Here is a 113,339-nt window from a genome sequence, read left to right as displayed (position 1 = left end):
TAACTTAAAATATTAACGATGTCAATTTCGATCGACCTTTGTTGGAGTTTAATATAAAATGTAATGGCAGGAAACACTTGACACATGATTACAGATTTCGAATATTAGAATTATTTTAAATGTTTAAAAAATAGATGATTGTCTTCTCGTAAGAAAAAGTCTGGACTTCTCATCTAGACAACTCAACTCAACTAGACGATCAAAGAAACATGTAAGAGGTTTTATAAAAATATAAAGATAAAAATTTTATAATGGTGTAAGTGTTCAAAGTATCTGCAATATAATTATAATGAAGCAGTGTGTTTTTAAATAGCCCCTCATCCCTAAAGAACCCAATTCCCTCAAAGTTAACCGTCCAACAACCTTATTTTACCTCCATGCTCGGCCGTAAACGTTATTTAAAAGACAGAGTGAGCCACAGATAATTATAAAATTTAATACCCTACTAGTATTGATATCGATTGATTGCAGTTTTAGTAGGTATGTTGTAGCTAAAACATATAAAATGAACTCTCCTTCTGAGATTTCTACTCCCTAAATTAAGGGGGAGAACTTCCAAGCTGACACCACTAACGCTGGAAATCTGCAATAGATAATACTGGAAAAGCGTGATATCACGCATGAGCGCGCCGAAAATAGATCATGTTCATAAAAATACTTCGTACTCGAGTTGATAGCTAAATAATGACAGCACGTGTCATGAATAGAACCTCTGAGTCTAATAATTTTATAAAAAAAATTAATTTTTTATAACACGTTTTTTTTTGTAAATTGTCGTGCGTGGTGTTTCTAGCTTAATGGTAAACTTAGTAATTTCCTAAGGTTACCTACGTAAATCCAGTTTTCAGCGGCTTAACCTTTCGTAACCTATAAATAGATTTCAAGGTCAAATCGCTTTTTGATGTGTTCGTGCAATGAACTCTGAGTTCGTAAAAGACGTTTCAACAGTGTGTAATTTTGTTTATGTGCAAACCAGAAACGCGGTGATTCGATCTTGGGACTCGCTCGGTGGATGGCTGCACACCCTTCGATCAAAGGGTAAGTAAACAATCGTTTTGTTACTGAAACCATTTATAGGACAATAATGTTATTGAGTAAAACAAAAATTTCATTACAACATTTTAAAAATATTTAATATTATTTTTACAGAACTAACAACAAAATGGTAGAATTGCAGGTTTCTAGCTTCTTTGATACTATCTCGAATGATGATGACAGAGGTACCTATTAAAATACACAGTGCTCAAAACTTTTCGTTTTACGTAGTTTTTTGTGACTTGCGTTCGTTTGCACATTACGTTTTACATTTTATAGAAAATTATCTAAATATGTAATCTTTCGCTTTAGATATTTCATAAATAAGTGCCAGCTGTCTGGCAGGCTGCTTTCAAATTTATTTTGTCTTGTAGAAGTATTACTGCTTAATGAAGTTAATAACTAAGTTAATAAGTATTAATTTGTGAGAGTGACTGTCAAAGTGTACATAAAATGTCCACTGATAGCGAGCATCTCATATTATAGACAGGTCACGTAAGAATATAAATAACTTACATCGGTGATTTGCCTAAAATCGTTCTTACTTAATTCACCGGCGGCCCAATGAATTTACGGAAAAATAAACTTAAAATAAAAGCTTAAAACCTGGAAAGCAATGTTCGACTTCTGTGAGACCACAATCTCGCAAAAGGAGGTACGGAGCGTGAGAAAGGCAGCTCCTGTCTCCGCATCGATCCACCCCTGTCGAGTCAGGAGAAGGATGTTTGCCCAGGTCGAGCCCATTATGTGGCCTTCCCTGGTGACAGCGCGGGTTGACCAAATAAGTCTACGCCATCGCGCCATGCAGCGCATAACTCTCTCGTTCGACTTGGAACAATAACCAGTACAGGGAAGTCGATCAGTGGTTAGTTACGCCAGTAGCACATATGAGGCGCCTCAACCGCGAGAGGTCTCGAAGATTTGGCCTCCGAACCAAAAAATAAAAGTGCTCAGTATGTAGTATACTGATATGCTCTTTTATTTTTGATGAATGATCCGATATGATATGAACGATGAATAATATTTGACGGATAACAGTCGGGAAGTTAATGGGTTCGCTTGTATTTGCTCCTTTCAATCAAATGTAACTGTAAAAAGCGGCTTGTCTTGGACAATATATCTAAAACAATTTGTTTGAGTTTGTATATAAATGTAATGGCAGGCAGCACTTGACACATGATTACAGATTTCGAATATTAGAATTATTTTAAATGTTTAAAAAACAGATGATTGTATTCTCGTAAGAAAATGTCAAGACTTCTCATCTAGACATGGCAAGAGAAACATGTAATAGTTTTATAAAAAATATAAAGATAATAATTATATAATGGTGTAAAAGTGTTCAAGGTATCTGCAATATAATTATAATGAAGCAGTGTGTTTTTAAATAGCCCCTCATCACCTAAAGAACCCAATCCCTCAGATTTTAACCGTCCAACACAATTCGATGTAAATAGACAAAAAATATTGAGATAATTAAATTGTTTTTAGGCTTATTATTTTTTGGTCACCTTATCTAAATTAACATTCAACGGAGTCAAAACTGTCAAAAGAAGTCAGATCACTCAGATCCTCTATGCTCAGATCTTTGATCAAATGTCAAATTTTAATGCCATCAAATGTCAGATTGACATCTCAAACAAAAACTTTACAAACATGGCGACGCTTGGAATGTGCGAAACTCCCGGGTGCAAATCAATCGCACAATTACAATGCCCTACTTGTATCAAACTCGGGATTAAAGGCTCGTTCTTTTGTAACCAAGACTGTTTCAAAAAATCGTGGAAGACTCATAAAATAATTCATTCATTAGCGAGTAAGTATTTTAGGTTATACCGAGGTGTTGTGTTTCAAGTGTGGCAATGAAAATTCATTTTTCCGTAGAAGGTGACAATACCGATGCTGCAAACGTGGAATATAACCCATGGCCGTCGTATACCTTTACGGGAAAGCTGAGGCCGTTCCCGGCAGGGCCAAAACGCACTGTGCCGCCTCATATAGGTCGTCCGGATTACGCTGATCATCCGACCGGGTTCCCGGCTTCAGAGTATGCTGCTAAAGGTTCAGCTCAAATCAAGATCCTTGACGATGAAGAGATTGAGGGCATGCGTGTTGCTTGCCGCCTCGGCAGAGAAGTTCTGGATGAAGCAGCTAGGTCAGTGATAATACTGATAACTCATTTTACAAATATTGTTGACATAAAACTATAATTCTGAATTTTTACATTTTATTACAAAATTATTAAGAAACTTCAAGATTTTTATGCTGATATTCTATGTTGTCTTATATGGTAAATGATATAAATCATACAGCCTAACCAAATACATATGATATTAGTGACTTGGTTTCATCTTTAGTCAGTCCGTTTAGATTTCTTTTAGTTCTAATTTAATTCTAGCCTTCCAGTGTGGTATTTTTTTGATATCACAAGGTTGTCAGTTAAAGCTACCTCTAATTTGATTTCATGTGTTGTTTCAGAGTGTGTGATGTAGGAGTTAGCACAGATGAGATTGACCGTGTAGTCCACGAGGCTTGCATTGAACGGGAATGTTACCCAAGTCCCCTGAATTACTATAATTTCCCCAACAGTTGTTGTACTTCAATTAATGAGGTTATATGTCATGGAATACCAGATTTACGTCCATTACAGGTATAATTGAACTGTTTACCTCATTTATTCAATAGCATCTAAATTGTTGACTTTATAAAAAATATTTAATTTAAAAATCTATACTAATATATAAATCTACCGTGGTTTTCATAGATGTTCTGTTATAACTACTGAACCATGCATCCGATTGACTTGAAACTTGGTATCCATGTAGAAAATATATTTACTTAATGCATAGGTTAATATTTATATGAGTGTTGGACTCCCTAATAATAATTAAAATAAATACTAATGTTCATTTTAAATGCTCAGAGAAGCAGGCGAGTACGGCTAGTTGTTTATAGGAATTTAATTACCTGATAGATAGTGGTCACTATTTCTCATGTATCATAAAAATGCCAATGTATAGCCAAATCGCTACCTACTTAATCCTGATAATTAAGGGGTTAGAGATTTTATGAAACATCAAAATTTGCAATGAAATAAAATAACTCGAATGGCAAAGATGTGTTTTCTACAATGTTCATTTACCACATTTCAAAGATGAAGTAGGTTTTATTGCTTACAAATTAAAAATTTTTTTTTTTAAATAAATTTTGCTTCATTTTAATTTCAGGATGGGGACATATGCAATGTTGATGTAACAGTTTACCATAGAGGTTTCCATGGTGATCTAAATGAAACCTTTTTTGTCGGGAATGTACCAGAGACTACTCGTAAATTAGTTCAGGTCACCCATGAATGCTTACAGAAAGCCATAGATATAGTCCGTCCTGGTGAAAAGTACAGGGAGATTGGCAATGTAATACAGAAACATGCTCAAGCAAATGGATATAGTGTAGTAAGATCTTATTGTGGTCATGGCATACATAGATTGTTTCATACAGCTCCAAATGTACCACATTATGCTAGTAAGTATAGAATTATACTTATTCTAATACTGTCATAGATGATTTGATTTGGGAGTGAGATGTTAACTTATTATGTAATATTGTTAAGTTGAAAAAACTACTGTACCAATTTTTATGTACTACTGTAATGGATGTCACATGTGGTCGCAATCCTCAGCAGTGAGGGAACAATATAGAAGAAGACTAATGATCCACGTCAATCTGCTACCAGATACTGGTAGGATATTTACCACTAGTGTAGTGTCTGAAGAGCCTGCACTTGTTGGTATCGTCATGCTCCTCTGCCTATGGCAGCTGTGAAACAGTAATTCATTCAGTAGTGGGGCAGATACAGAACTGACTTAGTAATCCTGTATCATGGTGGGTTTATGTTGTTAACATCTATAGGCTCTGGTAACCAAGCAATTAATTCTGATTAGTACAGAATTAGTAGTGAATTAGTTCTGATAAGTACAGAACAATATTAAATTGATTAGTCTGATATAAGTCAATCTTTTTTGAATGGATGTAGTCTGATATTCTGCAAAGCAAAAAATTATTTTACCTAATGTTTATTAGAAACCATATAGACAAAGTCCAAACTGATAACTGTTTGTTTTGAGAGAGGCAGTTATGGTATGAGAGTGTGATATAGTATTTTTTTCAGAACTGTATTGAGTTTTTTTTTCTTTACAAATTGATTGTGATTTTAAAATAGTTAATAAATTCCACTAGCTTATTGGGTATATCATGATGTGGCTTGTGAAATTATTTCTTACACAGTCTTGATAAATGTAACTATAGTTGAACATTTAAATATAGTTCAAATTAATTTAATATTTAGTATACTTACTGTCTATTCCAATACCTAAAAATATTTGATCCAAATTTGATAAAATTCTAAGGTTTTTTTTTTATATTTACAGAAAACAAAGCTATTGGTATTATGAAAGTAGGACATTGTTTCACAATAGAACCAATGATCAATGAAGGAGGCTGGCGGGATGAGCAGTGGCCCGATCATTGGACAGCCGTGACCGCTGATGGATCAAGATCTGCACAGGTATTTTACAGGAAATCTTATTATTACACGAAACATCCTAAAGCATAATTTTTAATAACGAACCATCTCAATCAAGGGGAATACATTTATTTGCTATGCATGTTAATGTTTTCTGAGCCTACAGAGAAAAGGCTGATATTTCACATTACTGCAGTTGGTCCTACTGATTGGTTCAGCTTTATCAACATAAAAATATAGATAGCTCCAGATGAACAGTAAATTCCGCCGTTCGCAATGAAAGTCAGAAACAAGGAAGCCATATATTACAGTTTTGTGATAGGCAGAATGCTCATTATAATAAACAATAATGTTGGTATTCATTTTGAGGACAGCAAACAAATTTTATGCCAACCATTTATCTGGTAGTAGACAGTGAGCTCGTTTTATTTTACTGCTGAATTAAAGGCTGGTAAGGCGTAAAAATGATAGAGTATAATTAGTAAAAAAAAAATTTTTGGAAACTGTTCACGATTGACTTCCACGGTGAAGGAATAACATCTTGTAATAAAATCAAACCCGCAAAATTATAATTTGCGTAATTACTGGTGGTAGGACCTCTTGTGACCTATTTCTGTCGTGAACCAGTAATGCGTTTCGGTTTGAAGGATGGGGCAGCTGTTGTATAAGGTGGGTGGCGCTTACTTTGTAGATGTCTATGGGCTCCAGTAACCACTTAACATCAGGTGGGCTGTGAGCTCGTCCACCCATCTAAGCAATAAAAAATAACCATGTATTGTATTTTTTTTTTCAGTTTGAACAAACCCTTCTAGTAACAGAATCGGGCTGTGACATTTTAACCAAACGTGACACGGGAAGACCCTGGTTTCTGGATCAACTCGAGAAAATTGAAGCGAAGGATAAGTCTTAGTCCAAACTCGAATGCCAAACACATACTAAGATGAACTCTTTTTTTTTATAAAAATGTTTGAATGTTTAGTGCTGAAGAAATTAATGTAACAAAAACATTATGTATTAATATTTAAAAAAAAGCGATAAAATATGGTTTAATTTTCTGGTAAGTTTTTAACAATTTTTGACATTTAGAAATTTATGGTTTTTGTTGTCGCAGAAGATATAAACGGTAGTGTCTTAAATAATATCTACGGAACGTGCAAGATAATTACTAGCGATTGTAAAATAGTATTTAAAAGTCTATATAGCGAATACCTAGATTTTGTATTGGACAATATACTTAAATTCAAATTGAAGAGGTCAATGATGATCATATTGAGTAAATTAGCTTTGTTATTTTTGAATGAGGTCTCGAAGCCTCTTCGTATTCTACGACATCTCTTGTACCTATCAAACGATAACGCATGATCAGTTCTTAGTAGAAATAGAGCAGTAATATCGATTTGCCTAGTATGTTATACCACGACCAGCTTCCGTTACCACCGAGCATAGGCTTCTAGAGATTCCTAAAGGCTGGAAGCATGAACACCAAACAACTCCTAGCACATCCGTGGCCTGACGTGCAAGAAGCCCGGTAAACATTATCAAGGTCTATCAAGGTCTTTTCTAAATAACTGCGTTAACTACACGAACGATTTTGATGGTTTTGGTGAAGCACGGTAACCACTAGACACCAGAATTGTTATAACACGTCTATTTATGCAAAAAAACTCATTTATAATTTAAATACCATGAAAATTACTTCTACAAAATACAAATTATTAACTCTTCCATTTGTACATATTAAATTTCTCTTGTTATGAAAATGAATATTTTCTTTATTTTTTAGTCCGCCCATCTATGTTTATAGGATAACCCGAGGTGAAACGATTTTTTTTTGTTTGAGATTATGAAACTCACAAAAATATGTGTAACTTTTATTGACAAAGTTGAAATCAGCAACAATCCAGCTATGCAATAAACATCTTAAAACTTAAATTGTTAAATTCTTTAAATTATAAATTATAAACTTGAAACACAGAAATATCCCATCTGGCCAGGAAAATCAGGGAGTCTTTAACCTTTAGAACGTCACGAGGGCACCAAAAAAAAAGACGTCTGTCACAGCCACCGAGAGTGAAGTCACGGGATGCGCGCGCCTTTGTATTTTTAATGAATAGTGCAGTGAAAAGTATAACTTCTTACGCGCTTACATAAGTACACGCACCCTTTTATTTTTGAAATTATAATTTTTGAACATTATTATGGTTCTATTGTCAAAGAGATTAATTATTATACTTCTGTAATCACTGATTTCGCCAAAACTACACTATAGACAAATAATATTAAAGACAAACCATATTAATCTATTCTCAATTTGACAACAGACTTCAACAATAAATAAAATAGAATTAGAAATCACGACTCAAAATATTAAAAACACAAAAATTTGAACGATACAAAATACAATTTTCAACAATTATTGATTTTAAATACTAATGACAAAATGTGGGTAACTAAGTTGACACGCGAATGTACAACGTCCGTCTATCTCTGGTGCCGAGATCAGAAAGAGGCCGTGAACGAGGCAATATGTTAATGATGCCCTCAACTCCCCTCTTCAAATCCGGCCAGTCTGAATCGCTAGCTACTCATAGCTGCTGTATTACATCAGCAGGCCACGCCCACTTCCTAGGTCTTCTTTCCTTAGAATAGTATATATGCGTGTGTGTGTCAAATACATGGTAGTGTGTGTAATGTTTTTTTATTATTGATTTAATGTACTTTTATGCATAAGTTAAAAAAAAAATAGCATTGTGCACTCCTTCTCGACATTCTCTGTAAGTGTGGAAAATTCCACACTCCTCCATCTGCGCAATTTTCGTAAAAAGGGGTACAAAGTTTTTGCTTCACGTATTAATATATAGATTTGCCTTTCAATGAATGAAATTGTTCACACTGACGACTGTTATTGAAAGCCTGTTGCGTTGTGGTGAATGAGAGTAGACTGTATTATTAGTTTGATATTTTTATTGGTTCATAGGGGACAAATTAAAGATGTGTCGCCCCTTGGCGGCCGGAAATGGAAAAAGGTAAAGCGTCATAGCGGACGTCGCTCGTTGATACTTTTGACGTTCCGAATTCAAACATACTCCCCGGTTGAAGTGTCTTCAATAATTGATGGAAGTGGGCAGACAGTGTTGAAAGCGCGACGAATGACACCTCGTCGTGTGTAGATGGACTCGTGTAACATAAAAGTTTAAGTTACCGGATACTTTACTGGTGGTAGGACCTCTTGTGAGTCCGCACGGGTAGGTACCACCGCCCTGCCTATTTTCTGCCGTGAAGCAGTAATGCGTTTCGGTTTGAAGGGTGGGCCGTTGTAACTATACTTGATACCTTAAAACTTATATCTCAAGGTGGGCATTTACGTTGTAGATGTGTATAGGCTCCAGTAACCACTTAACACCAGGTGGGCTGTAAGCTCGTCCACCCATCTAAGCAATAAAAAAAACTTAAAAGTAGCATAAATTTTTCTAAGGGTATATCTTAATTGTAGGAAAACATTCGATTTTAGAAAGTTTAATTTGTTCTTTAATCTTTAAACTATGTTAAAATAAAACTCATTTTTGTTTTTAAAGATTTATTTATTAATCAAAATAAAAACAAACTTAATCACATGTTTTAAAAGTAAATGAATTATCTCATAACAGATATTCGTTTTTTTATCATGTGTAACCAATTCTATAGTTTTTACAATCGACGCAGAAGGTCCCTGTCTACTTTCTTTGTGACAACGAATTTCAGTGAAGGGTTTTTTTACTGTTTCCAGGAAATTAACTGTGTATTTATACTCTGTGATATTTTTTCTACACGTCCCATATAGTATCTCCAATGGTTACGAATATAATATCTTACTAATACATTTTGATTTATTTCAATATCTTTTATATTTATTTTATTTTCGTATTACAAGTCATCAGTCTTTTCGTTTTTGTTATCTTTTACAGTAATTAAGCCCGACTTAGCTTCTTTAGTACTCAAATCTTCAATCAACTTAAAATTTTTAAGACCACTGCTTTTATTATTTCCATAAGAACTCGCCACCGGGTTTTTGTATGGATCAACACTCTCTATACTTATTGTAATATAGTCTACAGATTTTTTGGCAGAAAAAAGATCAAAATTCGGATCCAATTTATGAAATTGTTGTCCTTCAAATTGTTTTAAGTCAAAATATCTTATGTTACATGGTAAATTTCGAATTTCTGATAATATTGTGACTCCTTTTTGTGCAGCCGACTTTCTCTTCTAAAACGCTTCCTTCGTATTTTTCTTTTTGGAAGGCAAAATCTTTATTCAAGTTTTCTCTTTTTTCTACATCTTCTAAATATTCTTCTCTACAATTAAGCTTAGAAAAATGTGTGGTATCACTGTCGTCGTTATTTCAAAACTCTTGGTGCTGATGATTGATGATGAACAGTTTTTCATTTTTATTGTTTTCCTTTTATCCATTTTTTTTGTATTTTTTTCCATGATGCTGTTGATGTGTTTGAATTTATAATTTATAATTTTATCATTTTATTATTTTATTAACGCTTTGTTCCTCAATTCCAAATGTGTTCTAAGCTTTAAGTCACTTTTATGTTACGTAACTTAAAAATAAACAACAATAGTAACATAAAAGTAACTTAAACCTACCCTCTTTTCAAAAGATGCTCGAATCTAAGGCACTATGATGAATAATTAACAACGTTTATAGCTTAGAGCTCTTATTTAAACATTACACTTACTAAATTATCCTTCGATTTAAGCAAAAGGATACAAATTTACCTTAAAATCAGTAAAAACTTTTTTCTGTCGGACAAAAACACGATGCGGACCAAACTAACTCACGTATCATCTCACTAATGGCCGACAAGTACGTGACATACCATAAATAAGTTAGATATTGGCGTGGCCAATTATAAAACATATTCTTACTGCTCAATTCTTAAATGATTGTAAAAATTTTGGTAACTTAAAATCAGTAACATAAAAGCTTAAAATAATACTAGGACGTGATGTTAAAATTCGCAAATAATAGATATTTCAATAGCTAGATTTTTGTGAAGGAATTAAATATTGCCTAACATAAATGATATATATGAAAATATTATTATTGCCGGTGGAATAAACTGAAACCTATATAATTCATTCCAACTATGATGGGGGATCATTTGGGACACTTGAATTTGTTCTAGCAATTCGTATTATCGTAGTAAAAACTACATAATTAAATATAAAGAAGTAGTTTTACAGACGTTTGCGTATTTCTAACAGTTGTAGCAAGGATGCCTTTTGCCAGGAAAACAATAAAACATGATAGTGTATTTATTCTAAAAAAGATGACGGACGCGGAGTCATCCATCAAAATTGTTACTTTTTGGCGGCCTTACCCAGATGTCTGTAACTCTTCCAATATCATCGCTACCACTGTACAGCTGAAGTATACGTTCAAATGGCCACAGTAGCGGAGATGATGATTGTTCCTTTACGATAACTAGATCACCCACTTTCAAAGGCTCTGCAGATGTTTTACACTATTTAGATTTTTGTTGCAACCACGAGATGTATTCTTGAGAGAATCTTTTCCAAAAGTGTTGCTTGACTTCTGCGGACTAGTGATATTGGTACTATCTGGTACTTGAGGACGTGGCACAAATATCAGTGATCGTCCGATAAGGAAATGAGCTGGGGTTAATGGAGTGAGATCGGATGGGTCATCAGATAGAGGAGTTAAAGGTCTTGAATTTAGAATTGCTTCTATTTGTGTCAAACATGTTGCCATTTCTTCAAAAGTTAAATTTGTTAGACCAAATGTGCGCTTTAAATGATATGTTGTTGATTTTACTGCGGACTCCCAAATACCTTCGAAATGCGGAGTATAAGCAGGGATAAATGAAAATTTAATACTTGAATCGAAATTCTTAAGTTCTAAATCTTGTGACTGAAATCGAGCCAACTCGTTAAAGGCCCCTACAAAGGTTGTGCCGTTGTCTGAGAAAATGTTGCGTGGTTTTCCCCTCCGAGCAATAAAACTGCTAAAAGCAGCCAGAAAGGCTTCTTTTGTCATGTCTGAAACAAGTTCAAGATGAACAGCTCTCGTAGCGAGACATACACATATAAATGTTTTTACAAGTTTGCATCCCCTGCCTTTTCGGTCAGCTTTTATGATTGGCCCGGCATAGTCAATTCCAGTGTCTAAGAATGGAAATTCAAGATATAAGCGTTGTTTTTGTAGATTACCCGTCACAGGTTGAAGTGTATTTGCCTTTATTCGACAGCATGCAGCATGTGCATCAATGCATTGATGACGTTCTCTTTGCTAAATTTCTACCGCCAATGGGCCAGTAGTGATGACGAGTGCTTGCTAACAAAAGCAGAGGGCCTGCATGCATTAATGTTTTATGAAACATGTTGAAAATGAGTTGTTATTTTACGTGAACTTGATACAAGGATACTACTTGATACAAGGATGTACTTAATAAATTGTATACTTTCATGGATTCTACAATATTGTTTTTTGAAGTTTTCGTTTCGGCTTAAACGATTTTCTAAGGAAAGAAATCGACGTTTAGCTAATGTACAAGAATCATCTAGTACACTAGGCGTTTCCTTTAAAGGAATGTTGACTATATAACGTCCGTTTTTGTTACGGGATGTAGTATTGATAAATATTTGTTCACAGACTCTTTCATCAGCTGTTAATGTATGTTTTGTAGCAATAGAATCTAACTCCCAGAATCGAGTTAAATCTTCATGTATGCTAATGATTAACATACATGTTTATTGTGGGTGGCTGTTCTGAGGTATTGACCCAGAAATTAACTATCCTAATTTCGAATCACATAATATGGGCAATTTCCTACCCATGTGGATACGATCCGCGCCTATGACGTCCCAAAAGACTTCAGCTCCAAGAAGAATGTCTATAGAAGACGGAGTATTGAAGTTGGGGTCGGCTAGACGGATGTCCAAAGGTATAGTAGGAATAGCCTTTGTATTTATGTAAACTTGAGGTATGCATAATGATATTTTAGGTAGTACAAAACATTGTATGCTAGCTCTAAATACTTGATTTTTTGATGTAAATGTAATTTCACATGCTTCGTCGCAGTTTGATATTTTTGCATTAATGACCATTTGCTTTTGATTTTATTTTATAAGTTGATAAATTTAGCTTTTTGACTAAGTCTTTGGATATGAAGTTTGCTGTGCTTCCATTATCCAACAACACTCGTGCAGTGTACTGAATTCCCTTGAAATCCTCCACTTGAACAAGGGCCGTTGAAAGTAGTGTTTGACGACTATCAGTAGTGTGCTTAACTGAGAAAGCAAGACTAGTTGTATTGTTACAATTTGGCAATGACTTACTATTTTCAGTTGAATTTTCCGCTGAGAGAGCAATGGATGCACTATTTGAATAAGGTTCATTACGAACATGCAACAATGTATTTTGTTTAACAACACAATATTTACAAGTACCCAACCTACAAATTTTTGCATTGTGACCTATTCTAAGACAATTACTACATACTCCAAACTGTCGAACTTTTCCAAACGGGGTATTGAGGGTAGACCGAGGCGAATCGGATTATTTTTTTTTGAGATTATGTAAATCATACAAAAATGTAATTTCTGTAACTTCTATTGATAGAATTGAAATCAGCAACAATCCAGCTAAGCAAGAAACATTTTAAAACTTAAATTGTTCATAAATTCCTTAAATTATAAACTAAAAACTTGAAACACAAAAATATCCGAATCGTCCCAATTCTCGGGGCGAATGAAATCGTGCAAAATAAATATTTAAATAAAATTTTCTTAAGACTATAAGCTTTGGAATCATATATTTTTTTATAATAAATAATGAGAATAATTAGTAATTACTAATACATAAATCACATACATATGTGCCTTTTCCCCCCTTCTATATCAGCACATTTTTTGTGGCAACATTCTTCGTATGCATGGCCCTGAATCCAATCTGCTGATGGTGGATGAATGATTTTTTCAGATTAGTAAATGCCAATCTCTGTGTTATGCAGATAAACCTTTTATTTTTATTCCAAGCGTTCTGTTATTCTTCTCCTTTACATTGTCATCAGTGTTTTTCTCTTTATCCCAAGCTTTTTTGCCAGTCTTATGTTTACTGTTAGCGTCTTATTCGTGGAAATTACTCTTACTATGGGGTGATGTCAAATGTAAAATTTATTTTGTACTTTTACGACATTTCTTAAGACATTTCTCGTCCACATTGTACAATCATTCCAGTCTTCCTCTTAAATTGGTCTCGTCTATTACTGTTTCCAGTATTAAAGAATTCGGTTACTTTTCCCTTTTCATGCCGTCTATTCTTGCTCTTGACAACCCTTCTTGTTTCCGAATAGTTAACTCCTTATTTATTTTCATAAAGCGATGGAACCGGTCCTGACCAGCCATTCCTACTTCTTTATTAAATAAGTGTTGAATGTTCTGAAGTTCTGCGAATTGAAACATATATTAACGAATCGCCTTAGGTGTAATTCCGAAGCCACGAGTCGAATGCAGTAAACGGTCTGCTAAACTCTTCAGCATCTTTAGCAGCGTCTCATCTCAGACTGGCTGTCTACCACGTGTTTTAGTGGTAGTGACACCCCCCGAAAAAGAAACTACCCTTTGTATACTTGTGTATGGTTATTCGTAAATCACAGCAGCCCGACGCACAGTGGGTCGATACTATGATTTTAGTGACTTAGGGACCAACTTTGTTTTTTTACATTTTTCTTTATGTAGATAGATAGAGCTCGTTAATCTCAATAATAATTGTTTTGGGCAAAAATTACAAAAACTTTATAGTTTGGTCAGAAAAATGTGTTTTGTGATTTTTTTGTATGGAGCGAGTAACATTAAATTAAATTCCTGCTAAGTACCGCGAGGTCCCGCTTTGAAACTTTATTTTCCTTACACCTTGTCTAGTCTACTATCATTTGATGCTATGAACATGTGCATAAAGTTGCAACTCTGCCAAATAAATGGATCGAAAAAAATGAATAAATACATAGAATAAAAACCTTTATATTTTTTTTCGTAAGTGCTTTTAAGTTAAATTTGATATAGATTAGTAAGTAAAAGCACATAATGATACCCATAATTACATAATACCTAACAACAATACATTTAATAGATCTCTAATTAAGCAATCTCTCTAAGTTTTGTATATTTTGTTTCACCATTCGATCTTTGGGCCAGAAGACAAAAGAAGATTGTGTAAAATATCCTCATTAGTCGACGTTCTACTTATTTTTCTAGAATAACAACTCTCTGTATATTTCCGAAAATCTTTATTAAGAGCTTCCGCTGCCTCTTCCGAGAGCTTACCTATTCGAATGGCACCAAAGTTCTTCATTATTGTATATCACCGCCGTGAGCCAACAATTTATGGATACTGGAAGGCATATAATAACAGGGATATAAATTAACATACAATTCTGCAGTATATCTACAAAATTCGGAAAAATTGGAAAGGTCCACGCGCTCTCCAGATGCAACAGTCTGAAGAATCAAGTGAAACCTCTCTATTCAATCTTTACGTATTCCTGTTATGCGGGCTGTTTCTACTGCATCCCTGAAAAATCTTCTGGCAGTATTGCCATCATTGGTTGTTCCTACTTCTTGCTTGACAACATCTATAAGTAAACCACATTAATTTTTAAATGCTTGCTGTATAGCGCTGTTTCTGATTGATATTTTTGATTGCAACCCCATTTCTCATACGATGCACGATCACATACGATGAAAAAATTGTGAAGTAATAAAATTATATTTACCGATATGAAGTAAGCACTCCATGCATCTTATCCAGGCATGTAAAGATGGCATTCCATGCTGGAATATTTCTTCATTATTTTCTCTTTGACAAGCAAGTGACTCCAAAAAACTCTGAAGGTTTGGCTTTGCAAATATCACAGACAGCAGAAAATGTTTCTAACAAATATGAGGTTATTTTGCCGTCTATCATCGTCATGTGCAATTGATGCTTCACTTCAACTTGTTTGATTTTTGATGGCTGAACTCTTTCTATTTCTTCTGTTATGCTAGCTTTTATAATTGCCACTGTTGACTGCGTTTCTTTTGTAAATTTAAACATTATTGGACGGCAATAAAAAGTTGATTAGGGTAGATCGTTTTCCCAAACAACTGTTCCATCAAATTTCTGAAGCCTTATAGGAACTAGACTGACCATAAAAATAGATGAATCATTAAACTCTGATTCAGTGTTCTGTTTATAATTACTTTGACCTGGGGCTCTATCAAAGCCTATTTGATTATAAGCAGTAGCTCTCTTGCTGAGTCCAAATCCGAAGTAATCACATCTAAAAGCCTATATAGCGCCAAGTTTAGTAATGCTTGCATTTTAATAGCAGCTCCTTCTTCAGTAATAATTACCTCGTCTTTTCCTGGATAACATTTGGTCTTTTCTTGCTTAATTTTATATTAAGAAGGGTATAAATCAGACCCATTTTCACTTGCTGCTTCTCTTAGGTTTATATACTGCCACTTACTTAATTTAAGTGAAAGTAATAGTGCCTTATCGGGAGAATATGTACTACTTTTCACTTTACTTGTACTTAAACACTCCTTAACTTTTTCTAGATCTTCGGGGTGATTTGACTAGTGGTTCATTATTTCTCCTACATCTTCATTTCCAGTGTTTCTCAAACTATCAATTGTAGTAGCTTTTATTTCATCCGGGGATAACGAAAGCGATTGGTAAGTTTGTTCAATGCGTCTTCGTTTTTGCCTGGATCCCAATTCTTCAAAAGGTTTTCGAGGTGTAAAAGTAGATGTCGAGGCTTCTGTAGTACATTTGAGGGTGGTACATTTTCAACATCTTCAGTATTAGAAATCTCGAGCCTTTCCTGTGCAGTGTTGATAGCTTCAGGTATCATTCGTTTTCATATTGCACTTATATTTGAACAAAAGTGCGTACAGAATTTTTGGAGCTCAATACTTTTCTCTTCGGTCACGTTTATTTGATGTTGTAGGAATTGAAAGAGTTTGTTATTATCAGACAGCGACTGTAGTTGCTCTCTTAAAATCATAAATAATTCTAAATTGTTAACAAAATTATTCATTATAACGGAAAAAGGAAGATCACAACGACAATCACGAGATGTTAGTAGTAGTACGAATAAACGAACACTAGTTAGTATATAATAAACATGGTCACTTTATACTTCCAGAGACAAACAAATGCTTACTATATTTTCTACTACACAGTAATGGCTGCTTAACTAGTTATCCTCATGAAATAATGTTAACTATCCTAATAATTAGAGAGATTGCTTAATTAGAGACAATACTACTAAATGTATTGTTGTTAGGTATTATGTAATTATGGGTGTCATTACGTACTTTTACTTACTAATCCATATCAAATTTAACTTAAAGCACTTACGAAAAAAAATATAAAGGTTTTTATTCTATGTATTTATTCATTTTTTTCGATTCATTTATTTGGCAGAGTTGCAACTTTATGCACATGTTCATAGCATCAAATGATAGTAGACTAGACAAGGTGTAAGGAAAATAAAGTTTCAAAGTGGGACCTCGCGGTACTTAGCAGGAATTTAATTTAATGTGACCCGCTCCATACAAAAAAATCACAAAACACATTTTTCTGACCAAACTTTAAAGTTTTTGTAATTTTTGCCTAAAACAATTATTATTTAGATTAACGAGCTCTATCTATCTACATAAAGAAAAATGTAAAAAAACAAAGTTGGTGCCTAAGTCACTAAAATCATAGTATCGACCCACTGTGCGACGTAACGTTAACTCAAGCATACCAAAACGCGCGTTGGAGGTTGAGTCGAGTCGAGTTAAACTCGTGTGAACGACTAAAGATACGGGGATCAGTGCATAGTGGTACATTGCGAAAACAAATCGATTTTTTTGCTGACCACAGCAATTATCAGAATAAATTATGACATCCCGCGTGGTTTTTCAAATGCAATCTGCTACAGGTATTTATAGGTACATACACGTCCCTATTTCGATGGGTCCTCTATTGCCCAACCCTTCGTGCCAAAAATAACAGGTTGTATCTTGCTTGTTTGGATTAGATACTGTTAAATTATAATAATTACGTCTTGATTTGTAGTAGAAAGAGCTTGATTTGCCAACAGAGCAAGGTGACACCGCTTGTAAGTCATAGATGAAAATAATTGTATTGTTATCAGGTTCATAACATCTTTTCATATCCCTGTCTTTTTCATGTCTACTTAAGCTTTTTTATTCCTGATGTAAGTTGAAGCTGTCACGTAATTTATTATTTTCTTCTTCAGAGGCATTTTCGTGTGCTTCATACTTATCGCAACGATCTTTTTTGTGTTTGAAAAATCCAATGTTAAAATCTTGGTTGAATATCTGTGAGTAGGCGTCGTAGTTTACAATAGGCTTGTTTTGTTGCTTCTGAATTTCGGAATAATTCCTGTGCACTTCTGCGACAGTCAAACCCAGATTAATAAATTGTTTGCTAGTATTAGCCTTGAGATAGTGACTTTCAACCTTTGGAATTGATTCGATTATTTACTGCTTGTATAACTTCAGATTGCAATTTACATTGTTTTCCGTGCTTTCCTCGTTGATCAGGTGGAGTAAAGCCATCATTTCGTGCTTTGCAGTCGATAACAGTCCATATAATCTGTAGTGCATACCCAAAGTGTTAATCAGAAAAGTTTTACAGACGCGGATCTCTTTATTCTCATTAAGCAAGTCATATGGAGTGTTTTTTTTTTCTGTCGTACGTTTTGTTAGTGTTAATGCGGCGCGGCGCTTAGCTGGATATTGCTTTTAATTTTCCACATCTTGTGCAATACCTAATTTCTGAAAAGTGTACAGGTTTCATGTAACCAGTTCTGACACATTACACATTGAATTGTCAGATTGCTACTTTATGTTTTTTATAGTTTTAAAAATATTCAATGCAGATATTTTTCCTTGCATCTTTAGGGCTATTCTGTCCATCTCTCTTAGATTCTTTACGGGCAAACCTAGTATTCTTTCCTTTAATTTTATAGTTCGGTGGATTGAACTGTATATAATTTCTTTTTAGTGATGCTTGGTTTTGATGTAATTTTAAATAGTTATCATCACACAAATTAGCTAAATTGTCATCATCCTTGGTACTAAAAGAATTTGTTTTATTTTTGATGTCTTGGTCTTTATTTATGGTATAATAGCCGGCAAACTTCTTGAGCTTCACTGCTTTCTTTGGTAGGCTCGTTGATACAATAGAGGCATTTCGCAAACCACTTTCTATTTCTAGTTTTGTATTTTGCCACAATTCAAACAGTGACATCTTTTTTTCATCCAACTCATTTTTTTCTCTGTTGCGAAATACAATGAGCATGCTTTGTGGAATACTTTGATTGAGAAACCGAAGCCCTTCTTTTAAAAATCCTTTACTTTCCTCAACATTCGTGAGTTGGTCGTCTTCATTTTTTAATGGGACAGTGACAATTTCTGGGTTCCACGTAAAGAGCCCACATTTACATTTTCGAAGATTGTTGCATTCAGTGTTAAAAACCGCAACATCCATTGGCTGTAATAGATGAGTTGCATTGGGGTAAAGGGTAATGAGGATAATCCCATTTTTTAAAGCTGACCCACTTGTAAACTCCGGTGAGACACATGCCCACCCACGAAAAGAATGACCAGCAAAGGAATATTTTCTTTCTCCAGCCACGGATGGAAAATGTCAGCAATAAATTCGAAAAACGACTCGCAAGTCATACAACCAGAATCTGTATTTCCCAGACCCATTCTGGAAGGAAATTCTGTGCAATTTCCTGTGGATTTTTTTTATACTTAAACAAAACTGTTGGAGGAGGTACAGCACCAGATGCGCTACCCGTCACGAGAACTGATGGGCATTCTTTCTCATCTGGATTGACTTGCTTGATATACTTTCTCGTTCCCCTTTTTTGCTAAAACCTTACCACCCTTCGGATTTAGAATAAAAGCAGTTTCATCTGTATTAAAGATCCTTCTAAGCTCTTCTAAGATGTATTTTTGTTGAGTCTGATCCAAGAATCTCTGTACCTCTTTAAAATTCTCCTTGGATATTACAGCTCTTGATCTAGTAAGGTTTTGGGACATGCGAACAGATATTTCAGGATTCCTCTTCCTGAATCCTGTCATACACGATTTTCTTGGTTAATTGTCCTTGAACGGGTTTGGCCTTTTTAATTCTTTTAAGAGACGCTGAACACTAAAGACAACCTACTTCATAGTGACGGGGAATCCTGTACGGGCCATTCCAAAAATCCAATCTACGATATTTTTTTCCTCTGTTCTACTCAATATGGCCGGCGGACCCATTTATCTGAAAATAATTAATTAGTAAGTAACAACACTGTTATTTTATTTCGTACTTACAGCTAAATTTTGGGGTCTCACTCACTTGATCTATTTAAAACTGTCTTACTGGTTCATCAGGTGTTTTCCTTCAACCTTGTACTTCAAAGTAACCCTTGGCACGTTAAACTTTTTTGCTGCAGTTTTATACGGATTGTATATGAACGCACAGCTGCTTCCATTGCATCTTGTGTATAATTTCTAAAATTTCATTATGTTTGTGGCATCTTAAAAACGCAAGAAAAAATAATTCAAAGGTCTAATAGATTAATTTAACTTATTAGCAGTAAAATAACAATAAATAATACAGTATTAACAAATTATGTTAAAATTAATTAGTAAGACCCACATGTCAACTACTCAAATCTATGTAATTTTAAGTTTCAGCAAATGATATGACGCCATGTACATAATATTTTGTTGTAGGTCATTTAAAAAAAACACGTATTTACGCTTCAAACTCTAATGAATTAATATTTATTTAAAATTGTAAAATAATATTTACCTTTCCAACATTAACATCTCGGTTTGCTCTAAATGAACTGCACAATAATATAACAATAAATATGGCGCGAAGCGTGCGGTTGTCATTAGTCGAACGCGGTAAGCGATGTTGTTTATGACAATTTTATGACGCCACGTTAGTTTGTATTGGTGTCGCTAGATGTCTATACTATATCTCGGACACCATCTTTGGCTTCCTTTGTTTTTCTTATTATTTAATTTTTTTGTCAAAATATCAACTATTGGTGTAGTGTCAATAACTGGTGGTTTTACCTTCCTTTTTTATTGCACTTTTGCGGAAAATAAATAATATTTGTTGTTTAGTTTTAGATTATAGGTACAGTACACCTTTAATCATTAAAACTAATGCATGGTCTGCAATATTTTTAGTTTAAACTCTTTCTCGACTCTTTAACCTTTAAACTCCTTCTCGACTCTGTAACGTTTACACTCCTTTTCAACTCTGTAACGTTAATCTCCCTCTCGACTTCTTTAACCTTAATCACCTTCAACTCCACACACAAACGACAACATAACATAACATCAGATAGCTTTATATTCAACACTCGAAATCAAATATAACTTTTCATTACCATAACAACCTTTCATTATCTTAAAATCTTTCACTTTTTAAATTTTCTCACTTTCTTTTACCTATTAACCATTCAATAAAACTAAAACCAAAATAATAAAGTAAAATTCCTAACATGTATTATAACAAAAACAACAATAAAACAAAACTATAAAAGAGACAAAAGAATTTTAGAAAACGACTGTAAGTTTGTTTGTATCAAAAATGAGTACTTCTTCTACGGCTTAGGATAACTATTATTTTTATAGTTTTACTAATAAACAATTATATTTTATAATCACCCCCTTAATTGTTTATGTCGGTGGAAAGAGAGCACCCCCTTAATCCTTGTCTTTTTTATTTATATAAATTGTTGTATACAACATTGAAAATCCCCTATAAAACTTACAAACTAACAAAAAAAAAAACAACCTATTTCCCCCGAAACACAATAAGTTCACTTTTGAAAAATTAATATGCTCCTATCTCACTATGACACTAGTTTCTTCTGACAGCTTTCTTCTGACAACTTTATCCTAGAATATCCGCAATCTGTGACCCAGTTGGACAGTATTTAACTTTAATCTGGTTTTCATCAATCTTTTCTTTTAGGTAGTAATATTTGACATCAATGTGTTTGCTTCTTTTATTCATAATTCCTTTCTTCATAAGCCAAATTGCAGATTGGTTGTCAACTCGCATTTCAATATCCAAATTTTCATTCGTAATTTCTTTTACCAGATCTCTAATATATAGCAGTTCCTTATGCATTCTGCAGCAGCAATATACTCAGCTTCAGTGCTCGAAAGTGCCACAACTGGTTGTTTTCTTGAGCTCCATGCAATTGGTCCACCATTCATCCAGATCACAAAACCAGAAGTACTTCGTCTCGTGTCAGGATCACCAGCGAAATCAGAATCACAAAAACATCTCAATATATTGTCAACTTTACTGTAATGAATCCTTTTTTCTTTTGAACTTTTAATAAACCTCAAAATATTTTTAACATTTTTTAAATCATTTAAATTTGGTCTGTTTTGATGCCTTGAACAATAGCCTATGTGAAAACTAATGTCAGGTCTTGTTTTGTTTGAGAGATAAAGCAGAGAACCCACCATTTCGCTATAGTCTTCATGCATTTTCTTATCTACTTTGACTGATGGATGTTGCTCCACCAAAATACTCGGGTAGTTGCAATCTCTCACATTGTTCATATTAAATTTTTGTAATAATTTCTCTGAATATTTTTGTTGATGTAATTTAATACCACTCTTTTCTGTCTCGACGTCTAAACCAATATAATTAGATACTTTCTCAGAAACCCTTAAATCAAATTCTTTTTTCAATTTATTTATAATTTCCTCTAAATCTTTCAAATTTTCGGCGATTATTATTCCGTCATCTACATAAATTCCTAGATAGATTCTTTTATTTTCTGTCATGTCTAAAATGAATATACATACATTTATTTAATTTCAATTGTCTAAAACCAATTTCTGATAAAAACTCTGTTAAACGTATATTCCACATTAGGGGAGCCTGTTTTAAACCATATAGGCTTTTATTTAATTTGCATACTTTGCCCTCACAGTTATTGTAGCCTTTTGGAACCTTCATATATTACTTCACTCCGGTGAGGAAAAATTTTCAAGGACGTTTGAGTGGAGTTTATTTTTACGACTAACCAACTACGACTACGGTATTTTACGACTACCAAAACGCGCGTTGTGGTTGAGTCGAGCCGAGTTAAGCTCGTGTGAACGACTAAAGATACGATTATGATATTTTCATAGCCGTTTGGTTTATTTTTTCTTTGCGTTTTACATTTTAGGGTTAAATTTAATGCCCTTTGTCAGAGACTTTCAATTACTTGAACCTACTTATTAATGTTCTCTCGATGTATAAAAAAAATCAGTCAAGAGCGAGTCGGCCTTGCGCGTTGAGGACTCCATATATTTCTATATAAGTTTTCAATAAGCTTCTAGACATGTACCTAGTCAGGTCATAAATTCTGTCACATGTTTAATGTAAAATAATTGAAACAAGTTTATTCATTATGTAACCATTCATATACTAAAATGAACTTAACAAAACATAGATTCTTATGACACTAAAGTTTATTCAAAATGACCTCCGTGATTTTGAATACAGGCCTTTAATCTGCGCGGCCACTCGTCTATCGCAGCACGAACGAGGTCCATGTCAATATCGGCGGCTGCCTTAATCAAGGATGTCTTGAGTGACTCCAAATTGGGATGAGGCTTTGAGCACGCCTTTTCCTCCAAGTGTTGCCATATCTTGTAATCTAACGGATTCAAATCTGGACTGGAGGAGAGCCAGTCTTCGTGCCGGATGAAGTCGATTTCACGCGCCGCCAGCCAGTCTTGGGTGCTCTTCGCTCTATGAGCTGGCGCCGAATCTTGTTGGAATACCCAGTGCCTGTTATTGAACATGGTATGAGAAACAGGTTCCACAAGGTTCGTCAGGACTGTATTTTGATACACAATTGCATTCGTTTTTACACCTTTCTCACAAAAATGTACCTCTGTTAAGCCCCAATAAGAAACTCCCAACCATACCATGAGCGAGGATGGAAAATGACCTCGTTGGACACGCGGAATACGGTTGCTCGCTTCTTCACTACTGTGTGCGTACACTTTATCATTTTGTTTGTTGTAGCTCTCTTCTACGGTAAAAATTTTTTCATCCGAAAAAAGAATTTCCCGATATTTTTTTCCCGCGTACCGCTTCAACAAAGCGCGGCATCTCTTCAGTCTCAGGTCCATTAGACGAGCATTCAAACGATGTCCTGTTTTTCTTCGATATGCCCGAAGCCCTAAGTCTTCATTTAACACCCTTTTCACCGTGGTTCTGCTTAACCCCATCTGAAGGGCCAACAGTTTCTGCTTACGTTTGGGATTTCTTTGAATTCGCGCGTTCACAGCTTTTATCACTGCTGGAGTCCTAACAGACCGAGGGCGACCACTTCTTGACCTGTCATCTACACTAGAGTCTTCATTGTATCGTTTGATGGTACGATAAACGAATCTTTTGGTTATATTCAAAATTTTCAGTATGTTAAAAATTTGAATTGGCGCGTAACCACAACGATGCAACGCAATAACTGCAACAAGGTCTTCTTTAAGCGTCCACTCCATATTTAAAAATGAGTAAAATTCTAAAAGTATACATTTTTATTTTCATGAACAATTCGAAATTCGAATTCAATAAACTTTTTTGTGGCCAGCATTCTAAAAGAAAAGTTTTTACTGTGTGACAATACTTATGACCTGACTAGTTATATAAGCCTTGAGAGTGCATTGTTTTCAGCCTATGAGCACAAGTATTAAATATCTTAATCTTAAAATTAATAATGAATGGTTTAAACATTTCAAAAAATTCGTTCCCTTTCAGCTTCACATTGGTGGACATTTAAATAAACAAAACTAATTTCAATTTTATTCCGTCAAACGGTGTTTGTAACATTTGATATGTATTCAGTTATAAATCATATTATTATGCAATTTAAATTCGTATAATATAGTTGCCGACACAACAGTATTGGCTGGTACCAATAGTGTACTAAATTATTAATCGGTACCTAATGTCAACTGACTCTCACCTTTCGTAATATACAAAGCTGGAATAGCATTTATTGTTAGCCTGTTGCTTGATGAAATATAATAATTTTGAAAATGCTTATTGCGTAACCTCAACTGTTTGTGTATGTATGTACATATTTCCTTTATCTATTTTGTCGTTCTCTAATACTGCTTTCTAGATTTTAAACCTTTCTGTATCGTTCTCAGGCTTAGCCATTAGTAGACTGATTTACTAAAGTGTTTTTGGAGTTTACTCCTTTAGAATCGATTTACATATATAGGCCCGGGGTATGAAAATTATGGGGACCAAAATCGTACTAGCATGTCACACGAAATGCGTTATGCGCCTGATTGCGCATGTCACACGAAATGCGTTATCGCAGGTGACGCCGGGCTGCTGCGCCGGCAGTCCGCCACAAAGCCTCGTACTGATCGCGCGTTTCTCTCATTATTGTATTTTCATATATTTGTTAGTCGTTTGTTTTGTGTCTCGTTAATTTGTTAATAATCTGTAGTGTATCGTGTTGTCGTAATATAGAACTATTTCTCGTATTGTTTCGTTTAATTTTTTATATCCAGTAAACTCCAGTCGTGCGTCGGAGCGGACACACACACTTTTTTTTTTTTTAATTACTGTGTTTGCTTGACTGTCTAGACTCTAGATAAAGGGAAAAATAGCTAAAAAATCACAAAATTTATTTTACATATTTATTTAGAAAAAAAAACAAGTATCAATTTTGATACTTCAGGCATTAAGGCCATAAAGAAATCAGATATGCCTATGCATGAAATAATGCGAAACATTGGTTGTTTTTATTATAGCATAACGACACTTTACACTTTTTACAGAACTAAGAGGTAAGTTTTCTACAATTAATAAATTTACACTTATTTCTAGAATCCATAAATATTTTTTCATGACCAATACAATCGCAACGCACGTCAGTAGAGGGTAGTACTTGTACACCGTCCGGGGTCTTTTAGAAGGTACTGTAGTATCTTGTCGACTGTTGGTACTGGGTCTTCACCTTTTATTTTCGAGTGACTTTGATATCTACATAAAGTATCGGCAAGCTCAGTTCTAAAATCTGCTAACTTCATAATATTCTTCTGAAGTTTTCCTTTTACTGTGTTTACCTTTTTGTATAGTACCCAAGCATTGATGACAGTCATGTCTAACAAGTGGTAGAAGAGCCTCGTTGTCCACTTTCTCGACTTTATGCGGATGCGACATCGACCAATGAAGCTATCCATCAAATCAACGCCGCCCATGTGTACATTATATTCTTTTATGACCCGAGGACATGATACTTGAACATTGACCTTTAGTTTTTTTTCGTAGTGGGTTATAGTATCCACTGGTTCAGCACCAACATACGTGGAAAGTAATAGTACTTGTTTGTTGTCTTTCCAACTTGTGCCCGACAATTCTTGGCCTTCGTAAGAAGCCACATTTTCGTGATATGTTTCTCTGGGTACGTTAGACTTCATAATTTCCCGTTTCTCCGGTAACTTGCACGATCCAAGCCTGTTTCTCTGTACCGTTACAAGACAATGAATACCTTCGTTAGTCAAGTAATGTAGCAGAGGAATATTCGTATAAAAATTGTCAAAATAAGTTATATGATTATCGTGCCTTGGTACTTACTAGTCGTAACAGTCGAATTACTGTATTCAATACAGCTCCGAGGTCTGGTTTACCAGGTAAACGGTCTATGTCCTTAGCTCCTGAGTAAATCTCAAAACTGTAGGCATACCCAGACAGAGAGCATAAAACGTATAATTTGAATACCCACTTATGGGGCTTGTTGGGTTAAGTATTGTTTCATAAAATGTATAATTTTAGTGGAACACATTTGCTCGTCTAATGATAGACGATGCTCAAATGGTACAATAATAAATTTCTTGTTCAAATAGTCTATCACTGGTCTTACTTTATGCAGTCGGTCGTGCTGGGGATGATCAATGGGCAAATGTTAGAGTCTTCATTCATGTGAAAAAAATTGTCTAATTTTATCAAATCTGTTGCGATTCATTGTTTGTGCTATGGGTTCAAACTTTGTAATGTTTGACCAGTATGACCTGACACTAGGATAATGATAGGGGAAGTCCGGGTAAAGTTGACACCTTAACCTTTGATGGGCTATAGAAAGAAAACCAATAGGCATATAAATAAAACAAATGTTCAATGAGAATCAACATTTATTAAAGTTTTTAATATAATCAACAAAAATTGCTTAATAGCAGTCCTTTAATTTTAATTGTCAATAATGTTGCAACACAGGCCAGTATCCACTTTGCCCCATAGGTCGGGTAAAGTCATCAACTGTTTATTTATTTCTATACAGTTCTCCTCGAAATAATAGAATACACAAAGTTCTTCCTCGTTTTCCCTACCACTATCCTTACTTTTATCTTTAACAATTATATTTATCGTCATTTTAGTATTTTTCTTTGTCGCAGTCTTTGATTTAGCATTTAAATCTATAATCATATTTTTCGTTCCTTTAAAAAATTTCTTTTTGTTCTCACTTCACTAGCGTACTTGTACGTAAAACACCTTAGACTTTTGAATGTTTCTTTTACGTGTACCCACAGGAACGTGTGGCATCGGAACGAATAATCCAGAAACGTGGCAGGAACTCGTCTGTCGTAGTTTGTCCACATTCAGTGCTGGAAATGACTACAACTTGCTTCTTACCTTTAACTGAAAGAACTACGGGTGGTTTATTTGTCGAGGTCCGAGTACCAGATTCATCTATATTATAGATTTTGGTAATTTGTTCACTTAACGGTTTATAGAACCTTTCTACTTGAGGACGATTGAAGCCTTTAACTCTGCCAATTGTTGTTGCATCTGGAATTCTTAGTGTAATTTGTGGATTTCTTCTCATAAATTCTGCTAACCGATCATCACCAGCTTATTTATTTTTGTCCTAACTAGGCGGGGACAAGTGACATTATTGCGTTTTGCGTATTCAACAAATTTTTTTTTTTTAATTCTTCTTGTGTTAACCCATAAAAAACACTATCCATATCATACAAATACGTTCGAAGGTCTTCCTCTTGTTCATCGTTTAAAACTTTACGAAGACGACCAAGCTGAGCAGTCGAACTACCTTTTTTCTAATGCCTATAAAGAGCGGCTTAAGATAGAACATACTTTTTTGCGATCGTTTTCACAGGAATGACAGAATCTGCTATCGCAAGCATCATATTGTTCTCACCCCAATGGACTTGGTTGATATTTCTTCTTGTATTTAATCTATATACCATCTAAGACAAAAACAAAAAAATTGAATGCCCAATAAAGTCATCGAGGGCAAAGCGAATACCGTATCCACTTTGCCCGTGATCACTTTTACTTTACACCTATTTATTTCATTCAACTTCCAAAACCAAAAGAGATGACGACAAAACTCTAATAAAACTCTCAGAATTCATACTTGAAAATATGCACTTAAAGGACATAATCGTACTAAACAATATGGTTAACTTTTATATGAGTTATTAAAGTATTACGTACCTTGAAAAGTAATAAGAAAACTTCACTATTTAGTTTCGATTTTTCTCTCGATCGCGACGCAACCCTCCGCTAGCTCTGTTTGCCCACGAATGCGGACGGGCGGGGCAATGTAATGTCGCGAGGCGGGCGTGTTTCGATATGTTCTTGACGAAAAATAAAGCGTATTCACTTTGCCTGGCCTATCCACTATGCCCGGACTTCCCCTATACACTAGTAAAAATAAGAATTCCAATAAATTTACGTAATTCTAAGACAGTTACAGGTTCTGTAAAGTTGGGGTTCTTTTGGAAGGCATATTTATTTGACTCGTCCACTAGAAATTCCAAAATTTCTTCACCGAAAAAATAAGAAAAAAACTGAAAAGGAGTGTCTAAGTTCATAATTTCTTGTGAATACTCAGTGTTTCCAGCAAACTGGAAAGCGTTTTGGACTATGTCCATATTCTTTACTCTCCACACTAAGTATCTAGAGTTGAAGGGTGCAGTTTGCAGGTTGTTCTGGCTGTTGGTTGTAGGAGTTGGGCTTCGTTCAACAGTCTAAATTATTTTGCATGTTTTTTTTGTTTTTTTTTTGCCCTTGTGGGCAGACGAGCATATAACCTACCTCATGGTGAGTGGTTACCGTCGCCCATCTTAGCAATGCCAGGGGCAGAGCCAGGCCGCTGCCTACAAAGTATCTACGTTTAGTCGGTATCTACTTTTGCTGCAGGCGGATCTGCATCCAAGTCTGGGTCAGTGGGAAAATTACCTATATCCTCTTCATCTTCTAGCTCCATCAGACGATCTCTTTGGCTCGAATAATAGTTTATGTCATCTTCATTGTCGGTAGAATTGTCTTCCGAAATTTCACCATTTTCTAACCGCTTTGATATGCTCTCAATCTCTTCTGGTCGCATTTTTGATAAATTTCTATAATAAAATAAAAATAAAAGTAATCCCAACGCCAAGCCATACAGAAAAATAATGGAACGGAAGTTCAAAAAGTTTTTATAGCTAAAGAATTAGTAGGTAGGTTTTATGTAGGGCGGAATGCCTGAAGTATCAAAATTCATACCCACAAAAATAGCACTAGTTTCTTGAAGTAAAACATGTACTCGCAAAAAATAATTATATCTTAGCGAAAATAATATATTCACTTACCTCAAAAGTATTTATATTCTTCAGAAAAAGTTTTAGTAAAATGTGTTTTTTTTTTTCTCCCATTTCTTGGTCTGCACGGTTTGTGCGTCAGCCATGCAAAAAGGTTAGGAAGTGTGTTAATGGATTTATTTTTTGGATTGGAAGTCGGAACGGAATTTGGAAAAAGGATCAGGTATATATATTATTAAAAATCAGAAGAAGAACCATTTAAAAAAAATTACAGTTGGGACACGTTTACAGAGACTTAAAACAATGACTCACGCACACCATGTCCACGACTACCTTCTCTCACGAACGCCGCCGATCGAATGAATGTTTCGAGCAAAGGCGTTGCTATTTATAGGCACCTGGCGCGATGACGTGACTCTCGCCCCACCGCCTGACGTCACTGAGTAGAGGGGCCGGGTAGTGACAAATTCTCTAAGACGGCCTCTCCTGACAGCTGAACGGCCTCGTCAGCTTGGTTCCCTTCAGGCTGGTCTCCCTCGACCACCCCAACCTGGTCTTCCTGCTCCTCTTCAACACGATCACCATGGGACTCATTCTCATTGGATAAGTGCCCATCGTGTTCATCGTCATTTAAAACAGAAAACTCTTAGTAAGCTGCTCAATGTCTGTTCTTGCTATTATTAGCAGTCACCCACTCCAACCAGACCACAAGTGTGCACTTCAAGTGATCATATCAGAATAGGCGGCCACCAATATCCGTATACGTTAGGCACATACGGTATAGAAAAACGCTTAAAGTTAATTGTTTCGCCAATGAATGAGTCCGGATTCTCAGACACTGAGTAAACAATCACTTGCGTCATTGTCAATTGCCAAATGCCAACAAACATTGAAACATAACCGTTAGCATTACCATCCAATAACCACTATCGGGGTTTTTAGAGGGCAATATCAACTACGAAGCGTTGCCACAATGTCGGGGCAAAACAACAGCCACAATGTCGGGGCACTGCCACAATGTCGGGGCAAAACAACAGCCACAATGTCGGGGCAAAACAACAGCCACAATGTCGGGGCAAAACAACAGCCACAATGTCGGGGCAAAACAACAGCCACAATGTCGGGGCAAAACAACAGCCACAATGTCGGGGCAAAACAACAGCCATAATGTCGGGGCAAAACAACAGCCACAATGTCGGGGCAAAACAACAGCCACAATGTCGGGGCAAAACAACAGCCACAATGTCGGGGCAAAACAACAGCCACAATGTCGGGGCAAAACAGCAGCCAACGGCACGCGAGCAGTGCGCGCAGTCTGCACGCCAAAAGTAGGCAGCGGCACGCCAGCAGTGCGCGCATTGCAAGGTGCTGATCAGCAGGGGCGCCACCAGCAGGCCCTCTGCGCCTCTGCGCGCCTCGGCCGGCACGCACCAACACTGCCTCTGGAGACCACTCACCACGCCAGGGCACCATGTGTGGCGGGCGTCCCGCTCGACCGTACTGACCGGATCGTAGTAAACCGAAAAACTGAACCATAACAATCATTGACAACACAAGGTCAAAACACAATAATCAGAAACTATAACAACTCATATCGTATAAAACGTTCTTGGCCTGGCTATCTGCGCAGCTAGTGTCATTTATGCCACCCATAACATTACTACAAATGATAAAACCAATACACACCACTTCACAATATAGAGTCAGCGACTCTCAGGTCATTACTAGACCAACACAACAATAGTCTCCTTTGAGACCAAGGTATCCGCTATACCACCAGCCGCCCATCGCCCTCTGAACAACTCACAAGTGAATTGCAGTTACGACTACGGACAAGTGCGTACAGTACGACCAAATAGTGATGGTATCAGCTATACCACTCGATGGAGGTACTCTTACCTCACTCATCACAGTCTTCTACGTTTAACTCGTCAGTAGCACTACTTAGAGGCAACTTTTCTTTATGCAATCATGAGTGTTATAGGTTCTATTACCAGATTCAACTACATCATCACCCAACATCATCATCATTGTCATCAAATTTTACTAACTTAGCCACATTGCTTCTATCGGTGTCGAAATCATTCAAACTTCTGTGAAGTCTTGCTTTAATGTTACGGGACTGATCCAAATAAAAATAATTCGACTCACCAGATTGTGGTTTTACATATACCGACAAAAATTCGACCAAATTCTTTGACTGCAGCTTAGCGTTGACCGTCGCCGCTTTTACTTGAGGATCGGAAATGCCTCGAATCACTATGGCGGTTTTTAATTCGTCCGAAAGCCCCTTGACGATGTTTAAACGTAAAAGAGACTTTCGTGCGTACTCTGCATACGTGGTGAATTTGTTGGAGTTTGTGCTCATTACGTCATAAAGGACAGTGGCCATATCAACCTCACGTGGACACAACGATCTAAACTCTGCTTTAAAATTTGTCCACGTGCGGTCTCCGGTCACCCACTCGTCTAACCAAGTTTTAGCATCACCACGTAAACAACCACCAATTCGCCCTAGGCATTCGCGATCGTTCCAACGATTTAATTCGCGAGCTCGATCTACTTCCGTACACCACGTGTCAAATTCATGGGCACTAGGGTCAAAGTTTGAGATGTAATAATGCTTAGATCTTACTTGAAGCAATGAAGAAAGTGCACCAACAATCCTGTCCGCCGTGCCAACGCTCGCATCACGCAGCGCCTTGGAAGCTTGGCCCGTTCCGTGCGTCTCCGCATCAGCCACGGACACATCTTTGGCCCCCGAAGCCGACGTCGGAGTGCGCCCTCCAGCGCTCGGATGCAGTAACAGAGTCGGCGTTAATGGTGTCGTAACCGGCAACCGGCCCTCGATGATGCGGAAGCGTGCGAAAGATCTTGTTAGGACCGCGCCTCTCGAAAGTTCGGCAGGGCAGCCGTCCCAGCTCCAGTCTGCTCCCACGATGTGAGGCTGCACCACGTGTGGCGGGCGTCCCGCTCGACCGTCCTGATAGATAATCCAAAGGCATCATAGCCCCAACGAGTGAAGCAGCAGGCCGCAGATCGAGCGACATCGCCCTCTGCATCACTGCCAGTCGTACGGCACCGTGAAGTTGGCGGCTCGCGAGCATCACGTGCAGTGTGCACACGAGCAGTACGTGCGGTATGCACGCCAGAAACAGGCGAGCGCGCGCAGGCAGCGGCACGCGAGCAACACGCGCAGTCTGCACGCAAGAAGTGAGAGCGCGCGCAGTATGCACGTCTGAAGCAGGCGAGCGCGCGCAGCCAGCGGCACGCGAGCAACACGTGCAGTATGCACGCCAAAAGTAGATGAGCGCGCGCAGGCAGCGGTACGCGAGCAGTGCGCGCATTTTGCACGCCAGAAGTAGGCAAACGCGCACAGTTACGGCACGCGAGCATCACGTGCAGTGTGCACGCCAAAAGTAGATGGGCGCGCGTAGGCAACGGCACGTCGCTTGCGTGCTACTGCCGCAGGAACCATTGAGGGGCCCGAGCTGGCGACAATGCCCGTGAGGCACCATCCTCACCATTGGGTAAGGTCCACGGATTGAGAAAAGTATGAAAGCATCAAAGTAAGCAGTAATTGTAAAACAAAACAAAGTTCAGAGTTTTACTCTACTGTGGGCTATTTGAGTCCTTTATCCCACTTCTGATATTAAAAATCAGAAGAAGAACCATTTAAAAAAAATTACAGTTGGGACACGTTTACAGAGACTTAAAACAATGACTCACGCACACCATGTCCACGACTACCTTCTCTAACGAACGCCGCCGATCGAATGAATGTTTCGTTTTTTTTTTTTTTTTTTTTTTTTCCTACCTAAGCTGAGAGCCTTGAGAGGCTATGTCAGCGTAACCCTAACTTTTGTAGGTGAGCTCACGGGGCTCAAACCTGATGACGTTGCTAACACGAACCCTAGCAAGAGCCGTGCTTCGCAGAATCTACCACCGGATCGGAAACGCGACCCACTGAGAAGATCCGGCGAGAAACTCAGTGGGCTGTGTCTGGGAGTTAATTTACTCGTCGAGCCCTTCGTCGCAAGCGACGGGTTCGACGAGAACGGTGACCGGTGCTTGAAGTACCTAGAAGCACCGTTAGTGGATCGGGAGGATCCGAGATGACGTGTTTTGGGCGACGTCGACTGCTTTCCATTCTGTCCGCAGGATCGGGAATGTAGTTGCCGGCGGCCACGATGAGAGGGTTCTCGTGTCGTGCCGCTTTATCGAAGTGGCGCGTAGACGCCGACTGCATATACTTACTGGTGGACTCTAAGTCCAGGTCGTCATGGAGGTCGACGTTCCTGACGAACCACGGGGCTCCGACGGCTATCCTGCAAAAACGGGATTGAATGACTTGGAATGATTTTAAGTGTATGCGGGCCGCGTGAGCGAACACTACACTTGCATAGGTCATGACGGGGCGTATGCAAGTTTTGTAGAGTGTCACCTTATTTCTAAGGGACATTTTACTTCGCCTACATATCATCGGGTAGAGACGTCCTAGAATGAAGGCGGCACGGTCGCGTACCGTCTTGATGTGGGGGCGGAATGTCATCCTACTGTCGAGGGTGACGCCTAAATATTTGACCTTCGGGGCCCACGGTATGGGCTGGTCGAACATCGTGATTGGGCGAACGGCGGGGGCGGGGTTATTGACGCGCCTAGTCGGGAGGGGGATGCTCAGCGTGGTGTTCGGAGGGCGACCCCTTTTGAAGAGCACCGCTGTGCTTTTCGTGGGGTTGATGTCGATGCGCCACTTCCGGAACCACTGTCCCATGGTGGTAGCTGCGGTCTGAAGTCGTCGATGAAGCAACGCCTTCTTCCTACACGAGTAGTAGATGGCGGTGTCATCGGCGAAGAGCGCCAGATGGGTCTCCGGAGACCGGGGTATATCGTTGATATACAAACTGAATAGTAACGGGGAGAGGGCGGAGCCTTGCGGGACTCCGGCTGTGACGTGGAATGTTTCGAGCAAAGGCGTTGCTATTTATAGGCACCTGGCGCGATGACGTGACTCTCGCCCCACCGCCTGACGTCACTGAGTAGAGGGGCCGGGTAGTGACAAATTCTCTAAGAATATTATATAAACTAAGTAGGAACATAAATGGTTGCAATTTTATATTATTATGAAAAATGAAACTAGCTAAAATTCTATATACATCAATATTGATATTAGACAAAAGGATAGAAATTGAAGTAGGAAAAGGAATTTTAATGGACAAAAGTGAGGAAATAAAAGCGGAACGGTCATTTCGAGGACAGGCAAAGAATATATGATTAAAATCCCCAACGTCATTGCCACACTCACATATATCGCTAGGCAAAAGGTTAAGCCTTGCCAAATGCAAAGGAATGCATGCATGGCCCAGCCTCATGCGAATAAGGGTCGATGTGATAGCTTTACCAAACGTCAGATTTGAAAACCACGGTTTAGGAGGTATATCCACCTGAATCGACCTTTAGTCTGACTCTAAGAACGCCAAATGTGTGTCCAAGAATTCAATAACTGGGATTTAGGAAGCAGAGCCAAATCACAACAAAACTTTTTGTACGGAACCAAATCTCCATCATTGACCGCAGCTTTGGCAAGGCTATCGGCCTTGGCATTGCCAAAGATACCCGAGTGCCCCGGAATCCAAGCAAAAGAAACAGTGTAATTTTAGATGCAACATTGATACAATAAATCACGACATGCAATAATCACAGGATGATTATTTCGGTTACTGTTAAAAGGAAAACTTTCCAAGGCTTGGAGGGCACTTTTAGCGTCAGTTAAAATTATTGACTTTTTAAGCTTCATCATTAAAATGTACTCCAGAGACTTCAGCAGACCAAAACATTCTCCAGTAAATACTGAAGTCTCTGGAGGCAATTTTATTTTCTGAACAATGCCAGACTGTTGATGGAAAATGCCGACCCCCACACACTCCTCGGGACCGGGTTTGGAGGAATCGCTAAAAATTAAATGACAATTTTTCCATCGGCTGTCACTGTCAATAATATCAACAAATTTGGCATTGATAGAAAGATCTTGTTTACTTAGACCGAAATCATACATAATAGATGGATTTAAAGTTAGGGCATCATAGTTAACACAAAATATTGGAAGGAATTGTGATCTATGAGTAGGAGCTTGAAGAGCTAAGTACTTTTGGAGACTAACAATAAGGCATGGCGGCGATTTATGAGCCCAGTACGGATAATCCATACATTCCAGCAGAGACCGTAACTTAGTGTAAGGAGGATGATTATAAACTTGGAATGCTCTAAACAGAAACCGGTCGCAAAGAAATTGTCACACTGATGGAAGAAGCCTCATACGTGAAAATAAGACTATAATACTTTTAGGAACTGAAAGGCTTAGAGAGTTATTGTCAAGCCAAACTTTTAGCAACTTAAGAGAATATGTCACAGTATCAGACATGTTGTCAACAGAATCACCAGAGACATAGAGGAGTAAATCATCGGCATATTGGAGTGTGTTAACTTTACCCCTAAGGGAGGCTTCCAGATCATGAGAATATATATTGTAAAGTAAGGGACTTAAAACTGAGCCCTGGTGTAAACCTTTCCAGGCAATACGGGATTGATAAGAGTCTTCTGATATTACTTTAAGCATTCTACTAGAAAGAAGATTGATTATGAAACTTATGAAAATTTGTGGGATATTCAAATTAATCATTTTTTGTTTCAGAATCGAAAGGTTGACATTATCATAGGCTGCAGACACATCTAAGAATGCTGCTAACACAGACTTATTGTATGAAAATGCCAATCTTATGTCTGTCATAAAAATGCTGAGACTATCCATCGTATTCCTGCCTTTCCTAAATCCAAACTGGTTAGGAGATAGTAACCCCTTACTCTCAATAAACCATTCAAGTCTATTTTTAACTAGATGTTCGCAAATTTTGGAAATCACTGAAGCTAATGCAATTGGTCTGTCTGATGATGGATCATTAATGGGTTTGTTGGGCTTATGTATTGGGATAACTTCATGGATTTTCCATGATGGAGGAATATTACCTGATGTTAAGATTGAATTAATTAAACTGAGAAAATAAGAAAGGCAGGAGTCGTTCAGGTTTTGAAGAAAAGAATATGGAATTCCATCGCAACCCGGGGCTGAGTCCCTAAGCCTTGAACGAACCCCTTTGAGTTCTGAAAGGCTAAAGGAAATGAATGAATCGCTACTATCATGCTGGGAGAGGAGAGAAGGCTTTGAGTCAGAAGAAATATTATCTATAGATGGGACAAATGGTGGAGCTAATTTGTCAAGAAACAAATCAACTGTACTACTATCCATGAAAGGAGACCTTGGAGGTTTGAAAGCGGATCTGAATCTACGAATATTTTGCCAAACTTGAGATGGAGAAATGTCTGGTGAAATTGAGACACAAAAAGATTTCCAGCTATTGAATCTTTTTTGTTTTAATAATTTACGTGTTTTAGTTATAAGATTACTAAGAATATTAAAATTTTGTGTTGTAGAATTTTCTCTGTAATTTTCTATCTTTCTCTCAGCTATCGCAGCAGAACACTCACTGTCCCACCAAGGAGGTGATGGAATATATCCATTACCACTATTGTTTTTTATAGGAAAAACTTCCTCTGCAGCCTGTAGTAGGGCCCGTGTAAAAGCTTCAGAACAAAGATGATTATTGCTGTCATTTAGTGGGAGGTATGGTTGATAAATCTTGTTGAACTTTATCTCTAAATAATGGCCAGTTGGCATCCTTAAGTCTATATTTTAGCCGGGGTGGGGCCTTTGATGTCTTTTCACCAATTTTTTTAGGAAATGATACCATTAGCGAAAAGTGATCGCTTCCATATGAAGACGATAGAGGCCATCAGTTTAATGTAGGAGCAAGGGAGGGACTACAAAGGGTAAGATCTGGTGCACTAATACCTTCATGGGGATGTGTCCTTCTAGTAGGACGACCAGAGTTTAAAAGACATAAATTATTATCATCTAAGATGTCTAAGATTCTAGCCCCATAATGATCAGACTTAGAACTTCCCCACATAGAATGTTGTGCATTGAAATCTCCCATAACCAAAATAGGGCGCGGGAGGGAAGATAGAATGCTACGAATATCGTCAAAGACTTCATTGGAAGGGTGAGGTATATACATATTTACAAAACAAATATTATTAACACTAACAGCAATAATGGAAAATTTATCACTGTGATTAGGGATGGGTATGTGGACAAAGGGCACACCTCCCCTGAGAATTAGTGCCACTCTACCATACCCATCTGTTCTGTCTTCTCTAAGACAGACATGTCCTGGAATTCTAAAATTTAATCCGGGACGAAGCTAAGTCTCTTGAAGAGAGACTGCAAATGGTTTGTAAGTATTCAATAAAAAAATTAGGTCACTTTTTTTAGTATTAATACTCCGGCAATTCCATTGAATCACCAGAGACTGGTTTCGTGGATGGTCCTGACTGTCCATTAGTTAAAAAACTTTTTGAAGAAACGGCATCGTTAGACGGTATTTTAATTATGTTCGATTGTGAAAGGTACTGAATTATAGAAATGATGAGATCCTTTGTTATTATTTCTGACAAATCATTGTAATTTTTGAGACAACCTGTAGAAAAGGAAGGAATGTTGCTGTAATCTTGGATAAGCTCTGCATGCGCTTTTTGATCATATCCCTTACTAGAATTTCTGGGACGAGCTTTGGGTTTCAAGAATACTGTTTTCTTATATGATTGAGTCGGACTCTTAAAAGGGCTTGTTAAATTATAGGGGCTTGGATAAGTCATAGTTGGACCAGAAGGGGCTGATGAAGCAGAAGCAACAATGTCAGCATAAGATTTTGAAACTGGTGGATAGACTTTACTTGCTTCTGAATAGGATATAGAGTTTCTAGCCATTGTTTCTTTTATAGCTTTCTGCCTAGCATACTCCGGGCATTTTTTATCTGTTGCGAAATGGGAACCAGAACATAAAATACACACAGCATCACTCTTTCCGTCTCGCAACTTATACCTGAATGGTTGTCACCACATTTGTAACACCTTGGAGTGCCTCTGCATTGCATTTTGGTGTGGCCAAAACGGCAGCAATTAAAGCATTGCAGCGTGGGGTAAATATAAAGCTCTACAGGTAGGGAGTTGAAACATATAAAGACCCTGGGAGGTAACACCTTCCCATCAAAGGTCAAAACTACGGTCTCAGTTGGAACAAACTTGGGTGTCTCGATGTCATATACCTTTCTGTTTAGTCTCCGAACTTTCAGAATGCTTCCACGTTCTGCGGAAGCTCTATATTTTCTATAATCTCTTTCTCGTCCCAGTCACATGGAACAGCTCTCACTATTCCCATGCGGGTGATAGTGAAGGCCGGAATAAATGCTTTGTATTTATTAGCATCAAGCGATTTGTGATTTAGAAATGTGTTAGCGTCCTGGAATGTTTTAAATTGTAAGGACAACCTATTCCTTCCAATTTTTTTTATGCTTCCCTCTACAATGCTATTTATAAAAAAAAAATAAGGAAAAATCCAAATTGTACTGGATGAATTGATCCGGTTTGATTTGGTTGTAAGATTTTTTGAACATGGACATCATAAGGCGCAGGGTCTTCGGGCTCCAACATGGAGGCCAAGAGAAAAATACTATTTACATATAATACAATAAGATGACTTACCAGGCGAAGAAAACAAACTAAAACTATAAATAATCAACACTACTAATATATATATATATATATATACACTTTACAACTTAACTGATCCTGTAATATTAAATTAATTTAATTTTTAAAAGTTTAGCCAAAAAAAGACGCCCTCCTAATTCAACACTTCCCACGCTTTTTTCTAATCCGTAAAATGTGTTTACTTGTTCACTTTGCCGCGCAAGTAATATTATGTCATAGATAAAAATTAAATAAAACAATAATGACATTTGATTTTTTTTTTAATTTCGTTGGAAAGGACCAACCTATAAAAAAAAAACTAATAGTAATGTGATCATTCGGTTTAAAAGATTGGTATCAAAATTGAAATTAGTTTATTAAGGGCTAAAGGATTTCTTATTTTGATCCGATTCGCCTCGGGCTAGCCTAATAGCGAATAGTGAAGATGTATAGTAAATCGTTATTTGCAATCAGACGCGCATAGAAAAAATGAGATGCCTTGTAAATGGGAAGTGATACTACACAAAAACTATTCAATTCGTTTTGTAACGAATTTTCATGAGGTATTTAATTATTTTTAAATTTTTTATTATTAAATTATACTTTTGCTTCGCTTGCTGTACGGCGACAAAAACAATGTCGGACACTTATTATATTTCATTACCACAATTTAAAGTAAAAAAAAAATTTTTTTTTAATTCTCTTCGTTTTTTTAGTGTGTTTTGGTTTGCGTGTTCAATTGTAATTTATTTTAATTTATTTTACTAAAAACGATTCGCTTCATATTTTTTTAAAATATAATGCTCTCAGTGGAGTTCATTTGAATACTGTTAAAAATAACTTGCAAAATGCTTTTAATGTAAATAAATAGCTGATTGAAAAAATGCGTATTCGAAATACCATAGTAGATTGCTTTAGTTGTTAAAAACTTACAATGTTCAATTAGAAATTTCGTTTTGTTAGTTATTAATGGTAAATTATTATGTATGTATTTATTTTGTCGATAGTTCGGATTTCGTAAAATGCATTTTCATAAATAATATCACTGAAACAACTAAGAAAACTAAATCTTGTAAAAGTAAGAAAATAACCTTTGGAAATGTTTTCATTTTTACGAAACTGTATTTTAAACTGTCCTAGCAATAACTACTGACGTCGTTTAAGAGTTTTGTCAAATCTACATCACAAATTTATAATAAAAATGTTGCAATATTAAAAAATGTTTTTTTTATTTTTATGATACGTGCCAGTAAATTAACTCTTATGTCCCATAAGCATAATTTAAACTAGTTATATTTTCGACTGATCTTTATATTGTCCAGTGGGGATTGAAAAAAAAACACATACTTAATGGTAAACTTAATTTTGTTAAAATCAACTTAAAATTTATTTAAATAAGAATTTGGCGTTACAATAAATAACACATCTAAATGCACCTAAAAACTTAAACAAAACACTTTATGACTATGTACAAGATAAAAAATATTAGTCGTAGGTACGTTAAGGATTGCACATTTTTTAAATTTTATTTTGAGTTAAACTTCAAATATTTTAAGTATTGTTCAACAAGGTTTCGACCAAAATGATTTTCAGAGAAAGCCACTGGTTTATTGGTTTTTGTAGAACAGCGTGCTTAGTGCGAGTTTTTTAACGTTCTCGATAGCGTAAAAGTTAACTCAAATTTGTGTGCAGTTGGAACAACGCCCTTAGCGGCAAACGTTCCAACTGCATACAAATTTGAGTTAACTTTTACGCTATCGAGAACGTTACAAAACTTGTACCAAGCATACAGGTCTCGGTACATACACACTTATTTAAGTATGTATGTGTAGTGTGACAGATCCGACAATGGTTTATGTACAACATAATGTTTCGATTATTTCAATAGATGATACAGGTGACCCTCATTTTATAAAAAAAACACGCCACATCCGCATAAGATCTCTCCTTGAGCTTCGGATCGACTGAATCGCGAGCAACTACTCCCCCTTATAACACGGTAGATACGTTCCTACAAAGTTCAGTGTTTTGCGAAACCGTGTTATATGAGACTAAGTTAGCCAGTTAACTAAGAATGATAATTTTCTGAACATAAAAAATCTTTTTTTTTTTCCTTATCCCACTAGGTGGGGTCGGCACAGCTAATTTTTCTCTTCCATTCTCTTCTATCAGCCGTCGTCTCAACACTCACTCCTCTCTCTCTCATATCGTCATTCACACACTCCATCCATGTCTTCTTCGGTCGACCTCTTCCCCCTCTACCTTGCACTACCATTTCCATACATCTCATAGTCCCATGCATCTTCTTTCTACTCATCACGTGTCCATACCACGCTAACCAAAAAATAAGCAGTAAAATTTTGGTTATTCCCATATACTGTGTGGTGGTGGTGCATAATGTAATTTGCTAAATAATTTTAAACAAAAATCTAGTTATAGTGTTGCAGAAATAGCGTGTTTTGAAACAAAAAAGGCTTTTGGAGTAATTTTATTTTTGTGTAGAGTGGAACCGTCTTGTAAAATACCGTGATAAAGGAGAGTTACCTGTATTTCGAATCACTTCCCAAACTAAAACAAGACTAAACCTATTCATCATATTCTTCGAAGAGCGGTATGTACTGATCATTACGCGCTTTCAATTTCAAACCGAATTCCGTCACTTGGTTTCCTTCGAAACCTTGAGTTTTGTCCACAGATTTAAGAGTCGGCGATTTCCAGTTCTCCGAAATCTCTTTACGTGTTGCGGCATCTTTTACGTGTTTTAAACTTTGTAATTTTGTTGTGATTGATTCTTTCTGCAAAGATGAAAATCGTGTATATAATAATGCCAATATAAAATTGAAAGTGCTTCTTTGTTGATATCTTTTATGCGTCCGATGTAGCATTTTAAGTAAAATTCACCACTTTGAAAAGATCAAGAGGTTTGTGGCCGAGTTTTTTTTTCTCTCAGAGATAAATATTATAGTGAATAATTAAGAAATAAATTTTTAAAGTGCATAGCATTGAGGGTGCGTTTCAATCTCCAGTTTTGACACCAAACTTTAAACTTGAAGCCGTAGTTATTACCTGCGTGGGATTGTTGGCATAACTTGCATATATCCTCAAAATGGGTTCCCCTGTGTTATCGTCAAAAACGATTTTGCTCTTTGGTGGTATTCGCGCTTTGACTACAGCTACTTTTTGTCCACTGCTCAACGTTGATGCTTGTTGACTAGTCGATTTAGACGGAGTTTCTTTTTGGTCAGGTACAGCGACAAGTCTTATGGGAGCCCTCCTCGACATTAAAGTTGCTTTCTCGTTATTAAAGTCTTGGTCTTCACTTACACTGGCCTCGACAATCTGACCCGCATACACTGTTCCTTCTTGTGTCATTTTTGGCTCTTTAGTGTCGCTTCTTAATAGAGTATAAGCCACGTTTACAGAATCACTTGTTTTGCTAAATGGCATTCCCAGTAGTGATTTTAATTCGGAGACTGTTTTATTATCCTTTCCCTCTTCTTTCGTTTTCACGAAGTACGGTTCCAAATTTGGATTTACGGTTGTGGTTGTAACGTTTTCAGCAGTATTGGCTATGGTATTAGATTCCGGTAATTTTTCAATTTGAGCCAACGCTGCTGCAGCTCTGACGTCATTTATGGCCGAATAAAATCCTTTTGCTATAACATCGCCAATGCTCTGTCCTATTTGGGCGTAGAATATCGGAGTCGTGTTCAGTCGATCTCTATTAGGGTCAGCAATGTATTTGATTGTTGTTGTTATTGGTTGAGATGCCGCTGCCATCAAATCCCCGGTTGTATTTGATGCTGACATCAAATTGGTTTTGTCTGTTGCGTTAAAGACCACAATAGCTTGAGGGATTAATGTAACGGCAGAGCTTTCTTGAGTATCCCTCTGAACCAAATTCTTTTGGTACATTGGTACAAAAGAGGACGGCTCTTGTTTTATCTCGTCGTTTTCCAATAAAATTAGTTGCGGTTTTACTTCGATTTGCGGATTTGCTGGTGGAAGTTCAGCGGAATAAGGTATGAATTCAACTGACGGAAAACTTTGTATTATCTGACTTTGTAATTTCTGTAAGAACATCGGATCGGGCTGGTATAAGGCATTTGGAGGTATTACTATACCTTCCGCTCCTGAATTTATTAAGTCTTGTTGCGTCGGGATTCCGTTGAATGGCTGTAAAATAAAATATATATTATTATATTGGTGGTCATTTGTGAGATGTTACACATTTTTTAGATTCACCGGTTCAAATCGGTAAATGATCGTTAACTTTTTTTAGAGTTTCGATTTCGTGAATTATGTAGGTAACATGTGGCACTTATTGCCATCTTTTTTGTTGTAATTACTAGCTGACCCGGCAGACTTCGTAGTGCCTCAATCGATAAATAAAAGACCTACGCTTTTGTATAAAATAAGCTTAAAACAAACAAAAGGAATCCGTCCGACGGGGGACACATCAATCAAAGGAAAAATAAAATTGTTATTTTTATTTAATTCCGAGCATTTTCATATTTATCTACCTTTTTAACCTTCTCTGGACTTCCACAAATAATTCAAGACCAAAATTAGCCAAATCAGTCCAGCCGGTCTCGAGTTTTAGCGAGACTAACGAACAGCAATTCATTTTTATTTAAATAGATTTTGTTACCTGTACTGGTATATGTTGATGGATGACTTGTCCGTTTTGTGGTGCACTGATTGGCGAAATGCCGTACTGTGAAGCAACCTGCAGGGCTGCTGCCTCTCTGATTAAAGTTTGCAGCTCTGGTGCGTTCGAAGACTGAAAAACCTCATAATTCCATTTTTGTGTTTGTCGACATTAAAACCGTTTCCTTAAAAACTCTATCCACTATTCTTCCGCAGAATATTAATTATTAAATTATTACAATATTTTAGTTCACTGTTTGATTTTTTATTTATTTTTATGAGTAACAGTCATACAAAGAAATTTTAATGATAATTGGATGGTTATTTAAGCAAAAGTAGGTAGTGGTAACATTGAGACCACGGTATCATGGCGCTAACTGCGTGTTTACATTTACCCCTACTATTGAACAATATATAAAAGGTTCCAAATATTAACTTCTGAATCAATTTGTTCTTTCTTGTCTAACTTTGAGTACTTACTAAATACTACAAAACAAAAAAAAACACCTATTCAGATTTACCATTTCATGTTTATTTTTTCATTATCATTGTGTGGGTACCGAAAATAGGTTCAGGGTTCACCCCGATCGGTCAGAGTTGGAATGACGATTTGCGAATGACGTTTGGCAACGAGTGCACAAAAAGAGCTAAATACTTGGCGTGTATTCAAAGAATATTGAACAAATATTTCATGAGTCGTAGTCATGAACATGACTATCATAATTTAAGTTGCCTAACATCTAAACTTACCGCTTTCGTCTTTGAAAATCCTATGGGAGTTTCTATTTTAGCCATGTGGTATTCTGGCTCTGGATATTGTTCCGTTACTTCGTAAATCGGCTTAGGCTGAAAATTTTGTTGCCAAGTTTACATTCTACATACCTTCTGAAATTTCGCTAATCTTTTCTTTGCCTTTGAAGGCATACGAACTTCTTGTTCGTGCCAGACGAATAGCTGAGGTGTTGCTAACTGGTATAACGAAGTACATGTCATAGCCTCTAGGGCAGTATTTGACGTTTGTGAAAAAAAGTGTGTTTAAGATACGCGGTGAATGTACTCTACTCTTACATCGAATAGTTCCATGGTAAAATTGAGATCACGACGTCATCTTAAACAACTAGCCATCTTGTGAATAATCCCTTCAGTCAAACATTTGTTTACATTAGCAATTTCGAAGAAAATTTCAATCGTAGATTTCTCATTCCAACGCATCTTTTCAAAGAAAATATTCAATTATAGCATAGACAAAAATGGAGAGGCGTTGCTCTGAACTGTTATTGCTAATTCATGGTCCTTAAACAGTTAAAAGGCTTTTACCGTAGTGCCTGTATTTTTTGGTGATCTTCGAAAGATGAAGTCATAATCTTATATATTGTAGATAATGATGAATGGCTATAACTCTAGGAGGATTCAAACTGTATTGAAATTGTCTGGTGAGGTTGTATCATTGGAGTTAAATTATTAGTGCCAATATAAATCTACATGATGCAATGTTTTTTTGTGTTTATCTTAATATTTCAATTGACTTACTACTATTTCAAAATATAATTAAGATCACATGGGTTTTGTTATTTCGCAGTTATTTTATGGTTACCGCAGATTGGAACTGGTTTACCGACTTTTCATTTTTTTTATGGTCTCTTAACTTGGCTCTTCTAAAACTTACCGGCTGTGAGACAGTGTTACCGTTTGAGACGGTTTCTGAAGCGTCAACAACGATTATTGGCTTCTCCGAAAGACTAAGGTTTGGCGCTGGTATAGTGTGTATTGCACCTGTTGAAGAGACCGCTCTGAGACACACAGAAATTCACGACACACGTTTCACAAGATATAAAAGCGTAATCTTGTGGTACCTCGAGTTACCGTGAACTATGAGAACCACAATCGGTCACAGCTTATAAGCATATTATATTTCGTATGGTACTCGTTATCTTGTGAAAGTTATGCCGTGAACCATTCGCGAAATTAAGTGCATTTTGTGCACGAAAATGAGTAATTGCAATTGTAGTTCTGTAGAATTTCTTGTCTTAGATAAGGCGCTAGAGAATTTGTTTCTGTCCGTATCTGATTCAGAGATGGACTATGAATAAACAATACAGGTAAGATTATTTCTGTAGCTACATTGATTGATCTAAACTCGTATCTAAAAATTTAAGTATATCTTGTTGTGTCAAAAAAAAATCATGATAAAACCATTAGAAAACGGTTAAAAAAGTTATGGTTATGGTTAATGCTCACCATTTTACAGCGGGTACTAAGTTGAAAGCTTAGGTAGACTAGGATTTTCTCTGTGAGCTTACATTTCGATCTATCCTCATTAAAAAAAAGATACCCAACCCAATACGAAGATATAATAAAACTCGCATTAAACCCTTCGATGGGATAATGATACCCTAAACATTGTTCGTTTTCTTATAACACCTAAACCGATCAATAAACGAAAGTTGAAGAAGACAGAAAAATATTTCAGCCCAAAGCTTCAAGTGCAGTGCGCTCTAGTTAGTCAATTTGTACCACCATTGTTGCTGACGGGTGGCGCAGAAGCTGCCCTCAAGAAGTCGAACTCCGTGGTGGATGACGCCGCCGGCAATCGAGCCGTTGACTTCCACGAACCGTGATGCACGTTGCGGTGTGTTGGCGTGTAGTGCTTCACTGCGAATCTGCAATAGAAGCTGATGGCTTAAAATGATATGTCTGGCTGTTAAGAGTAAATACCGAGAGATCTAAATAGAAGATTTTTAAAATTCATGTCGCCGTCTCTTTCATCGAATAAGAGAATGAAAGGGATAACTGCAACACTGAGTAAAAGTAGTTCTGTGTGCTTAGTGCGAGCTTTTTAACGTTCTCGATAGCGTAAGGGTTAACCCAATTTTGTATGCAGTTGGAACAGCGCCCCTAACGGCAAACGTAGGTAAACGATCTCATTCCATACAAATATGAGCTAACTTTTACGCTATCGAGAACGTTCGAAAACTTGCACTAAGCACACTGTAAAAAAATAAGTTATCATCATCATCTCAGCCTGTCTGCTGTCCACTGCTGAACATAGGCCTCTCCAACTGATGTCCAGTGCGGCCGGTCCGTTGCCACCTGCATCCAACGTGATCCAGCAATTTTCACCAGGTCGTCGGTCCATCTGGTAGGTGGCCGTCTCACACTGCGTTTGCCAGTACGTGGTCTCCACTCGAGGATCTTTCTGCCCCATCGGCCGTCCGATCTTCGCGCTATGTGGCCAGCCCACTGCCACTTCAGCTTGCTAATCCTACGGGCTATGTCAGCAACTTTGGTTCTTCTACGGATCTCCTCATTTCTGATTCGATCTCGTAGAGAAATACCAAGCATAGCCTTGCATAGCATAGCAAACTAAGTTATATCGCCATTAAATGCAGGTATAATACTTAGAGAATGCTGCTGCCCATTCTCTGTTGAATTCCTCAGCCGCTCTTATGACACCTTAACTGGTGGTAGTAGGGCATCTCGTGAATCCGCCAGGTACCATCATACCAGGGAGGTACCATCGCCCTTCCCTCTCTGCCGTGAAGTGAAGCAATAACGCGTTTCGGTTTGAAGGGTGGGGCAGAAAACTTAGAACTCATGTCTCAAGATGGATGGCGGTATTTACGTTGTTGATGTCTATGCTCTGGCAACCACATAACACCAAGCGGGGCAGTGGCGGTACAGATAATATGTTTTAACGCTCAATAAATATGTTTTGTATACCTTTTTTCATGAACTAAAAGGCTATTTCAATCGTTCTGTGCGTTCTTTACGCATTACCTACTTTTTGTTTGACTTTTGTTCAATATTGTTGCTTCGTAAACTTCATTCGTAAACAGTTATTAGGTACCTACACATTTATTTTTTAAAGGATTTAAAATCGGTAGACTCGCGTCACTTGACATGTACTTTAAATTATCTTGTCTTATTATCAGTCACATAACGGACGTAAAATCTATTAACATCGATCGTGTTACCCTTAACCTGTGACACGAGTCTTCTCAACACGTGAGGTTTTTCTACCGGCGCATAGAGCCTATTAGGGTTTCGTGATAATTAACAAACCTGTGAGGTGAATTCCTGTATACGACGTAAGGTACTCTCTGCGATGCGGCCGGTGCTACAAGCTGCTGGTTCCAGTACCTCTGCAAGTTGACCCCTGGCCTGAAGGCGATGGGAACTCTTTGTCGGTTCACAGTCGTCATTCGACTGATATAGGCTGCTTGAGTGAGCGATAACGCCACAACGAGGATGTGTATCTGTAGTGAATTCATATAGATTTTTTAGTCATCCTCCCGATCCATTAACGGTGCTTTTAGACACCACAAGCACCGATCACCGTCCTCGTCGAGCCCCTTGCTTATGACGAAGGGCTCGACGAGCGAATTAACCTATGGACACAGCCCACTGAGTTTCTCGCCAGATCTTCTGAGTGGGTCACTCTTCCGATCCGATGGTAGATTCTGCGAAGCACTGCTCTTGCTAGGGTCAGTGTTAGCATCACTCCGGCTTGAGCCCCTTGAGCTCACCTACTAGTTAAAGTTGCTCTGAAATAGCCTCCCAAGGCTATCAGAATAGGTAGGAAAAAAAGTAGTCATCGTGACCTGAAGGATAAGACGCCCGGTGTGTTCGTATCTAGCGATGCGACTGTTCCTATATTCGAATCCCGCAGGCGGGTACCAATTTCTCTAATGAAATACGTACTTAAAAATTTTCACGAATGACTTCCACTGAAAGAATAACATGTAATAAAACTAAAAAGCCGAAAAAAATTATTTGCATGATTACTGGTGGCAGGGCGTCTTGTGGACCCGCGCGGTTAGGTTACCACCGTCCACCCACGTTCTTACGGATCCATCAGATCCAATAACCTTTGCATTAGACGCCTTCAGCTCTAACACTAGGAGCAGGCTTAGGGACTCTGGTAACTGTACTCGTGAAACTCGACAAAGAGGTCGACGTGCAACCTAACCCATGCATCAGCCCGCTGAGTTTCTCGCCGGATCTTCTCAGCGGGTCGCGATTGCGATTCCGTAGTAGATTCATTCGCGAAGCAATTGTTCTTGAGTTGTTAGGTATTCTTCGGAGGCGCTCGGGCAGTTGTTAGCAAATCCAGCCCCTCCTAGCTGAGCCTTTGCTCGCCCACCTGTCCTGGTGAAACTGGGAAGGCCTTCGAGCCACCAGTAATCTTTCAATAATAATAAAAAAAAAAAAATACCACCCGTGCCTATTTCTGATGTTAAGGACTCAGAAGGATCAATGTACTCCGGTTTGAAAGATGGAACAGCTTTTACGCAATTTAAAAACAAATCAATGGCACTTTCAAGTAAATCGCTAAAGTTTGAAACACGCAATCCTATCTTTTACACGCACCAGTATTGAACTTCACCCACATACGTATTATGAGTTGGGTTTTAAATTGCCATGTAACAAGACTGCATTCTTTATATGGTTAGTGAGACAAGCCGCCCGGACCGGTCGACGATCGAGAAAATGATTCTCGGTAAACAGTTACTGCCAGAATGGCTTGGATAGTTTTCTTTTTTTTTTTTGTGTTCTGCACTACCAGTAACTTTCGCCGACTGCTTTTGATGTTCTAAGTAATTTTATTCGAAACTTTTATACGTTTGAAACGTTTTTAAGTTACAATTTTGAACTACCCGTATAGTTTAGATCAGTCGGTCGTCACCACGAAAACTGTAAAGTATACTCAACAACGCTATGACATAAGACGTAATATTATAATGACAATTAAAAACATGATGTTCCGCCGTTACAGCTTACGGCTTTCGACTCGTGACAACTGAAGAAAATACTATTACATATTCGGTTTTCTTTATCACCTTGAGACGATGCGTAAATAATTTCGACAGCAACGCAATTAGCGATATTAAATTATTACAGTTCAGCCTAATCGCGAACTATTTTAAGAGTCCGTCCTTAAAAGGTATTCTTATAAAAACACATGCGCAATCCTTTACGGGACTCCAATTTGGCGAACAGCCTTAAAGATGCACTGACTTAGGTCGCACATGAAAAAGGCTGTACATGCCCAGTCGGAACCTTAAATATTATATACTGGGTGTTAAGGGACCGCTTTCGAAAACGAAGACAGACGATAGTACTAATGACACCTTTGATGATGGAATGGAAAAAAAACGATACTGATTTAAAAAAAAGACATATTTTTAAAACGTTTTATTAGCATTCTTTGCGCTCCATCATGTTAGCACAGCTAAATGAAACGATAGTTTCAAAAAAATATATTACTGTACAAAAAAAAAACAGCAATGAAACACAAACAACTGATGCTCGAATCAACGAACGCCCGGGCGCGGCGTTTCTTTTACACGCACACCGGCGCGGCGCTGATACCGCGCTCCCCAAAGCTTACAACTTTGTAGGTACAAAATGTTTGTTTTCGGACGCAGTTTCCTGACACCCAATATCACTTCGCTAACGAAGGAGAGTCTCCGTGCGTCGTGTTCCTCAGTGCTGAGGACCGTGACCTTTACGGAATACATACGTAAAGGTTTTCTTGGGAAAATTGCTAGTGGTGGGTTCCTGCGTCCTTCCACAACAGAATTTCAGAGGCGATTTAGTTCCTCTGGGCTACTGAAGCCCTAGTTCGGGTTAGTTGACTGCCGCCCGTTGCTCGGTGTTATATTTTTACGGTCGGGTAGGTTATATACCGACGCAAACCCTCCTCTTTACTCATCCGGGCTTGGGACCGGCAATGGCTATCACTGCATAGTACAGGGTGGCCCATAAGTCCTTTGATATGAAAAAAAATTTATTAAAATAAAACTAATTACATTATGAATTAAATTTTTATTTACATAAAAAGCTTAAAAAACGGGAATTATTTTTTGAAAATAACATCTCCTAAATGTAATCCGTTGCGATCACGGCACTCTTGCAAACGACGTCTAAAATTGTCGATGACTGCGCGGCACGTCACTGCTGAAATGCTTGTCATTTCTCTGCGGATGTTTTCTTTTAGGGCCTCAATTGACCGCGGGTTTGTGTGGTATACTTTAGCCTTAAGGTAGCCCCACAAAAAAAAATCCATCGGGGTCAGATCTGGACTACGTGGAGGCCAGGAAATGTCTCCTCTCTTAGAGATAACTTTGCCAGGAAAAAGTTGACGGATAACGGGCATAGCAGTGTTAGAGGTGTGAGAAGTGGCCCCATCCTGTTGAAACCACGTCCTGGCATTAAAGCCTGAAAAGTTTTGCAATTCTGGTATGAAAAACTCTTCGATCATAGCCACATATCGCTCCGACGTAACAGTAACTGCGCGCCCTCTGCCATCCTCAAAGAAGTAAGGCCCTAGGATACCATGGGCTGACATAGCAATTTTGTTTACTAACATGCCCGTTAAGATGGAAATGAGCCAATTACGGAGGTCGCAGCCTAAGGTCTTAAAAAAAACCGAAACTGAATCTAAACTTTATTAAAATTAAAAAAGATTACAATGAAACTTAAACTTAATTATTGCTACTGGTCTGTCTTCCGACGATGTGAGTTCAGAAGTGCGGGCCCCGTAGCTGGCTTCGAGGCTCCATGAGGTAAAGGTGCTGAATCGGCGTCCCCGCACTCATGTGCGTCAATGTGCCATTTACGTCAATGCACGGTTTCTAGGGTGTTGAAATGCTGTCTCAGCGTTCACGACAGTCACGTACGCCAATGTATATATGTGGTAAAATTCCTATTGCATATCGGAATATTACATAGAGTTAGGGTATATAACACCTCCCCCCTCAGCTCAGCGACTATTTGAGCACCTTGAGGTCAAATGTTGCTGTCCTTGGATCTTGATGTTCTGAATTTTCAAGATCTTCAGATTCATGGCTTCGAGCTGTCATTACTTGAGATGGAGGAATCTTCTTTATTGGTTTCGGTTTCAATTTGTATCGTTTCAGGATGAATGAAGAAATAATAACGATTGCTACGGCCAGAGCTCCGTACAAGGGATTGGTTGTATGGTATATTGCTGTATCCGTGTGGTCCATTTGGATTGGCTGCTGCATTATAATTTTGTCTTGTATAGACTGTAGACTTTTTAAATTGATGGAGTTGAGTTTTATGTGTTGAATTTCTTTAGTATCGATGGCGTCATAGTTGTGAGGTATCTCAGTTATCAGTAGTGGCTGTCCTTTCACTCGGTCGTTGATATTGATTATAGTGAATTCTGCAGTGCGCAAAAGGCATTTATGTGGTATGGTGGCGAGGTAACTCCCATGGAGGTTGATGAACTGCTGTCGTTCACACTGAAGCTCTGTCTTCGTGGTTTTGGGAAAGATGAGTGTATAGTGCTGATCATCTAGCTGTTCCACCGCTTCCTTGTCGAAAGTTACTTTGGTAGGTCGGCATGAATTATCCAGGGTTTGGTGGCTGACGATGCTCTCGACGCAATCTGGGTCTCCTCTAGATATGTGTTTTATCTTTTCTTCGCATATATGTTCTTGGTTGAATTTCGGACATTCTGATTCTACGTACATGAAAGTTACACCATTGGTTGCTAGGAATGGGTAAGGTGGGACATATGTCTTTAAGTTTCTATTTGGGACAAGTGAAAGCTTATAAAATTCAAATTTGCTAGGAGAGATAATAGGAAATTTGAATATAATGATTATTTTACTTCCTGCATAATAGTATCCTGATTTTATCACGTCGTAGTACTCCCTTAGTTCTGCCTGTAGCACCTGTTCCTGACCGTATACTAATATAAGCTTATTAATCATAATCCTTAAGTTTTCTATACCTAACATGCTATGATGAGTGCTTGATGCACGAATAAAAGCTAGAACATTCTCTATTCTACTTAACTCTACAAATAAGTCCTCGGCGTTCTCGCTAATAATAGCTAGTAGCTGAGCGAATTTCGCGTATTTTAAAAGATTACTGTCGGCATGAGCATTACTTTCCAATATTAACTGGAAGCTGTTATTAATCATAATTTGATTTTCTGTTATTTTAGTAAGCAAAGTTGTATGCTGGCTCATCCACTCCTTATTGAAACTGACATTATCATTAATTGCAGATGTTAACTTATTTTCGTTGCGTTCTAGAATTTCGATAGCTTTATTGTATTTTTCAGCGTCAGTGTGATCCAAATTACCCGTTATGCTTTTAACCAGGGATCCCAAACCGTCTACAAGGCCTCTTTTATTTCTTAGGTTACTTGGTTCTAAGGTACTAAGTTGTTTCCGAATTTTATCAATTTTACCTAGGAGATAATTTATTTGCAACTCGTATAATAATTATGTATCGTTAGTGAGCTTCGTTTCAAAGGACTTAAGCTGTGAGTCCACAGAGTCGAGTCTGTCGTTTATGTCATTCAATTCAATGTATTGTATGAAGGAATGGTAGTGCGTAATAAGTCTGGCATTGCCGAGTTTGAAAGGGAGAACACCGGGTCCATCATCAAGGCTTTCCAGCCTTATCTCGTGCGCCAGTGTCACGTGAAAGGTCATCAGGATTATCCTGTAACAATTTGGCTGTTTTAGGTACACGTTTGAGTCGCGATTTTGCAATGGGGCCTTTCTTTTTAGAGGTATAGATGTGGATTGGGAGATCAGCTAAGACTGTGTCTTGCGTGTATCGAGTGGCTAATTTATTCCTATTGGCTGAGGGGTTCGTTACAAATACTTGTTGGTTGGGTTGATATTCAACCTCGGGTTCCCTATCTTTATTTATGCTATTCATTATTTTTGTGCGATTTTCGAGTGAAGATTCGTTTATTTTGTCATATACGTCTTTCATTTGCTGTCGGTGTGTTAAAATATATTGTTGCATTAAGTGTTCAGTCATGTCGATATCGAAGGGGTCTCGAGGGTCAAAGTGTCCTCGAATTATATCGTGGGGTCTGCACTTTGTGAAGCTGTGTACGGAACTATTATAAGCTAGAATAGCGTATCCCATTAGGTTTACTATAGGTTCGTCTTTCTGATTAAGTCGTAAAATTCGTAGGTGTTCTAGTAAAGTCGAATGAAATCTTTCAATCATTCCATTGTCGTTGGGGGCGTTAGCTAAGGTTTTATGATGGTTGATTTTATGTAACCTCGTGAATTCAGCAAACATCTGGTTAGTGAATTCCGTACCGTTGTCTGTCACTAGGGTTAAGGGTAGTCCATGGTGGGTACTGTATTTTAGTAGCCCTTGTAATATACTAATAGCTGTACCATCGCGTAAATGATAAGCTTGTCCGTACTTAGAAAAGACGTCTATGAAAGTTAAGTATTTTTCGTTATGAGCGGTGAGTAAGTCCATGTGAACTATTTCGAATGGTTTTGAGGCTGGGGGAACGATATTAAATTTAGGTTTAATCGGATGTCTATCGTATTTAGTTTGACCGCACACTGTGCACTCATTTATGTATTTGGAAATCTCATCTTTCATTTTAGGCCAATAGTATTTGCGTGAAAGGGCTAAGTAACATTCATTTATTCCCCTGTGATTCGTTTTGCCCTCATGATAGCATTTTATGATCTCCTGTTGTCTTAAGTATTCCTTGACATCTTCCAATTCGGTAGTTGCCAGGACTAAATTCATGGAGGAACCTTTAAAGTTTTCTTGGATGATAGGGATAATAGAATACATACCCAGAGGGGGCGTGATTTTAATTGCGGTTTTAACTTTAGGATTCACATATTCTTTTATCGCGTTAACTACATCTTGCTCGAGATTTGATTCAGATACCTGAATGAAAGTACGAGTGTGTGTGTCAAAGGGTTTAGTCGCGGTTGTCCGTCTCTTAATATCTCCTACGATAGTAAAACATATTTGTCGATGATATTTATTTAAGGGATCATAAGTGATTGGGACTTCGAGAATAGGATTCTCGTTGCTGGTGTGAGCTGTAATCGTTGATGAACCAGCGTCGGATGGCGGTCGTTCTGTGAGGTTTACTATCATGGAATCGGTCTCTTCGTTATTAATTTCGATCCGGGATAGTGCGTCAGCGTTAGTGTTACTTTTACCCTTTTTGTAAACTACCGTATAGTCATATTCGCTTAATTTAAGTCTCCATCTCGTTAGTCTCGAATTCGGTTCTTTAATATTCATAATCCATTGAAGGGGCTTATGGTCGGTTAGTATTTTAAATTTACGACCGAAAAGATAGGGCCGAAAATATTTCGTAGCCCATACTATTGCCAGGAGTTCCTTTTCAATGGTACTATAGTTAATTTCGCTGTCGTTAAGGGTCCGGGAAGCGTAACATACAGGTTTGTCTGACCCAACGGGTCCTTGACTGAGGACGGCTCCGATTGCTAAGTTAGAAGCGTCTGTTGTTAGGATGAATTCTTTGTTAAAGTCTGGGTATTGCAGTATGGGGTCGTTTGTGAGTAGAGTCTTACATTTTTCAAAGCAGCTAATGTATTCGTGGTCAAAAGTTATTTTGTTAGTCTTTTTTAAACATTTTGTCATAGGTTTAGTTACTCTGGCGAAATCAGGGACGAATTTCCTGTAGTACCCTAACAGGCCCAGAAACTGCTTTATTTCTTTAGGTGTCTTTGGCATGGGATATTTTTTTATAGCCTCTATCTTGTCGGGATTTGGTTTTATACCGTCTTTGCTTATGACGTGTCCCAAGTACGCGGTTTCCAACTTAAGAAATTCAGACTTGTCCATCTGAATTTTAAAGTTAGATTCTCGTAGTCTGGTGAATACCTTCTCCAGATTTGTCATGTGCTCCTGTAGGGAGGTGCTAAATACGATAATATCATCGAGATATACAAGACAAATCTCGTTTTGTAGACCCCGGAGGACATTGTCCATTACTCGTTGAAAGGTGGACGGAGAATTCTTCAAACCCATCGGCATGCGCAAAAATTCGAAATGTCCATGCTCGACGTTGAAAGCGGTTTTAGGTATATCACCAGGGCTCATTTCCACTTGGTAAAATCCAGATGCAAGGTCCAGAGTAGTAAAATACTGACACCTACCAAGCTTATCAAGGACATCTGTGATGTTAGGTATTGGATACTTATCGTCAATAGTCTTGTCGTTTAGTTTACGAAAATCTACAACTAGCCTCCACTTTTGTATGCCAGATGCATCTGATTTCTTTGGGACCACCCATATGGGAGAGCTCCAGGCCGAGTCAGAAGGTCTGATTATGCCTTGGTCCAACATTTTAGTGATTTGATCTCTAACTTCCTGACGGTGCACAAAAGGGTAGCGGTAGCTTTTCGTATAGACTGGTTGTTCGTCTGTAGTCTTAATCTGGTGTTTAATTTTATTAGTGAAGGTCAAGGCTTCACCCTCAATATAAAAAACGTCAGCATATTGTCCACATAAAGTCTCTAAATTAATCTTTTCTTCGACATTCAGATGATTAGTACGAAGCCGGGATAATACTTCCCTAACCCGGTTGGGGTCCTGCTCGTGGTTTCCGCATTCGATATTGAAGATGTCTACTTTTAGCCGTTGGTCAAAAGTGACGGTAATGTCGGAGTCAGTGGGGTTTTCCATCTCTATGATACCCGTATGATCGGTAACGGTAGTGATACATTCGTGTACAATGCAGTTACATATCACTTGCTCACTTATGTGCACTTCACCATCAGGGCTGTCTATGGGCACGTTAATCACCCTAGTTGTATTAGCAGGGATAAGTTCCTGATAGTTGGCCCTTCTACACATATAACATAACAACGGTATACAAGTATGATCGGTAATGAGTAAATTGCGTTTCAGATCGATTTGAGCTCCGTCTAAGAGGTCAAGTCCTAACAGTCCGTCGAAATGATTATGGAATTTGTAGATGAACAATTTAACATCTTTTTGTTCGTTGATATCTATAAAGTTAGGTAATGTTATTGAGAAGTCGTGGGTGCTCGTGATACGCGAGTTTGTAACCTCGAAAGGGTCTCGGTTGAGAGGTACGTGTGAAAAATACTTCTGCACGGCTTCAGGGCTGATAAACGACTGATTTGCGCCAGTATCCACTAGAAATTTAAGTGGTGGTTCGGACATCTGTATGTAACGTAATTCTCTTTTACATTGTAAATTAAGTTCTATTTTGGTTCGGGGTCGGTTCGACCTTTGTGAAAATCCGATTCATTTTGGTTTTGTCGACTGGTTGAGGGTTGAGGACCCTCCAAGGCATTTCCCGAGTACTGATGTTGCCCAAGGTCATCAGCGTACGCGTTATTATATTCGTATTCGATCGGGCTTTGATCGTAATATGTGTTAAAGTCATAGTAGTAATCGTTCGTTTCAGTGTACGGGTCAGAGTTGTAATACATGTCGTCATTGTCCGTCATAATATTGTAATTTATTTCACGCGTTTTGAAATAATTTGACGGTGGTGGATTCCCGAATTTACGCCAGTCATGTCCCGACATCGTAGGCGGAAGCGTTTTAGTAACAAAATGACTAACTCCGCTCATTGGTTTCGGTCCAGGGTTTTGGGGGTTGTTACGCGAAGGAAATCTAAATGCCGCTTGGGGGTTGTAGTTAGGTGGAGGTGCGCGGAACATTTGCTGTGTGCGACTGGGCATCCGCGGCTGGTAAAAGTTGTTAGGCGGCTGGTAACCGGCTTGCGGTTGCATCATCGTCGGTCTATACGATTGCGGTTGTGGCATAATGTTAAATGGTTTAGGTGGCGTGAAGGAGGTGAACCCGGGAACTTTTGGTGGTCCATGGGTCTGCTGTTGCGGCGTATATGAATGGCGTTTGTCAGCGTTTTCATTACGTTGTTGCAAATAAATTATGTTTAACTCCTCTTGGACAAATTCCAGTGCCTTTTCAATTGTATTGGGTCTCATACATCGAATACGTGACCCCAGAGGTTCTCTAAGCCCTCTCACAAAAGATTGCAACGTTAATTTTTTGTATAATTCCCGCTTAGCCTCAATAGTGGTGCTAATCGTTTCATGCAACGTGACGTAAGTCATTATGGTACTGAAGAGGTTCTGGCATTTGTCAAAAAACTCAATGGGTGTGCTGTTTCCTTGTCCTAGCAGCGAAAGGTCATTGTAAAGAGCGGTTTCGTCTCTCTGGTCTGAAAAATTGTTGATTAAAGCATTACGAATGCCCTGCCAGCTTTCGGGTATCCCGTTTGAATTAATTGTCCTTGCCGCATTACCGGTAATTTTATTTAAAATTCCATTTAATAAACATAAGTTAGTTAAATCCGCGCCTGGCTCAGCTCTTAGATATTGAATGACAATTTGATCACAAATTCGAATGAACCTCGTGAGAACATTCGGATTCCCGTCGAATTCCGGCACTGGGCGCAACGCCTTATAAATGGTGTCAGGGTCCATTATGTCTAATATACTACCACTAAATAACCTATCTATACCTAAGTCTAATTCTAATTCAAGAAGGTCGATATTTCTACCTAAATCTAGCTCCCTATTGCGATTGATCTGCCTTGAAGAGACAGATCGGTGAGGTTTGTGAGGGTGGAAAATTTTGACGGGTTCGTACAAGGAAGCAACACAAGGGTACAATAATTCGAATGTACTTACAGATTTTTCATTATATTCGGTCCACTGAAGTTCAAGTGATCGCCTTCGGCCGCGAGCCTACCAAAGTTCGAATCTCGAGACAAAGCACTTAATAGCGCGAGCAGCGTCAATGCGTGATCGCTGGGTTTCGATATTAGAAGTCCTTGAATCGCGCGCGCACTGCTTCTCAAGATCCTACCGACTGCGCCAATTACGGAGGTCGCAGCCTAAGGTCTTAAAAAAAACCGAAACTGAATCTAAACTTTATTAAAATTAAAAAAGATTACAATGAAACTTAAACTTAATTATTGCTACTGGTCTGTCTTCCGACGATGTGAGTTCAGAAGTGCGGGCCCCGTAGCTGGCTTCGAGGCTCCATGAGGTAAAGGTGCTGAATCGGCGTCCCCGCACTCATGTGCGTCAATGTGCCATTTACGTCAATGCACGGTTTCTAGGGTGTTGAAATGCTGTCTCAGCGTTCACGACAGTCACGTACGCCAATGTATATATGTGGTAAAATTCCTATTGCATATCGGAATATTACATAGAGTTAGGGTATATAACAAGCCTCGTCAGAGAACATTATGTTATTGAAGGAAGTAAACCGATTCAACATTTCATTCGCATAATTTTGTCTTTGAATACCGTCAGTTTCCTTTAATTCTTGAACCAACTGAATTTTGTAAGGGTGCATATGTAAATCTTTCTTCAAAATCCGTTGTAACGATGTCCTGGATACGTTTAATGCTCTGGCGCGCTTACGAGTTGACTGTGTCGGATTTTCGCGAATAGACTGTGTCACTGTGTCTATGTTTTGTTCCGTACGTGACGTCCTTGGGCGACCCAACCGCGGTTTATCTAACGTCGAACCGGTCTCCTCGAACTTAGCAACCCAGTTCTTAATCGTTTGAAGAGTTGGAGTGTCGTCAAAGTTGTGTAAACCTTTGTGTTCTCGAAATTTACGCCGCGCAACGGTTGCCGAATTGTCGTTTTTATAAAACTCGCGCACACAAAACGCACGGTCCGCTCCGGTAAAACGCTCCATCGCGACTAAATTCCCAGAAACCGAAGTTACTCCCCCCGCTTCCCCTGCACCGCTCACGCGCGCCCTGTTCGTTTTATTCAAATTTTACTTTTCAAAGGACTTATGGGCCACCCTGTATAAAACAAAGCTGCTTTCTCTGTCCCTATATCCCTATGTATGCTTAAATCTTTAAAACTACGCAACGGATTTTGATGCTGTTTTTTTTAATAGAGTGATTGAAGAGGAGGGTTTATATGTATAATAACATCCATTGAATAGTGGAGAAATCAATAATAAATTACAGTTTCGGAAGCGAAGCGAGGGCGGGTCGCTAGTATAATAATAAAACTTAACTAACTAACTTATTACTGGTGGTAGGACCACTTGTGAGTCCGCACGGGTAGGTACCACCACCCTGCCTATTTTTGCCGTGAAGTAGTAATGCGTTTCGGTTTGAAGGGTGGGGCAGCCGTTGTAACTATACTGAGACTTTAGAACTTGTATCTCAAGGTGGGTGGCGCGTCTACGTTGTAGATGTCTATGGGCTCCAGTAACCACTTAACACCAGGTGGGCTGTGAGCTCGTCCACCCATCTCAGTAATAAAAAAATAAAAATAAAAAAAACTCGCTAGCTTTGTAATTGCGTCCCATCTGCCGAAAACGAAACGAAAATTTTGATTAGCTTCCATTCAACATTTTCGTTTGTAATACTGAATTATAAAAACATCTTCACATATGTAAAACCTCTATCAATCTACCCGTAAAAAATGTTTATCAAAGACCATAGACGCCACACGAACGCGATCAATATATAAAATAAATATCCTCGGAATTTTGCGTGCTACAAATACATTACTCAGCAAACGCAATACCAGTATTTCGTAATTCATTAGACAGATGTAATTAGCTGAGAATTATTGTACGTAATTATTTCGATTAACAAGAACGAAATGAAAAGTCATATTGTTTTTGTAATGACAGTGACGGATTCGGTTCGGTATTAAACGGTAGGCAGCGGCTTGGCTCTACCCCTGATATTGCTGACGTCCATGAGCCAACCACTCACATCAGGTGAGCCGTATGCTCATCTGCTTAAACGGGCAATAAAAAAAAAAAGAATAAACCAATTGAGACTTTTTTTATTGCTTAGTTGGGTGGACGAGCTCTCAGCCCACTGTTAAGTGATTACTGGAGCCCATTGACATTTACAACGTAAATACCGCCACCCACCTTCAGATATTTGACAGTGCGTTTCCAGATGTATTTTTTGCCACGTACCATCCGGCTATGGAATGAGCTTCCCCTCCACGGTGTTTCCCGAGCGCTATGACATGTCCTTCTTTGAAAGAGGCTTGTGGAGAATATTAAGCGGTAGACAGCGGCTTGGCTCTGCCCCTGACATTGCTGAAGTCCATGGGCGACGGTAACCACTCACCATCAGGTAGGCCGTATGCTCGTCTGCCTACAAGGGCAATAAAAAAAAGAAGATATGGGTTCTAAGGTCTCAGTGTAGTTGTCGGCTGCCTCACCCTTCAGACCGAAACGCATTACTGTGTCACGGCAGAAATACGCAGGATGATGGTACCTACCCGTGCGGATTCACAAGAGGTACTAAACCAAACCGGTAATTACGCAAACGATAATTTTGCGGGTTTGATTTTTATTACACAATGTTATTCCTTCATCGTAGAAGTCAATCCTGAACATTTGTTAAGTACGTATTTAATTAGAAAAATTGGTACCCGCCCGCGGAATTCGAACACCGGTGCGTCGCTACATACGAATGCACGGGACGTCTTATCCTTTAGGCCACGACGACTTTTGATACGTGTTCATTAAAACTCCAATGACCTGTGAAAGTTATCGTGGATACCACTTCCCCGCCGATTTCTGCCGTGAAGTAGTAATGCGTTTGGCTTGAAGGGTGGGGTAGCCTTAATACTGTAAAAACTGAAACTTAGAACTCTTGTATCAATATAAGCGGCAGCATTAACGTGATTAATGTCAATAGGCTCCGGTGATCACTCAAGACCAGGTGGGCGGGGTCCACCTATCTTAGGAATAATAAAAATATAAAAAGCGAAAACTGGAGTGACCCTATATCCCTGTAAAGATTGGGTCAACTAAAGTAAAGATGTACGGGCTATATATTGCGAGGTACCCAAGATAAACTGGAGCAAGATTAGGTATCACAGAATGATATACCCTAGAGACAAAAGGTAAAAGGAATAGAGGAAGACAAGGAATGAGATAAAGTTGACAGCCAGTCCCAAATGGAGGAGGGTTTGCTAAAGATGTAAGATGTTAGAGAAGGCCTATGACAAGATTTACACTGAGCTGAGAGATATTTTGTAAAATATAATAAACCAAAATTAAATCAAGAGCCTTAAGAGTTCAGAATAAAGGGTTCATTGATTGATTGAATTTGTTAAATAAATTCTTGCTTTAAGTATTATCGTAATCATAAATACTTAAAATTGACCGTAAAAATGTAATTGAAAGTCAAACACTCAAGGATTATCATAATATGTTGTCGCAAGTCGAAAAAATAATTTAAACTGCTTTTACGGCTTAAAATCGTTTTATTATTGTCATAATAATTAAAACATTAACAATAGCGGAGTTTTATGTTTGGCATAAAATACAGTTTGATCAGGTGTAAACAAGTGTAAGAAATGAAACAGACCATCCAACGGGTTCTCCAGTCTAATTGCGTTGGAGCCGTTATGAAAATTATTGTAAATCAACTTCATGTCGACAAAACGTACATACTGACCAATGAATACCAATATTACTGCTGCTCGAACCAGATTTAAGATGTAGCGGAAAATCCGTCAGAAATTTGTTTGTAAAAATGCAATAAATTTGATTCTAATATTACACACATTTATTTGCAGAATTTGGTTCTCATGTTTCTATAACTGTAGCGTTTTAAAATGTCGTTTTTATTTTTATTTTTTATTGCTTAGATGGGTGGAGGAGCTCACAGCCCACCTGGTATTAAGTGGTTACTGGAGCCCATAGACATTTACAACGTAAATGCGCCACCCACCTTGAGATGTAAGTTCTAAGGTCTCAGTAGTAGTTACAACGGCTGCCCCATCCTTCAAGCCGAAACGCGTTACTGCTTCACGGCAGAAATAGGCGGGGTGGTGTTACCTACCCGTGCTGACTCACAAGAGGTCCTACCACCAGTAGACTGTCGTAATGACTGTTTTCAATTATAATAATATGCAGAAATATTCGTATTGTTGAATTAAAATTAAATAACTTTGATAAGCGTTTACATACATAAATACAATAATATTGTCATGTTTGTCTACATTTGCTGCTAAGGGCGCTGTTCCAATTTGTACATACAAATTTGAGTTAACTTTAACGCTATCGAGAACGTTAAAAAACTCGCACTAAGCTCAAAGCTGAAGGTTCTCAATTCGAAGAGTATGTTTTTTTTTGTTTATTGCTTTAATGGGCGAAGAGCTGATACTCCACGTTGTGCTAAATGCTTCTGGGAGTCTATGGGTACGTGAATGCCACCACCCACCTTGAGACATCAAATCAAAACCAATTATATAAGTATATAACGCCTGTCTCAATCTCCAAACCGAAACGCATACTCATCTCGTGCCAGAAATGATTAGGCTGGTGATCCTATCCGTGTCCAACAACCATTATACTTTTTTTTTCCCTACCTAAGCTGGTAGCCTTGAGAGGCTATTCCAGCGTAACCTTAACTAGTAGGTGAGCTCACGGGGCTCAAACCTGACGACGATGCTAACACGAACTCTAGCAAGAGCCGTGCTTCGCAGAATCTACCACCGGATCGGAAACGCGACCCACTGAGAACCATTATAATATAGGACTATATAGGCAGGCAGACTATATAGGCATTGTAATAAAGGACTGAGATTCGGAATTGATGTCTCAAGGTATGTTTTAAGTTGTTGATGCCTATGAGCTCCTGTGAAAGGCGGGCCATATCGCCCGTCTAAGCAAAAAAAAACATTTCAAAATATATAATTTTTATCGGCATTCGCGAGTCGTAAATATAATTAAACCTACTATTACGGTTTAATCTCGCGTGTTTAGTTCGTATGTGTCCGCGAAAACTGTAATCAATTCGAAAGATCAATTATAATATTATGACAACAATAAATAGTACGCGAGACGAAACCAAAAATCTAGTTTTAATTAATATCAATAAAATCATTAAACATCGCTTGCTATTGATAGTTCATTATTCATAAACGGCCGTCTGGTGTAGTGGTAAGTGACATGGTCACTACACAAGGGGGTCGCGGGTTCGAATCCCGCCAAGGGAAGATATTTGTATGATAAATATAAATGTCTTTTCCAGGGTTATGGATGTCTATTAAATATATGTATGTGTATAATAAAAATCTTACATTTATATCCGTTATCTGGTACCTGTAACACAAGTTCTTTACGAACTTATCACGGGACCAATTTTATTAACGTGGCGTGATTGTTAGTAAATATTTATTTATTATTTATTTATTATTATAACTCAAGCAATTCGTGATGTTTCGATAATTATTATTTAAACAATAAACTATAGTATAACAATAAAATAATTTTAACAATATACTTAAAACTGACCTTCATCGTATCAAATCAAAGTGCACAGATTCACAAATTTACACAGATACATTAAAGTCAATAAAAATATATATTACTTGTATTCACTTTTTACGTACCACACTGGACAGTGACCAGTTTCATGTGAAAGTGTAAATAGGTCATTAACACTTTATATCCATCCCCACTTTGAACACACAGGACAGGTGAATCTAGCACTTAAACTTTATTACTTAACTTACTTATTTATAGTTGGTATATTAAATCAAAGGCGGTCTTTATCGTCTGGACATTGTCTTACAGTCGAATAGGAAATTGGACATTGTGCCTAATTAAATTAAATTTAATTAACTACATATTAAATAAACGACTTTTATTAATATGCTTTGTTTAAGTTGATATATATTTGTTTATTTAACGGAATATTTCGACGTAATCATTTTAAGCTCATCAAGGACCGATGATTGAATCACTTTAAAGATAAAGATAAAGAAGCCTTTATTAACAACCTTAATTCATATTTAGGTACATTTTTCTTTTCATTTGACATCGGCTAAGATTGTTTTGCTTTCGCATAGGCCTCCCCCAAATCCTGCCATAAGTTCCGGTCGTGGCATTTCCTCTTCCACATAGAGCCTGCAACAGCTTTTATATCGTCTACCCACCTTTTTTTAAATTACCAGAATAAAAAAAGGACTTTTTATTTTAATTCTGACTAGCTGGAGCTAGGGGCTTTTTGGCGGGAACGCAAGAAGCGAATCTGTTTTTTTGTTTGTTAATTTAGTGTTTCGTTAACTTTAAATGTGTGATAAATAGCTGTGGCTTATTAACTGCTTAGAATATGTGAAAGTGCATAAATGTGACGTAGCTTATCGATTTCTTCCAATAAGGCCACTCAGAGAAAAGGTGTCAGTAAATAACCAGCATTTTACTTAATTTTATCCCATCTCATCTTGTTGCATTTAATTTCACCCCAATTGATTAAAGTCCTTAATTAATCAACTTCATATAATTTCGTTTCATATAATTTTTCAAATAACAGATTATGTGCATATACCTATATTTAACAATCGAAGATTTTTAGAAACTCCACACAACCATGGCGTCGCAAGAAGCCAATTGCCATTGTTAAAAAAGAAGAAGAACAAGAAACAGTTCGAAGCATACTCAGACCTTTTGCTGTAGCTAACTCATAACTTGCTTAGGTATTGGTAATTGGTAACTAGACAGCACGTAAATATAATCGCTGACTTTGATGAGTATGTTTTAGTGGAAGCAGGGCGGAATGACAGTAATATGTGTATGATTAGCGACCTCCATCTTACCTATTTGCACCACGAAGCAGATTCATTCCGCTGTGAATACCTAGCGCGCACCGCTTTACAATTAAATTTTGATTTCAGCATGAGTTCAAGGCGTTCAAATATTTTTTGTTTCACTTGTTATTTTGGCTCTTTGGCGGATCAAACAAAACAGTGAAACCGCTTTGAGTACAATCGCATCGTTTGCGTGGTAATATATCGATGTTTGCAAGCTTACTTTCCGTCGCGTGCACTAAAGTCGCCGACACGAGGCAAAAACGAGCTCTCTCTAAGCGCACGTACTCTGCGATTTTATGTAACGTTCATCTAATTACTGAATACGCGATAATTATCATATCGACGCTTGAAAGGCAAACGTGATTAAGCGACAATAACTGCTTTATACATAAATGATAGGCAATAACCACAATATTCGATGCGAAAAAAAATATATATCTAGGTCTATTAAAATCATTTCAATCCTACAGCTAGATTCGTTAAAATAGATTTTTTTCAGGTATTTCAACTTTAAATTAGTCTACTGTAAAGTTCACACATTGTCGCTTAGTCACGTTTGCCTTTCAAGCGTCGATATGAATATAATTAATTAAACTGACAAATTAGTTTTAAATTGACAGTTTTGTCAATTCAGGACTATTTTAACTGAAAGACTTCTTCGCGCCAAGGACAATGGTGCCTGCCCGTGCGAGATCAGAATACATTTTACCACTAATGCCAGGGCTGGTATAATATTATGAGAATGCTGCTAACAACGGAACAACGTTTACCTTTAAGAGAGAACTTCACCATGAACTATAGGAGTCAGTCACCTTCGATAACAACTCGTTGTACCCCTAATCATTTAGAAAGCATAGTCAACGAGCCTCGACAGTCAAGGGACATGGCTAGAATTATGGCTTACGTAATAAATGTCTTGTTTTTTTCCATCGCGTAAACAGAAAAAAAGCTTTATAGTTATTTAAAAAAAAAAAGACGTGCGTGAAAGACGATATGTGTAAGAGGAGAGTGAGCGAAGAAATTGTATATGACAGAGGAGTATGGAAGGAGAAAGCATGTTGCGCCGACCCTAGATCATTAGGAGAAGGGTAGGAGAATAATGATGATGAGTTATTTAAAAAAAAAACGTTTGTAACGATTTTTATAGATAGATACTACGTTCATAATATAGTATGTCCTAAACTTCAATTGATTCAATTTGAAATTTAAACTAACTTAATTACTAGTTTACTTGGTTTCCTGAACCGACCTCCCGATGCCCGTTTGGTCGTCACCATATGCTTCTCTAATCACCTTTCGTCAAACGCGACCAAGCCAGACGGCATGGATTTGCCGCGCCAATTATATTTGACTCAGCCGTGTACATTTCTTTACCCTACCTACTGATTGGTAGCTTAATTAGTGATATTCCAACTATGCGCGAACGAGTGCTCAACGAGGACTCAATATGAGAGAACTTCCTAAAACTAGCTGTAGCAAGAGATCGACACACTGAAAAGATCCGGCGAGAAACTCAGTTGGCTATGTCAAAGGTTAGGCTGCAAGTTAAATTCTTCGTCGCAATGGACAAGCTAGACACAAGAACGGTGCTCAAAACGCCTAAAACACCGAGAATGGATCGAGAGGATACGAAATAATATATTTAAAGGGTGACTGTTGCCCGGTCGCCTGGGTCGAATTTTTATTCAGAGGTGGCCGCGATAAGAGTGATAATGTGTCGCGCCGTTTTTTCTAAGCAAGACTCTTTTGTTATATGAAATGTTTTTATTCTCTTTAGCTTTTTACCGTTTTCTTCTCTGTTTGTCTATATTTATTTTACTACTAACGACCTACCCTCGCTTCTCTTCGGGGATATATTATTGATTTTTATTGAATTTTCTTTTATACAAGTCTGAACCTGAGAAAATGATGTAATATAGGATATTGTATAGCGAATTGTTTGTAGTACCACCATAAGGTTCTACAACTCAAAATACTTTGTCAGCACTGCCATTCCCCCATCCCCTATCTATTGCCTAGTCACTTCTGGCTGCTTCTGGCATTTCGTAGAGTTACATATGTACTTTACGCCCTTTCAATTGATATTGGTTACTGGACCCCATAGACATCTACAACTTAAATGCGCCACGCACCTTGAGATATAAGTTCTAAGGTCTCAGTATAGTTACAACGGCTGCCCCACTCTTCAAACCGAAACGCATTACTCCTTCACGGCAGGAATAGGCGCGGTGGTGGTACCTTCCCGTGCGGACTCACAAGAGGTCCTATCACCATTAACAAAAAGAAAACCGTTTTCAACAAAACTAAATTGGGAAAAATCATCAATGCTATCAAATTCAATTAAGGATCTACTTTTAGAGTATGTATAACTCAAAAATGGCTTGACGCGAGAAAAGCTAGATTTCTAGTAAAACCTATAATTAAATCTGAAGAAACACAAAAAATACAGTCGAATTGAATGACTCCTCCTTTTCTTTTTTTTTAAGTCAATTAAAAATTATAGTGAAGATTTCAATATTTTTATTAGCCTACATTGTAAGACGGCCAACCATTGCTTAGGCTACAAACAACGTCCATCCAGTGCTATCGTGTTAATAATCATTTTATGAATAAAACTTCAACGCAGTTAAGAAATTACTGTGGCATTGAATTTCACACACAACGGGATAAATCCCGTAACGCCATCGTAATGGCGAACTAGTATATGTGCACGAAGGCCTCAGTGAGAATTATTCATTGTAACACGCTTTTGTCGACTTGACCGGTATTTATCTATACAGGGTGCTAAAAAACCACCATCGGTACCACCACTTGCATTTAGGTATTCAACGTTGTGTTATCTTTATGCCTTTCTTCTATAGATACCAAAAGTTATCCCATCAATTTATTACCACCATAACACATCATTGTTGCAAATGAAACAGGACGATACGCCCATGTACCTAATGCTCTTCGTAGAGAAATTGTCGCAAAACTGACCTTCCGACAAGGATTCTGCACATGATTAAGGATCGTAAATGAAACAATTATATCATCTAAAATCTCGTTCTCGGCTTGATACTTGGCGGGAATAAACTATCATCAGTAGCCTTAGTAATACTTTAGGCAAATCCAATTTTCATACTGTGTGCTTTGATTTTAGTCGCAGGCGCTATGCCAAATTAAAGGTAGAGACTAGTCAAAGCAGCCATGTAATCATCGCACTTTAAAAGTAATTTTATTTATAATATATTAGACGGTGTTGTGATGTTGTTTGGATGATGTATCGTGTGATGGTGTGTAGATTAGGATGCTGGTTTTCTTCATTGCATCCGTAGGTATTAATTCTGAATATAACTAGGTTTTGCTTACTTCTAAATCGGTAAATTGTATATCTACCTCTACTAAAATATATACTTTATCATTCTCCTGCTCTTCTCCCTGTGGCAACCTGGGGTCGGCGCAACATGTTTTCTCCTTCCATACTCCTCTATCATATACCTAGAGAAGGCTGACCTTCTGGTCAAACTCTTCGCCTCCAACTCGACCGTGGACAACGGGGGTGCCACACCACCGAACATCCCCCGGTGTAATAGCTCCCTGTCTGAGATCTGCTTCACGCAGTGTGCAGTCAGGCGGGAGCTCCGACTCCTGACGTCCATAAGTCGAGTGGGCCAGACGGCATCCCTGCAGTGGTTCTGAAAACGTGCGCCCCTGAGCTGACGCCTGCGCTAACGCGTTTGTATCGCCTCTCTTATTGCACTAACAGGGTTCCGTCTTCATGGAAGACTGCCCACGTCCACCCTATCCCCAAGAAGGGTGACCGGTCGGACCCATCGAGTTATAGGCCTATCGCGATAACTTCCTTGCTTTCCAAGGTGATGGAGCGAATAATAAATATACAACTCCTGAAGTATCTGGAGGATCGCCAGCTGATCAGTAACCGACAGTACGGTTTTCGTCACGGTCGCTCAGCTGGCGATCTTCTTGTATACCTTACTCACAGGTGGGCTGAAGCCTTGGAGAGCAAGGGCGAGGCTCTTGCTGTGAGCCTTGATATCGCGAAGGCCTTCGACAGGGTCTGGCATAGGGCACTTCTATCGAAGTTACCATCTTACGGAATCCCCGAGGGTCTCTGCAAGTGGATCGCTAGCTTATTGGATGGGCGGAGCATCACGGTCGTTGTAGACGGTGACTGCTCTGATACCATGACCATTAACGCTGGCGTTCCACACGGTTCGGTGCTCTCCCCCACGCTTTTCATCCTGTATATCAATGACATGCTGTCTATTGATGGCATGCATTGCTATGCGGATGACAGCACGGGGGATGCGCGATATATCGGCCATCAGAGCCTCTCTCGGAGCATGGTGCAAGAGAGACGATCAAAACTTGTGTCTGAAGTGGAGAACTCTCTGGGGCGAGTCTCCGAATGGGGTGAATTGAACTTGGTTCAATTCAACCCGATAAAGACACAAGTTTGCGCGTTCACTGCGAAGAAGGACCCCTTTGTCATGGCGCCGCAATTCCAAGGAGTATCCCTGCAACCTTCCGAGAGTATTGGGATACTTGGGGTCGACATTTCGAGCGATGTCCAATTTCGGAGTCATTTGGAAGGCAAAGCCAAGTTGGCGTCCAAAATGCTGGGAGTCCTCAACAGAGCCAAGCGGTACTTCACACCTGGACAAAGACTTTTGCTCTATAAAGCACAAGTCCGGCCTCGCGTGGAGTACTGCTCCCATCTCTGGGCCGGGGCTCCCAAGTACCAGCTTCTTCCATTTGACTCCATACAGAAGAGAGCCGTTCGGATTGTCGATAATCCCATTCTCACGGATCGTTTGGAGCCTCTGGGTATGCGGAGGGACTTCGGTTCCCTCTGTATTTTGAACCGCATGTTCCATGGGGAATGCTCTGAGGAATTGTTCGAGATGATACCAACGTCTCGTTTTTACCATCGCACCGCCCGCCACCGGAGTAGAGTTCATCCATACTACCTGGAGCCACTGCGGTCATCCACAGTGCGTTTCCAGAGATCTTTTTTGCCACGTACCATCCGACTATGGAATGAGCTCCCCTCCACGGTGTTTCCCGAGCGCTATGACATGTCCTTCTTCAAACGAGGCTTGTGGAGAGTATTAAGCGGTAGGCAGCGGCTTGGCTCTGCCCTTGGCATTGCTGAAGTCCATGGGCGACGGTAACCACTCACCATCAGGTGGGCCGTATGCACGTCTGCCTACAAAGGCAATAAAAAAAAAATCTGTTTCTTCGCTCACTCCCGTCTTACACATACCGTATTTCACACAAAAAAATATTCACATAATATTCAAATATTTTGGAAATTTTCACCACGATGTTTATCGGGCGTCACGACATGTCCTTCTTCAAACTGGGTTTGGAGAGTCACCAGAAATAGGCAAGGCTTGGTTGTGCCCCTAGAATCGGTGATATCCACGAGGATCAGTAACTACTTACCAATGGCAGAGTCTTACGCTGCCTATAAATGCAAATAAATAGATACCTCTCCACTAATAACACCCGAAAATATCAGACGGCGTTAATTCAAAGTTCATACTTTACAGGGCACTGTCTGATAGTATTATGCATCTTCATGCTTCAATCTTAAGATTAACTCCGATGAGTGATAAGGCATTCTCACTATATGGGATTGATAAGCCACTCAACGCCAAGGACATGTCATATAACATATATAACTTGTCCTCGTTCTTGTATACTCTTCGATATTTGCGAGTTGTGAACGTAATTAAAAGTTATTTTACCGTTTATTGTAAAAGTAGCTTTAATTAAACTCTCACGTGATATGTTTCATTCTCATTAATATTTTTACGACTTTTCGAAAACTTTACAGATTTCGTGGCCACGGACGAGTCGTAATTGTAAGGAGTAAAATAATAAAAAACACAATTCTCTCATAATTTATTTACAAAAATAGAAAAACCAAACATAGAAGAGATTTAAATACAGGCCGAGCATTATTTACAATATTACTCTAATTACAAAGTACTTCATATTTCAATTAAGATTTTAAATAATTTAAATTAATTAAGACATTTGAAAAAAAATCGTTGATTTATTTACATTAAACGGATACAGCTTGTTAAAAAGTTATTTGTAAATTCGTACAGTGTGGAAAAAGGTCTATGTTTTTTTTAACTGACCAATGTGAATTGAAACTTTAAAATACATATTTCATATTAGAATTAAAACTAATTTTACAGTTTAATGTCGCGTTTATTATCATTTATTATTTCCGATTTTTGGGATACTTTACGGTTGTCGTGGTCATCGCTGACTACTAAACCGGAAAAGAAAATAATAAATGCGATATTGAACCGTAAAAGTAACTCAATTAGCAATACTGGCGAAAATGATGAAACTCTATTAGTATGTCATTTAAGAGCCTTTTTAAACAAAATCGCTGCAGCTAAGGACCAGACTTTACAAATAAAGTTAACATGTGTACCTCCGGCATAAAAGCATTTTTACGGATACCTACTACACTTTTTTTTTTACTTTTTGTCAAAGTTGACAATCTATAAAATCGATAATAACCAAGACTGAGTTCACAACGTGTTTGAGTATAAAGAAACATTTCCATCTTAATCCAAACGCTTCTGTGCTCTCTGCTCGCGTCAACCATGATTGCTTCAGAGGAGTGTACTCCTGTTGGTAAATCATCGATGTGAACACCAGTGATTCCATTGGCATAGATGTCTCCTCTATCTACCGCTTAAGAATATCTCAAAGCTTCTTTGAAGAAGACTGCGTTTATGACTATGAATTCTTATGGTCATTCTTTTCGATAACCACTTCACCGCCCCTTAAATTGTTTTTGTCTATCGGAGTCACATACGAGTCAGAACAGGCACTAGTTGGATCCGTGGTACAGGTAAGCACTAGTACTGGGCGGTGGTTAATTATGGTCTTCCTGAAACAGAGACGCCTCAGCAACGAATTGACGATGTCGATGACCGAGGTAAATGCCAGTGTGTATTCAATAGCGTTACAAACATATTCTGTTAATGTTATTGGCTAGGTTTTTGAGAATAGAACTCAAGTTATAACCATTTAGGAGTTCGTCATTTTGCTAGGATACTTTAAAAGGTTTTATGACCTTTAGATCTACACTTTATTAGTATGGTAAATATGAAAGTTTCATTGATTGTATGATATATTGAATTACGCAAAATTGAGTAAGCCGACTTCAATAAAAATTAACAAAAAGAATCATAAGTTGGATTACATATAATATTTTTATTATAATGGCGAGCTACGTGACGCAGGCAGCGATTTTATTATATCTGTTATATCGAATGCAACATGGGTCTACCAGTTCAAGAGGCTGATTAGTTTATAGACCAGAGAGCGACTTAAGAAACTGTACATTTTGGAAAAATGCATCGTGTTTCATTCTTGCGTTGAGTTAGTAATTCAGAACCTTCTTTTAAATCTATACTAATATATAAATGTACAGTGCTTTTTACGGATGTTCCGTTATAACTACTGAACCATGCATCCGATTGCTTTGAAACTTGGTATCCGTGTAGAAAATATATGTACTTAATGGATAGGCTAATATTTATATGAGTGTTGGACTCCTCACACCAGTTGCAGGGGCGTTAATGATGAGAATATTTGTGGGGGTGAGAAATAATAATGTTAATTTTAAATGCCCAGCGAAACGGACGGGTGGGTACAGCTGGTATTATTATAAAGTTTTTTAAATGAATATTTACCGTATGCACACATCAGACATTTTTTCAATATTTTTGTTAATATCAGCATATTTTATAGTTGAGCATCGAGTCCAACCTATAATTTATTTTTTGTTTGGTTTATAGTGTTCCGTTTTTAAGAAAAGAAATATTATGAATACTTAATAATTAAAGATCGCGTTTGGAGTACAAACCACGAAAATATAAGAATAAAAAAAAAATATATGTACATATTTTGCCTTTTGTGTTAAATCACAATTAACGTTTTACGGTGGAACCTTCATTAATAATAAAAATTGCAGCGGTTTACGTATCTACGAAACTTGTATTATTATATTGTATTATATTAATATCTTATTACTCATTAAGTTATTGGCCGATCTGTTCATTGCAATTACCAAGTAAAAAAAAATTTTATTTGTAATAAAATATTTCAATTATACAAATACTGAACGTAATTCTTTCGACGTCCAAACGCGACATTAGAACAATAAATAATTTAAACTTAAAAATGGTAGTAGTGCTGCAACTCCTCGCCGCCTACCACGATGGGTTGGGCTGGTACTTCTGTGAACACAATCAAAAACATACATTACGTACAACGTCATACTGTTTCTATTCGTTTTGACGAAGCATGTTGCTGATAACTTTATTTCTGTAATCTGACGAAGCATGTTGCGGATAATAACATGTACTTTTAGGTTAGGAATATTGTGTTCTTTTTTTTCATTACTTGAATTATGTGATTTATCTATCATTCAATTCGTTAACTAATACAGTTGTTGTGGAGATCTCTATATTTAGATACCAGCTATCTCTTAGTTTCCAAATCGAAAAGCTTTTCCATTAAAACATGATTTTCGACTTTGTATTTTGAAGGCATACATGCCGCTACAATGCGAATTTCGTCAATGAATCTGGCAGTATCTAGAAGGATCAATTTTACAGCATACGGCTCATGTAATGGTCATTGATAGCTGTGACTTGTGAGTGATGCTAGAGACACAGACAAGTCGCTGCCTACCGCCGAATTTTCTCAGCAGCCACGTTTGAAGAAGGACATGTCATAGTAACCGGAAAAATCGTGGAGGGGAGATCATTCCAGAGCAGGAAAATGCGTGGCGAAAAAGATCTCTGGTAACGCATTATTGATGAATGCAGTGGTTACATAAATTATAGAAGAACTCTGCGCCGGTGGGGCGGAAGGTGTGAGGGTCAAAACAAGACTGAGGGACTATCTCGAATATTTCCTTACAGCACTCCCCGTGGAACATACGGTATGTTTTATTGATGGCACATGAATTCCGATGACATGAAGTTGTCACAAGACAACGCTAGTGCAAACTTGCGGTTAGCGTTTTAATATAATCGATATCTAAATTAACATTCTGTTTAAATATAAAATTTGAACCCACCTTATTGATTTACATACTTAAAATCGTACTCACACTTAGCCCGTTTGTTTAAATGATAAAAAAATGTCATTGGAAAATCAAGCACGTGACTGATTAGTAGATTTCTTAAAAGACGAACTTAATGTATCTGAATATTGGACCGCTGTGCATCGAATTAGCTTTTATAATACTGTATCCGGACGCTTGCTGTGATTCTCCGAAATTAAAAGTTATTCCAATATTACTGCAATTAAACAACAAATTCTACGTATTGTTGAGAAATACTAGGCACTACGTTTGATCTAAAACATTTTAATACTTCAAGGCACTTGGTCAGTCAAAGTCATTAGTCGTGTCTCAAATAGTCATCACATACCTCAGTCAAGTCAATGAGTCGTGTCAAACTTGGACGATCCTGTTGCCACGAAGGATGTACTTCACGTCCTTTCTTCTGTTCGCTGTCGTACTCTGGGCTACCGTCGTGGTACTCGGCGTTGTGCTAGTGGTGGAAGTGGTGGATGTGGTGGTAACGGAATCAGGGAGTAGTTCGGCCGGCAGCACACCGATCTCATTGTCAAATACTACAGGAGTTGGCAGGAAAGGCACTTGGCCCGTTTTCAACAGATCCTTGTACTTTTCGAGGCCGTTAAAGCTCGGACCCTCCTCTAACGATCTCTTTTTCTGATTTAAATACGCCTGGACTTTGCTCAGGTTGTTGTTTATTTTCTGGATTTTCTCTGGCGTCAGACCTTTAGGCTCTGAAACGACGGAATGCTTAGCTGCAGCGTAGTCGTATGGAGACTGGGGATTGTGCGGCACATAGTCTGTATAGCCTTCAGCCGTGGCGGGCTCGCCGTAAGAATTGACGTTACCCCATGACATGGGTTTGAAAGCGGGAACAGTTTGGAGCGGTGGAGGGGCTTGATGTGGGAGAGGCTCTGATTGAGAGGGGGCGGTTGAGAAAGCGCTTTTAACAGCGTTGTAGACTGTGTGGAGGATAGACTGGGGAGGTTCTAGCGGCGTGTGGCCAGAGTGCGCCGTGTCGAGTGTCTCTCCGGGCGATCCGTCTCCAAGAGGCGTCAGTATCACAAGTCCGGCGTGCACGCCGTTCAGTTTACCTCGCCCTGTCTCGGAAAGTCAGTCACAGTTACGTCATTACTACTAATTACGTAATTAATTACTAACTACAATACTAATATGTTATGGCGATGCTATATTACGTCATTTGTGCAAGGTCTATGACTACAAGTGGATACAGCGGTTTGTATGAGGAAAACACAGTACCTATGTAATGAACGTATATTGGCATTCCCATTTGCAATGCTCTTTTTCTTGATCGTCCTAAAATGTAATTGAACAATGGAATATATTTAGATTGAATTATTTGAATTAACAATAGTTTCACTTGCGTTGAGTGTCCATGTATTATTATTATTATTATATAGTATGTTATTATGTATTTTTTATTTTTTTTTATTTTTAGGTGGGTGGACGAGCTCACAGCCCACCTGGTGTAAAGTGGTTACTGGAGCCCATAGACATCTACAACGTAAATGCGCCAACCACCTTGAGATATAAGTTCTAAGGTCTCAGTATAATTACAACGGCTGCTCCGCCCTTCTAACCGAAATGCATTACTGCTTCACGGCAGAAATAGGCAGGGTGGTGGTACCTAACCGTGCCGACTCATAAGAGGTCCTGCCACCAGTAACCAGTATTATGTTATGTGTATGTTATTATATATTATGTAGTTTAAATAGTATGTATTTGATCAATTGCATCTGTTTTTGAAACGCCACTCTGTTTCTGACGGTCTATCTATATATTAATACGTGAAGTAAAAACTGTGTACCCCTTTTAACTTTTCTTATTGCTTATAGTCTGTGGTCAAATTGAGAATAGATTAAATATTGTTTGTCTTTATTAATATTGTAATCTTAGCGAAATCATTATAGAAGTATAATTAATAGTCTTTGAAAATAGAATCATAATAGTGTCCAAACTTACAGTTTCAATCAATTATAGTCGAATTTCGACTACCGGGGGACCACTAATACATTTAAATATTATATAATATATAATTATATAAATATATGCTCACTGAGCATACATTATTCAGTAGCCATATTTTATGATTATAATAAAACGAAAGACAGTGGGGTGTCTCGTTTGAGAAGTTGTACTAATAAAAAATAAATAATAGTTTAAAAAAAACTAACAAAATACGCTCTTATAGAAAATCCAACAAAAAAATTGAAAAAAAATAATTAAAAATACTGTAAGAAAAAATGATTTTAATGTAAAAAAAGCATCGGGCGCATGGTTTCAGTAGCTATTAATATTTTATGAACAGATATGAGTGGAAGGGTTATTTTGATAATATCCTGAAAAGCAACCGACGCTTTTTTTCAATAAAATCATTTTTCTTACACTATTTTTAATTCAAATTTCTTCTTCTTCTTCTTTTTCTCCACCTTATCCCACTATGTGGGGTCGGCACAGCTAATTTTTCTCTTCCATTCTCTTCTATCAGCCGTCATCTCAACACTCACTCCTCTCTCTCTCATATCGTCATCCATGTCTCCACTCCATCCATGTCTTCTTCGGTCGACCTCTTCCCCCTCTACCTTGCACTAAATAAATAAATACTACTACTAAATTTATTAAAATTTATTTTCCATTTTTTAGTTGGATTTTCTATAACAGCCTGTTTTGTTAGTTTTTTTAAACTATTCTTATTTTTCATTTATTAGTTTCAAATTTTTTTTAATATTGGATTGTCATCGATCCTTAATAAGTACACCAAATTTCGAGTTAATCCAACGTTTTGAAGGGGGTCAAAATCATGTTCAAAGATTCCGTTACAAACATACATGCGTCTGAAGCTAATAAAAGCGTATTAAAAAACAAACGGTAATGTTTTAACCTACATACGGGTCAAATAAAATGACATAACAAGTATCAAATTACTCGGTCGGAGTCACGTAATTGTGACGTAATAAATACACTTCCTCATAATCAATTCTATTGGATTTTCGTCCAAAATGAGAGTGGTACGGAATTAGTCGACCAGTAGGTATCGACCTAGATATTATGTACTGTTAAGTGTATTTTTGTCTGCAAAAACAATTGCTAATATCATCTCTAGACTATTTGTTGAGTGATCGCAAAATGACTGATGATTATTTTACTAAACGAATTCTTTAAACAGTTCGAAGAGCACTTGAATATAAAATTATGCAGAGCCATTTGAGATAAGAGGTGGAAATCTCCATTGGTATCTGGCTGAATGCTGAATTCTAGTACTTCGATACTATGTATAATTTATTCCGATGTATTATTGTAGCCAAAATTGTTGATTTGTGATAGATGATGTTAAAAAATTACTAAACACATATTGTAGTTCGTTTTAAATTGATACCTTAATATGCTCTAACGCCAAATGGTCCCAATTTTCATTCCACTTTATATTTCAACCTTTAATATCTATGGACTCTGACAGCATTTTCAGTACAGCAAATTGTAGGTACGTTTTTTCTTGCACCAACAAAAAACAAGACTCAGGTTCACCGGTTATTTTGTTTTAAAGACGCCATTATTGTATAATACAGTCTTATGTCATTGACTTAAAAAAAAATTGACAGGTGCTGGAGGTTTTAAGTGGACTCGATAAAATTGTCCGGTAATTATTTTCCAAGTATCGCTCTGTCATTATCTCGTGAAAGTGACGGATGCGTTTCCTGATGCAGTTTTACGAATATACCTACATGAATAGAAAGTTTTTTTTTCTTACCTTTAAATAAAGGTCAATAATTCGATGTTACATAAAAACGTGTGATATTATTTTAACGTGTTTTTGTAAGTCAAGTTTGCTTTAAAATTTTAATACACAAGTAGATTTACAACTATAAAATCTTGTATTTCTTTAATCGATGCCTCCAATGAACAACACTAACTCAAAATTTTTTAATTTTCGTTTTTCACACAAATCGCTTCACTATTTTAAAAGTATTACAAATTCATTATTAATGGGGTTCGAAGCAAGAGTAAATCAGCTAGTTACACAAGAAAAAACCATAAAATCTTTATTTACCAACTTTTTTCGTTTAAACTCTCCTCCTGTAAACCTACGAATCTGGAGTTAGAGTAGTGTTCATTGGAGGCATCGTTTTAATGATTCATGGTATTTATGATTAGTGTTAGAATATTTTTACATTTTACCAAAAAAAAAACCAACAGTTTTGCACGTGAGTATACACTGTTTAATTACTCAAAATGTGTTCTATTTTCGTGTAATATTTGTAATTTGACAAGTATGTTTCATACGATAAAACTATAGTCGAAATTTGCGAGAGTTCAATGCACTGGGGCTTTATTTACGATGGCCTAATCAAGATCGCACTAAGTCTTCCGAAAGGCCCAGTTAAACTGGTCTCTGACATAATTGACTTTCACTGCACCTTTACGATGACATCTAGGTAGTGTTTCATAAAATCTGACGTCCGGCACTAATATTACTCCGGTACTAATATTACAAGGCGAATTGGTTTACGTTTACAAGGTCGGAATGTCTATTTGATTTAAGCAACATTTCGCTTACTATGCGGCTTTTATCTTTGTAATTGAAGGTGCGTTTTATTTGGTATTAGCATAAAAAGTTCAAGTTAATTGAACTCCACTTAAGTTTACCCATATAGTTTAAAAAAAAAAAGATTTGTTTGGATATTTTTTCCAAACTTTAAACTTTAAATGACTCTTCTGCAATGTTTCAAAAAGGTATCTTAAACCAATAGCTTTCAACCATCGGTATTGTTAATAACAAAAATATATGTATTATTAAAGTTATAGCAAATAGCATACTACTGACAGCACCATTACAAATGCGAAATCGTGTTTGCTTGTCTTGTTCTAGCAGTTTCTAGAACTTCCTTATTCTTATATCACGGTGATGTATAGGACCGGTTGATATTAAATCTAAGTTGAACTTAAGTGGGCCATCGCTTTGTGCTTTGGCGTTCAGTTATGTAAGTCGGATTTATTCAGATTATATCAAGATAAACTTCTATGCAGGTGCAGACTGTACCATTATCTTTCGCTTAAAAACTTTTAAGACATCTCTAACTAATTCTGAAGACAGTGTTTGTGATTCAATCAAACATGAATTTAGTGCTACGAAAATAATAACATACACGAAACTTGGAAAAACAATGTTGATTACTTAATTCTTGCGAGACTAGACGAAATTCTGAAATATTCAAAATAAAAATAAAATATTTGCCATATTGTCCAAAGTTTTAGAAAATGGAATACACCCCAAAAATCTTGTAACAACTGGCATCTCAGTTTTTCATATGGCAAAATGTAAGAATGTAGCTTAACAAAAAATTTATTCTTGTTTCCATCCAAAGCAGATTACCTCACAGTCCAACTTATCGAATAAAATAATTTTCGTTAATTGACATCGCTAATTCCGAGATACAAATATACAGTTTCTGTAGCTATTTCAGTAGAGTACTGTAGCGGGTGGCCTTCATAACACTCATGATGCCTAAATTTGGCTAACGACGTTTTCAAGATAACTTTAAACATATACAAATTCCGAATAATAAAATTTGGACCGTCTGCCGGTCTACCGAGAAATTTCACCAGCTCGGTAGAAAAGTATCCCTTTTGTCGTTTACCTACCACCTAAACTGGTGACCGGCCACAGAACAACTGCAGTCTTCACTACATCCTCAGCGTGTTAGTAAACAGTCGACGTCGCCCTAAATACGTCATTACAGATCCTCCCGATCCTTTAAGGGTGCTTTAAGGTACCTCAAGCATCGATCACCGTCCTCGCCGAACCCGTGTGACGAAGGGCTCGACGAGTAAATTAACACATAGCCACAGCCCACTGAGTTTCTCGCCAGATCTTCTCAGTGGGCCGCATTTCCGCTTGGGTGGTGCTCTTAGTAGGGCCAGTGCTAGCAACATTTCCGGCTTGGGCCCTGAGAGCTCACCTACACACTGAAATAGTCTCTCCAGGCTATCAGCATAGGTAGGAAAAAAAAACATGCCTATAATAAACTTCAACAACCACATCTCCCACACTGTCGCAGTTAAACACAGTTTATGGACTTCATATACCTCCAAAGTGCTGATTTCGTATTTAAACATTGCTGTCAGGATTACTGTTGGTTGCTAACACAATTTGCCAATCATTAAATATTAAATGTCCAAAGCCCCTATCATTAATCAATGCTGCCGACTTAGAAGTATATGTCAAAATCCTAAAATTGTACAGTAAACAGTGTACACACACTGATTGTAGTTTTACTAAACGAAATTTCGTCACAAAAGACATCTATTTCCGTTCGAGAGGGAAAGTTATGCAAATTTGATGAGTAACATGTGCCTTCGAAGTCCGGTCGGAATGCCTAAGTGGGTCAACATTTTTATTAAAACAACAATATAGTAATTATGGATTTTACAGTCTTTTGTTGATAACAATAAACATTAATTAACAAAGGGTAATATCCCTTGGCTAGTTACTCAGTCGCATATTCCCATATTCTTCGTTATCCCTCGATTCGGTCTAGTGCTCAAGTATTTTGAATGGATACACAAATCTTCCCCTAATCGAGTGGTAGAAAGTGTTAAGGGTCCAGTTGTGTGATCATTAGTATCGCCCTCCCTACCTGAGTAGTTATGAATTCTGCTCATTGAGGGTAGATTTTCCGCTATTCCAACTCAATTAAGACTTTGACGTGCATGTCCTGTGGTAGAGTTTACAGTGCAGTGTTCCTAATAATCAGTCAACAGCAAGTGGGTGCTACGCTCGTCTGATTTTCAAGCTCAATTTTGTTTTGAATATCAGTCAGAGAAGCGGTCATGAAAATGACGAAGAGTCACAAATTTCCGCATTATAACACCAAACTATTTGGTAGTCTGGCTAAGTAGAGGAGAAAACTCCAGCAAAAAATTATCAAGAAGAATTAGCCACTGCTATGAAATAAGCAGAATAATATGCAATAGAAGAAGACGACAAGACGCAAGAAGATTCCTTCACCTACCAACGGATTTAACCGAAGTAAGGGATTTGTGTAGAGAAAATAAAATGGACACAAATAGTAATTGATGCCATATAAAAAGATATTCCGAAAAGATGCCATTTCAAAAAAGAAAGCAAGCAGCCAGAGAAGCTATCTTGTATTTCAAATCTTACCAAATTAGGTCAATTAACTCGTAATATCGCATAGCTAGATCATCCGAAGGCCACGGAAATTGACTAGCATCGTCATCATCATCGTCTACCGAGGACATGACAATAATTTCTGTAAAAAAGAATTGATTTTAATTTAGACACCAAGGGTGGTCAGAATGAGAAGCCCGGGATAGTTATGTACATAATAATGACGACACCGGGAATATATACGAGAATAATGTTCCAATATCAACGACTGGAAATAATGATGAAGTAATAAGGTCATATAGATTTGTCGGTTGTCCCGAGTTGTAGACCTAATTTTAATTATTTTTACGGTTCAATTTCGCGTTTTTTATGGTCATCACCTATTATTATTTTCATCCATACAAATACTTTACGGTTTTCCTAGTCACGGATGATTCATCGTGTATTCGAGTATTTGAAACTTCGGAAATAATATTATGATTCAACAAAAAGCAAGATTAAGCCGTAAAAGTAATTTTAATTGTAACAAGGTCGTGTAAGCTAAATGAAATGCGACATAACTTTTAATTGAAAATTGTTTTTTATTCAAAGCTTGATCAATCCAATACATTATTGTTTCTTTAAATTGTATTTAGATAAACGAACTCAAAACTTTTAGTTAAGTTTTAGGATAGTAAATGGAGTCCATGGACATCACAATGCCACCGCTCACCATGAGACACGAGGTGTATGTTTCTGTAGCATTATAATCCTAATATTCAGATTGGAACGCTGGAATGATTCGCGAAATATCTAGAATTAACATGACCATGAATTATATGTCACTAAAGTTTTCTCGAGATAATATTATTCTGAAATATGTACGGATAATGTATTATATTAAAAAGCTACGTCTGCTGTTCCTAGCTAGATACTTTTTATGGCATCTGAATTAATTCGCTTTCCTGTACTGTTATATAGGGTCTTCTAACATGATTCCATCAACTTGTTCTTCTTTCATCTTTCATTTATCTATCATATATGTATCGTATCATATATCTATAGTAAAGGAGTGTTTCATAAATTACGTAATTTTTTTTTTTTTTACCAACTTCAAGATGAATAATTCGAAAATTGTAGTACCTAACATGAACCGAAAATAACACAAAAATTTTAAGGCTTTGGGAAACTATCCTGCACGAATCATGATATTTCTCATTCACTTTGTTTACGATGAAGAACGCAACTGCAATCCGAATAAATAGTTTATTGCAGACAAATCAAAGACTGTCATTCGGCCAAACAATGATCCTAGGGTACTAGATACTGATTTAAGTTCTCTGCCCAACAATAGTTAAAGTAAAGATTAAAAATAAAAATGACTGACCTAGTATAACGCAGTCAGAGCGAAACATTCTCACATCAATACTACTGAATTGATGCTAATAAATCATATGGAAGAAGTGAAAGGTGTTTTGATAAATTTATATTATGAAACGGCCGCTTTCAATAATAGGGTTAATGTTATGCAATGATAATCATTACATGTGTAAACGGTTGGGAATAACTGATGATTCACGTTCTGATGCAGTTGTTACTTCAAATTCAGATTTGAAGGCATCGGACTTCAACATAGACTAGTCTCGCGATACTTCGGTGGATACCGTAATACGAATTACATCAGCGCTTTATTTAAATTATACCTGCATATTACAATCGCCAAACAGCATTTACTCGTAATTTTACTTGTGTGGCGCATATTTTGAATCTGACAGGTGGATACCATCCTTCTTATTTCTGTCGGAAAGCATGACTTCCTGTATAAAGGGGTCATATAAAGAGGTCGCTTTAGTTAATAGTGAGATTTTGACCTAAAGTCTCTGGGTGGATGTTTAATGGCGGAATTTTTGTTTTCAAATCCATGGACCACTGGTTACCAATTAATATTAGGGGGATGGTCCAAGATCGTTGTTACCTGCCATAAACAATAACACAAAACGCTACAAATGGTAATCATAATGTATATAGTTTAAAAATGTAGGCTTAAATAGCAAACCGAAGCAACAATTAATATTTTATATGCTGCTGTCGGGATATTAAAGCGAAATTATAAAATTATTGTTTTGTCATCGGTTCTTGATGCGTGTGCAAATTTTCTATTTAATCGTCGTTCTGAAGTCGGTGAAAATAACGTTCTAATACTTCGTTACGTACAAACGAACATACAAACACCCCAAGCTAATGAAAGCATCTTAAAAATGAATAAAAATGTAGGAATAACATTACTCTTTGAGCGTAGAAAGAAATTTTGTACCTACCTATAAGTCTTTCTAGACAAAATCTATACTAATAAATAAAGTGGAACAGTTTGATTGTTTGAACGTGCTAATTACTGGATTACAGGAATTACTGGTCCGATTTGAAAAATTCTTTCAGTGTTAGATAGCCCATTTATTGCGGAAGACGGTACGGTAAGACCAATACAAGTGGAGCACCAATAAAGAATGTTTCAAAATAGGGGTTCAAATGGCTCATTAACATTCTATAATTCATAAATATTTTCACTTTCTACGTAAATGAAGTGGGGGGTAAGGTTTAGCGTTATGCCAAAGTAACTATTCCACGCGGACGGAGTTGCAGGCAAAAGCTAGTCGCTAATGATACTTTTATTTACATCACTTAGACGTATTATAGCATATTATGAAACTTTACTGATTTCGTAGCGATATATGTAATATGCAACCAAATAACAGGTATTGCGAGTAGGGACGTGATATTCAGTATGGTTTGGAATATTCAAACTCACGTATAACATAAACAGTTTTATGATCATTGTTACTGTCCAATGTTTTGTGGTTTGGCTGCGAAAACAATACGATTTGGAAACGCTGTGGACATTTGAATATTCATTTGTTGTATTGTTACGAAATTTTCGGTTTAACTGCTCCTGTGATTGTTTTGGGAAAACGATTTTCAATTCGCATCTATAAGCGTAGTAAAACAATTTTATTGCTCTAGCAACACTGTTGTGGCAGAGCTAATAAAAATAATATTGCTCTTAAATGAATGTGAATGTTCTGGCAATTATAATGAACTACGCTAATGGTTATTTAAGTGACGATTTTCTTCTTTTCTTCACTACGGCGATCAACTTCTGGCGATGCCATTAATTTATAATATAGGTGTTGGACATATTATGTTAATTTATAATGTTAAAAATATTATGAAGCAGAATGAGTATATTAAATTGAAATTGTAATGAATTAAAATTAAATTAAATAAAACGAGATGGGATGTAACGAAATCTTATAACAAATATTGGGAATTTACTAAGATCCAGCGAATTCACACACATAAGCACATAAATTGATTCTAACCGTTAATAAACCACAGCTATTACTTTTTAAATCCAGTAGACACGAAACTAATATTAAAAAATTCACACAGCTTCGATCTTCGCATTCCCGCCAAAAAGTTTTAGGTTAATTTCAAGATTTAAACATTTGTGTTATCTGTGGCCCGACTAGTCTGACAGGTGTCAACAGAACTATTGTTGTCTGACATTACGAAACAAGTGGTACATAGCATCTCACAAGAGGTGTTACATCACAGACCCAGAAGAGATCCGGTGACTTGGCAAACTTTGACCGCTAGTTACATAAAATAGAATGCGTTACGTTTTGTTTACTTTTACTTTTGAATGTTATGAATAAATCAATTAATCGGTTTTGTAGTTATCCAATTTTTTATTGATGTATAGCGTTTTGGAATCTATGCGAAACAAAGATTTGTTTGTCTCGAAGGAAATTGGTTTACGACTTGTGACATCGTACAAGATGGAAATATTTAAAATCGTTATGAGTTTGCCTAACGAGTAATCTGTTCTTCCTGAACATCGATTTTGTTTAAATCAGAAAAATATTAGTTTAAGCGAGTGAACAAATTTTTTACGTGTTTGTCTTTTGTGATTTTGCAGATGTAATTATTACAAAACGCAATTTACGTAAAAAACATTGAATTAAACATTATCGTTACCTACTTAATATTAAGTACACTTAAGTACACAAAACTTGTAATTAATCAGTGCGAAATTATAATTATGTTTCTATGAAAAAAATACACACACGTCAAATTTAAAACGACGTGATAAATAAAGGGATTTTTTAAACTCCAAAGTAACCTCAAATGTGAATAGTTTTAGCAAAACATCTGTTGTCTTTGACCAATGGGATTAATTTAAGATTTCCTTACCGTCCAAGTGGGCTGGGTATTTGTGGGCCGCGTATCCTGTGGGCAGGGCTGGTGCGGTGTGGGAGTAGTGCGCTGGAGCCGTGGGTGCTCCGTATGCGGATGGTGGCGGGCCGTACTCGAGGTGTGAGGTTGGTGGTGGACCGTATACTGGTGTCGCTGTAATTCACATATTTTTCTAAGTTTAGTTTTATTATTCAAAATTCGAAAAATACTATATAGGTTTTCTTTTTTTTATTGTTTAGATGCTCACAGCCCACCTGGTGTTAAGTGATAACTGGAGCCCATAGACATCTACAATGTAAATGCGCCACCCACCTTGAGATATAAGTTCTAAGTTCTCAAGTAACTAGTTACAACGGCTGCCCCACCCTTCAAACCGAAACGCATTACTGCTTCACGGTAGAAATACGGTTTTGCGTTTGTTATTGTCATTGCGAATAGAAAGGTGAAAGGTTATTTGGTTCAAACGACATTTTTGTAACTTTACAGGAGAGCCGTTTAAAGTTTAAAATTTGGAAAAATTATCTTAATAAAAAAACTTCTTTAGCTATTCGAATTTTTTTTTTTTTTTTTTTATTGCCCTTGTAGGCAGACGAGCATACGGCCCACCTGATGGTGAGTGGTTACCGTCGCCCATGGACTTCAGCAATGCCAGGGGCAGAGCCAAGCCGCTGTCTACCGTCAAATGGAGTAAATATAATTGAAGTTCAATAAAAAACATCGAACTGTTGATGCTGATACCAAATAAAACACACCTTTAATTACAAAGCTAAATGTCGCGTGTTAAGCGTAATGTAGCTTAAACCAAATAGCTTATCACACCTAAAAAAATTTTTTATTGCTTTTGTAGGCAGATGAGCATACGGCCGAGTGGTTACCGTCACCCATGGACTTCAGCAATGCCAGGGGCAGAGCTAAGCCGCTGCCTACCGAAAATTAGTATCTTGAGGTCTAAGGAGAAACGGGCCGTAACTCAATGTTCAAATTGTAAATATTCGAATTATCGGTAATAATATAGTGACAATAAAAAGAATGCGAGATAAAACCGTAAAATAAGTTTCAATCGTGTCTATGTCTCGCGAAAACTGAAGAAACCATTAAATATATTATTATGACGACATTTTTTTTTAGTTTTAAATTTGCAATTAATGCAAAAATAATATTATCAAATCTTCGACCTCAAAACTAAAAACGATCTGACACTAAATTACGTGATTGCAATTTTAATCACGACTTTTACCTAGTTCTGTGGGTATTTCGTAACAAAATTTTTGGAGAGCCACAAAAAAAACTGTTATTGCATAACTCGATTGCTCTTAAGAAAAATAATCGAGTATTAAGTGCATTAAGGCAGTGATATCATTAATGAAATAAGGATGACCCCTTCTCCAGTTTTTTAAATTTTGCAACAAAAAAGAATCGAACTCACATAATCGAGTATTAAGTGCATTAAGGCAGTGATATCATTGATGAAATAAAGGTGATCGATCTCTTCTCTAGTTTTTAAATTTTGCAACAAAAAAGAATCGAACTCGCATAATCGAGTATTAAGTGCATTAAGGCAGTGATATCATTAATGAAATAAAGATGATCTCTTCTCTAGTTTTTAAATTTTGCAACCAAACAAAATTGAACTTACAAACAGGCTTCTTCTCACTCAGCGCTGCCGAGCTGACTATTTTCTTTCCGAGGTTGCTTACAGCATCACCCTTTACGGCAATGACCTTGCCCAGCGTGGAAGCCAAGGCACCACCGCCCTTAATAAGCTGTCCTTTCAAAATCGTCACTCCACCGGTAATGGCTTTGACGGCTTGGAAAAGAGTGTAAAGAATTGACTTCTTCAGGCCCAAGAAATCGTATTTTTCACCTTGCTGGGGCTGTAAAATATAGAAATGCTACCGATGTACTTGTTAGCGACATAAATCTACTAGTGTACTAATATTGACTACCTCCACATTAAATTATAGAATTTCATAAAAAAAATATCGATTTTTTTACTTTACTTCTTCCATGGAAATCACATAATTGCACTAAGTTAGTTTCATTACAAACGGATGTGTTGGAGTTTGAATATGTAGGTAATGGCAGGCAACACTTGTCACATGTGAAGTAACAGTTTTTCAAATATTGGAATGCTTATTTGAATGTTTAAACCGATGATTGTCTTCTATTCAGTAATGACAATGACTTCTCATCTAGACACGGATAGAGCAACATCTTAGGGTTTTATGAAAATAAAATATTGTAATGGTGTAATAGTGTACAAGGTGTTTGCAATATAATTATATTAACCATGAAGTAGAATGTTTTTAAATAGCCCCTCACCTATAGAACCCAATACCCTCAAATTTAACCGTCCAACAGGATGTGTATAGAGGAAAAACATACTAACAGATATTGATTTTTCTATACTAATATTTTAAAGCTGATGAGTTTGTTTGTTTGTTTGTTTGTTTGAACGCGCTAATCTCAGGAACTACTGGTCTGATTTGAACAATTCTTTTCAGTGTCAGATAGCTCGTATTTATATAAATCTTAAGTCTTATGTTAACCGGATGCTCGCCCTCTGAATACTGTTTTAAGTTGCACATTTTTTCAGCACATTTTTGTATTTACGTTAAAAATAATACGATCTACTTCAACTTTAAAAATTCGTTCAAACACCTCATTAAGGAGCATTTTTTTAAACAATTAGCTGTCGACCAAGTTAAATTTGTGTTAGGGTAGATTCTGAAATTGGTATTGAAATAATCAATTGTATATTTATGTTTCATAGGTATTTTAAGTATGTTTTATATGTAAATTGTTTATTCTTATTTATGTGTAAAGAAGCAAAATTATTATTACGTTATATTGTGTATTTATATCTATATGTATTTGTATTTATAAATGTATATATGTAAGGAATTTGTGTATGTATATGTGTGTGTGTGTGTGTGTATGTATGTATGCGTGTGTGTATATTTAAATTTATTGGTACACCGCGTGTAATTAGTTTCCAAACGATTCTTTTCCACCTGATAGTTGTCTGGAAGAGATCGCTCTTAGCGATAAGACCGCCAATTATACTTTTTTTTGTATTTAATGTTTCGCATTGTTTCTTTTGTTGGTGTACAATAAAGAATACTCTCTCTCTCTCTCTCTCTCTCTCTACTGATGAATGTTGATTCTCTTACGGGTTCATGAGAGTATCCTCCGTGGTCACCTCCGGTCTTACTCGAAGCGGACGATATGAAGGCCGAGGCTTGGCCCAGCAAGCCAACTTTACTCTGTAGACCCGATGACGCTTTAGACACGACTGACGTCAGCGCTTGGGCTGACGATCTCTTTGTCCTAAAAACAAATTAAACTCCGATTTAAATAAAAGCAAATTAGCCAATGAAAATAAGAGGAACCTATTCAAAACTGCTTGTAGTGGATTCAGCCGTGACTGCAAAAAAACTGTAGAGTATTTTAAACGCGAAATAAAACTATAAAAGTAGTTTTAATTGTGTCTACAACTAGCAAAAACCTAAGCAAATGCTTTAACTATTTATCTTTCTCGATATCATTTTCAATTTATTTCACCATTCGCATTATTGAAAGTAGGGTTGTGTCATCTTCATTTTAATGCTCAATTTTCTATATTCCACAATCGTGCTAATTCTCATTTTTTCTAGTTTTTTATTTATTGCTTAGATGGATGGGCGAGCTTACAGCCCACCTGGTGTTAAGTGGTTACTGGAGCCTATACACATCTACAACGTAAATGCGCCACCCACCTTGAGATATAAGTTTTAAGGTCTCAAGTATAGTTACAACGGCTGCCCCACCCTTCAAACCGAAACGCATTACTGCTTCACGGCAGATATAGGTAGGGTGGTGGTATCTACCTGTGCGGACTCACAAGAGGTCCTACCACCAGTAAAAATTCAGATTCAAAGACAGCAAAGGGATAATACAACACGAGATTTCGTTGTATTTACGGGCTCCAGAAATCACTGGGTATCATGTTCACGACAGGCAGTAGCTTGAACTTTATCTCTAACATAGCTGACGATTAAAATATCAAACCATAGTCTCAACCCCTAATGTGTGGTGCTGAATCAACCCGGCCACATTGATCTATACTAATCTATACTTCTATACTAACATTATAAAGAGGAAAGATTTCTTTGTTTGTATTGAATAGGCTTCGAAACTAATAAACCGATTTGAAAAATTATTTCACTGTTTGAAAGCTACACTATTCCCGAGTGACATAGGCTATTATAATCTTTTTTGAAAAAAATTAGGGATCCTTACTAAAACTCCAATAATGTAACCTATGTGTAAAAAAATTACCTAAAACATTCTTTATATCGCGTGCCCTCCGAAAACGATTGATGATAGAATAAAATAATGCACTACAACTACAACACATTATTATTTACAAAAAGTGTCGCTACAGCATATGTCTAACTATTATAGTTACGCCGCAATAAGTGTTCTTTTATGTAAAAAAATAAAACAACGTCAAATATCGTTGAAATTTTTGTTAAAGACCCGAGCGGAGTCGGAACGGGCCGCTTGTCTGCTATAAATTTCATATTATTTAAATAGTGTTTTACCTCATTATCTCTTCGGCGGCAAGACCTTCGGCGAGCGCTTCGAGTTGTTGCGGCGACATCCTGCTGATGGCGGCCATGTCTATGATGTCCAGGTAGAGGGGCTCGGTGGGCGCCGGTGACACCATCGATACAGCCACGCACCCCAGACAGAGCCATAGCTGTATAAGATAACGACAAAACTTAAAACCACGATTAAAGGACGGGGAACAAAAATCATTTTGCTTGTTACCTTAAGATTTTACTGGTGGTAGGACCTCTTGTGAGTTCGCACGGGTACCACCACCCTGCCTATTTCTGCCGCGAAGCAGTAATGCGTTTCGGTTTTAAGGGTGGGGCAGCCGTTGTAACTATACTTGAGACCTTAGAACTTATATATCAAGATGGGTGGCGCATTTACGTTGTAGGTGTCTATGGGCTCCAGTAACCGCTTAACGCCAGGTGGGCTGTGAGCTCGTCCACCCATCTAAGCAATAAAAAAAAAGGTAGACGAGATCTCACGTCCAATTAGGTATTGAATTGTAAACAAAAAACATCACTACGTGAATTCCGTGGTCCTATTCTTGAAACGGGGATCGTATTGCAAGAAATGGCAGGATAATGCCCCCTACCCATCCATTCGGGTCTCGGTACTCAGATAACGCTGCTACCCATTTTCAGGCCACGAGAAGTATCCGGGCTAACGAAGGCCCCAAATATGTGCTTAGTGCGAGTTTTTTAACGTTCTCGATAGCGTAAAAGTTAACTCAATTTTGTAGGGAGTTGGAAGTTTGCGTACGTTTGCCGCTAGGGGCGCTGTTCCAACTGCATACAAATCTGAGTTAACTCTTACGCTATCGAGAACGTTATAAAACTCGCAATAAACTCTGGTATCAAGGCACACTTGACAGTTTGAATGCCGCCACCCACCGTGAGACATTAGTTGTAAGGGTCTCACTTTTAGCAGTACAACGGCTGCCCCGCACTTCAAACCGAAATGCATTACTGCTTCACGGCCGAAGTAGGCAGGGCGGTGGATGGTTCCTACGCGTGCGGACTCGCAGGGTGTCCTACTTTGATGATTACGCAAATTATAATTTTGCGGGCTTAATCTTTATTTTACGATGTTATTTCTTCACCGCAGAAGTCAATCGTGAACATTTTTTAAGTACGTATTTCATTGGATTATATTGTGGTACTCGCCGACCGGATTACATTACAGTACATATTGTTTTGTGACGCTCGTAAAAATGGCACATTCCTTTGAAGTACGGAATTATAACAATCGACTAAGCAATCCTTCGAATTAAAACGCGCCCTTCCTAATTCGAAATTCGAAAAGCGAACACCGTTTTCACCGTTAAATAACAAACAGGCCCTAAAACGCTATTACGTAATAACTGTAATGCAAATAACGTGTAATCTTTTTTTTTTTTTTAATACAAAATACGCTGCTATTTCAACGCAACAGCTCATCGAGCGCGCGACGAGCCTTGGCAGTGAAAAGCGAAAGTTGCGGACCGAACGTCACACTGAGCTCTACGGGGCTATAAAATAAGCGGATTCTATTATTTTTTTTCCTACCTAAGCTGATGGTCTTGAGAGACCATTTCAGCGTAACCTTAACAAGTAGGTGAGCTCACGGGGCTCAAACCGGAGTGATGCTAACACGAACCCTAGCAAGAGCCGTGCTTCGCAGAATCTACCATCGGATCCGAAACGCGACCCACTGAGAAGATCCGGCGAGAAGCTCAGCGGGCTGTGTCTATGAGTTAATTTACTCGCCGAGCCCTTCGTCGCTAGCAACGGGTTCGACGAGAACGATAACCGGTGCTTGAGGTACCTAAAAGCACCGTTAGGGCAAGCGATAAACGTGGGACGATAGTTTTTTTTTTAAAACAGAAAATTTGTTTGTTCTTATGGATGATCTTGCAGTTAGTATCTTCTTCGGTTTCCGCGTGTCGTAATCTAAACTATTTGCACGGCTTAAATAAAATTAACGTCTGAAACCAAAATAATAAACCCGAGATAAGACATTGTCTGTCGCGCATTTAAATTAAGATTCTCGTTTGGATTGTTAAATTTTATAACAATCATTAACAGTTCCACTTAATATTAAGTTTATTTCATGTAATGAACATAAAAATAACACTTTTAATTGACTTTATAATTGAATTCATGTAAAGCTCTGCGTGAATGTATTCTGTACAGATCTATTGGCAATTTCATTTTAGTATTATTTTTGCATTATTTAGTATTATTAAGCGTTTTATCTATAAAAATATACTGCACTCGTACAACGAATAGGTATTATTGATGCCACTACGATAAACCTACATTCCAATAGTTTAATATTAACGTTAATATTAGATAAGCACGCGCCGTTTTAGTGGACACAGCGTTAAGTTGTTTTTGTTGTGTGTGAACAAAAGTGTGTTCACCTTTGATGAGAATTATTAAAAAACGGTAAACGGTAAAACCTTTCTTGTCACTCACTGAATGTCATCAATAACAGAATCCAGTTTTGTATTAGACTTGTTAGCGTCTCTGCATTTTGATTCGTATAGACAGATTGTGATCACAAAATTCTAGAAGGTTCAATTTAGAAAGTTAAATTTGAGCTATGTATTTCCAAATTCACGAAAATCGTGCGAAATCACTTTGCTGCCTCTGATAACAAAACTAAACCAAAACAGTTAGGGAGATGACGTAATATTTAGATTCGGTTTATTTGTGTTTTGGAATTGAAATGGATTGAGTTTTAGGTCTCGTCAGTGTTGTTCTATTTGTTGGTTTTTGGCTTAAATTATGCCGGCAAATAAACCATTTTTAAATTTCAATATTGACTTGGGTTCTGTCCCATGAATTGTATTGCACCTGGCGATGTAATAGCATAGTAAAAATAACATGCTTTAAGCACACGCTTTACACGCTTAAAATCACATGTATTGTTATTGTTACATAAGAAAAACAAACTCACACTCTATATTGTGGGTTTGTGACTGAATGAAATTGAATGTATTTTCAACAAAAACAAACATAGAATAGCAGTCATTGTCTCGAGAAATTTAAGTGAATAGTCCCTATTTTTTCCGCAGAATTCCAGCCTATAGTACTAGTACGCCAGCCACAGATTACTTAATATCATCGAGCTGCTTTCAATCGATTGAAATCGATATCGAAAAAAATATCGATAGTTTCAGAGCATACATAAGTTGTGATGGCAACACTGGCTAGTTAAAAAAAGCTATTCATTACTGCGTCGAGGCTAATTTGTAATTCGACAATTTAAAATACCCACATTATTTCGCCAGGTCACTGGCACTAAATTGCGTCATATGTGACATGTGAAACGTTGTTCCTTCGTCTTATCATTATCCAATGAAATAAAAGAAATAAATCTAGCGGAAACCGTCACAATATGTCCTCTATTACACTCCCAGACCCGTAATTTGGAATCGACAGCGCGTTAAAATTACTGCTTATCACATTTTTATGAACACCACCCGAGCTGAGAAGGCGTGAATGGTTTTACATTTGTTTTTCTAATTTCCACAATTTGATATTGATACACTTTTTTTTTTTAAATTAATTATCAGCAAAGTTTTATTGTTTTACCCTTTAGTACACAGAAAAATAAAGTCATTTTTATCACTCAAAATATGCACCAATGGTATTATTGATGGAAACGATATAAATGTCGTGAAAACAACTGAACTGGAATACTGAATTTGGAAATAGTATTCCGTATTATTTAAATTAAATTTATTTTATTTTAGAATTTATTGTCAACCCTACATAAAATATGTTTCAAATGGCCAGTATTGTAAAACAGCATTTTAGTATCGGTTCTTTTAATTTTTCTTAGTAAGCATTTGAATCGCTGTGGAGGTTTTTTTCTTTTTTGATAATTTTAATATAATTATGATTAAAAATTGTAAAATTGCTAATAACGGTGTCCATTTTCAAATCGGATAAATCATATAATATCATATCAACGAGTAAATATAACTTCTTTTTTTACAGTACGTAATAGGTATTTTTCTATGGGTAACAATAGCAGTAGCTCCATTTCTAACAGAAAAGATAAAGATGCCATACCATACAGCCTAATCCTTTATACACTTATATTGTGTTAATAAAAATAATATGGAGTGATAAATGATATGGATCAAATGAGATGAAGTTGATTTATTAGCGACTGCAATCAGTTGGGATTAAATTAAATGTAACGAGATAAGATGCGTTGATATAATAGTTTCAGTAAAATGATGATTATTTACTGAGACTTCTTAAAGCTAAGCCCAGCGGCTTTGTTTAATTTTCCTACATTTGTTAATTAGTGCAGTTAATTAGTTATTTAACAGATATTACACATTTAAACCTGAAGAAACACTAAATAAAACAATTTAAACAACTTCACTACCGCGTTTCCGCCTAAAAATCATTTTCCATATTATGTGTTCTTGTTCTGAATCTAATTTTTTTATTACCTTGTCATTTCACCTTCATTTTTTAATTATCTTTATTATTGACTATTTTACATTACTTTTGCATTGTTGATTTACAAAATAGATTTAAGTTTTTTCAATTAATAAGTTTAATATATGATTCAGAGTTACGAGTCTCTTAGAAGCCATTCCAATATACTCTATCTTGTACTAATCCAGTTCACAAGTAAATTTTGCTAAGAAATGTAAAAGCATAATCAAGTTTTGAAATTATTATCAGTCGCATATTTTAAAGCTGTTCATTCATATTCATACCGTTCTTTGAAAATTCTTAGGGAATCCGCATTCACGTTTATGACTCTTGCATTCGATGCCACAGTAATTGTTCTCGTATAATGAATTTCAAAATACTAGGTAATGTTGTTTTTTATTTATTTACTCAGATACCAACTCGATACAATACCACCATGCCTATATCTGCTCTTTTCCTCTACCTGTTCTAGTAATCTCGTATCTCTAATACTAGATTAGATAGAACTAGACAGCTTATATCTGCTGCGAAGCAGTGATACGTTCCGGTTTCATGATCAAGCCAGCTGGAAATGTGCGATTTAGACTTAGACCTCATGTCTCAAGGTGTGGTGACATTCACGTAGTGATGTCTGTGAGCTCCGTTATCCACTTGACATCCAGGGACGGTGAGCTCGCAGAACCTTCTATGTAATAAAAGAACAGACAGATACAGAAGAACGAGATAAATTATGATTGAAAATCATGGTGGTGAAATTTTCCGGAATACTTGAGATTGGCCTAGCGGGAGTGATCAAAGTCAAACCAACATCTAGAATATTTATGCACAAATATCCAATTATTCTGTGACAGCTCCAATACGAAAAACAACGAAACACTTCAATAAAAAACAAAATAAGCATTGTCGTCTGTGCATTATTCATAAAATAATATGTATTACGTAATCAAACGGGATTTTCGTGTTGACGTAAGCATCAATAAATTTACTGTAAATATTAATTTCAACAAATTATATTGTATACTTTAAGCATGTATTTTTTAATAATAGTGAATTAAATGTATTACAATCATTTCCTTGTGCGTGTTAAATTTGTTTTCCTGGTTATAATTAAATACGCTTAGTCAACACCATATTTTGTCTTTTTCTATCTCTTGACAAACTGGTTATACATGAAAAAGATAAAACGCTGTGAAATTATTAATAGATTGTGACGAGTTTTGGTTATTATGAAAATGTTCAATCAGGATCCCGAGAATCCTTATACATATTAGTTTTGTACATACAAAAATACATAATAACTACCGGTTTTACGTTTAAGCTACTGGCGACGGAGGCGGCCTTTCTTTCAGGGCCCTTTTAATAAACCTGTTACATTTTGACCGAGCGCTTACTAGAGGGCGCTAGTGTAATGATTTCACACGGGATCGACATGGGCTAGAGACGCCGTTGACTGATTCAACCTCAAACACCGGTCACTGTCCTCGCCGAACCCGTCGCTTGCGACGAAGAGCTCGACGAGTAAATTAACCCACAGACACAGCCCACTGAGTTTCTCGCCGGATCTTCTAAGTGGGTCGCGTTTTCGATCCGGTGGTAGATTCTGCGAAGCACTGCTCTTGCTAGGGCCAGTGTTAGCAACAATCCGGCTTGAGCCCCGTGAGCTCGCCTACACACGTTAGGGTGTAGCTAAAATAGCCTCTCAAGGCTATCAGTATAGGTAGGAAAGAAAAAGAAACACATAATAAAAATACGAATGTAATTTGCTTTATTTCACTAAGCATCGATTCAATAGACCTTCACGGGAATGCGCTGCAAACCGGATTCCGTGTTAATTTACCGTCGACTTTCTTTTCTTTACGTCCTTCCTTGGTTCGTTTGGTTTCTGTTAAAATACATTACGTCTCTTAACGGAAAAAGAAATAAATCTTACGAAATAACGTATTGTTAATCGATGTAATTAAAAAATTTGACTTTTTCATTTAAACCAAACTAAACGGTGTTTCGAAGAGTTCGAGTTCAGTAAGTGTTTTTGCTGGCATTTTTCCACTGAGTTTCTCACCGGGTTTTCTCATTGAGTCTCGTTTCTGATCCGGCGGTAGATTCTACAAAACAGTGCTCTTGCTAGGGCCAGTGTTAGCAACACCTCTGGTTTCAGCCCCGAGAGCTCACCTACACGCTAGGGTAACGCTGATATAGCCTCTCAAGGATATTTTTTTTTAATGCCTTTGTAGGCAGACGGGCATACGGTCCACCTGATGGTGAGTGGTTACCGTCACCCATGGACTTCAGCAATGCCAGGGGCAGAGCCAAGCCGCTGCCTACCGAATCAGGTTATCAGCATAGGTAGGAAAAAAAAAGTTGGCATTTATTACAAGGATATCTTTCGGACGGCGTTCGGCTCGTTTCTTTCGTGGAATCGTCCAGTTGACAAGATAAACTGTTGAATTGACAATTGTCCCATGAACACAGTATGTAAGTAGCTTTAGACTGGTTACTCTGGCAGTATATAGAATCACTTGAAGGCAGTTTCTAGGCTGTGGAGGAGTTTAAGTGGGAAAGCAAGCCCTGACATTAGACCGGGAAAACTCTAGGAAGAAAAAGAAGAAGAAGTGGCTAGGCTGTAACTCCTACATTTCTAATATCTTTAAGCAATGATAGACACCTTGATGGGAGCCGTATTTTCCACTAATTCAAATCAAATCAAATCAAATCAAAAAAGTTTTATTCAACATAAATGAAAGTACATACTTGTTGAACGTCAAAAGAATTACCGCCAATTCACAAGAATTAGCCTCCGTCCTGAGAAGAATTGGCAAGAAACTCAGCGGGCATGTTTTTTTTTTTTTTTAATATTAGATTTTTATTTTTATTTTAAATATATATTTTTTTTTTTAAATATTCATATTACAATAAGTAATTATAACATAACAATTTTACAATATTGAAATTCCCGGAGCGAGCAACTCATTCCCACTTTGTGCAATCTTCTAGATAATCATTGACTTTATAGTAAGCTTTATTGCACAGATGTTCTTTAATAGTTTTCTTAAACCTATGTATATGTAGGTTCTGAACATATTGTGGGATTTTGTTGTACAGGCGCACAGACAAACACCCGAATGAATTTCGTATCTTATGTAACCTACTCATCGGCACAACAAGCTTGTGTTTGTTCCTAGTATTTCTATTATGTATGTCCGACATCTTAGGAAACTCCTCAATATGTTTACGAACATACATCAAATTTTCAAAGATGTACTGGGATGGCATAGTGAGAACTTTAATTTCTTTAAATTTTTCCCTCAGGGATTCCCTTGAGTGCATGTTATAAATAGCACGTATAGCTCTTTTCTGCAGAATAAATATCATTTCTACATCGGCCGCATTGCCCCATAGCAAAATGCCATAGGACATGACACTGTGGAAGTAACTAAAGTAAACTAAACGGGCCGTGTCCGCATTTGTTAACATTCTAATTTTTTTTACTGCGTATGCTGCAGAGCTAAGCTTACTCGCCAATTTATGAATATGAGGTCCCCACTGCAGTTTGGAGTCCACTGTTATACCAAGAAATACGGTTGACTCAACAAGCTCCAATGATTCCTCAGAAACAATTACATTACTATCTACTTGTCTCACATTTAAAGATGATTTAATACGTTTTAAAGTAAATTTAATACATTTCGTTTTCTTACTATTCAATAATAGGTTATTGATACGGAACCAATGAACCACACACGAAATCGCATCATTCACTTCGTCATAGACTTGTAATTGTCGTTTAATTTTAAATAATAAAGATGTATCATCTGCGAATAATACGACCTCGTGTCGGGACTCAATAAAACTAGGCAAATCGTTTATATATATTAGAAATAAAAAAGGACCCAAAATGGAACCCTGAGGTACACCCATTTTCAACGTGGTGCCTGAAGATCTATTTCCTTTCACATCTACTGTTTGTATCCTTCCTGATAAATAGGAAGTAATAAGTTCCAATGCACCATCCCTAATACCATAGTGATGTAGTTTCCTCACCAATGTTTCATGTTCAACACAGTCAAATGCTTTGGATAAGTCACAGAAAATTCCAAGACAATCATGCGATTCCTCCCAAGATTGAAATATATTTTTGATTAGATAAGCACCTGCATCAGTTGTAGAGCGACCCCTTCTAAACCCGAATTGTTTATTATGAAGCAGGTTATTTGATTTAAAATGTTCTAAAAGTTGTGTCAAAATAATTTTTTCAAAGATTTTACTCAACGTAGGAAGTACTGAAATAGGTCTATAGTTAGAGGGGTCATCAGTACTACCAGATTTAAAAAGAGGAATCACTTTACTATGTTTCATTAAGTCAGGAAATACACCACACTTAATACAATCATTAAAAATACTAACAAGATGAGAAGCAATAATGTCTATTACAGACTTCAAAACCTTTACTGATATTCCCCACAAGTCAGCTGTATTTTTTACATTAAGGCTATTAAAGCTTTTTATTATATTGTTTGAATTAATTTTCTTAAATTTAAAAATTTCATTGCATTTCTTGACATGGTTATGCAATAATATTTCAGCTGCTGTGGGGGATGAATTTAGAGATGTGGTAGTTGAAACTGGAATGTCAGAGAAAAACTTTTCAAAAGCATTAGCCACATCTTCATGACTAGTTACCAATTTATCGTCTATTTTTAACGAGAATTCTTGATGGCTATTTCTGACTTTTCCACTTTCTCTACCAATGATGTTCCAAGTCATCTTTATCTTGTCAGGGGCATTTTTGATTAAATCACTTAAATGTAAAGATTTTGCCGCTAAACAAACTTTTCTAAATAGTTTGGAATAGTTCCTGACATATTGATGAAATGTTTCATCATTATTATAAGCTTTTTCAGAATACAGATCATACAATTTTTTTCTACTTTTGTACACTCCGGTGGTGGCCCACTCGCTGAACACCATTTTGTTTTTTAATGTTACAGTTTTAGGAATAAATACATCAGTAAAGACCATATTAATTCTCTCAAACATATTTTGGTATGATAAATTTGGGTTTTTGTTATAAATAATTTCTGAATGTTCTTGCTTAATATTATTTCTAAACTTCTCAATTCGTTTTTTATTAATAGGAACAATCACAAGAGTATTTTTATCTTTAGAATTCATAATAGATTCAAAAGACACAAATTGTCCACTATGGTCTGATGTTAATTGATTAATAATTTTTTTGTTAATCGGTGTTACATTTGTAAATATGTTATCTAAACATGTTGCCGATGTGGTCGTTGTCCTAGTAGGCTCTAGAAATAAGTTTGGGAGGTTATATGACTTTAACAATGTTCTGAATCTAATATTGGTATTTGTGTTTTCTAAAAGATTGATATTATAATCACCACATACAAAAATTTGTTTATTAGAGACAGAAAGCTTTAGCAATACATTTTCCAAAATATTTTCAAAAGAATCATATAACGCATCAGGAGGTCTGTACACACTTACAACAATGAATCGCTCAAGCTCTACACAGGCCATTTCAATAATCCGTTCCACAGAGAGGCTCACAATGTCTCTACGTTCCTTACATTTATAATCTTTATTAACAATTATCAGTGAGCCACCTCGTATAGCATTCTCTCTGCAGAAGGAACTCACAACCTGGTGATTTTTAAAATTACAATTTAATTCATATTTTTTAAGCCAATGTTCAGTTACACATAGAACATTGACTTTATTAAAATCTAGGAACAAATCAATTTCAAGTTCTTTACCCATCAAACCTTGTAAGTTCTGATGCACTAGGTTGATCACAGTTGTTTTCAAAGAAACATTATTTGTTGATGGGTTAATTAAAGATAATAAAAAAAACAATACGCTCCCAGATGTTTGTTGGTGTTTCTTGACCGCTGCAACATCTCCTCAAATAAACCAGGTTTTAAAAGAACTCTCAGTTGGAGCTTGGCTGTAGAATTCGTATTCATTCTCCCTCATAGCTTACATCCTAGAGTTGAATAAAAGCGGTCATTGTCCAGTTACGTCAGTTTCATATGTATCGAGTGTCAATTTTTCAATTCATCAAATACCTACCTCTTACCGAAACCTCTTTTGGTGCGAACGCGAGGAGCAATGTTAAGTGGATTCTTTCCAGGTTTAAACCAGTTTATCAATTGTGGTTTATTCACCTATTTAGCATCTGTGTTTAGTGTACAAATATGGGAAAATGAAATTAGGCCGCTGGATGTGCCTTCTCGGCTTGTTCCTAAAAGGCAAATGAGATTTCAGAAAATAATCATCATTTTACTGGGACTTTATTTCGTTACATGCCAAAAAATTAATTTCATCCTAATTACAGTCTCAAATAAATCAACTTCACCTCATTTCGCTCTATATAATCTTTCATACATCAAAATATATAAAAGATTGGGCTGTATGGTCTGATACCTTCGCCAGCCTGTTGGAAAATCGAACCGCTGCTACCTCTTACCACAAGCGCGTATATTTACTTAACGATGTTTTCAAATACCAAGTTGCCCTAACTACCAATTAATTTAACGAAACAGCCTAACAACGATACGCTTCGAAGACGTTTATAATAACCTCATACTGCGCGTTGTGGATTGAATTGAATTTTCAATATCAGTAGTAATGGGAATCGTCTTTTCCTAGCTATCCTAGTGACCTCGAGGGGTAATACTAGATTCACCAAGCGACTAGGTGAGCTCACTAGGTGGGCTACTAACACGAACCCTAGCAAGAGCAGTACTTCGCAGAATCTACCACCGGATCGGAAACGCGACCCACTGAGAAGATCCGGCGAGAAACTCAGTGGGTTGACCCTCCTCGATGAGATTTTCGAAATTGGGGGGCGCGCGGGGTACGCTGCTCTTGACAGTCCGCAGATATTAGGAGTGGATCGCAGTCTCAAGGATGTTTTAGAGCCTTTTTCACCTAACGACCTCAAATTTAACTCGTCTACTATTGAAATCTATGTTATATGAGGATTAAACAAACCACCCATCATTAAAATACGATTTCAAAGGAATCAATTACGTAAAATTATATACAACTTTGAAACTATGTCAATTAGATTGTGTCGAGAATCATAATGTCTTTGGTAAACGATAGCGTGATATAACAGCGTTCCACATTAGCGTGACCGATTAGAACGGAAACATTTTTGTTTTATTGGCAAATGTGTTTAGAATCGACTTATAAGAAGGAAGGAAGGATTACTAATGGCCCGGAGGCTTTTCCAATTTCACCTGGATAGGTTAGCATCGACTTCACAACTAATAACCACTATACCTAGTCTTGCCATAAATACTGAGACAAAGGAAAAAAAAATCTATTGCAAATAACATTTATTACTTTCACAGTGTGTTAGTTTAATACATAAATATAAAACAATTTAAAGTATAAAAATCTTATTCAAGTGGTCTCCATTGGCTGCAATACAGTCCTTTAAAGGTTGAGGCCAGTATCGATAGAAGCGTGCACTCTTTCCATGGGAAAAATTTTCACTGCCAATCGTACGGATTGTTTTAGGGACTCCAAATTATCATGGCGTTTAGAGCAAGCCGTACTCTCTAAAACTGACCATAAATCATAATCCAGCGAATTAAGATCGGGACTAGACGACGGCCAGTCTTCAGCTCTGATGAAGTCCGAAAAAGACTGCGTAGACCGAGCTTTATGACCTGGCGCCGAGTCTTGCTGGAAGGACCATTCTTGATTATTGAACATGATGTTGTTAAGGGGCTTCACTACCTTCCCAAGAATGGTATCTTACTGGTGGTAGGACCTCTTGCGAGTCCTCGTGGGTGGGTACCACCACCCTGCCTATTTCTGCCGTGAAGCAGTAATGCGTTTCGGTTTGAAGGATGGGGCAGCCGTCGTTACTATACTTGAGACCTTAGAACTTGTATCTCAAGGTGGGTGGCGCATTTACGTTATGGATGTCTATGGGCTCCAGTAACCACTTAACACCAGGAGCGCTGTGAGCTCGTCCACCCATCTAAGCAATAAAAAAAAATAAAAAAACTCTTGTGCCGGTGTTTTGATACCTTTTTCACAAAAGTATGGCTCAGTCACTCCTTCATAGCTAATACCCCACCAAACCATCACTGAGGTCGGATAGTGCCCACGTTGCACTCTGTCGACTAATTGGGAAGCTTCCTTAGAGCTTTGAGCATAAATACGGTCATTTTGTTTGTTAAAATGTTGCTCAATTGTAAAAAATTTCTCATCCGTAAACAATTTTTTTCTATAACCTCCCTTTGCGTACCGCTTCAGTAGTTGTTTCGATTTTACCACCCTATTCTCTTTTAAATTATCAGTTAAGAAATGACCAGTACGTCTCTTATAGGCTGCAAGTCCTAAGTCATCTTTTAAAATACGCGACAATGTTCTAGGTGCTATCTTCATCTCCCGAGATAAAATCTTTTGCTTTCGGACAGAATTTCTTCGAATTCTTTCTCTTACTGCTTTGACCACCTTTTTCGTACGAACACTACGTGGACGGCCAGATCTTTTTCTGTCACAAACAGAGGAGGTCTCATTGCACCTATTAATAGCCCGGTACACAAACATTTTACTAATACCAGCGTATGGAGAGTTTAAAAAATTGCATTTGGCTCCATAACTCCATACCTACTTTGTGTAATGCAATCACAGCGATTCAGTTCTCTTTATCACCCCACTCCATTTTAATATCGCAAAATATTGTACAACGTATTGGCGCCAAAATGAGAAAAGTCAATGAGCAATCATATAAAAATGACAGATTCCAAATTCAAATGTAATATGTATTTTGTTTATTTTTAATTGTAACAGTATTTATGGCCAGGCTAAGTATATGTGTGTGAACGTACAAAGATTTTTAGTTAAAAACAAGATTACATTCTGTTTTTACGCAAATACTTGGTGTGCCTATAATTTTTAATGAGTAATACATTTTAGAGATCAGGGTAGAGCTGTGGTTTTTTTCGCGTAATAGGTATGTGTAGATATCTACTTAAGACATGAGAGAAAAGTAACCAAGTCAAAAATTCAAGCAAGTGAAATAAATGTTCGGCGGTTCGTGTTCATTTCAAAGAAGCCCATTTCTGTTTTCATGAGAGCCCTCTCCAGATTCTTTAAAAATTGTTGACCAAGGTCATCTCACATTCCAAGCACTACAATCCACAAAGAAGGAGGGTTGTTGTCATTACAAAAAGAATGTTACGAATTTGATAAAAATGTACCCAATATCTTCATAACAAAATGAAGAGTCATTGAGTATTTTAACACAAGCATAGGACACTCAAAAATTCTTATTTATGAAGCTATGTTTACATCTGAATTACTAGGTAAATGTGAAAGTTTGGAATCTTGCTAAATCACGTAAAAACGGTTCTACGAATTTAAAATGACATTTCGCACAAAGATATTTTATGGCCCGGATTAACGGAATAACTTTTAATCTTTTAAATGGCAACACTCTCTGACCTTCTCAAGGCCTCTGAGTATATCCATTTATTTATTTATTTCAGTCTTCTTACAAACTAACAGTCAAACTAAAACATTTGTAAGTACTTATTAATGGTAACTTAAGTAGCTTCTTGAAACAGCTACAAATCGATGCAATCCATCATGTAATATATGCGTTTTCGGAGCATAGGCTAGTAAGGCATTTAGTAGCGAGACAACCCGATGTGCCGGAGAGTTTTATTTTTATTCTAGTTACGGCTTATACTAGATTCTCCGGGCGAGTAGGTGAGCCCTAGCAAGAGCAGTGCTTCGCAGGATCTACCACCGGATCGTTAACGCGACCCACTGAGAAGATCCGGCGAGAAACTCAGTGGGCTGCGTCTATGAGTTAGTTTACTCGCCGAACTCTTCGTCGCAAGCGACGGATTCGATGAGAACAGTGATCGGGTTGGAGAGTTAGCGGCGTGCGTGGTAGGTACTAAGAAGCTGACGTAGGTGACCCACTACCCATTCTACATCCACGCATGTAGCCATCAGGCACATATAGAGACACTGGTTCCAGTGGAGTTATCAATACTGTCGGGCAATAACTGATGTACCATAAAAATCATCTTCCCAAGAATCACTACATAGTATAAAACAAAGTCGCTTTCTCTGTCCCTATATCTGTCTGTGCCTATGTATGCTTAAATCTTTAAAACTACGCAACGGATTTTGATGCGGTTTTTTTATTAGATAGAGTGATTGAAGAGAAAGGTTTATATGTATAATAGCATCCATTAAATAGTGGAGAAAACAATAATAAATTACAGTTTCCGAAGCAAAGCGAGGGCGGGTCGCTAGTAATCTATAAAGAAATCAACAATGTAAATGCCGTCGTCCAGTTTAAACTGTGAATTTTCGCTTTTGTAGTATAACGACTGCCCGTACTTCAAATCGGGACGCATAACTGCTCCGCGGCAGAAATAGTCAGGATGGTGATACTTAACCGTGCGGACTCAAAAGAGGCTCTATCACCAATAAACTCATGATAACTCAGAAAAATTAGTTGACGACACGAACAAGACGCTTACACGACTTATACGCTGCAAAATTATTATTTTTTTCAATAAAACGAAGTACGGAAAACTCCCAGCTGTGTATAACAACAAATTAGATCAGATATAAATACTAATGTGTTTAAAAGATTTTACAATAGCATTGTGTTTCTCAGGTCGATTACTGTTGATGAAACTCTTCCGAAGATACCTGATAACTATTGTTGTACATGTAATTGTGTATTTTGCAGATAATCGGGGCTTTAATGGCGTCCCAATTACACTGTTAGTTCACACGACTCGTGTATTCGGTTAGAAATAGCTAACTAATGGTCAGGATATAAGAGGCTGGTGGTAGGACCTCTTGTGAGTCCGCACGGGTGCATACATGACTACTAATTTAAAATGTCAATTCTATATTAGTCAGTCGTAACATGGTCGTAACCAATCATAGCTAAGATCGCGTTTTGTGTCCTCCCAACTAAAAATGAAGTAAAGCTGTAAAGAAGTAATAAAAATCAAATCATGTTATAAATATCAAATCCGCAAAATTATAATTTGCGTAATTACTGGTGGTAAGACTTCTTGTGAGTCCGCGCGGATAGGTACCACCACCCTGCCCGTTTCTGCCGTGAAGCAGTAACGCGTTTCGGTTTGAAGGGTGGGGCAGCCGTTGTTACTATACCGAGACCTTAGAACTTACATCTCAAGGTGGGTGGCGCATTTACGTCGTAGATGTCTATGGGCTCCAGTAACCACTTAACACCAGGTGGGCTGTGAGCTCGTCCACCCATCTAAGCCATAAAAAAAAATCACCGACCTAAGATATAAAAAAAAATTCGTCGAAAATACCACCCATGTTTTTATAGTGGTTACACAGCATTAGGGCTGGGAGACTTTCTATCGATAACGCGTCGGTCGCGTTATGCCAATACTTATAATTCACTCGCAGACCGACAAGCAGAAAGCAAGACGATTTTACTTTCGTCCGTTTTATTACGTGCGTGTGAACGACCTCTATGAGATAATGCATCGGAGCTGCTGTCGCACTACGTATTACTATTACCGCAACTATAACAAGATTAAAAAAAAATATATTATTCTGTCTCGAAAAATTTATATTTTTTTCATCTTTAAAAATAATAATTTGTTCCAGCTAATTATTTTCGCTTTCTTACCTCAGTATTCAGTCTGTGTCAATTAACGAATTAATTTGCATGATATTTAATTAAGCCACTGTTAAAGAGCTCTTTAAATATAAAATTTTAATATTATTACGTAATATAAATAATAGAACGTCAACTTTAAAATAAAAATTCTATTTGAAAGTGTTCACTGGGTAGGATCTAAAGAAACACACAAGCTAAAATTCTAATTTTTTTTAATTATTTTTGCTTAGATGGGTGGACAAACTCACAGCCCACCTGGCGTTAAGTGGTTACTGGAGCCCACAGACATCTACAACGTAAATGCGCCACCCGCCTTGAAATATAAGTTCTAACGTCTCAAGTATAATTACAACGGCTGCCCCACCCTTCAAACCGAAACGCATTACTGCTTCACGGCAGAAATAGGCAGGGTGGTGGTACCTACCCGCGCGGACTCTCAAGAGGTCCTACCTCCAGTAAAGGTTGCTATAAATAATACAAAATTTTATGATTACGAAATATTAAATTAGAATACGCTCTTTTTTTTCTAAAAGTCGAAAGGTTTGATAATCAAACCCCAAATACGACTATTCTCTGTCGTAATTCGAAGACATCCTATTTCTAACGATACATTCACTCTTACAAACATTCACTGCAATTGCATTAGACGCATAGAATGTATATGAAAATGATTTTTTTTACGTACAAAATTCGAATGTAACTTTATTACGTCTTGTACGTTCATGTAATCGTAAGTGCTTATTAAGGAAGTAAGTGAAATGAGCTACGGTTACTATGTCGAAGGGCGATGGTCGGATTAGCGCAATTAATGAGATTATGTAAAATCTAAACATTCACAATTTGAAATATTTCTAATTTGTTTAACTATAACCAATTAAAACATCTAATAACATCACTATATTTCACACTAACTTGTGTGTTGATTACGTAGCGTTTGATGGCTCATCAGCTACATATATTTGCGTCGATGAGCAGGTAAGTCCAAAGACTCGCTTATTCGTTTTTTTTATGATTGAGGGATTAATGTTGGCCCGGAGGTCTTTCCAGTTTCACCAGGACAGGTGGGCGAGCAAGCTTTTGACTGCCATCCGTCATAGGCAGCTGCTTGGCTCTGCCCCTAGCATTGCTGACGTCTACGAGCGATGGTAAACACTCACCATCAGGTGGGCCGTATGCTCGTCTGCCTACAAGAGCAATAAAAAAAAGAGATAGGACTAATCTATCAATCAACCTAAAATAGATATATTTGGGTCATTACTATAACAAAGAAATCTTGGGTTTTGATTTAAAAATTAGGATTCTAAATGGATTGAAGATATTAAAGTTCTAAGCTATACGGTTTTCATAAGAACTTATTCCGGTATATTTTAAAATTCCGTAACCTAATTACTGCGGTTCCCAACATAATTATAATCGATTGGTGCGACCATATCAAGCGAGTCGAAATCGTGGAGATTATTTTCCCAAATAAAAACCTTCTAGGTATCGTTCCAATTTTAGTATATGTACTGCACCTACAAACACCTACACATTTATTTATTATTATTTACTTATAAATGCTGTCGGTGACTTCTACGATAATGCTGACGAATAGCATTGTGTGGCATAAACCAAAAAAGCCTAAAATGTATTCAACAGATTAATTATCGGATTTTTGTATGATCCTACCTAAGCTGATAGCCTTGAGAGGCTATTTCAGCCTAACCTAATTGATAGCTTAAGATTAATTTATATTTAATTGGGAAATGATCCGCGACAAATTTTTCCTGTAAGATGTGAGACAATTCAAAAAATCATCTATATCACTTAAAATTAGTTTAGCACAATCCGACAACTCCGAAGGAACACTGACGGAGACTGCGCTACCATGGACATCATTATAGTCCCAAAGGATTCTGTTTAAGGGAGAGTAAGCACCTAAATTCGAACGAGCGGGCTTTCTTATAAGCGGTTTATATTTCTTCGTTCTTGGTAGGTACTTAGGGGCTGATATTTTTATCTGGGTTAAGAGATTAGGTGGGTCGGTTATTCCATGGATTAATTTGTACAGAAATATACTCCCCATTAGCTTCCTCCGATTAAGAAGAGAATCTAAATTAAAGTGGCAAAGTCTATCTTCATAGCTGAGTAACTCATTATCTTATCTTAGAAACTTGTGGAAAATTTTAAATTATACTTAATATAATGCAATTTATACTTAGACCTCATGTCTCAAAGTGAATGGAATCCAGTTTTTCGTGTGAAATAGTAAAAATAAAAATACGAGCGATTGACGAATTTACGACTACAATACTGCTTCTCTGTATTCTTCACACGTGTAAATTCATTCTTTCTACACTTACCTTTATATTAGGTGCAAACATCATCCTTTTTATCGTAAACGGTGAAAGTCACAACACTAAAACAGACACAGCCACCGAACACCGAACAAAAAATTCGAATATAAAAGGTTAAGTTAATCTTAAATAATTGTATCGATAAAGGCTATTGATATTTTCGCTGTTCTATTTCGTTTTTGAAATAACCGCCAAAACTCGAACGAAACTTTCTCGCGTGCGAAAACGGAACGTGCGCGCGTCGTCCGATACGAAATCACTCTCACCTCTCCGACGGGGAGTGGTTTTCTTTTATTTAAATCATCCCCGCTCTTCTTGATGGCGGAATATCGCATAATAGCATCATGTTATCAGCGTTAAGTGAACGGAAGAACGATATGATCCTTAAGGAAATCCCTTCGATGAAGTAACAACAGTCTTGAAAGTAGGCTAAGCGATTGAATAGCAGGAATTGTTAGTATTAACAAGCAATGTATCTAGCAGTTTTTTTTCTTTATTTTAAACTATTATTATAAAGAAGAATTTGTTGTTTGGGTATTTAAAGTAACATCGGGAATGTACATACGGACCTATTCTTGTGTAAAGACACAAAGTCGTCGTGGCCTAACGGATAAGACGTCCGGTGCATTCGTGTTGAGCGATGCATCGGTGTTCGAATCCCGCAGGCGGGTACCAATTTTTCTAATGAAATACGTACTCAACAAATGTTCACGATTGATTTCCACGGTGAAGGAATAACATCGTGTAATAAAAATGAAACTCGCAAAATTATAATTTGCGTAATTACTGGTGGTAGGACCTCTTGTGAGTCCGCACGGGTAGGTACCACCGCCCTGCCTATTTTTCTGCCGTGAAGCAGTAATGCGTTTCGGTTTGAAGGGTGGAGCAGCCGTTGTAACTATAATTGAGACCTTAGAACTAATATCTCAAGGTGGGTGGCGCATTTACGTTGTAGATGTCTATGGGCTCCAGTAACCACTTAACTCCAGGTGGGCTGTGAGCTCGTCCACTCATCTAAGCAATAAAAAAAAAAAAAAAAGCTATTATGTAATAATACCTAGAATTGTTTTTATAAAATATGTAATGCATGTCAAATTAAAAAAAAAGAAATATTTCTACTGACTCGGTGGTGCAGTAGTTGGCGCTGCTTACTGTTGCACCCAGGTTCATGGGTTCGATTCCCACATCAAAAGAAAAATTCGGAAAAGTATTCGGAAACGGAAATGTACCAGACGAACTACTAATGAAATTCGTCTTCAATTCTTAGTACTGACTGATTGTTACTTTTTGATTATGTAAAGTGGAGTATATGGAGTATATGACCATTATATACCTACATATATTTATATATACTGGTACGAGTGTTAGACGGTTTGCGATTGTTGCTTCACTATCGAGTTTTAGTGACGGGACGGTATCGATGAAAATTTGAATTTATAATGTTTCTCGCATGTGTGTATTTTACATGGAGATCGTCATAAAAAAAAACATTTCATTTAGTTGACTCCATATTTTTCAAGCTACATGAGTCAGTGCTTTAGCTACCTCAAAAGATTAGTTCTAGTCAAACGAAATCAGAATGTAGATACATTTTTGATGGACCCTGACCAGTAAATAAATAATAGTTAAAAAAAACTAACAAAATACGCTTTTATAGAAAATCCAACTAAAAAATTGAAAATAAATTCTAATAAATTTGAATTAAAAATAGTGTAAGAAAAATGATTTTATTGTAAAAAAGCTTATAAAAGCGTATTAAAAAGGACAAGCTATTGGGCAAAAGAACTGAAATCAGGTTTTTTTCATATACACATTTTAATATTTCTCACGGTTGCAAATTCATTGAAATATATTGTGATCAGTATCACTAAATAGGTGACACGAGGCCCTATTCTATCAAAGGATTAGTATGTGGCGATACTTACATTTATGCACTGTTGGCATATGTATAGACCGAGCACATCATCAGCGAAATATGTTCGCAACAGAAAGATTTAAAAGCAGTTTATCTAGTGTTGTAATTTTTAATATTAACGCTGTATATTATATAACACAAAGTTTAATGTGAGGAAGTTTAGATAGTATTATGTAATTATTCTCATTACATCAATATTAATTCGTTCGACCTACTAAACAGAAGACGTATTCGGATGATACGAAGTTCTAATTTACGCAAATCTATATATACAAGAGGTCCCGTCACAAATTCGACTATAATTAATTGGAATTGTAAGTTTGTACACTATTATGATTGTATTTTATACTTCTGTAATCACAAATTTCGCTAAGACTACACTATAAAAAATATTAACAGAGACAAACAATATTTAATCTATTCTCAATTTGACAACAGACGTCAAGAACAAAAGTTTGACAATAAATAGTATGCATGCGTGTGTGCGTCAAATACATGGTATGTAGTGTGTGTAATGTTTTCTTTATCGATTTAATGTATATTTTATGCATTATTTAAAAAAAATATTAGCATTGTGCACTTCTTCTCTATATTCTCTATAAGTGTGCAAAATTTCATACTCCTCCGTCCGCGCAATTTTCGTAAAAAGGGATACAAAATTTTTGCTTCACGTATTAATATATAGATAAAAGAAAGTCGTGTTAGTTACACTATTTATAACTCAAGAACGGCTGAACTGATTTGGCTGAAAATTGGTGGGGAGGTAGCTTAAGATCAGGAGAAGGACATAGGTTACTTTTTATCACGTTTCTGTGGGATGTGACATAAAATGTGTTATAACAAAACGCAGCAGATATGGAATAACAAAACGCAACTGACAGCTAAACGTAATGTAGTTTATGGTTAATTATAGTAGAATTTTGAAGATGACCGGTTGATGTGTTTATTTCGAGTTTATTCATTAATCATTAAGAAAGCCATGCCGCGACCAACACGATCAAATCTTTCCCGACGAAGCCGTAATGCAACTAGGATTCGAAACATTGCGAGTGAAAAGACTGAAGAAGAACAAAAAATAAAATAATAACAACTAAAATACATGGCCAATAAAGAATCATTAAAATACTTTCTTTTTTAATTTACATTAATTATCCAAATAAAAAAAAATATCTTGATAAAACAAAGGTCTATTCACTTATTGCCTCTAAGGCGGAACAAAGTTCGCCGGGTCAACTAGTTTATTATAAATGTTTGTGGAACACAAGACTAAAGTAAAATCACTAGTGGGAGACATTAATAAAACTACTTTTGCGGCTTAATCTCACATTTTTTTTATTTATTGCTAAAATGGGTAGACGAGCTCACTTGGTGTTTAGTGGGCAGCGGAGCCCATAGACAACAACAACGTAAATGCCACCACCACCTTCAGACACGAGTTTTAAGTCTCCGTTTTTGAGAACAACCACTTCCTTGAAACCGAAACGCATTAGTGCTTCACGGCGGAAATAGGCGGGGTGGTGGTACTTACCCGTGCGGACTCACAAGACGTCTTACCACCAGTAACTACGCAAGTTACAATATTGCGGGTTTAATGTTTTATTGTACGACGCATTGTTTTCTTCTTTTTCTCCACCTTATCCTACTAGGTGTGGTCGGCACAGCTAATTTTTCTCTTCCATTCTCTTCATCAACTCAACACTCACTCCTCTCTCTCTCTGATATCGTCATTCACACACTCCATCCATGTCGTCTTCGGTCGACCTCTTTACCCTATATGATGCATTGTAAAGCTTTTTATTGAGGACGTTGATGTTGTAAATCCGATTGCAGGTTAGCGGACGCGTAAAAGGATCTGCTGGATAACCCAACCAAAGTGGCACAAATTTTATACGTTGACGTCACTAGCGAATGTCTCAATGAATTTTAATTGACGTAAACTCATAACTTATAATAACTCCAAAACAGCATATGTTTTTTTTTTTAATGCTTAGAGTGATTGACGAGCTCACAGCCCACCTGGTTTTAAGTGGTTACTGGAGCCCATAGACATCTACAACGTAAATGCGCCACCCACCTTGATATATAAGTTCTAAGGTCTCAAGTATAGTAACAATGGCTGCCCCACTCTTCAAACCGAAACACATTACTGCTTCACGGCAGAAATAGGCGGGGTGGTGGTACCTACCCGCGTGGACTCACAAGAGGTCCTACCACCAGTAAAATGTTTACTTTGAACAATTTAACTTAATCATCAATGAATTAACTCACTTTTTTTAGAATATTTTTTCCTGTCAATTAACGTATGATTGACTACAATTATTTGTATGAAAGTATGTACCACCATCTTGCTTATTGGAATATATAGCATAGCTGTTATATAATAAAATTGAAACTGTGATTTATGTAAAGAGCTAACACATTAGTTTCGTGTCAGAAATAGGCTGAATGGTGGTCGGTACATACCCGCGGTTATAACATAAGCATATTCTGTGAACAGAAGGTACAGTGGATGAAACGGAGCTCTAAGGGTACATTCAACTTTTAGTTTGTCCCTTTTTTTTCCTAGCTATGCTGATAGTCTTGAGAGGCTATTTCAGTTTCACCCTAACGTGTGTAGGTGAGCTCACGGGGCTCAAACCGGAGTGTTGCTAACACTGACCCTAGCAAGAGCAGTGCTTCGCAGAATCTACCACCGGATCGGAAACGCGACCCACTGAGAAGATCCGGCGAGGAACTCAGCTGGCTGTGTCTATGGGTTAATTCGCTCGTCGAGCCCTTCATCGCAGGCGACGGGTTTGGCGAGGTCGGTGACCGGATTTTGTCCCACTGAACATTTCCTAATATCTTTTAAATTATTTTACTATTACGAGTATCACCATCAAATCATGTTGACGCAGTCATCACAGAAAAAACTATTCGGATAAATCGCGT

The 113,339-nt window shown here is 37.3% G+C and overlaps 3 protein-coding genes and 1 long non-coding RNA gene across 13 annotated transcripts; 1 reads left to right on the top strand and 3 right to left on the bottom strand.

The window, feature by feature from the left end:
- The first annotated feature begins 585 nt into the window (after nt 1–585).
- On the top strand, nt 586–7,317 carry LOC101739230 (methionine aminopeptidase 1). 3 transcript variants are annotated; one of them, XM_004931135.5, is made up of 7 exons: nt 692–1,038; nt 1,150–1,220; nt 2,920–3,190; nt 3,514–3,685; nt 4,263–4,557; nt 5,463–5,599; nt 6,351–7,317. In XM_004931135.5, the coding sequence occupies exons 1-7, from the start codon at nt 1,013–1,015 to the stop codon at nt 6,465–6,467; spliced, it is 1,089 nt and encodes a 362-aa protein (XP_004931192.2). In that variant the 5' UTR covers nt 692–1,012; the 3' UTR covers nt 6,468–7,317. The 3 variants fall into 3 exon arrangements, with proteins under 3 accessions (XP_012550220.2, XP_004931192.2, XP_062526253.1); XM_062670269.1 differs by lacking the exon at nt 692–1,038 and adding an exon at nt 2,527–2,851 and having other exon boundaries at nt 1,197–1,220; XM_012694766.4 differs by lacking the exon at nt 1,150–1,220 and having other exon boundaries at nt 586–1,038.
- A 20,436-nt stretch (nt 7,318–27,753) lies between these two features.
- LOC119628899 (uncharacterized) lies at nt 27,754–29,413 on the bottom strand. The gene is made up of 4 exons (XR_009973917.1): nt 29,279–29,413; nt 28,887–29,047; nt 28,140–28,349; nt 27,754–27,889 (listed from the first exon to the last, which is right to left on the bottom strand). It is a non-coding gene; the product is annotated as an uncharacterized LOC119628899 (long non-coding RNA).
- A 10,822-nt stretch (nt 29,414–40,235) lies between these two features.
- LOC105842326 (uncharacterized) lies at nt 40,236–63,773 on the bottom strand. The gene is made up of 8 exons (XM_062670202.1): nt 63,629–63,773; nt 47,585–47,778; nt 46,037–46,182; nt 45,189–45,295; nt 44,273–44,368; nt 43,524–43,655; nt 41,939–43,048; nt 40,236–41,667 (listed from the first exon to the last, which is right to left on the bottom strand). Exons 1-8 carry the CDS (start codon nt 63,632–63,634, stop codon nt 41,458–41,460), a joined length of 2,001 nt encoding a protein of 666 aa, XP_062526186.1. The 5' UTR covers nt 63,635–63,773; the 3' UTR covers nt 40,236–41,457.
- Nucleotides 63,774–70,826: 7,053 nt separating this feature from the next.
- Nucleotides 70,827–108,765, bottom strand: LOC101736774 (uncharacterized). 8 transcript variants are annotated; one of them, XR_009973887.1, is made up of 8 exons: nt 108,500–108,765; nt 90,026–90,183; nt 88,613–88,769; nt 87,076–87,313; nt 85,437–85,592; nt 81,240–81,348; nt 72,621–73,205; nt 70,827–71,670 (listed from the first exon to the last, which is right to left on the bottom strand). XR_009973887.1 is itself a non-coding variant. In XM_062670211.1 (7 exons), coding segments are annotated over exons 1-7 (843 nt in total). In that variant the 5' UTR covers nt 108,524–108,765; the 3' UTR covers nt 72,220–73,204. The 8 variants fall into 8 exon arrangements, 2 of the variants coding, with proteins under 2 accessions (XP_062526195.1, XP_037868896.2); XR_009973886.1 differs by having other exon boundaries at nt 70,827–71,663; nt 108,500–108,760; XR_009973890.1 differs by lacking the exon at nt 81,240–81,348 and having other exon boundaries at nt 70,827–71,456; nt 72,484–73,205.
- Nucleotides 108,766–113,339: the final 4,574 nt, after the last annotated feature.

This window comes from Bombyx mori, chromosome 9 (genome assembly GCF_030269925.1).
Source record: "Bombyx mori chromosome 9, ASM3026992v2".
Classification (NCBI taxonomy): domain Eukaryota; kingdom Metazoa; phylum Arthropoda; class Insecta; order Lepidoptera; family Bombycidae; genus Bombyx; species Bombyx mori.
The sequence above is the reverse complement of the archived record's forward strand: the minus strand, read 5'-3'. Positions and strand labels throughout refer to the sequence as shown.

Excerpts from the sequence above, each read along its gene's own strand:
- LOC101739230 (XM_062670269.1), top strand. Across the intron at positions 3,191-3,513 it reads GTTCTGGATGAAGCAGCTAG|AGTGTGTGATGTAGGAGTTA; the intron begins GTCAGTGATAAT and ends GTGTTGTTTCAG. Across the intron at positions 4,558-5,462 it reads AAATGTACCACATTATGCTA|AAAACAAAGCTATTGGTATT; the intron begins GTAAGTATAGAA and ends TTATATTTACAG.
- LOC105842326 (XM_062670202.1), bottom strand. Across the intron at positions 46,183-47,584 it reads TACAGGAATTCACCTCACAG|ATTCGCAGTGAAGCACTACA; the intron begins GTTTGTTAATTA and ends CTTCTATTGCAG. Across the intron at positions 45,296-46,036 it reads ACCCGTCAGCAACAATGGTG|GTGCAATACACACTATACCA; the intron begins GTACAAATTGAC and ends TCTCTTCAACAG.
- LOC101736774 (XM_038012968.2), bottom strand. The coding sequence starts at position 108,523 with ATGATGTTTGCACCTAATATAAAG. Across the intron at positions 90,184-108,499 it reads TGTTTGCACCTAATATAAAG|CTATGGCTCTGTCTGGGGTG; the intron begins GTAAGTGTAGAA and ends TATCTTATACAG. Across the intron at positions 88,770-90,025 it reads GCCGCCGAAGAGATAATGAG|GACAAAGAGATCGTCAGCCC; the intron begins GTAAAACACTAT and ends ATTTGTTTTTAG.